Below are 144179 nucleotides of genomic sequence, written 5' to 3'. Positions count from 1 at the left end.
ACGAATGGTTCCGCCGCCTTCAAACGACTTTGGAAAATGTGATCTAGTTAAATTTGTAGTTGTTTGCGTCGCCGCTGGAGCTACATGTGTCATTCCTTTCTCCTCAAACAACGCCGACCTTTCCAACTGTGCAACCCTCTCCTTCATCTGCGGCCTATACTGCTCCCAATGCCCCGATTTATGTACTGCCTCCTAATTCCAGTCGGCCACCATCGCTTTTGCTGTTAAATCTATATGCCTTGCCACCCACAAACCTTAGTTATCAACTCTATGTTAAGAATCCTCAAATTCACTCAATATTTGAGGTTGGTGAATCTTCGGCACATTCCAATCCTAATGTGCAGGCTTCCTTGGGATTAACTCAAGAGCAATTGGAAGGGCTTCAACAACATATTGCAGCAATTGAGGCTACCTTAGGGATGACATCCTATACTCTTGTACCGATTATTCTGAGAATCTGGTAACCTCATTCCCTACTTTATCCTCTCCTTATATGATTAATACTGTGGCTCTGTCTATAGGATATCATGTTTTAGAAAAAAAGTTGAATGACAATAACTATTTCTCATGGTCTCAATTAGTCAAGATGGATCTTGAAGGACAAAATAAATTTAGCTTTCTGACGGGGGAAATACCTCGCCCTCCACCAGGCGACCCACAGGAACGATACTGAAAGGCAGAGGACGCTATTCTTCAATCCATTCTGATTAACAATATGGAACCCTAGATTGGCAAACCATTACTATTTTCTGCAACAGCCAAAGATATTTGGGACATGACCCATACACTTTACTCCAAATGTCAGAATGCCTTTTGCCTATACATACTGAGGAAGCAGGTTCATGGGTGCAAGCAAGGAACCATGGATGTCACATCCTTTTTTAATAAGCTTTCTCTTACCTGGCAGGAAATGGACTTATGCAGAGAACTAGTCTGGAGTAGTCCTAGTGACGGTTTGTAGTACTCTAGAATTGAAGAGATTGACAGGATTTATGGCTTTCTTGCTAGTCTTAATCCTAAGTTTGATGTAGTTTGAAGGCTATATTAGGCTAGAGGCTGATTCCCTCCTTGATGGAAATCTGTTCTGAAATCTGCCTCGAGGATGATCGCACAAGTGCTATGAGTTTTTTTGCAACTCTTGCCACTAACTTTGCTGCCTTTAGTGCTGGTTCTCAACTCAGGATAATGATAAAAATAATGGAAAATCTATCCTTGTTTTTTAGCACTACAAGAAACAATGGCACACCATGGATCAATGTTGGAAACTCCACGATTGTCCCCAGAAGGTAAGAAACGGTCCTCCAACGAGAAACATAACTCAGAAGGTGTCCACGTTAGTGAGACTACCACTGCCAACACTTTTCAGTCAACTAGCCCTACTGCAAGCCAGACCAAGACTCTTACTCTGGGTGCCATTGCTCAGTCAGGTATGCTTTAGTCCTTTAGGCTTATTAGTGTTGATGGGAATAATCCCTGGATTTTAGACTGAGGGGCTACAGATCATTTGACAGGTTCTTTAGAGCACTTTATTTCTCATGTCCTTTGTGTCTGTAATGAAAAAATCCGAATAGCTGATGACTCTCTAGCTCCGAATGCTGGCAAAGAACAAATAGTCCCCTTTGATGGTCTCGCTCTCTAGAATGTTTTGTATGTGCCTAAACTGTCTTACAACTTGTTATCTATAAGCAAGATCACTCATGAGCTGCATTGTAAAGCAATCTTCTTACCTGAATCTGTTTGATTTCAGGACATGAGCTCGGAGAGGACAATTGGCACTGCTCGACATAGCGGGAGACTTTACATCCTTGATGATGATACCTCTAGTAGTAGTATCTCTAGGGCTAGTTTATTGTGTTCCTATTTTAGCACTTTTGAACATGATTGTAGGTCCTTTTAATTGACTGTGTTTTTGCTTCTAATTGTTGGTTTTTCCTTCTCCAAACATTCAACATTTCTTGGGTTTTTTTTATCAAGGTTTTAAGAACAATGTGACTCAAATTCTTGTCGGTCCAGCCTTGAAGAAGAAACCAAAGTGGGTAAATGCAGTAAAAGCTCTCTTAGTTGAAATCTGGTTTGAAAGAAACCAAAGATTTTTCCATGATAAACCTTCAACTTAGATGGAACATTATGATTCTGTTCGGTTGAGCGCATCCTCATGGTGTTCACCATCCAAAAATTTTCAAGATTACTCTTCGCAGGAAATTTTGTTAAATTAGCTAGCCTTTATAGCCGGTTTTGAAGTCCTTGATCATTATATCTTCAGGATCAGCCTTACACATCAACCAGTTTTCTGCTCAATCAAGAATTATTCTTCTTTGTTCCTGGCTGCCGCCTTTGTTTTTGGACAGATTATGAATCTTTAGTTATGGCCTTGTATTTGTGGCTCTTTTCTTTGCTTTGTTTTAATCTTGTATTGGGAATAGGATCTTAGTTTAAGGGTTTTATTTTCGTTTACGGGATGTGATGTTGGCGCTATGGGGGTGTCAACCTAGTTGAGATACCCGGATGCGCCTACTGATCTTTCCCCCTTATTGCTCTTTGTAGAGATACCCGGGTGCGCCTACTGATCTTCCCCCCTTATTGCTTTTTGTATAACTCATGTACATTGAGCTTTGTCTCTTTTTTTTTTCTATATATTAATGATAGTGAGACTCGTTTTCTTTTCAAAAACATGATTGTAGGTTGTGACATTTTTGGTTGGGCCGCCCAAACTTTAATTATATGAAATATCCGTTTCCCTATCTCTTTCTAAAATTAATGTCTCCTCTCTATCTTGTGATGTGTGTATCCGGGCTAACAACATTGGGTTTCATTTCCCTCACAACCATACAAACCCACACAACTGTTTACCCTTATCCATAGTGACGTTTGGGGTCCTTCCAAGGTCACCACCTCATCTAGAAAATGGTGGTTTGTAACTTTCATTGATGATCATACCTGTCTTATCTGGGTCTACCTTATCACTGATAATTCTGAGGTATCCTCTATTTTCCAAAAATTCTATCACACAATTTGCTCTTCCGTTCACACTATTTTGTAACTTTTCCTTGTATAAATGATAACTTTTAATTCCTTAGAAAGAAAATTTCATAATTTAATGATTAGTCGGATATTGATCTCTCTGAATTAATATATATGTAAAACCCAACAACATGCTATAAAATCTTTAACCCATATCAATTGACATAATTTAAAATAAAAAGAAAAAATTGCAGAAGGAACCAATAAACTTTCTGCGTTAATAGGGATACAACCTCCCAATGAATGACGTCGCCAAGGAAATTAACCAAAGACAAAAAGAATTGAACAACTCTTTTGCTTTTTTAGTATATGTTGATGACCAGCAAAAGAATGCTTTTCTTTTCTTTTTCTTTTTATATCAACAAATTCTGTTTATTTCTGCAGGAACCCACGTTTCAGAGATTGATATTCATAACAATGCTTGCTTGGGAAAATCCATATCATGAGCATGCTAATGTTTCAGAGGAAATTTCTTTTCAGGTTATTAATGCAATATTAAGTTTTGTGCCATCGTATGAATTTCCTTGTGAATAATTAAAATCAAGGAATATTTTATTAATGTCAAAATCAATGCTATGAAGAAAGGATCTCATTTGAAACGATAAAGCACGAGCAGTTTCAAGTAAATACCTATTTTTTCATTCTGCAACACCATTTTGAGATGGACTGTCAACACACGAAGACTGATGAATAATGCCATGTTCACACAAGTAAGAGCCAAGAGTATGAGAAAAATGTTCACCTGCATTATCAATGCGCAAAGTTTCGAGAGACATTAAACTGATTTTTTTATTTCAGTATGAAAGGCATAAAAGTGAGATAATAACTCAGAACAATTTTTCCACTTTTTCATTAAATATAACCAAGTTAGACGAGAATGATCGTCAACAAAAGTAACAAAATAACGAAAGCCTGTTTGAGATATAACTGGACACAGACCCCAAATATCAGAATGAACTAATTCAAATGGAGCACTTGCTCGTTTATTGACTCGAGGACTCGAACTAAGACGATGAAATTTAGCAAATTGACACAAATCGCAATTTAAAGAGGACAAAGACGGAAATTCGGGATAAATTAAATGAGTAAGTTGACTAGTAGAAATTAAATTAAATGATAAGTTAGGCAAATGTAACACAAAAGATGACAAAAAGGATGGGGTAAGGTAAATAGCGCCAGAGCCAAGAACAGAAGATGTGGGGCCATCTGCCAATGTAACAGATGGAAAAGGGGCAGGGGACAACGTTCTAGAAAATAGGTTAGAATTACCTCTCATATGAGTTGTGGCACTAGAGTCTATGACCCATTTGGTACATGATGTAAGAAGAAACTTTGTAGTATCTGGGGCAACGGTGGATGCAACAGGAGTAGAGGAAGATGATGCTTGTAATGAATCTTGGTAGTTTTGAATCTTAGCAAATTCATCTATAGAAATAGTACCTGACGCCTCTGGTATATCACATGTAGAAGCTATCTGAGCATGTTGAGATCGTTGACTATTCTTATATAACAATTTCCAACAATCATGTTTCATATGGCTTGGCTTACGACAGTAATTACAAATAATCTCTGCAGAATCTGGTTTTCGATGATCATAACTATTCCTCTGAACATTGCTATCCATCGCTCGAGGTACCCATGGGTTATTATTCTTGCTAAAGAGAGCACTACTAGGTTGAGGAATAGAAACATCAGTCGAAGAGCTTTCAATGCGAAGGACACGAGTGAAAGTATCGTTTAATGATGGAATCTTAGAGTCAGAGAGAATCTGGGCCTTCGCCATTCCAAATTCAGGTAAGAGTCCATTAAAAAAGATCATAACAACCATCTTCTCTTGTTGAGCTTGTTGAACTTGAACATCAGGACTAAAAGGTAACAACAAGTCAAGCACCAGCAGTCCAAGGAGAATAAATGTCCGAGTTTGGATTATGGCAGTGGGTTCTTTAAACTGTTCCGAGACTATGCAAAGGAAGCTTCCCAATACGTGTTTATTGCCTTCAGTGTTCCCCCTTTGCTTGGAAAACAGTGAGCTATTAATTCACCTATTCATTTTCGGTCCCTTCTCATCAAATTGTTGGTTTAGCATATTTTCTATGCTCAAACCAATTTGGGTCTTTGATGGTTCGTTTAGCGCCAATTACTCAGGGGACCTTATTTATCGAAAAAACCTTTTCTAATTTGGGTTAATTTGATAAAAGCGATTCTAGCTGAGATTTGGTTTGGACCTAACCAACGCATCTTCCATGATAAAAAAAGGAATTGGGCTAACATCGTAGAGATTTCTAAAAGAAATGCAGCAGCTTGGTGTTATTCAAATGCAGAATTTAAAGATTACTCCATTCAAGACATGTGCCTCAATTGGACCGCCTTCATTTGATGAGATTCAATGTAGTTTCCTTTGATTGCCAGTTCAGAATTAGTGGTTCTGTAGTTTGGATGGATTTTATATGTATTTCTGCCGTTTTGTTTTTCCTTGCAGCCTTGCTTTAGTCTTCCATAGGTAGCTTTTGTAGTTTGTTTTGATGGTTACTTTGGTCTTTTCATGACCTTAGTATTGCTCTTGTCCTTTGGTTTTTTCTTTGTATTTTGGATATGGTGAGGGTGCTATGGGAGTGTCAATCTAGTTGAGATGTCCGGGTGCACCTACTGATCCTTTTTCTCTTTCTCTCCCTCAATTCTTGGCTTCCATATTATTTTCATTGTATAGTTCTCTTGTACATTGAGTTTATTAATAATAAAGAAGCTTGTCTCCTTTTCAATAAAAAAAGGTAACAACAAGCCAAGCTCGACAGTTATCTTCTTAAGGCGCATAAAGTAGCCGGTGACAGACTCAACTTTTTGTTCAGCACGAAAAAATTGCATACAAACCTCAAATATTCTATTGCATACAAACCTCAAATATTCTATGTACTTGCTCTTTACCTTAATATAGAAAATCTAAAAATTCAAGAAGTTCTTTAATAGACTCACAATGATCAACCAATCCAATTATCTCACTCTCAATAGAGTTTTTGATCTGAAGATATAAACAGGCGCCAATCCTTCTTTTGCTTTGCATCTTCTGGGGAATTTTCGGTCATATGATCATCCATATCAATACTTCTCAAATAAAACAAAATTATCTGATGCTAATCATAATAATTAGATCCATTTAACTTATGTTATGTGATCTTAGAGGCTAAGGAAATAACGTTAGAGACTACCAAATTTTTTATGTCAGCCATATTGATGTGCACACTGATTGTAGTCCACACAAACAAAGAAAAAAGCCAATCCAAACAGCTGCAAAATTGGAACAAAACCCTAAAACAATGGCGTAGCCTTCAGTTTTCGTCAAACCCGAGTACTCTTTGATGGACCCAACAGCACAGACTGACCAGAAACAGAGGTTCAAGACAAGCTCAGAAGACGAAGGTCAAATCGGAGCTCTCACGTGCTCTCACGCGCCAGCTCGTGGATGCTATGCAGAGATATTCAGGTGGCGGGTGAAGCCCACACGCAGTGTTTCCTAACGATCGTCGAAGGCAGACTGGGGTGGGCAGAGGTGGTGCTTCTTATGGTCTGGGCTGTGTCGGCAAACGACTAGTGGAAGGTGACCTAAACTTAAGCCTAATGGAGAAGGAAGCTAACGGCCATTCGAAACCCTAACGGCTCTGATACCGTGTAATTCAGAATTCAAAGAAAGTGTATTTCTTATTCATATTGAGTCAAAGTAAAGTTACTTATTTATATGGAGAACAAATAAAGTCCAGACACTATGACAATTACAATAAAGGACATATGTTATAAATATATATCATAACACCTTGCAGGGCCTTTCAAAACACTGATTATGGGAGTGTCAACCCAATTGAGATGTTCGAGTCCACTCGCTAATCTTAAGGTCTTAGGTCTGTCTCTTCTTCGCAATTCTTTGCAATTTATATCTTCGTATTTTACTCATGTTATTAATGAAAAGACTCGTTTCCTTTTTCTAAAAAAAAGATAAAAAAGGAACTATTCTTTTACAAAACATTTATGGACCTAAGGTGATTATGAGAAAAATAACCACACAATTAGGTTAAAAGTAGCAAAAACTCACAAACAGCGCTAATGGGAGGGACAAAAATGGAGCTAAATTGCCAAATTTTAAAAAGAAAAATTGAACCACAAAAAATAGAACTGAAACCAAAACAACAAGAAACTACTTGTTCAAAATTCAAATATCCTCACAACTGAGTTTTTTTAGATCTAAACACACAAAAAATCTGAAAACCAAAACTCAAGAGGATCCCAAGTGTGGAGCGCTGTTCTAGCACCCCAGCATGTGATGATGAAGACATAGAGCTAAATTGCCAAAATTTTCATGTCTCACACGTAGCTGTTTCTAGCAAATGGAAACAACAATATTTCTCTCTTGATGGCAATGTTCCTCTTGATGTGGGTGATGTCGACAAACTGCCACTCTAACTTGGTGACCCAAACATCAAACATTAACCTCGAAAAGAAGAATCTTAAAACCCTAGACTTAGCTTTGATGCCACGATAATATGAGAACAAAAGAAGAGAGAATTCAACACTCATTTTATATATAGGAGTTCAATGTGTATAAACACGTATGGAAGCCCTAAACTAAGAGTAGAAAATTACAATAAGGAACAAAGGACTGACAAGCTCCTATATCCACATAAATGCTATAGCAATGGTAAAACCTATGAACCTTGGGGCACTTATTATCATGGAAATTAAAGTCTAGGTATCGAGCCCTTTTGGCCACAAGGTTGTAGCATTTTCACCTTAAGTTTACTTCTCTGTGGCATATGATTGTAACCATTTCTTGAAAAGGCTCCATGTTAGGATCCAATACCTACCACTCAGTAAATTCCCAACAACACAATAGAGAAACAGAGCCAGTACTCTGTATTTATATATTGATAGAAATAGAGTAGAGAACAAAGTTTATATAGATTTCCTCTAAACAGTGAAAATACCACGACAAATAATAACAACAAGAAATAAGTAAAGACAAAAGAAAGGCACTCCAGCTAATTCGAGAATGTTGGCCTTCTCCTCAAAAGCTTCTGCAACTTTTCTCTGAAAATGACCTAGCCTTCAGCAATCCCAAAAACATTCCTTATATACTCGCATACCATCTTGTGGGTCCCACAGCAGATATTCTTTCCATAATCCTCATAGGTTAAGCTGTCACTTGGTTATTACTTTTTCTGCCCCTGCTTTTGTATGTGTGAATAATAGGGGGCCTAACAGTGAGCTATCTTGTAGGATCTTTGGAGTAAGAGATGCTACTAAGTATTTAAAGGTTAAGAGAGAGACCCCTCAGATGTTTGGTCCCTTGTTAGATTTCATGTTTCTTCTTGGGTTTTGAGTTTTAAAAGCTTTTGTAATTATTCGGTAGGTTTATGTGGAATTTTTGGGGTGAGAAGATCGATTGGAGCACGTGAGTCAAACTTCAAAATAAGGATGATATCAAGATTTGAATGATAGATCACAAGATTTGCATGGATCTAACAAAATCAACTCATGCAATTCTGTTGAAATGATACTTGAATCTTTTACATATACCTTTAAAGTTTAGACTGAATCTAATGTATCAAAATAGTATTTTTAATATCATTGATAACATGAAGGAATATGATTTTATAGATGCTAGAAAGTTTTGGTGATTGATAATAATGGGCAAAGTCCCTGATATTATTGTGCATGTGCCTTCTGTCTCATTTCTCTGTTTGGAGGATGACCTTTTCTGTTTGACAATTGTTAGAAAATTTAGTAACTCCTTATTTGATGAACAGATTGGAAAGCTAATTGGTTCTTTTTGGTATTGCAGAAGATGTTAGTTAGAGAAGAGGCTTTTACGCGTATTGCACCAGCTATTTCCGGTGTAGCAGATCGATCCACAGTACACAATCTATTTAAGGCCCTTGCAGGTGACGAACAGAGCATCTCTTTGAGTTTATGGCTCAAATATGTTGATGAACTGCTCAAGTGAGCATCGTAATTCTCTCTTAATCTTTTATTTGGATTTTAGACATGGTGGCATGGTACACTTGTTTTAAGTTTATTGTCTAAAGTAGTGAAATGATATGAATGTCTTCTCTAGATTACGTCCTTATCCCGATACATGATTTTGGGCCTTTGATCTATCTTTGTCTTTCTCTATTAAATCTCATATGATAGATTTGCTAGGTACGGTGGAGTCTCTTATGAAGGATCTTTGTTTAGTTATTTGCCTGAATCATTATTCTAAAAGAATATAAATTTTTCTTTGGGAGCTTGAACTGGAACTGTTTATACTGCTGAGCTCTTACAATCATGAATGTCTTACATGCCTGTTTCTCCATCTTGGTGCATCATGTGTCAATGCCATTTGAGTCTCCAGCTCATATATTCATGCATTGGCCATATGGTGTTACTGTGGAAACTTTTTGTTCGTCTTGGACATGTCCTAATAACATTTTTGGTCTTCCTATGTCTCTTTTGGTGGTACTAAAAAGATGGTTTGGTTGGAAACTACACAGACATTCTTTTGGACTCTTTTGGGGCAAGCGAATGATAAATGACTGGGTTGATGTGACTTCTCTTAAGTAGTGTTATATGATGCTTGCCAAATAATATTTTTCTTGTATTTCACAAAGAGAGAAGGGTTTTCTTACATAGAAGAACAACCCATTACATAGAAAGAAAAAATAATTTTGGCAAATATAATACAACGAATACAATAAAATATAATACAAAAAAGTAAATAATCAACACTCCCACTCAAGCTGGTTTGAAGTTATCAGTAATTTTCAGCTTGTCAATCAATTTGTTAAATTGCAACTTTGGAAGGCCTTTAGGTAACTGTCAGGGTTCTAACACAATATCTAATAAAACACCCAACAATGGCTAAACAGAGACAGATGATTTTTTATTTATATATATAGCCAAAAGATACAGCCACAATATGAAATAAAGACAAGAACAGTAAATAACAAAGAACATACCAGCATCCTTTACAAGAAGGATACCCCCCTTACGGCTGCAGCCGCCTCCTTTACCCTAAAGATGACAAAAAGATACCTATCTCCCTATTTCCCATTCATTCTATTTATAGTCTCCCTCAAATTCCTACCCAGTGGGACCCACCTGCACGTTCTCTTTTTTCCACTCATTCCCCCTCATTAATTGTTGGTGAATTTCCCTTCTTACCCTTCCTAACATAAGTATGTATAATTGGGGGTCTCACAATTTTTACTCTTCCTAACACATTTGCAATTTGTTCCGTTGTCGGAAGCTAGGGTATGCATATTACTCCTGCATCGATCTTTTCTTTTATAAAGTGTTTACCAACTTCAATATGTTTCATTTTTTCATGAAGGATTGGTGAGCAATGGAAATCGCTGCCTTGTTATCACAGTAAATACGCATGAGCATTGTCTGAGTGAATCTCAATTCTTCCAACAATCTTCTTATCCATATACACTCACAAATACCATGGGCTAAAGCTCTAAATTCTACTTTTGCACTACTTCTTGCAACTACACTTCACTTTTTACTTTGCCAAGTAACAAGATTTCCTCCAACAAAGGAGCAATATCTAGAAGTGGATCTTTTATCAATCGTGCTACTTGTCCAATCAGTAATCAATATGAACTTCAACATTGAGATGTTATGTCTTTGTGTTGGAATTCTTTCCTTTTTTCTAGGCTTTTTCCTTGTTAGAATCCTAGAATAATTATGGAAAGATTATGGGAATGTTTTCCTTATTTTCCTAAATCTTTTCCTTTTTTATTCCATTGTATACTCTATTTATTCTCCCTTGTACCTATTGTTTTATTCATTAGAAAATAATAACAACAAACAATCGTGGTTTTTCTCCCGGTACTCGGGTTTCCACGTAAATTGGTATGAACTCGTCTCTCCTTTCAATACTTTGAAACAATATCCCTTTTCCTGGAATACCTTTCAAATATCTTAGGATTCTATGAACTGCATCAAAGTGAGCTGGCTCAGGAGCATGCATGAATTCACTTACCACACTAATTGCAAAAGCAAGTCGAGATGCGTGTGAGAGAGATATATGAGTCTCCCCACAAGTCTCTGGTACTTTTCTCTTTCCTTCATCTCATTTTTTGTTGCAGCTTCCAATTTCAGATTTTGCTCAATGGGAGTTTATGCTACCTTGCAACCAAGTAAACCTGTCTCTTGTAGTAGACCAAGCGTATACTTCTTTTGGTTGACAAGAATGCCACTTTTGGACTTGAAAAACTCCATGCCTAGGAAGTACTTTAAAGTTCCTAAATCTTTGATTTGGAAATCATCTACTAATTTTTTCTTCACGAAAGTCAGTCCTATCTCATCATTGCCGGTAAGAATAATATCATCAACATTAACCATCAAAACCACAATCTTGTCATTTCTTGTATGCTTGTAGAACATTGTATGATCGGCTTGACTTTGACTATAGGAGTCGTTTAAGACCATATCAATCTCTTTAACTTGCACACTTTGTTAATTCTAAGATATACTTCAAAACCAGGTGTCTAGTCCACAAATACCTATTCTTCTAGTTCTCCATTAAGAAAGACATTCTTAACATCCAGTTGAGAGAGAGGCCAATCAAAGTTAACTGCAACCGACAACAAAATTCTAACAAAATTGATTTTAGCAATTGGAGCAAATGTTTCTTGATAATCAATTCCATAGGTCTGAGTAAACCCTCAACAACTAATTTGGCCTTGTACCTTTCAACACTACCATCAACTTTACATTTTATTGTGAACACCCATTTGCATCCAACTGGAAAGACTTGATTTTTCCATTTCAACATAACTTAGTTTCCTACTCAAAATAGGAGGACGAATCTTGAGGGAATTATCAGAAAACCATCTAGCATAATCCATTTTTTCGACAAACTTATCCAGCATCGAGCAAAATAACTTCCAACCTTGCTGCTCACTACCTAAGCGCACTTTGATATTGAGGAGACCCCCTAAATATGGCCAGTGATCACAGCTCAGTATCCAGCCTAACTTAGTTTGAAACTTTGAAATTCTCAATCTGCCTCTATCGATATCCCCAAGTTTCCTAAAGTATTTGTCTATCGAAAAACTGATAAGATCAGTTAACACTAACAAGATCCATCTAAGTTGGCTAACCGATGGAGAGATGCTTCTGCCGGCTTCTACATCTTCGATAAAACAACGATCTCCTTCTTGCTAAGTGCAGTAGTGTGACTGGTCAATTCTACAGCTAACCACCTCCATGGTGATCTTTGAGACTTAACGGAGAGGACTGCTGAAAAACCTGGCTGCCAGAGAGGGTAGGAGAGGGGAGATAGGAGGGAGTGGGGTGGAAAGAGGGGAGAGGAAAAAGGAGAGAGGGAAGAGAGAGAACTTACCTTATCGCTTTCATTAAGATAATAAAATGAGACTAATCTTTCTAACCTCATTGGACTACGCTCCTTGATGGGGACATAGCAAGAACTGCATTATTTTCTTTTTTTCGATAAGAAACTATTTCAGTAAATAGATGAAATATCCAAAGGACCTATAGAAGGATATACAAAGGATGCTTCCAATTGGAAATAAGAAGATAGAAACTATGATTTTTTAACAGTTTGTATATCTTTACACGTAAAAAAGGCATTAGTAATGGCTAACTGTAAAGCTTCCTTGGAAGATTTGATGTTGTCTTGGAATAGGAAGATTTAAAACCTCAATAAGAAAATGCTAAATATGGACCATCAAGCCCGAGCAACTACTTTGTGTATAATATAGAGGTTGGGTTGAAAAAATTTCTAATGTTCTAGTTATTGTCAAAATTGTTACTTTTTCGGTGTAAGCATGCCGTAAATTGTACTGAATCTTAGGTTTAATATGTTGTTGTAACATAACTTTTATTGGTCACTGTAGGGTCCATGAAGGACGAAAATTATATCGAGTTCGAGATAACACACAGTTCTTTGGTGAGAATATCCTATGTGTTGGTTCCAGCAAGAAGAGACCCGTTTTAAAATGGGAGAATAATATTGCATGGCCAGGAAAACTTACTCTTACCGATAAAGCTGTCTATTTTGAGGTGTTAATTACTTTTCAGTTGAAATTAGATTTCTGACTAAACGTATATAAAAAATAAATGTAGTTCTAGACAGTGGCGGATCCAGAAAGTTTATTGACAGGAGGCTTCAAAATTATATCGAGTTCGAGATAACACACAGTTCTTTGGTGAGAATATCCTATGTGTTGGTTCCAGCAAGAAAAGACCCGTTTTAAAATGGGAGAATAATATTGCTTGGCCAGGAAAAATTACTCTTACCGATAAAGCTGTCTATTTTGAGGTGTTAATTACTTTTCAGTTGAAATTAGATTTCTGACTAAACGTATATAAAAAATAAATGTAGTTCTAGACAGTAGCGGATCCAGAAAATTTATTGACAGGAGGCTTCAAGTTGTAACTTAGAGAAAAAATAAAAATCTGGAAAAAAAATTACACAAGTAAGACTTGAACTCTGGTTGGAAGGGGGGCTGACAAGCATAGATACCACTAATTGCCTATAAATATTAAACATTAGTTGGTTTTGTTTATACATATTATATAAAGACAATAAAGTTGGGGGGCCACTAATTGCCTATAAATATTAAACATTAGTTGGTTTTGTTTATACATATTATATAAAGACAATAAAGTTAGAGGGGGCTCGCCCCCCTGGGCCTATACTAAATCCGCTGGTGGTTCTAGATGCACATAAGTCATAACGAAGGGCAAAAAACTTTAGAACAAATTGAGATCTGTAAAAGTGTAGACAGGACAAGGATTATGACCAGTGATGGTGGACCTTGCTAATGCGTCCATTGGAATACAAACTTTAAGAAGGGTCTCCTTAGGGGAAAAATCCAGCATGTCTTCAGAAGCAAGGATGACAGAGAAAACAGCATTAACCTGAAGAATTTGAAGTGCAATTCCTAGTAAATTCCTTGCCTCTTCTATGTCCTTTCTGTTTCTATTAGAGCCTCAATTGCAGGAATTACGGTATGTTCCATAGTTGTTTTGGCTGGAAGAACCACCTAAAATCCTTCATTCAGCAATTTCTCCTGATAATACTCTAACTTAAAATTTCTTTGATTGCAAGAACTCCAATCTTCCCAGGTTCAAGTGGTTTCAACTTATCTTCATTTTGAACTATCTATCAAAACAATCAGCCATGTGAACGAAGGTAATAGGACACCCTTTTGAAGCCTTCATAACATTAATGAGAAATGTGACAAGGGATAACAATGCAACGGGCATTTTTGAGAGGTACTCCATGACAAACACCGATAATTCTATCCAAAAATAGGAGCGAGTCCGCAGCCAATTCTCTAATTATTGTGAGCAGTGAAGAAGTAGATCATGGTGAAAAGACTGATGAAAATGAGAAATTGCTACAGAAAGAGCCCTTTGAAACAGACCTGGATGCTCTGTTTCAGCTTGATGTAGAGTTGAAAGAAGAATTGTCAGTTGTTGAGAAGAACTCGGACTGCACTGCAACAGTTCAGTCCTCTGGAATCCCAAATCACTTGAAATCAATATTGCTGCGTGCAAGCTTAATCTTGGACTGGACCTTTCAAATAGCAACAGTATAAGTTTTAGCTCATTTGGTCATCAATGAGAATTATATCATGGAGTACGGGAGGTGTAAAGCATGCAAACAAATGATTGGCCTTAAGAAGATTCCTGAAAAAGCATCACCCAGATGTGGTCCTCATTCAAGAATCAAAGACAGAGGAGTTTGACATTAGTTTTATCAAGTCGTTATGGAGTTGCTGGTATTTTGGGGAATCCCAGGGCACTTTAGGTGGAATTTTAACTTTGTGGGACATGAGCAATTTGATGGTTGTGGAAACATTGAAAGGTGAGTATCTCAGGTAAATGCGTCACAATTTGTAAAAATACTTGCTAGATTACAAATGCTTATGGCCCAAACGTTTGCAAGAAAAGAAAATTTGTTTGGCCTGAGCAACTTTTCTTGTCAAATTATTGTAAATTTGTAATGGGGCATGGTGTGTAGGAGGTGACTTCAACATCACATGATGTGCACATGAACGATTCCCTTGTGGAAGAACCACTAAATGTATGAGGAAGTTTAATAATGTTCTTCATCGAGCTAAACTCTTGGAGGTTCCTCTTAGCAATGGTAGATTCACTTGGTCAAGGGAAGGTTCTTCCTTAGCAAGATCTCTAACCAAACATTTTTTCATCAATACGACTTGTAATGAGGGTTTTTAAAATACGAGGGTTAACAGACGAGCAAAACTGTTTTCTGATCATTTTTCTCTTCTTTTTGAAGCTGGATCTTTCAAATGGGGGCCTTTTAGATTTTGTAACAGTTGGATGCTCAACAAAGAATGCAACAAAGTCATTGAAAGCGCCTTGAAAGATAGCCATTTTGTTGGTTGGGACGGTTTTGTTTTCAACCTAAAATTGAGAAAGGTGAAGATTGCTGTGAAAGAGTGGTTTGCTGTATTTCAGGAGAACCAAAGTAGAAAGGAGGATGACCTGATTAGACATTCAATGAAGGGGTGCATTGGCTGAATCAGTACACTTTTCAGATGTTGAAGAAGATGTTAGATTCACTTTGAAGGCTGATTTAATGGCACTGTACAGATTGGAGGAAATCAATTTAATCCAGTAAAGTAAACTAAACTCGATTCGTTTAGGAGATGAAAACACGAGTTTTTTTCATCGATTTCTTGCTGCAAAAAAATGAGAAATCTAATTCCTGAGCTGGTTAATGACCAAGGGTCTCCAACTAAGTTGTATAGAGAGATTGAGGGGGCTGATTCTGACTTTCTACAGCAACTTATACACTAAAAGCCCAGGTCAGAGTCATATCCCGTTGAACTTGATTGGCCATGAATCACCACAAACCAGAATTCATCACTTACAGCTAAATTTTCTGAGGCAAAAATTAAGGCAGCCGTAAAAAACCTTGGGAAGGGTAAAGCTCCAGGACCAGATGGATTCTCATCAAAACTTCTTTTTGAAATTTTGGGATTTAATGAAGGCAAATTTTCTCACCTTATTTGACGGATTTTATAAGAATAGAAAGCTGAATTCGTGTGTCCAGGAAAATTTTATTTGTCTTATACAGAAGAAAGAGAATGCTGTTGAAGTAAAAGATTTTAGACCAATCAGCCTAACAACCTTGACCTATATGGTAATTGCTAAGTTGCTGGCTGAAAAGTCATGCCCTCCATCATTGCTCCAACTCAAAGCACCTTTATTGAAGGAAGACAAATAATGGATCCTATTTTTATAACTAATGAAGTGGTAGAGGATTATCAAGCCAAAAAGAAGAAAGGTTGGATCCTCAAGTTAGACCTTGAGAAGGCTTTTGATCGTGTTGATTGGGATTTGTTAGAAAAAGTTCTCCGGAATAAACACTTTGATGAAAAATGGATTGATTGGATAATGGGTTGTGTTAAAAGCCCTAGATACTCAGTTTACATAAATGGATGGCCTAGGGGAAGATTCTTGCGTCAAGGGGAATTAGGCAAGGGGACCCTCTTTCACCTTTTTTATTCCTACTGGTCAGTGAATTCCTGAGTGCTTTAGTGGAAAAGTTACATTTCAATGGACATTTTGAAGGTTTTGTGGTCGATTCCATACTTCAATTTGCAGGTGGTACCATTTTGTTTTGCAAATTTGATAGCAACATGCTTTCCCATTTAAAACAGACCATTGAGCTGTTTGAATGGTGTCCGGCCAGAAAGTTAATTGGGAAAATCAGCCTTGTGTGTTGATGTTGATGAGATTGAACTGATGTCCACTGCTTCAAATTTGGGCTGCAAGACTGATCTTCCTTTATTTTACCTTGGTTTAACTTTGGGTGGATACCCAAAGCAAAGTCACATTCTGGCAACCAGTGATTGATAAAGTACAAAAAAGGTTAGATAAGTGGAAAAGATTCAACTTATCTAGGGGAGGAAGAGCCACATTATGCAAATTGGTTTTATCAAATCTTCCTAACCTTTTTAATGCCTGAAGGAATGATTTCAAAGTTGGAAGGAATTCTACGAAATTTCTTTTGGGAGGGTCGTAAAGATAGCAAGATCAACCATCTGATGAAATGAAAATCAGTCAATAAATCTTTTTAAGATGGAGGCCTCGGCTTAGATGGCATAGAGGTTAAGAATTTGGCTCCTTTAGCCAAATGGGGCTGGAGATACATTGAGGAAGAGACTTCTCTATGGTGTAACGTGGTTAGAAGTATACACGGAAAAGATTCCTTCAATTGGCACACTGCTGGGAAAGACGGGAAGAGCTTGAGAAGTCCTCGGGTAAGTATATCTAGAACATGACTGAAAGTGGATGCTTTGGCTACATATAGGTTAGAAAATGGTTGCTTGATTGCTTTTTCGTCGAATGCTTCGGAGGGTGAGGTTCCTTTCAACATTTTGTTCCCAAGACTATACAGAGTGGCATTACTTCCAAAAGGGTCAGTGGCAAATCCTTGGGACAGCTCCTTGGCTTCTTGGTCCATCACTTTTCGCCGATTGTTAAAAGAGGAGGAAATACTTGAGTTCCAATTGTTGCTTAGAAAAATTGCAGCACCAGTAATATCTGATGATTTTGAAAGAAAATCGTGATCTTTGATGGGAAATGGGGTCTTCTCAGTTCACTTATCCTCTTCTTCCCCAATGGACTAGTTGCTATACTGGGCGCTATGGAAGTCTAACAGCCCAAGGAGGGTTAACATTCTTGTTTGGATCATGATGATCGGTCATCTTAATGTATCCTCTGCAGTGCAGCGTAAACTTCCTAACAGCTGTCTTTCTCCTTCCATTTGTCCTTTATGTCATCGAAATGGTGAAGGTCCTTGCATATCTTCTTCTTCTGTTCGTACGCACCACAATGTTGGGAGAAGTTATTTTCTTTCTTTAATCTTTCTTGGGTGCTTGGTGCTGACGTTCAAGGAAATATCCAGCAACTTTTAGTTGGGGTGCTTTTCAAAAAAATCCCTCAATCACTTTGGATACATGAAGTAAAATTGCTTTTGGCAGAGTTATGGTTTGAAGGAAGTCAGAGTTTTCCATCCACAATAAATCCTTTGTTTGGTTGGATCGCTTTGAAGTTGCCTATAAGAATGCCTCCTTGTGGTGTTCCTTCTCCAAGCCTTTTGAAAGCTACAGTGTTCAAGAAATCTACTCAAATTGGAGTGCTTTTATCTCCCTAGCTTAAGTTTGGTTTGAGTTAAATCTCTTATTGCACTTTTCGCTTAGGCCTTGTCTATGCTTTTTGTCGAATCCCTTTGTAAGGCTAATGATCAATAGTCTTTTTGTCCTATATGTTATGTTTTAAGGATATGATGAGGGTGGTAAGAGGGTGTCAACCTAGTTGAGATGTTCAAGTGCGCTTGCTGATCCTAGTTATACTTTATGTTGTACACTCTTTGTATAACCCTCACACTCTTTGTATAACCTTCACGCACTTAGAGTATTAGTCTCTTTCTTTCTACGTTTATATGAATAAACAAGACTTGTTTTCTTTTCAAAAAAAGAAAAAAAGAAAAAACAATGCAACGGGCACTTGACTTCTCATGAAAAGCCATTCTACTCTTTAAACTATCCACTACCAGTCCAGAGTTCAAGCTTATATCCTCGCTCTTCAGTTAAAAAATGGGTGAGAACTGAGAATAAATTTCTATCAAGCACTTCGAACTCCTTACTAAGAGTTAGGTCATAGTAAAGAACAAAAGACCAGATTCTCCATCTTTGGTTTTGCATTTAACTAATTTTCCCAAGAAGTGTACTGTAGACTACACAGAAGACCCTCCGAATATATCTACTGTATTTGATTGACTGAGCAAAGTACCGGTCTAATCTTTACTCATTTTTAATACTCAGCTGAACACAGAACCCTTCTTAGATACTGGAAAGTATTCATTTTCATGAAGGTGCAGAAGACTTGATTGTGGTGGTATAGGCTGAACAGGATTCAACCTCCATTGCAAATGATTTTTACCAGTATTTTCGTAGGTGGATATGCATGTGCAATATTGAGTCAATTGACTACTTAAAAGCTAGAAAGACATTGTCAATCTTCAAAATTATCTGGCGTTCAACATTAAGAAACTCAGTCCTCAATTTCCCATAACAGAAAATTCAATATTAGTCCCTTTAAGTGAAATAGCCAGCAATATCACTAAACAGAACAAGGGGGAAATCCCTCTCTCGCATTCAAAATGGAAGGAAAATTGACTATCTATTGAAAGGAGAGACAACGAGTTCATACCAATTTACGTGGAAACCCGAGTACCGGGAGAAAGACCACGATTGTTTGTTGTTGTTATTTTCTAATGAATAAAACAATAGGTACAAGGGAGAATAAATAGAGTATACAATGGAATGAAAAAGGAAAAGATTTAGGAAAATGAGGAAAACATTCCCATAATCTTTCCATAATTATTCTAGGATTCTAACAAGGAAAATGCCTAGAAAAAAGGAAAGAATTCCAACACTCCCCCTCAAGTTGGGACGTAAATATCAATGAGGCCCAACTTGCTAACGCAAAAGTCGAAGTTTGGTCTGAGAAGCCCTTTGGTAAGAACATCAGCAACCTATTGACTCGAAGGGATGTACGGAATGCATATGCTCCCACTGTCAAGTCTTTCTTTGATGAAATGCCGATCAATCTCAACATGTTTAGTTCTATCATGTTGAACAGGGTTGTTAGCAATACTAATAGCGGTTTTATTATCACAGAAAAGCTTCAATGGTGTCTCACATTCCTGATGAAGATCTGACAAAACTTTCTGAAGCCATATTCCCAAACTCATAGCTCTGTATTCGGCCTCAGCGCTGCTCTGACCACAACACTTTGCTTCTTACTCCTCCAAGTTACAAGATTGCCCCAAACAAATGTACAATAACTAGAGGTAGACTTCATGTCAACAACAGATCCTGCCCAATTCGAGTTAGTCTATGCCTCAATGGTCTTTCTGTCTATTTTTCTAAACATCAGCCCTTTACCAGGTGTTGATTTTAAGTATCTCAAAATTCTGTTGACAGCTTTCATGTGTTCCTCATTAGGGATCTGCATAAACTGGTTGACAACACTCACAACAAAGGAAATAACAGGACGAGTATGAGATAAGTAAATTAATTTACCCACGAGGCGCTAATACTGTTCTTTATCAACTGGAACTTGATCATCGGAGTTTCCTAGTTTACAGTTGAATTCAATATGAGTGTCAAAGAACCATCTCCCCTATTTGTGGTCGTGCTTCTTTGATTAATTTTAGATTAGCCATCATTAGTTGGATCTTGAGATGGTAGATCATTTTCCTTACTTTTTGTATTTGTTTTTTTTTTTTTTTGCATGTGTTCGGCGAGAAGGGGTATTTATTTTGTGCACCCAATCCTTCCTCATGCTCTTTTGTTAGCTCCTTCTTTCTCCTTTATCTAGCTGGGAAGTTTTATTTGCTCATGTACTTCTATTTTTTAAGTTTCAATTTTCGTAGAGTTCTTCTAGCTTATGCCTAGTGTATGTATGTACTTATCTTGTTCTCTATCTATGTGAAAACATAGGAATAGATCATTACTAAGTAATTGTTAACAGCTTTTTTTGATAACTAAATGGGTATCTGAATATGATAAACATGTTAGTCAATGTATGCTATTATGCAGAAACTTGTTTCCATCGAGCATTTTTGTATCTTTCATATGAATGAGACATTTATATCTTGTCCAAAAAGAAGTTAAATTAATCGAACTCACTAGTCATGTAAGAGTGAAATTATTCAAATTCACTCAGGTAGAGCTTTGACTACTCTATTAGCGAGTTGGGTCTAATTAACATCTACTCTCCAACTTGAGGGGGAGTGTTGGAAATTAGGGGCTAGTGGTGTGTTTACAGCCCCAAGGGTATTTGTGTAATTTACTGTACCATAGTTTTATCTCCTTTTTTGTTAGGGCTTATTATGACTATATATTCTTCCGTATTCTTTTGATTATTATAAAATAATAAGAAAAGCTTCTATTGTGGTTTTTCTCCTGTACTAGGGTTTTCCATGTATACCTTCTCTTCTTTCTTTTTCAATATTCTCAAAATACATACTTTAAGCAGCCTTCTAAAGTGTGCATAGAACTGTTCTAATATGTACATAGAACTGTTCTAATATGTACATAGAACTATTAAATTGTAAGGAAAAGAAATTAAGGTGAAATACATCAGACATCATGGATGCATTTTCTAGTGTTAGTATTTCTAATGTTTAAGAAATCCCCACCCAAGGGTATTTGTGTAATTTACTGTACCCTAGTTTTATCTCCTTTTTTGTTAGGGCTTATTATGACTATATATTCTTCCGTATTCTTTTGATTATTATAAAATAATAAGAAAAACTTCTATTGTGGTTTTTCTCCCTGTACTAAGGGTTTTCCATGTATACCTTCTCTTCTTTCTTCTTCAATATTCTCAAAATACATACTTTAAGCAGCCTTCTAAAATGTGCATAGAACTGTTCTAATATGTACATAGAACTACTTAAATTGTAAGGAAAAGAAATTAAGGTGAAATACATCAGACATCATGGATGCATTTTCTAAAATGAAGTGTTAGTATTTCTAATGTTTAAGAAATCCCCATTGAAATCATCCGTTTTTTTAATCGGTATAGGCAGTTGGAATCTTTGGGCAGAAAGATATCATGAGATTGGATCTTACAAAAGATGGAGTGCGAGTAGACAAGGCAAAAGTAGGACCTTTCGGCTCTATTCTTTTCGACTCTGCTGTTTCAGTATCATCCAACTCAGAGTAGGTCCCTTGACTTTTCATTTTTATTTTTCAAACAATAATGAAAGCTGGGAAGCATATTTGAAATGCATTTGCATATTTCTAGTGTAATGTTATTATTGTCATAAAATTATCTTGGAAGAACCATTAACTTTGCAGTGATATTCTAAAATCAGCTTAGGCCACAATTGTGTGCAACGTTATGGATCCAAGCACATAGAGGTTGATTGATTCTCTTTAAAGGACAAATTTTTTAGTCCATCTTTTTCAACCAAAGGAATAATAGCAGATTTGTTAACGAAGTGAATTGCTTGGCACGGGCAATGTTCTCTAACCAGCATGGGGTTAAGTGGAAATCATATAATCTATATGCTGGAGTTAACCGTATTATGAGAAATATATTGTAATTTATGGAAATATTTGTAAAATTATAATTTTCTTGATTAGTATGTTAGTATTTTGGAATTGGTATTGTTTATTTAAATAATTTTCAGCTGAAAGTAGATAGTGCATTTTTTTAATCAAATGGGAGTAGATAATACATTCATTCTTGTAATCAAATATGTATTGTTTCCTTAAATAATTTTCAACAGTGTGCATTCCTTAAATAATTTTTTCCACGCAAGATTTTTGCTTGATTTGGAGCGCTTTTATCTTTTTAGTTTAGACGCTTATTTCTCTTGTATCTTTGTTTCACGTGGCATAGTATTTTGAGCCTTCACTCTTTTCATTATATCAATGTAAAATGGATATTGACTTTTCACTGTTCGACATTTTTCAAATTCAATAAAATCTTTTTCCATCATTTCATCCAGCGTAGCTATTTGAATTCATATAGACTACAAAAATAAATTTAGTTTGGAGATGTTCATTTCTTTTAGATCTATTTTAGAAGGATGTATTATTTGTTGACTTAATAAAAATTCTCTTTATACTTAAGTTTTCATGGTTTTAATTTACAGGATGAAAACATGGGTTTTAGAATTTGTTGACTTGGGAGGTGAAATGAGGCGAGATGTCTGGTATGCTTTTATCAGTGAAGTTGTTGCTTCACATCAGTTTATACGTGAATATGGACCTGAGGATGATGATGAATCATGCTTTCACGTATATGGTGCTCATAAAGGAAAAGAAAGAGCTATGGCTAATGCAACGAATAGCATAGCTAGACTTCAGGCCCTTCAGTTTTTGAAAAAATTATTGGATGATCCAATAAAACTTGTGCCATTTTCGTTCCTACAAAATGCACCCTACGGTGATGTTGTCCGTCAAACATTGGCTGTAAATATTTGGGGTGGGCCCTTGATGACAAATTTACTTTTGGAGGAAAATCAGGCAGTTCAAATAGCAAGATCTTCAGATGAAGTATATGAAGGTGGTCATCACATATTTGACATAGATGGAAGTGTTTACTTGCGTAATTGGATGAGGTCTCCCTCCTGGAATACAAGTACATCTATCTCATTCTGGAAGAATCCATCAATGAAAGAAGGGGTTATCTTAAGTAAAAATCTTGTTGTAGCAGGAATGTCCCTAGTCGAAAGGGCAGCTGAAACTTGCAATCAACGATACCAAGTGGCTGAGAAAACTCAAGCCACAATTGATTCAGCAATGATTAAAGGAATACCTAGTAATATTGATCTTTTCAAGGTTGTGTTTCAATACTACATTTTATCTTCCCTTCTCTGCCTTCAAAGTTCCCATTTTCTGCTTCTTTGTCTACATATATCCTTTTTGCTTATTTTACTTATTTTGTTTTTTCATTTAGTTGTCTGAAGGTGCACACAACCAAGATTTCATATTTCAAACACAACAACGTATCTTCAGTCCTATAACTTATAAACTTGATAGTCAACATCCCCACTATGGCCATTGATGTGTTTAAATGGTCCAGGAATTTGCATTGGTTTTCAAAATCTATTACCTGTTATATCGTTATTGTCTCTTTTGATTGAAGGTCTCTCATAAATACTACGCTTTTCATTCTTTCATTCTTTCTTTCTTTATTTATGTATTTATTTTTTAAAGAAACAATCCTCTTCATTGAAATAATGAAACGAGACTAATGCTCAAAGTTAGCCGTTCTTAAAAATAGTGTTTTACTTATCTTGTGTGCATTCTTTCAGGTTAGTTTTTAATGTACTCTGTATTGCATTGTGATATAGTTTGACTCGGGAATTTATCTTCTGAGCATTCTTTTAAGTGTCTATGTGGTAGAACGTGAAAATTGTATTTTTATTTTGCATCTGGCAGGAACTTTTACTTCCTGTAACCATTATAGCCAAGACTTTTGAGAAACTTCGACGTTGGGAGCAGCCACACTTGTCCATTTCTTTTCTTGCAGTTGCATATACTATTATCTTCAGGTATAATTTCTTAGAAATATCATTTATAAACTTCAACAATTTTTTACTTGTGATTGATAGCTAGCTCCCTTAAATTGCCCAAAAGTTCTGGAAACCCATATCACAAATAGGACGTGATCTGCTCAGAAGCATAGACACTTTAATTACATGGACACTTGGACACTCTGAGAGTTGGTGGACTCCTATTGGATGTTTGTTAGTGCAACAAATGCATTAGACATGTATAGAACACTCATTAAGTAGACTAAAAAGACACATATATAACAATAATAATAACTTTTGAGTGTGAAATACATTAAGCTAAGTCTTTTAAGCATATAAATGCATCAATTGATTTACTATGAATTTTATTTTACTATAAAAATGATGTATATATTTTAGAAATGTATATTTTAATTAATAAATATGTCCTACCGTGTTGTGTCCTAGATTTTTAAAATATGTCGTATCGCAGTGTTTGTGTGGTATCGTATTTGTGCCTCGTATCCGTGTTCGTATTTGTTAGGTGATCCATGGTAGTGCCTAGTCCACTGATAAATTGATTGGACTTGTTTAAGTTTTCTGATGGCCAGCGATATTTGTTAATACTTACTGTATTGAAAGAGGGGATAGTTGAGAATCTGTTGTATTTGTCTCGTATATAATGTTTTTAAATTAAATATGAGGGGTGGAGATTTGAACCTTTCACCAACTTATTCCTAATAATAATGGTTAAATCACGAATTGACCAAAAACATTGAAGCTAATAAATTTTAATTATATCAACACTTTAATAATTTCATGTCACTTGTAGGTTTGAAATTATGTAGAAGATCTAACAAGTTGAAACTAATATTGTAGGTTTGAAATTATGTAGAAGATCTAACAAGTTGAAACTAATATTGATAGTGGAGTAAAATGATTTTACAGGAGTTGGAACAAAAAAAAGATTTATTCTCGGATACCATATTAAATTATAGATTGACTAAAAAACTTTAAACTAGTTAGTTATCTTAAATTTAATTATATCAACATTTTAACAATAATAGTTTAATTATTTGGTCCTTAAAAAGATCTTGTTTCCTTTTTTTGTTGTCTGAAGAGAATTTTAAACTTGAGGTAAGTATGCTCTCTCCTCACTATTCTCTCATTCTTCCACCGTCTTCTCCATTGATCATCTGCACCTTTCCGGTGTGCTCTCTTTCTTTGTCTATTCTCCGGCATCACCTCCAGTTTTCTTCAGTGTTTTCTCTGGCCTATTTACAGTTCAATGGAACTGAACTAGCAAGCTGTAAAATCCTTCAATCGCATCCGTCAATAGTCTTCTCAGAAGCCCATTTGAATTGGTTCCTTACAGTGATAGCAGAGATAGTAAGGGGCCTTGAGAATCGTTTCTTTCTGAAATTTGGGGAGTTAGACCGTGGACGAATGAAGCTCTCAAAGTTAAGATCCGTTAGTGGATGAGTTTTATGTTGCGACTTCTGGCCTGCTTTAGATGGACGTTCAACCATTTGGGATTTTTTAGGGGATGACAAAAAGGGGTGGTTGTCCTTTCTCCTGATGTTGGAAAGATTCTTATCAAATTTGAAATATAAGAAATGGTGTTTCGAGCCATCTTCTTCCATCTCAAGATCCTTCACAGCTTCAAAGTTCTTATTTAGATAGAGTTAAGTTCATTAGATTTACATTTCTTTGATTAGAATAAAGGGATCCGAGTTGGTGAAGGCGAGAATGAAGTTCTACAGGCCTCCCTTGGTTTGAAGTCAGAAAAACAGAATCTTCGGGCCTCCGTTCGTGCAGTAGCAAAACGGAGCATAACCTCAGGACACAGGCCTCCCTTGGTTTGATGTCAGAAAAACAGAATCTTTGGGCCTTCGTTCGTGTAGCAGCAAAACAGAGCATAACCTCAGCACCTCAGAACTTCCTTCAATAGAGTATTCAGAGTTCTTCCTACTGGGTTCACAAGAATAATGAGGTTTACGTGGAATATTTCAACAGTGTATGGATCATTTCTAGGCTCTTTGTACGTAGTGAATGGAAGGATACTGTTAAAACTCTAGAGAACACTTTCAAGTCAAAATCAGCATCAACCCTTTATTTGTGGATAAGACCTTAATTCGTCTTTCACGAAGGAATTTGGAAATTTTGATTGAGACTCAGGGTAAATGGCAGCCTTTTAGGCCTTTCTATATTCTAGTTGAAAAATGGAATAAGTTCAAACATGGCAGGCCAGAAGTTACACGAGGGTTTTGGAGGATGGATACCCATCAATAACTTACTGGAAAAGGATGTCTTTGTTGCAATTGGGAATTACTTTGAAGGACTCGAGAGCATATCTTTAGACACATTGAATATGAATAATGTGTCGAACGCTAAAATTAAAGTAAGAAAAAACCCTAGTGGATTTTTACCGGTAACAATCGAATTGTAGGATGAATTTCGATATCTTAATTTCGGTGATATTGAAGTTATCGATGGACCTACAATTGTTCAAAATGCTCTCTTTATCAAGGATTTCTCAAATCCAGTTGACTGAAGAAGAATCAGTCAAGTTTTGAAAGATGAAAGCATACATTTGGTTGTCCGGATTGGGATTTTTTCACATCATCTGTTTCAAAGCCAGACTTCTCAAGAAACCCTTATGCTGACTTCATTAGCAAGTGGGTTCAAGTTTTTCCGGTCGGAGATCCTTCCTGATCCATCGCCCCCCACAATAAAATTGGAAGAGAATTTCAAATTTGGAGGGAACATGATTGAAGAAGATGAAGTGTTGCTTTCACAAAAGATAAAATTGAATGTTCTATGCATGTCAAATGATCCATAGACTTAGCTACATGTCAACATTTAATGTCTTTCAAATTTTTATTTTTTATTCTTTTTCAAGTTTCAAATTTAACTGAGCTAGTCTGAGAATGGTGATTTTTAAGCAAAACGCTTCTCTTTCATGCACATCTACAAGTGCCTCTTTTAAAGTGCTTTGAAACGCTTCTGTTAGAGGACCGAAATAACTATGAAAAGTACAATTCAATAGTACTTTACCTAACCAGCTCAGACATATTTAACTTCATCGTTGAACTATCATGTTAACAATGATTACAACTTTAAAGATTCCCTTTACTCTTTGCTCTGGATTTCTATATATCTTCCAGGTATTTAGAATTTCTCAACTGTTGAAACCTATATTGATGCCAATAGATGGACAGACGTAACTAAGAAATTGTTGGCTAAAGAATAACTACCAAGACAGTTACTACTTGGCTACGACAGTTTGTCTGCATCTATTTGATCCCTTGGGTTTTCTAGAACTTTTTGGATGATAATTGCCTTTCCGTTCTCAACATTCTTTTATTCTTTGATCTAAGAAAATAATATGTTGCTGCATGGATGCACAGTGGAAAAGTGCATGGATTGCGCATGCAATAAAAGTTGTATGGCTTAACTAATTTTATTAGTACTTATGTTTCCCTCGTCTCTATTTCATCACTTGTAAGGAGCTGATCTTTCACTTGTTGGAGCTGATATGTTGATTCTTTAACAGAAACTTGCTATCATTTGTATTTCCTACAACATTATTGATGGTGGCCGCTGGAATGCTGACATTGAAAGGACTCAAGGAGCAAGGTCGTCTTGGTCGATCTTTCGGAAAAGTAACTATCTGTGATCAGCCACCTTCTAATACCATTCAAAAAATTATGGCTGTAAAAGACGCCATGCGCGATGTAGAAAACTTTTTGCAGAATCTGAATGTGTCGCTCCTGAAAATTCGTACAATTGTACTTGCAGGCCAGACTCAAGTATGTTATACTGTTGAACTAAAGCTTTTCTTTTGTTTTTTTTCCTCTTTTCCCTCACTGGTAGAGTTGCAAAAGAACATTGGTGGTGGAACAGCTTCCCCATGAACATGGAGTCTCTTTCCTTATGGAATGGAATTATTAATTAGCTCGATTGAATTCTTTTTCCCAGATAACCACTGAAGTTGCACTGGTGCTGTTGTCTTCTGCAATTATCCTCCTTATTGTTCCTTTCAAGTATGTACTATCTGGGCTAATATTTGATCTCTTCACACGCGAGCTTCAGTTTCGACAGCAAACTGTAAAGAGATTCATGAAATTCTTGAGAGAGCGTTGGGATTCTGTGCCTGCATCGCCTGTAGTTGTCTTACCATTTGATAATAATGAATTAAAGTCGTCATCAACTGAACAAAAGGAAGCTGAGCAGCCACAGAAACCAAAAGCTTAGAGTAGTGTCAATTGTCTTTAGTGATAATAATACACCATTGAACACAATATCTTGCTTTCTCACAATCTCTCTCTTGCTCTTATTGAAGAAATGGAATGAAAATGGTGATAGCTAACTATCATATAAAAAATACCGTTGAAGAAAAAGAATATATGTCGATCGATCAAGGAAGAAGAGAAGATCGACAAAGGAGAAGGAGAAGTCGATGAGAAACGCGTGAAAATCGTGAGGATGTTGAGATGAAGAAATCGGCTATGGCAATGTGCGAAAATTAGAATGAATTGGGTATTTTTTTAAAAAAATGCCAATGTATAAAATATAATAATCTGAAAATGGGATTGGGATTGCGACTTAAATACTAAGTGAAGTAATATTAACGCAAAACAAAGGGTTTTTTTGTTAAGATATAATTTTGCATAAATGTCCATTGTCCATAACAATAATTATTATTAAAATAACAACACATAATCAATGCATACTACTTCATCTATCTTCTAATACAACTTTGCTTTTTTTTTTTAAATCAAACTTTGTGTATTAACAAATCAGAGAGATTTACTAGAAAGAGTTGTCAAATACTTAAATATTCTTATTTCAAACCTTTCTTTTTATGAAAATGTGTTTTTGGTAACTATTTTTTAAGTCAAAGTAAAAAACAAGCTTAAGTTATCATAAATTGTTAAAAGCTAGAGGTTAAGAAATTAAGTCAATCAAATTTGATTTAACAGTCCAATTGATTGTATATACTAAAACTAGAGTAGAGTATGTAACACTCCAAGCAATGATTAAAAATAAGTGTTTTACGATAATATCCATTTTTGTGTAGTTTTTGTTTAATTAATATTAATCACATACACCGTGGCATGGCTGCCTTGGACATAAAAAAATATAATCTGGATTTAAAATCGTTATTTTACGTTAATATAAATGAAATTACTTAATATTTAAGTTTCAATTACGTATTATTATTTATATATACTCGTAGTTTAGTCCAAAAGAGGAAATAAAATTTAATTACATATCAATAGTAGCTATTATACATTCCTTTTAAATTTTAACCTAAACTGAATATTTGAAATCTAATCCTTTTTATTGAAAATAAAATGTTACAGTTAATTGAATTAAATTTCCATTAAAAAAATCTAAATATGATAAAAACATTTAATTATTACATTTCACATGGGGTAAAGGTGGCATGTATATACAAAATTTAACTATTGTTATTTTATTAATATGTAGTGCTGATACTTTAAAATTTACACCACTTATTTGAATTCTACAACTAAGATTCAACAGCTCAAAATAAATTTAACTTTTATCTACTTCTCTCTCTTTATTTACACTAATTGTCTTCGGTTTCTTTCCAACAATTTTCATATAATTTCCAGATCTCTAGCTACTTCATTTATTCTTCTTTTCACCTTATTCTTTGTTGATATCTAAGCATTGTGATGATTTTGTTTTAGATCAAAATTTGTAAGATTCACTCTAAGTTTGACAAATGTATTTTTTTTTTAGATGTATTTTTTTTTTTTCAAATCAACTTATTGTATGGGTTTCTCGTGACTTGAAAAATGAACAGGTCTAGCAATTTGATGAAAGAGTAATTACCATGTTTGTCGAAACAATTTGAATCAAAACACAAAAATTAAAGAGTATTATACTTGAAACTTTTATATATAAAAAAATTATTATGTAAAAATAGTTAAGAATAATGAAAAAGGTGGTGTATGGCAAAAGTTTTGGATTTTTTTCCAATACATTATAGTTGAAGTTTAATTTTGTTTTCTTGTCATCTTTTAAGTGTCAAATATAATTCATTTTCAAATATTAAAGATCAAATTGTATTGTATTGCACTTTAGAGTGTAATATTGTAGGCATGTTACCTACTTTTTGTATTTTGCAAATATAGCAATTTTTTAAATTCTACTTTTCATTTTATTTTTTTTTTGCTATTTCCAAATTGCCTGCAACTTTTCTTTTTCCTTCCTTTCCATCTTTTTTATTCTCTTCTTCTTCTACAACTTTTCTTTTTCCTTTCTATCGCATTTCTTCTCATCTTCTGCAATTTTTCTTTTATATTTTTTGAAATCATGATATTTGTTTTCCATCAAGCATAAATCTTGTATTTTTTTTAGTCGTATTTGGTTCAAAATCGTGTATCAAATATAGAACTTGATGTGCTTGGGTTGCAAGAATCACTATTTTTTTTTTTACTATTTTTTTGGTCTTCGAGGAAAACACTTGATGTGTTTGGGTTGCGAGAATCACTAGTTCCTCAACAAACCAAAAAATGGGACGTGTTGATTGACATGTAGCCTAGTTCCACGTGTCTCCTATGTTTTTTGTTACTGTCTATGTCAAACCATCTACACTTGAAGAGCCAAGCAAGTCGTCGAAACAGATACTGAACGTGCAACACTTCATCTAAAACACCGTAGAAATTATTATTGACATCTCCACTACCTTCACCGACTACCATGACTTTATTGTTCTGTGTTGTGCACAAAAAATCATGCTCCACGTGTAAAATTGTATGCCACCGACAATGCATCCACTGTAGGAACGAACCTTAAGTGAAGGTCCCATTGCGAGTGAGAAAAAATCTTGAGAAAGGTTTACTCACACATTTCTACCATAACTTGAATTAATTGATGTAAATGAATTATATATAAAGTATAAAATAAGCATGTATGAATTCTCGAATTCATCTACTCTATATACCTGACTCTGAACCAATAAGGAAATGCTCGTTGATGTCTTTTAAAAATGTCTAAAAAGCTTTCACTCGGACAATGTATGAACTTCAAGTGTTTTCTAAAGTACATAATTGTGAGTTTGTGTGACGACAATAACAAAAACTTAAGATATCAAATGAAGTATGAATTAAAGTGAGAAATGCATACTTGCGGTAGTCCGCTATTTCATCTACATTGTTCGGAATGTATCAATGAAAGAGTTGTTTCTCTTCTTGTGATATGCTTCATAAACTCGACGCTCCCAACAATTGTACTTTCTAAACGAACACTTTGAACTCACCAATCACCTCGTCCTCTGGAATCCTATCATCATTTCGTTCATCTCTAGTGAATCGGGTCTCAATCCCACTTAGATACCTCGAACAAAAAGTCTTTGATTCATTCATCAAATATCCTTCTACAATAGACCCTTTAGGACGTGCTTTGTTACGAACATAATGTTTTAATGTGTGGATACTTCTTTTAATAAGATACATCCAACTGTAAGAAAACGGACCAGCAACCTTAATCCCGTATAGTAGGTGAATGGCAAGGTGTACCATTACGCTGAAGAAGGCAAGTGAAAATATTCTTTCCAATTTGCAAAGTATGATTATGATATCTACTTGCAATCGATCCAAATCACCTACTCGTATTGTTCTTGCGCACAGGTCACAGACAAAACTACACAATTTAGTAACAATGGTGTACAGATTTTCTCCATCTCTTTCATTCACACATCGTGAAATATTAGAAACGAATCCATAACTTAACTAATTTTAGGAACTTGGAAAACTCAACACGCTTGCTACTAGTCAGCGTGTAACTCACATGTGGCTTCACCAATCTGTTATCAACTTCTATCAAGTGTAAATCATTTCTTATTTTTAAATCTTGTAGATCCAACCAAGCATTTGTGGTATTCTTAGTTTTTCCTTCAATATTCAACAACATACTGACCAAGTTATCACACACATTCTTTTCAATATGCGTTACATCAAGTTCGTGACGAATTAGTAGTCTCGACCAGTAAGGAAGATTGAAGAAAATACTTTTCTTAGTCCAATTAAGAGCTCTCTTTCTTTTCTTATCTTTTAACGAAGGATGCTTACTCATAACTGGAAACTCCAAAAAATCTAGTTGTTCAAAAATTTCACACCCATTCATTACCATTGGAGGAACCTTACGCTATACTTTTCTATCATGTAGTCTACTTCTACGTCAAACGTGGTTATCTGGAAGATAGCATCGATGTCCCATGAAAGCTATTTTTTCTCTTATCTTGAACGATGATCTATCTCTCATGTTGATGGGGCATGCCTAATACCTCTTCATATCACCCAAATAGGTCACCATATGTCGAAAATACTTTTTTTTGAAAACGTTAGAAAATACAACCATCCCCGACTTCATAATGTGAAACGTCAGGGATAGTGTAAACCTTCCCCGATGTTCCACTAATGGCGTCAAGGAAAATTAACCATTAAAATTTATTATTCAATTTTCCCGACGTGGTCAACGTAGACATTGGAGCTGTTGGAACCAACTCTGACGTTCTTGCAGACACGTCGAGAAAGGTTGAACAATTAAATAATTATTTTAACTTCCCTAAACGTTTCTCTCCATTATGCAGGGAAAAGTTGACAGATTAAATAATCATTTCCACTTTTCCCGACGTATCTCTCCAACGCATTGAGGAAAGTTACATTTTCTCCGATATTTTTTTCTGAGCGTCGAGAAACATTTATTAATAAATATACAAAAATTAAAATGGCGGAGCTGTCCCGACGTTTAAATGTAGACATCAGGTGTGCTCCCCTCAATCGACTCTTGCAAAGAAGCATTGAGAATACTCTTTCTTTAAATCCTTAAGTCCTATTTATACTAATCTTAAAATCAGATTAGTCACTCCTTAAACTCCCTTTAGCTCACCAACTCCTGCTTGACACTTCTCATGTAGGTTTATTAGCTTACTGGATTATGCTTAGCTTAATCCTTTACAAGTAGTCCACTAATTAATCATAGTTAGACAATTACCTTAAATTCTCCTAACTCTCAACGCCTACTCTTCGATGACATCAAAACCCCTAATTATTAACGAACATAACTTCCTTTATCACGTTGCCTAGCTTCAACATAATCTGTCCTCATCACGTTACTAACCTTAATGCGATCTATCCTTCAAACACATACTCCCAAAACACTTATCACTTTAAAACAAATTTTTTTTTATTCCAGACCCTGAAGAAGATTACTCATGCGCGTGTGTGTGATCAATTAATCTCGTGTTGACTGAGGTATTTTTTGTATTTTTCATTGTGGGTCTGTGAGTGTTTTTTGTTTTCAAAATTGTTCTATACATTGTAAATAGGAGAATTTTTTAAAATAGTCGATTTTACAAAATATTTACAACCTATAACAAATTCTATTACTGATAGTCATTGATATGCTACAGTGATAGAATATTATCAGTGATAAAATCCAAAATTTTGCTATAACTTGAAGATATTTTATTTTATTTTTTTATTTTTTAAAATGCCCCTTGTAAATATTATATCGGTTCGTTATATTTTTTTAAAAATGCCTTTTATTTTTTATTATTTTGATTTTAATAATTAAAATTTGTTTTTGTTATTCCTACCATTATTCCTCGTTTCTACATCAAGAATGCGCCATTTAGGCTTTAATAGGGCCAGGCTCGTTTATCTTGTTCTTTCTCTCGAGGCCCAATTTGGTTCATCTGCCCCTCTCTCCATCTCTCCATCTCTCCATCTCTCTCCTCTTCATTGTCTCGGTCATCTCAGATTCGGAGACGAGGAGAAACTCAAATTTGGGCATGGAAGAGCTTCACCAGAAAGTACTGTACGAAACCCGTCGTCACGCTTCGAGGCCGTTCCCTTCCAACTATCCTCCTCACAAGGTCTCTACTCAACTCCTTTCTTCTACTTGAACTCTGTCCACAAGCTTAATTCTTTAACGTTCCATTTGTTTCTCTGAATTTCTTTGTGTTGCGTTTTAGGCAAACGAGGGTGCTAAAGGGAGCCTCCTCTCTCTGTTCCGCATTGGAGGTATGTTCATTTCTATGCATTTTTTCTCTTTCAGACCACTTATTATTATTTTTTTAATTTAACAAATTGGCATGTTTCTCAACTGAATTGGTATCTTGAACAAAACAAAATCGGATTTTAAAGCTTTTGCTTTTCTATTGTGATGTAATTATTCCAATTCACGTATGTGATTAGCTTAGTGGCCTTTTGGGGATCGATTCAAGTTAAGATGAGTAAGAATTATTTTTGGAACTGATTAAGATGTTCCTCATTGTATCTGACATTGGTGTGGTACCTATAGAAGTTAAAACTTATTGTTGAAGGATGCGTATATTAGTGGTTGGGATCTTCAATTCACTTAGATTTAAGATAGTGATTCTTCATTGTTATGTGAAGACTGAGTTTCTAGATATGTCATTCTTTTGAGGCATTCTATGAATTTATTTAACTTTCTTCTGATATGTGCGGTGGCAGGTAGACTCAAGGATAAATGGATTGGATATAACCATACGCAGAGAATAAGAAGATTGGTATCATTATTTATTTCTCCGAATGGGGAACGTGTGGCGGTGGCTGTTGGAAACCTAATAACGATATTGCGGAAGGAAGATGACTACTTAGAACCATTTGGCATCTTTTTGGGTATTGTTTTTCTTTTGAAAATTTTTTCTTTGACATGTAACTACTTTAAAAATTGTCAAATTCTATTTGGTCCTGTCATCTACTTTCTAAAGGACAGGAAAATGAGATTTCAATTACTCAACACGGATGTCCAGGATTATGCTTACTTATTTTTTTGTTTTTTTTTTTCATTTCTCGTTTGTATTCATTTTATTTCCATATTTCAATTGAATTTTAAAAATTTACACAGATGTGTTTAATATATCCCATCTTACTTTATTCTTTAGAACTTATTTCCAAATCCAAACCATTAATATGTCAAAGATTTCTTTCCCCTAAATTCATATTTTTTTGGTCTTTTCTAGTAACATTGAACAATAGTTTTTATTCGTTTTATTATCAGTATAACAGATAGTTGAATAAGCAGTTGAAAATAAAACTAGTATTATTTTCATTTGCCCCATGCATCAGACACCAGTATTACTTCATTCACTATGGGAGCTTGGTCCGAAAGTTGCAATATTCTTGGAGTCATTGATGATACCGATACAATTTATTTTATCAAATCAAACGGTGAAGAAATATCAAGAGTTACAGGGAAGCGATTAAAAGTTTCTCTGCCTATAATCGGCCTGATTGCAAAGGAGAATTCTGATACCCAAAGATCTTACTTGTAAGCAATTATCCAAGATTGGCTTCAAAGAAGTTCTGGTTTGTGTAGTATTTAGTTGGGTTTCTTAGTTTCATTTGTTGATCAACGTGTAAGCTGTCCAACTTCTATTTTTCAGGTGTACCTTCATCATTGTTGCATCAGATGGTTCTATTAGGCAAATGGAGATCAGTAAAGATCCAACTATATCTTTTCTCTCTGCACATACAAACAGTGGATTGACTACAAAGAGCCAATTTCCAAACAAAGTTTTCTGCTTTGATTATTCTCCTGAACTTTCTTTGTTTCTCATCGTTGGTAGTTTTAGCACCTCCATTCCTTCTGGTAGAAACTCTGGTATGATATCGTACATTCTTGAACTACTGAAAAGAAAATTTATGCTTGATTCCTAAGCCACCATAATGGAACTATGAGGAAGAAAATAATAAGATATAATCAAATCACTACTCTTTCGATAATTTCTTCTAGGAAAGTAAATCATTAAGTTGATGTTGGTTTACACTTTTCTCCCTTTGTTATAGTTTTGTTCTCTTGGGTTGGATGTTTTCGGGTATGATCCTTTTTGTTATCTTTTATCTCGTTGTATTTTGACTCATTCCCTTGTACTTTGAGCATTAGTCTCACTCATTATATCAATGAAGAGGCTTGTTTCTGTTTCAAAAAAAAAGAAAATCCTGTGCTGTACCATTTTTTTCCAACCACAACATAAAAAATTTCCGTGGAGGTAGAGTTCCCAATTATCTTTCTTTCCTCTTGTTTTTCTATGGTTACATTTTAAACTGATTGTATATGTTAAACTTAGTATCAGTTTACATATAAGCTACCACTTTTACACCCATAGTTTGGTCCATGGTATAAGATTGTCTGCTTTACGTGAGAGTTTAAGACCTTATAAGTTCTTTGCCTATACCTCCTGAAGGGTCTAGTCTTTTCCATGGTGCCACTGCTTGTCAATCAATTCCTTATGCCAGCCTTCAACGTTTACTTCCTTGTTTACCTGATGTAGTGTTAGTATTTTCTCAGTCAGAGTTTCATCTCTCTCTCTTAACAGTTTGGTTTTTTGAAGGCCCTTTTCAGTTCCTATTGTGGCTATGAATTTTTAGCATTTATTGACATTCCATGTACTTATCTTCCTGCTATGAAGTGGAACATTCTGCGTATTTGTGCATTCTATAAATTGTTTTATTTAAGTATAGCCAGACAGCTTATTAATTTAGTTATTTTCAACGTTTTTTTCCAGGCTCCTGTTATCTGACTCTATGGCGTAGTGGGGTATTTGATTTGGAGCTGCTATATTCTATCCAGTTTGACGGTTTATACTTTATACCCAAAGGATATGAAGGTCAGACGTCATATTCAAAGCTGCAAGTTTCACCTAAGGCACAATTCATTGCCACTCTAGATGTGACAGGACAACTGTTCATTTTTAATCTACAAAGGGAGCACTTTACCATTTCAAGCTTTTCTTTTCCAGGGAAACACAAATCTAAGTCGACGGATAAAACATTAAATGAAACAAACAGGATTTTTTATGACATTTTAGATTTTACATGGTGGTCTGATCATATACTTACAGTTGCAAGGAGAGGTGGTCTTGTTGTTATGATTGACATCCTCAGTGGCATAAACGTTCAAGAGGACAGTCCCATGTATTCGAGGCCTATCGTAGAAAGGGGACAACAGTTAGAAGGCCAAAATTTTCTTTTAGAATGCTTAGAAAATAAAGGGATATCAGATCCAACTAAATATAAGGATCATGGTGAATTGCATGACATGGATCAGAGGATGGAAGAGTCAATTAATAATCTTGACATCTCTCGGTTGGAGTGGAGCTTGCTATCACTCACACAAAGATCTGTTTTGGAAATGTACAGTATCTTAATTAGAAATCAGAAGTATCGAGATGCCTTGATCTTTTCTGATTCCTATGGCTTGGATAAAGATGAAATTCTGAAGTCACAGTGGCTGCATTCTAATCAAGGAACTAATGAAATGAATGCATATCTGTCAAAGATAAAGGATCAGGTTTTTGTACTTTCTGAATGTATTGAAAAAGTTGGACCAACAGAAGATACCGTAAAGGCAATGCTTGATTATGGGCTGAAACTGACTAACCGTTATCAGTTTCTTGACGTAGAAGATCTTGAAAGCAATGAAATATGGAGTTTCCGCCTGGCTAGACTCCGGTTATTGCAATTTAAGGACAGACTGGAAACATATCTTGGCATAAATATGGGCAGGTATTAAGTTTCAGAAATATTTCAATATTATTCTATGTCTGACTGTTGACAAGCCTTATTATTCACTGGTTTTGACAATGGGTGTCTATGTCTCTGACCAATTATTACATTTGTAGATATGGCATGTCTGTAATAGATTTATGGATATGATATGTCCCTTTCTCACGCTTCATGATTATTGTGAGAAAGAAGGGATGATTAGTATTTGAACTCGGTTGTACTTTTGAGCAGAATAAGATTTTATGACTCACTTCTGTTGCATACCTGTGTTGGGTTCTTCACGAAGCTTTGCTGTTTTTATAACTTATTTTGACTAGCAGTTTGACAACACAACTTCATCAGGTTTTCTGTGCAGGAATATAGCAGCTTCCGCATGAAGCCAATCAAGGAAGCTGCTATCAATCTTGCAAAAAATGGAAAAATTGGGGCCTTAAATCTCTTGTTCAAGCGCCACACATATTCTATGAGTCCTTTCTTGTTAGAAATTTTATCTGCTATTCCTGAAACAGTTCCTGTGCAGACTTATTTGCAGCTTCTCCCTGGAAGGTCTCCTCCTACTAGCATTGCAGTGAGAGAAGAGGACTGGGTTGAATGCCAAAAGATGTTAAACTTTATAATGAAATTACCTGAAAATCATGAGCTTAGTTCACAGATTAAGACTGAACCCATTGTCAAGAAATATCGTGGACTTATCTGGCCTTCAATTAGTGAACTTGCAATGTGGTTCATGAAAAGAGCTAGAGACATTGATACTTTGAGTGGGCAGCTTGACAACTGTCTCTGCTTGCTTGACTATGCTAATCAAAAAGGTATTCATGAATTACAAGAATTTTATGTGGATGTCAGTTACTTGCATCAGCTAATTTATTCTGAAGGAAGCGATGAAAATATTTGCATTAATCTTGTTTCATGGGAGCAGTTGTCTTCATATGAAAAATTTAAATTGATGCTGAAGGGTACAAATGAGGAAAGTGTAATACGAAGGTTAGTTGAAAAAGCAGTTCCATTCATGAGAAAAAGATCAGCTGATATGACCTCAGTTACTAAAGGTCAGCAGGAAGAATCTGACTTTTTGGAAAACCTTGATATGACTGAGTCATTTTTAGTTAAATGGATGAAGGAACTAGCTTCGGAGAATAAGTTGGAGATATGCCTATTGGTCGTTGATGAAGGGTGTCGAGACTTTGAAACTAGTGAGTTTTTTAGAAATGAGGGCGAGGCTGTTGACTGTGCGTTGCAGTGCATATATTTATCTACTGTGACTGATAGATGGAGTACCATGGCAGACATTTTGTCAAAACTACCTCAAATGCAAGGTGATTTAACTTCATTGATGTCATATTCTTATTCCATCATGCAAGTTTTATGCTAGTCCTTTTTTCCTTTTTTGTGTTAGAATTTGTGATTTTCATTTAATGTTTGAATAGTACAATAAATAGCATACAAAAAGACTGAGTGAAGAGGAAAAGAAAAGGCCCTAGCTTATATCTATCGTGAAGGAGCTGTAATTACAAAAAGAAGTGAGGGTATGCCAATATTATCTCACAAAACGAATTAAGTTCCCTACTTTCCGATCTTTTCCCTTTTATTTTTAGTTTCATTTCATTTCATTTTTTTTCTTAAGGAGTGATGTAAACTACGAATCATGGAGAATTCTTGAAGAGAAAGTATTATTCAATAGTTGTCCATACATGAGGAGAAAGATTCGTATTTATAGAGTTTTAATATAAGTGGGGGTAAAAGGAAAATTAACTCCCCATTAGCCCCATTCTTCTTACATCATTCTACCCCTCCAAAAAGAAATTTTTTCCTCGAGTTTTAGAAAGGAAAGAAAATTGAAACAATCATAAACTTGTTCAACAAAGTATGGCCAAAACAACCTCCTACGTCTTGAACAAAAATATAACATAAAATTTCCATCAAGTACCTCAAGTCTTTTCTTCATCATACGGAGCATTTTTGGCTAACTTTGAATAGGCCGTTTCCCAAATATTTGTCTATTGTTTTGCACTTGGGCCAAAGCACCACTTTGAAGTCTAAAGGGAACGAACATGACCTTTGTTGATTATTTCCTTTCTTGTTAATATTTTGCTATTCCTTTCTTGTTAATATTTTTCTGTATTCATTTTTTCTTTTTTGATATTCGTGAGTATTCGGGCCAACTTACACACACTTTGACTAATCTCACGTGACAACTCACTGACCCTACAACATTTGAGTGTCAAGGAAACTTGTAAAAAAATTAATTCTTAGGTAGGTGATCACCATTGATTGAACCTATATCTTTTTAGTTAGTTATTGAGATTGTCTCCCTTTTATCACTAGGTCAACCTATGATGGGTATTCATTGTATTATATTGCCAAAATTATACCTTCTTTATTTTTTATTTCTCTCTATTTGTAATGGGTATTCCTATTCAAGAAAACCCTTCTTTCCAAATGAATAATATAGAAAAATTTCATCTTTTTTTGCATGGTATCATAGCAGGTTATACCCCTAAAAACTAAAAACCCTAATCTTTTAACCCTAAAATTAGACCGTTGTTGTCTTCCTGGCTTCATAAACTCCAAACCGCCGCTGACTTGCTTGTTGTTGCTTGTGCTTCACCGCCGCCAATAAATTAATCTTCAATCGTTTGCCATCGATCGTCCACGTTTACCAGACATATCTTGTCTGCGTGCTTGTGTTTTTTGGGTTATCGTGTCTTCTCCATTTTTGGGTTATGATTGTTGATTTTATGGAATCAATCTATATTTCATTCATTACTTAATAGAGATACAAGCCTATATATAACCATAGAGAAATACACTTAAGCAAATAATATCAAATAATATCTCCAGAATAATATCTCCTAAGAATAATATCTCCTAAGAATAATATCTCCTAAGAATTTGTCTGCGTGCTTGTGTTTTTTGGGTTATCGTGTCTTCTCCATTTTTGGGTTATGATAAGTTTTTAAAGGCTCAAAGTGCACTAAGGCACTCCTGCATCATAAAACCATCAAGCAATTCTTTGGATGGTGTGCTCTCTCATTTCCTTCTTGTATGTCGCATTCAACGAAGTTTGTTTTCCTTTGTCCTTTCTATTTTGAACCACTGTTTTTGGGTTGGGAGTAAAAAATGCATCCATTGGACCCTTTTGCCTTGGCTTTTTCAAGCTCGGGCCACTTGGTGTTGCTCTGTTGTTTACACTAACACTTCCTTCATCTTCATCCTCGATACCGTAATCTTCTACATCAATGTCCAGAATCAGATTTCTTTGTTCTTTAGTATCTTTTTTCTTGGACATGTACTCTTTAATTTCTTCCTTCACATGATCCAAACATTTTGTACAGGCGGTGACATTTCTATAACCACCAACGAGGTGTTGTTTCATTCTATATACCCCTCCTTTTGCTAATTTTAAACAAAATCCACCAACAAACATATTTATATCTTGGTCACTTTGCAATTGACCATATTTCCATGTTGGATCTTTTCTCGAACTTTCGTCAGCCATCTATGATCTAAGTTATCAAAATAATTATTCACAAATTATTTTTTAAAATTAACCAAAAAAAGAAAAAACAGATCAATATTTTATAAGAAAAAACAGCAGCTATTTAAATCTGCTGTTTTAGTTTCTTTTAAAAGAAAAAACAGCATCTGTGTTAAAAAGAAAAAAAGAAAGAAGTTATTTAAATCTGCTGTTTTAGTTTTTTTTTTTAAGAAAAAACAGCAGCTGTGTTAAAAAGAAAAAAAAACAGAAGCTATTTGTGTTAAAAAGAAAAAAAATGTCAAGGTATTTGTTGAAGAAGAAGAAACCTTGCCGTTTTGTGTGAAGAAGAAGAAGGGTGGCCGGTGATTTTGGGAAGCTTCCTTATCTTCTCTTTTCCTCTGTTTTTGCACCAAAAAACAGAGTAATGGCAGCACCAAATTGATTTGTTGAAGAAGAAGAAATCTTGACGTTTTGTGGGAAGAAGAAGAAGAAATCTTGACGTTTTGTGGGAAGAAGAAGAAGGGTGGTCGGTGGACCTTACCTTGCCGAAGAGATTTGTTGAAGGTCGGCACCGACGATAGAGTTTCTTTGAAGCAAAAGCGAAAAGGAACGGAAGTAGATGAAGAGTTGTTCGTTAAAAGAAAATTCGTGCTCGGGAGAAGGGTGAAGGGTCGTTTCTTCACTTTCACGTAATAGGTTTAAAAAACCTATACAATAATATTTTTTTTTATAATTAAAGCCCAGCCCATTAGTTATAGAAAAAGCCCACGCCTAATGCGACTTGAGCCTAGGCGCGCTTGAAGGGAGGCACTCGCCTAGGCCAGGCTTTTCAGAAATCGCTTCGCTTCTTCACAAATAAGCTCCAAGTGGGTGCCTTGAGCGCCTTAGTGGGCTTTTTAAATCACTGGGGTTATCTATTGATCTTCTTCACGTGTGTTCCCCTTTCGATGGCTCACATCTCATTGTTGTTTTATGGGTTTTCGCATCTCGTCAAATGTCGATTTGCTTGCCCATTTTCGATCGTCCGTGTCTGAGCCGCTTGCAACCGTTCATCGTTGCTTTATTGCTGCCTTTTGGGTTTGTTAGGTGGGATTTTAGATATGGATTTTTCTCTATTTGTGGATCTTTGTTTCTTTTGGTCATGTCAGAAACCAAAACAACTGTTGCTAAAGTTTTCGACAACCAGATTCACTCCAATGGCTCTACCGTCCAAATAACTACAACTGTAATTGTATGTGCTACTCTATGGCTAAGGAATTGTGGGATAGTGATATGGATGTTGTAATTCCCTAGACGCAGGATTCAGAACTTGGATTCGCAATTGACGGCCTCGACATTCCCCTACGTCCCTACAACTTGGCAACTTCATTCTTGCTTGCCTTGAAGGCTTATTAGAATGGAAGCTGCCTCCACAAACCAACACAGGTCCTTTCAGTATGCTTTATTCTCACTCACATGCATCTTAGGAAAATTCCCAGGAGGTCATCCAACATAAAATTGCCCCAAGCTAAGCACGCTTAACTTGGTGTTCCTATGATTGAACAATCGAAAAGGATGGTTCATCTTGTTGGTGTAGGTAGTGACTTTCAATTCTTTTAAGCCTTTCTTAACCATACTTTCATATCATTATAATCCCTCTCATTTGGATGTGATTTTAGTTTATTCATGTTCCTCTCTTAAACAACCTTCATTTGGTTCGTCATCGAACCGTATCCTACTAGGAGAGGTTTCTCTCTGATACCATCTGCAACACCTCATGCCTAGGATTTGAACTAGGATTTGGCAACTGACGGCCCGAGTATTCCCTTGCTATCTTTGCAACCTAGCAACGTCATTTTTGCTTGTCTTGAAAACTTATGAGAGTGAAAGTTATCTCTACAAACCAACATGAATCCTTCCAGCCTGCTTTGTCCTCACTCACATGCATCCTAGAAAATTTTTCAGGATATCATGCAACATAGAATTGCTCCAAGCTAAGCATGCTCAACTTTGAAGTTCCTATGATTGAGTCGTCGAAAATGAAGATGCACCTTCTTGGTACATATAGTGACGTTTGATTTTTTAAAAACTTTCTTAACCATACTTTCATGTCCTCAAGATCCCTCTCATTTTGATGTGATTTCGGTTCATTCATGTCACCCCCTAAACTCTGGACGTTATAGATGTACTCTGATTTGGGCAACCAATCATAAGTATTTGAGCTGAATCTTAAATTAGGAGAAAAATACGTTGAGGATGACCCAATACTTTCACTCCCTAAAAAAGATTTGGCAACATCTAGATCTCTTTGATTCATACAAATGGAAGTTTACAAATGATCAAAAGCATTACGAGAAATGTGGAAGATGGTCATATTTACAAATTCCTTGCTGGCCTCAATGTTAAATTTGATGAGGTTAGAGGAAGAATGCCTGGGAAAAAACTCGTCCATCTATTAATGACGTTTTTTCTAAAGTTTGCAGGGAAGGAAGTCGCCAGAATGTTATGATGGGAAAAAAACCTATTGATTTAGTAGAAAGTTTTACTTTGGTGATGGAACAAACAGCCATGAAGGCCTCTTCTCGCTCCAACAAGGCACATGAAATGCCTCGAGTCTTGTGTGACCATTACAATAAACCCTGACTTACTCACCAAACCTGTTGGAAGCTTCATGGGAAACTTGCAAATTGAAAAAGTTCTAAGCATGGGGAGAGATTATTGATGAGAACAGAGGAAGCTCCTGTAGTGAATAAAGTTGAAGGTTTTTCATTCCCTCCCCTCAGCAAGAATGACATCCCCTCAGCATTCTATCTTGGACGATTGTGAAATCACTCTTGGATGACCAACCAAGAGTGTTAGTGGGGGACAAGCAGTGATTGTGAAATTTGTCAAGGCAGTGGCTTGTTCTCAATGAAGATAGTCTCATGAAATACAAGAGGACTTGGTGATAAAGACAAAAAGATTGACACTTAAAAGATTCTGTTAGGTATTTAAGCACCTCAGAGAACCACACCGTAAATGCCAACTATTGGGGTGGGAGAGCCAAGTCACTAAAGGACCATGTGGGTCGTTCCATTCTAACCAATGTGGGACAATGGCATCCAATAACTACCTTAGTTCATTACATATCCTTGAAGAAACTAAATTGGGACCTAATATTAATTCAAAAAACAAAGAGGGATAGTTTTGATAGAGCTTTCATCAAAAGCTTATGGAGTTCAAAGGGTGTTGGATGGTATTGTGTTGAAGCGAAAGGCAGATCAGGAGGTATCTTAACCATGTGGGATGAAGGGAAGATCTAAGTGATAGAAGTGATGAAAGGTGAAACGACGTATGGAAAGCTTTATGGAAATACAAGAGCCCTTCTAGGGTTAATATAACAATGTGGATCATGTTATTTGGGTTTGTTAATTGTTTCTCAGTTATGAAAAATAAATTGCCTTCTTGCTGCCTATCTCCTAATACGTGTACCCTTTGCTAGAGTTTTCTTAAGAACTTTTTTTAAAAAAGGAAACACTCATTGGATTATGAAAAGAAACGGTCTTAAGGTACAAGTTACAAATCTAGCAAAGCAGAAGGTGAACCCAGGTTTCTCAACTAGGTTCACACCCCATTGGCACCCCTGTCATATCCAATATTGTGATTTACAACACCCCTTTTTTTACTGTTGGTATGGTGGAAATTGTTGGCTGAAGCTTTTTGCTTGCTTTAACATTAGTTAGGTGTTTGGAAAAAAATTTAGGAATAATGTTTTGCAGGTTCTTTTGAGGCCAAAGCTTAAAATGCCAACATAACTTCTATGGAATAACACTGCTTAATGATTTATGGTTTGAAAGCAATCAAAGATTGTTCCATGACTCCTTGATTTTCTCGTTTTGAGACAGCACAACTGAATTCTTCCTTATGGTGCTCACTATTCAAGGCGTTTGCAGAATATTCCGTTCAAGATATCAGTCGATATTTGTAAGCCATCACCAACCATGATCTGTAGTCTGCTGCCTTCTGCATACACCATTTCTCTGCCTTTCAGATTCAGCTTGGCTTTGTGATTGTTTTGAGTCCTTCGTTCTGTTTCAGCTTTTGTTTAAGTCCTCTATTGGTTTTGATGCATCACTTTGTATTAGTTGGAAACTGTTTGGACTGTGTTTTGGCCTTTGATTGTATTATTGTCTATTTGTTAGTTTTCATGGGATATGATTAGGGTGCCAAGGTGTATCAACCTAGTTGCGATGCCTGGGTGCATCGTTGATTCTTAGGTTTTGTTTTGATGGGATCATTTTGTACTTTGGACATTAGTCTCGTTGATTGCTTTCACGTGGAAGATGTGAAAGCTAGCGAAGTCCTCCATTTATCTAAGTCGCATCTTTCTTGGTTTATCGATCAACTTTCAGAACTTCTGAGTGGATCAATAAATCACTTCTTCCTAAATAATGGACAAGGCGAATTTGGGGCTGCAAGATTTTCAAAGTTAAGATCCAATTCGGGCTGCATGCTTAATGTGTTGTGTGGCCAGTGCAACAACATTAGAAGCCATTTTTAGGAATGCTTAAACAAGCGTCATTAAGATTGAATATATTGGCTGAAGCAATTGAAGTACCTGACTCAGAAATCCCTATTCTATTGAAGCAGCATGAGAATGTCTCATCTTTGACAAAGAAGCATTCTACTTGCCATTATTCCCCAAAAGGTAAGTATGCTCTATCCACTCTTCTCCTTTCCGGCAAGTTCTTCGGCAATGTTAGTATAAATAGTAGTCTCGGCTAGGGGGGAGAGGTGGTTAGGATTTGGAGTGAGAAGAGTCATTTGTTCATCTTTGCAAGATAGGATACGAAGAGGAGGTTCTGTTAATGAATTGAGATCTTCTCAATTCAGTTTATATTCATTTAATTTGTAATCGTCCGTAGCAATTCCTATTAATAAATATTTCCTACTTAACACCAAAACGGGTCCCATCAGAATCTCGTGGAAATTTCTATCTTAATTTTAGTGATACAGAAGTTATGGAAGAACCTTCCGTCGTTCAAAATGCCCTTTATCAAGGATTTCTTGAAGTCGATTGACTTAGCAAGAATTAATAAAGTTTTGAAAGATGAAGGTTTAGATTTGAATGTCTTAAATCCAAAATGGGATTTTGTCACTTCGTCCATCTCAATGCCAAGCTTCTCAAGAAACCCTTTTGCTGACCTTATTAGTAGCTCTGTGCAAGATTTTTCAGTCGGGGGTTCTTCCTCATCCAGTTGGAATCCTAATTTCGCTGAAGTAAATTTGAAAGAGAACTTCAATTTTGGAGGGAAATTTTGGAGGGAAATTGTCTGAAGAAGTCAAAGAGTTGCAATCACTAAGGAGAGAGAAAATTGTGGCCAAGACTTTTGCATTGCCCAATGAGAACCCAAAAGTCACCTTGCCATTAAATATTCAAATTAATCACTCCAAGATTAATTCGATTGATAACTCATTAAAGGAAGGCCCAAAGGCAAAAAGTCACATGCATGGCGCTCAAACTTCTTCGAATGACCAGCAGCAACCTTTTGTGCCATCAAAGCGTTTGGTCCCCTCCCCATCGGGTACTCCAGAGCCTTTCCAATTTCCTCAGGCCAAGCTTCATCTTCAGGTTCTTTCTTCTCTCTTGTCTTTCACTCATTAGCTAGATTGGGGTTAAGATTAAAACTGAAAAGAAAGAAATCTTCAAAGGTCTTCCCACATTGTCTCAAGCCCTTTGTGAAGTATTTCACTCAAAGGAAAAAATTAAGGAAGATCACGGTTAAGTGATCTTTAAGCGTCTAGATTCTTGAAGATCAAGCTCTAGACTTGTTAGTGGCAAACCATGTTTTTGCTCATCCATTAGTTCATTCCAGTTTCAAGGAGTTTTAGAGACTGATCCAGATTTATTGGAAGTTAGTTGTACCCAATTGCAAGCTCCAACCCATTCTACAAAGTCAGGTTCTAATTCCTCCCATCCTATGTAGTTTAAGTATTCTGAGTTTTCTTTACCCAACTCGAAGATGAAATTCTTAAGGGGCTCCCCGAAAACCCCTCTCCATCCCTCTAAAAAAGGGGGAGTCCTCTTTCGACTCTCCTTTCAGCATTAGTAGCGAGGAAATGGAGCAATTTGATAAGAGAACCGAGATTGTGGAGCAAAGACATTTTGAGCCTCTAGAAACAAATCTTAATGTCCTATTCTAGTGCGACCCAATTTTTTAAAAACCCTGCTACTTGCCCTTTTCCCCAACCTTGCGAAATATTGAATCATCTAAAGTCAATACGGAATAAAGAAAGACCCTTGTTTTCATGTCCAAAAAACAAACTAAAATCAGCCATTTTCACGTCATTTGTTGGGGCTAATCACTTTTTTAGTTACTTTTGGCCCTAGGTGGAATGCAAGTTCGTGACGCTCCAAGTGGTGCCTTTTCTGACATACTCCTTCCTCGAAACGTTTGGATTGAAACTTGATCCATGGTTATTCCTTGTTCCTATAAATCTTATAACCGATCATTCTTTCGTGACAAAGAAAGTGCACAAGCAATCCTTTGACTTAGATTGCTGTCTTATTCTAGTATGATCCTTCAAACGTCCATTGTAGTCCCTCCAATTGTTGGACCGTTGCTGCCTTTCCCAGATTTCTCTTGCATGGGAGGACGAGTTTAAGCCTTACTGTTTGTGGTAACCTGCTTGATATTTTTTTTGTGCTTTGGACTTTGTTTTTATGGCTTGCCAAAGGGGAGTTCTTTTGGAATCAGTCTCTGCTTGTTTTGGAAGATTTATTCGAGTTCCTCTGGGTTCTGGATGGCACTGATAAGAACAGTTTTGAGGTGGCCAGCTGCTTCTCTTTCTCCTATCATATTGAAGACTTCAGTGTGCAAGTTATTATATTCGAATGGACTCCTCTTTTGAGAGTTGTAAAGTTTTGCTTTGTATTTAGATTTCTATCGCATGTTTCGCCTTGTAAAGGCCTTTTCTGCTTGTTACTTTTCTGTTTGACTTTGTTTGTTTAGGTTGTCTTCTTTTTGTGCCTATTGTATTCTCCCCCAGTTCTTTTCCTCTTAGTACAATACTATTGGACTTTGAGCTTAAGTCTCATATATTATCATTAATAAGGAGGCCTGTCTCCGTTTAAAAAAAAACTTGCCATTAGTCCCATGACATTCTTCTATCACCTCAAGCACCAAGTCACACAATTCTGATTCGGATGATATGAAGAATTCAATTATTTTGAGAAGAAGAGCTCCAAAGGAGCCCTTAGAAGTTGAGTGGTTCAGTGTGGGTTTAGTTAATTTATTTCAGCAGATGATAGCACAATATTTGCAAACTTTGAAGCATGTTTCTCCTCCATTCAAAAAGAGGACATTCCCCTGCACTTGAGATCAATAGTTGAAGCCTTTGATATTACTTTCGCATGAAGGGAGAAGGTAGAGTGTAACTCAAAAAGTTACCCACCAGCGGAAGATCCTGAAGAGGATAACAAAATGACATCGCCTAGCTTTTGTATTCTTTCTTGGAGAATTGTGAAATCATTCTTGGTTGGCGGAATTCCCAGTTTGTTGGAAGGAGCAAATGGCAGATCAAGAGGTTTCTTTTCCATGTGGTTTGAAAGATAATCCTCTGAGTTGGTCATGATCGAAGGGTATTGAATCTCAAAGGCTTTTGGAAGGCATTCTACCGTGGTCTGTTTGAAAGGAGCTTCAGCTACTTGGGCTTGAGAAGTAGGCCAGCTGCCAGTTCCAATTTGAAGTTCTTTCAGCAATTATCAAGCTTTCAGGTTGCCAACAGAAATTGGAGTTTTGGTGCACATCATGTAAGGATTTTGAAGGCTACTACTTTCAAGCGTAGTGCTTATTTGGAGGGCACCAAGCTTTTCATTCTGCCAACTGCTTGCCTTGCGGATCAGGGCTTATCTAGTTATTCTGTTTTGAGTCTCTTTTGTATTTGTTCTCATATAGTGAAGGGTTTTGTACTACTTGCTTTGTTTTGGTCTTACTATTTCTTCTTTAGCTTTAGATGTGATTTAGTCTTTGTACTTTTGTTAAAAAATGGTGTGTCAACCTTCGGTGTTCCTTATAATTGCCTTGTTTTCTTTGGTAATCGTTGATTTCATCTCAATTGGTTTGTGCTGAAAAACTCTTCAGACATCAAATCCTCTGACAATCTGAAAAGAAGACTCAAGCTGGCAGAAGGCCACGTTGAAGCAGGACGACTTTTGTCATTTTACCAGGTTGATAGACTTCACATGATCAGTTGAGATTAGTATTATTAAATTGCAACTCTTTACCATTTAATTTTTTCCTCTGAATGTTTAATTGAACAATATCCAATTACTTTCTAACATTTCAGGTGCCGAAGCCAATGCATTTTTTCATAGAAGCTCATGATGATGGTAAAGGTGTAAAACAAATTATGCGCCTTATACTCTCGAAGTTTGTTCGACGACAATCCAGTCGATCTGACAATGATTGGGCGACTATGTGGCGTGACATGCTGTGCCTGAGGGAGAAGGCATTTCCCTTTCTGGACCTGGAGTACATGCTGATAGAATTTTGCCGTGGATTGCTAAAAGCTGGGAAATTTTTGCTTGCGAGAAACTACTTAAAGGGTACAAGCTCTGTCTCTTTGGCAGCGGAGAAGGCTGAAAACCTTGTCATTCAAGCTGCTAGAGAATATTTTTTCTCTGCTTCAAGTCTTAATGGTCCAGAAGTAAGTTTTCATGATTTCACTGAATCAGTTATTATGTATAGCCTAGACTTTTTAATTTGGTCTTCAGAATTTCCATTTGTGTCTAATTTTTCAAAATGCTGGATAATTATGTGAAGTAGTGCATACTAGTTGAATGATAGGCTCTGTAAATCTTTTTGCAGGTCTGGAAGGCAAAGGAGTGTCTCAACATATTTCCGAGCAGTCGACATGTCAAAGCAGAGGTTGATATTATTGATGCTCTGACAGAATTACTACCAAGCCTTGGAGTGACTCTTCTGCCCGTGCAATTCAGACAAATAAAAGATCCAATGGAGATAATAAAAATGGCAATTTCAAGTCAATCTGGAGCTTATATGCATGTTGATGAACTCATTCAGGTTGGCAAGCTTCTTGGATTGAGCTCTCCAACAGAGATATCAGCAATTGAAGAAGCTACGGCTAGAGAAGCTGCAGTTGCTGGTGATCTGCAATTGGCATTTGATCTCTGCCTTGGTTTAACAAAGAAAGGGCATGGTTCCGTTTGGGATTTGTGTGCTGCAATAGCAAGAGGTCCTTCCCTTGAGAATATGGATATAAATTCTCGAAAGCACCTCCTAGGTTTTGCTTTGAGCCATTGCGATGAGGAGTCAATTTCTGAACTCCTCCATGCATGGAAAGAACTTGATATGCAAGGGCAATGCTCGAAATTAATGATGATGGCTGGAACAGATTGTTCAAGCCCTCCAGTACAGAGTTCTTTGCTTTCCTCACTTCAAGGAACTAGTATTCAAAATATTGGTGAATCCAAAAATTGCTTTGAATTAGTTGGTGATCAAGAATCTATTCTAGATGGTACATTGAATTGTCTACTTTCTGTTGCAAAAGAGCTACCTGTTGAAAATAGGACTAAATTAGATACCTTTCTGAGAGAGAATGGAAAAATTTTGTCATTTGCTTACTTGCAACTCCCTTGGTTGCTTGAATTGAGTAAGAGGGCAGAAATTAAGAAACTGGGTACAGGAACAGAATACTCAAGTTTGAAAACACAAGCTATTGTTACTAGTTTGTCATGGTTAGCTAGGAATGGGTTCGTTCCTAAAGACAGCTTGATCACCTCTCTTGCAAAATCAGTTATTGAATGTCCTACCAAGGAGGGAGACTTGACTGGCTGTATACTATTGTTGAATCTCGTGGATGCCTTTAATGGGGTTGAAGTTTTTGAAGAGCAGTTAAGGACGAGGGAAGATTACCAAAAAGCCAGTAGCATAATGACTGTGGGAATGACATATTGTTTGGTCCACGACTCTGGAGTTGAATGCGATAGTTCATCCCAAAGGAGGCAGCTGCTTCTTGAAAAGTTTAAAGAAAAAAACACTTTTAACTCTGGTGATTTGCTTTGCTTTTTATATTATTTTGATGGTTTATTATTTTTACTTTTTAAAATCCTCCCTTTTATTTATTTGAAATGTGATGAGAACTTCTTTCATACTTTTCTTGTTCTCAGATCAAAGTAGAAAAAGTAATGAAGTGGAATCAACATTTTGGCGGGAATGGAAACTGAAGCTAGAAGAAAAAAAACGCGTAGCTGATCATTCTAGAACGTTGGAGAATATTATTCCTGGTGTTGAAACATCACGCTTTTTATCTGGAGACCGTTATTACATTGAAAGTGTTGTTCAATCCTTAATTGAATCAGTAAATTTGGAGAAGAAACATATTTTGAAGGATATTCTGAATTTAGCCAACACCTATGGCATGAATCGCACTGAGGTATTCAGGTTTGCTAGCTTTATTTTAAAGCGCAAGTACAAAAGAGAATCATCTGACTTTAACGTTGAAAAATATTTTTTCTTGCAGGTGCTACTGAAATATCTAAGTTCTATCCTTGTTTCAGAGGTTTGGAACAATGAGGATATTATGGTTGATATCTCAGAACATAGAGAGGAGATTATTAATTGTGCTGCAGAAACCATTGAAACTATTTCCACAGTTGTGTACCCATCTATTGATGGGACTGATAAGTTGCGGCTACACTGTATATATGGTTTGCTTTCTGACTGCTACTTGAAGCTGGAAAAAGGTGGATGGTTACCACGAAAGGCACAACACGAAGAAGTATATGCCTTCAGCTTGGGTCTGGCTCATTTCTACAATATTGTTGAGCAAGAATGCAGACGAGTCGCCAACATCAAGAATCTCAACTTCAAAAATATTGCTGGATTAAGTGGGTTGAATTTTGAGCACTTTAGCAGTGAAATCTACTTGCATATTGATGATAGTAATATAGAAGTTTTAGCACAATTGGTGGAGACCTTTGCTGCTATCTATTCTGATCCAGCGGTGGAAGGTCTCATACGTTCCCAGGACATCTATAAGCACTACCTCTTGAAACTATTAACGACCTTGGAGACTAGAATAAGCATTGATTTCAAGAACAGAAGCCCTGAGGATTTTCAGGCTTTTGTTAGTCAACTTGAGCACAGTTATGACTTGAGCTCTACTTATCTCATATTCTTGTCTCATTCAGATGCTTTGGATGTTATGAAGCAGTATTTCACTGTAATTTTACCCCTATATAGTAACTATGGAGATATACCGGATAGCTCGGCATGGCAGGAGTGCCTCATCATCCTTTTGAACTTTTATGTTAGATTGCTGGACGAAATGAGAAAAATTGAAACCAAAGGTGAAATTTTGAAGTTTAACCCTGAATGTTTAAAGTGTTGTCTAAAGGTTTTTATTAGATTGGTTACAGAGGATAGTGTCTCACCAAGTGAGGGTTGGAACACCATTGTAAGCTATGCTACATATGGTTTACGAGACGATTCAGCTTTTGAAGCTTATGTTTTCTGCCGAGCAATGGTTTTCTCACGCTGCAGTTTTGGAGCAGTAGAACAGGTGTTGTCTGAGTCAGTGTCACTATATTCCGCTGCTTTGTTGTCTGAAACTGAGATTTGTATCCAGGATATATCTTGTCTATACCTGAAAATATTGGAGCCTGTTCTACTCGACTTGGTTAATTACTTCCATGAGCACCAGAATTTGCATAATCTATTATGCTCACTTAGTAGATTAGAAGGTGATCTGGAGAATTTAAGAAGTACCAGAGGCAAAGTTTGGGAAAGAATGGCGGAGTTCTCTGATAATCTGCAATTACCAAGTTCTGTCCGTGTCTACGTATTGGAGCTCATGCAGTATATCACAGGTAGAAATATCAAAGGTCTCTTGTCCGATATACAATATAATGTTTTACCTTGGGAAAGTTGGGACCAGGTCCAGTATACAACTAAAGAGAGTGACTTAACAAATGTTCCAACAACATTAGACGACAAAGATACATCTAGCAGGTTTACAAGTACTTTAGTTGCCCTGAAGTCTACTCAGCTTGCAGCGACAATCTCACCCAACTTAGAAGTCACATCTGCTAACCTTTTGAGCATTGAGACTACAGTTTCTTGCTTCATGGAATTATGTGCAGTTGCAACGACAGATGTCCATGTGGATAGTTTACTGGCTATTTTGGCAGAATTGGAAGGACTTTTCCTGATTGAGAGAGATGAAACTGAAGCTTCTGCAGCAGTAGCCATTGGAGGAAATGACTGGAGTGTGGATGGTTGGGATGAAGGGTGGGAAAGTTTTCAAGAAATGGAACCGGCAGAGAGTAAAGCAAGTGAGACTGCCCCTGCCCCTACACCTCACCCTCTACATGTTTGTTGGACTGAAATTTTCAAAAAGCTCATTTCACTTTCTCGGCCTAAGGATGTGCTGCGATTGGTTGATGAATCATTGTCGAAATCTTGTGGAGCGTTGCTTGATGAAGACGATGCCAAAACCTTGAGCCACATTCTGGACGACAAAGATCGTTTATTGGCTTTGAAATTGGTGGCTTTGTTGCCTTATGAAGCATTAAGATTGCACAGTCTGAATGCGGTTGAAAGCAAATTGAAACAAGATGGAATCTCAGATGAAATGGGTGGAGACCTCGAATTTTTATTGCTTATATTCTCCTCTGGAATTGTATCAACCATTTTAACCAGTGCTTCTTATGATAACACTTTCTCCTATATCTGTTATCTGGTCGGAAACTTTTCACGCCGCTTTCAAGATGACCAATTAACAGGCCTCAAACAGAAAAGGAGAGTAAGTAATGTCAATAGGAAAGAGTTGGTAATTTTCAAGAAGATTGCGCTCCCCATCTTCATATCAGAGCTTGTAAAGGCTGATCAACCTATTCTTGCTGCATTTATGGTGACAAAATTTATGTACACCGTCCGTCTTGTTAATGTGGCAGAGGCTAGTCTTCGAACATATTTGGAAAGGGAGCTCCTTAACACTGTAGAGAATGATGAATCTGTTGACATGGAGGAATTAATGCCTACAATTTTGAAGAACACTGTTTCCAGGTTGAGAGAGAAGCTGGGAAGCTTAATCGAATCTGCATTGCTTTCACTGTCGCAAAATTGAGACAATAATTTCCGAAGCAATACAGTTGGGATTGGAGCCAAATGTTTGTTTTAAGTTCAATGTCAGCCATAGATCGTATTACATTTTTATTTAGTTAAACAAAGTTTTGTTGTATAAAAGGCATTTTTCGGTTTCCAACTGCACAGAAAAAAAAAGGTGATATAGAGGCTAATTTTGTATAGATTTTCTTCACTAAACCTTTTAAATTGTGGGCTGGATGGATAGATTATTATTTGGGAAATTATGCTAGTGATGAAAAATGTCTAAAATCTTGGGTGTAGTTATAATTTCTACTCATGATTTCAACAGAAGAGTGAATAGTTTTTTTCCCACTTATACCCTTGTACGTAGGGGCAATTGCATCATTAGAAAAAAAAAAAGAGAGTTCAACGCTCAAATTTGTTAATGGGCTTGAAGTAAAAAGGTAAAAAATGCTCTCATTTTTTTTTTAACTATTTGATTGTTTAATTGTCACTATCTTCTACATTTTTTTTCCAGGTATATTAGCTTTGTGAAATAGCGATTTGATTGTCTTCCACAATTTTCACTTTCAATTTTAGTTAGTTTTATGAAACAGGTCATTTGATTCTTGTTTGATTATGGTTACCTTTTGATTCTTGTTTGATTATCTTCTATTGTTTTTTTTTTCAATTTTAGTTAGTCTGGAGTGATAATCACTTAATTATCTTTTGATTTTCACATGATTACTTCTAGTTTGCCTTTTGAAAAGGTTATTTGGTTTCCTTCTAATAGCCATTTAATAGTTATGTGATTGACATATGGTTACTATGTTATTGTTATTTGATTAATTTTTTAAACATCAACAGCAAGGATATTGCAAATTTGTCAAAAACATTTGAAAAAAAAGTCTTTAATTAAGATGATCTAAATTGCTATATGATATTACCTAAAATGTCCAAATTTCTAATAAATTTCATGTATGTCTTAAATGGGCCTATATATTACACATGGTCCAAATTACTTTAATATTTATTTCGAGAGATTTTACAATGAATAACCTTTTTGGCATAAAATATCAAGTATATAGCAATTTCTTAAACAATTTATAAATATAGCAAATTTTGTTTCTTTTTTAAACTATTCCAAAATTACCCTTGTTTTAAAAGAAATCTCCATAATTTTCTCTTTCTCAACAATTTTCTCTCATTTTCCACGATTTTCTCCATTTTTCATCTTTATCGTCGTTTTCTCAATTCTCCATATTCACCGTCTTTTTCTCCCTTCTCCATCTTTACCATTGTTTCTTCTCCATCTTCTTTGTGATTTTCTCCTATTTTAAGATCATTTCTTCTCTTCACGATTTTCTTCCATCTCACTTTGATATTTTTTTAGATGTGATTCTTCCCTAAAATTTTACTTCATCCAATTTTTACAATTTAATTTAATTTCATCACTTGATTTTGTTCAATTCAATTGATTTTACCAATATTTTTATATTTAAAAATGTGTTTAATTTCACTTGTATTGTACTTCATCAGTTTGAGGATTCATGGAAATTGAGCATATTAAGAATTTTTCTATCACTTCTACAATTTTAGGTTAAAAGAAATTGAGATTTTTTTTCCTAAAAATATTGATGGATACAAGTTATCACTGATAGACTATTAGTTGGATTAGTTAATATGAGCATAGTGATGTTAGTCTATCATTGTTAGACCTGTATCTTAGTGTAACACTAATATCCTAAGTTATCATGATAGTAGTCTATCAATGATAGACTCGTATCCTAGTCCATCACTAATAGTAGTCTATCAATGATAGACTCTTATCCTAGTCCACAAGTGATATTAATCTATTAATGATAGACTCTTATCTTAGTCCATCATTATAGTAGTCTATCAATGATAGACTCGTATCCTAGATCATCACTGATATTAAACCCTATCCTAGACCATCACTAATATCCTAAGTTATCGCTGATAGTAGTATATCAATAATAGATATGTATCCTAGTCCATCACTGATAGTAGTCTATCAGTGATAGATTTGTATCCTAGTCCATCACTAATAGTAGTCTATCAATAATAGACTCGTATCCTAGGTCATCCACTAATATTAGTCAATCAGTGATAGACTCTGTCTTCTATAATGTTATGAGTGTAACACTAGGATGATAAATTGTATATATATATATATATATCTTGCAACGGTTCAGAATTATGATTAATCAATGTTATGAGTGTAATACTACCTCTATTTTACGAGCGTCAAGCATAAGGACAACGAAAACAAAAAAAAAAGTTGATTAATGAAAAGAAAAATCATCAAAATGTAGTAATTGTCGTCCCGTTGGTGACAAAACGATGTGACATTACGTTGTTGATGAGAATCATTCTGCTTGGAGATAGAGAACATTTTTTTTTTTTTGTTAGCAGTAGTTACTTTATTGTAAAGTAGTAATATGAAATAATGTCATAATGAAGTTTAATTTATAGTTTCTATCGGTTATAAACTTTACTAAGAAGTTTATCGTTGATAGCTTCTATCAATGATAGACTTCAACATGTATATGAACAAAACTTTTTCTCAATAAAATGCACCAATTAATATTAAATTGCAATTGTTCAACATGTATAATACTAATTTCTTAGTGGGAACACAAAAGCTTATGACTTGCAATGATTATTCAACCAGTGATCGAACATTTTTCTATATTAATATGATAAAATCAACTAAATATGAAGAGGTAACGCCACTGTGAAATCTTTTTCATCATTATGGTCTGCATTAATAAACTTCAACATCCATTGAAAACCAGTCAATTTACAATATTCAACCTGTGGTCCAACACATTTCTATATCAATTGAACAAAACCAAATAAAATATGAAGTCTATCATTGATCTTTTCTATCATGAAATATCCGCAAAACTAATAATACAATATCCATTTACTCAATGAGAGAGTTGCAAATCAAAACTAGGGACAAATAAATCAGTCTCTTGCAATATTATAGTCTTTTGCATTCTCCAACATTTTCTTTGATCGGTTAAGTTGTCTCTTCGGCCTAACATTTTTAACATCCTTTGCTATTTCCATCATTTTCATTTTTTTCTTGAACAACCTAAAATGATAATGTCGAATTAGAGTTTATAAATATATATTATGATGAAAACAATCTAAACATCTTCCAAGTCTATTAGTGACAGAAACATATCGCTAATAGACTCTAAACAATAACACACAAAATATGATTTCACATTAAACTAAAGTATTTACTAAACATATTACAGGTCTATCAATGATAGAACATATCATTGATAGATTAAAAAATGACACTTAAACTAAAACATCCACCAACACATCTTACCCCAAACAAACCAAACATCCTCAAGGTCTATCAATAATAGAAATATATCACTGATAGACCATAAGCAACAACATATAGAAAAATGCGCATTGAGCTAAAGCATCTACTAACGTCTCAATGCAAACAAACTAAACATCCCTCAAGTCTATCATCGATACGAACATATCACTGGTAGACCATATCCCTAAGCAACAAAACACAAAGTTTAGCATGTCAAAGAAACAAGTTCAACATCCTCCAAATCTATCAATCACTAACAAGAGCATATCACTCGTAGAACATAAGCAACATCCCAAATAAAATATGCACATTAAACTAAAGTATTTACTAAACATATTTCAGGTCTATCAATGATAGAACGTATCATTGATAGATTAAGAAACAACACTTAAACTAAAACATTCACCAATACACCTTAATGCAAACAAACAAATTAACATAAAAAAAAAAAGAAGTTCAATATCCCAAGACAAACAAGTTCAACATCCTCCAAATCTATCAATCATTGATAGGAACATATCACTGATAGACTTTAAGCAACATCACACAAAAAATGCAATTTAATTTAGATCTTCTACTGACCAAATATATCAATCATTCGATTTCAAATAAATAGAAAAAGAAGAAAATCTTTTTCAAACATATTACGACCAAACAGAAAATAAAAATACTGGAAGAACGTGAACTGAAGCAGAAATCTTGAAGCGAAGCTGAAAACCTAAAGCGAAGAAAGTGGAAGACGATAAAGTGGAGAATGTGAAGCGAAGCTGAATACGAAGGCACTAAAATCGCAAAAGAAAATCGACATATGAGGCACCAGAATCGCAAAAGAAAATCAGAATACGAAGGCACCAAAATCGCAAAAGAAAATCAATTGAATTATTAAATTGGTAATTTGTTATATTCTCACACATTTTTAAATATAAAAATACTGGTAAAATCAATTGAATTGAACAAAATCAACCTAGAGTGATGAGTGATGAAATTAAATCAAATTGTAAAAATTGGATGAAGTAAACTTTTAGGGAAGAATCACATCTAAAAAATATATCAAAGTGAGATGGAAGAAAATCGCGGAGAGAAGAAATGATCTTAAAATAGGAGAAAATCACAAAGAAGATGAAGAAGAAACGATGGTGAAGATGGAGAATGGAGAAAACGGTGAAGATGAAAAATTGAGAAAATCGTGGAGAATGAGAAAAAATTGTGGAGAATGAGAGAAAATTGTGGAGAAAAAGAAAATCTTTAAAAAAATTCACAATATAAAGAAAAAGAAGAGAGTGGAAGATGGAAGATAATAAAAGTGTATTTGTGGGTATTTTTGTCTTTTATCTTGAAATTTATTTAAAATTGGCCATACTTGCAATTCTTTTAAAGATTTATTATATTTTTAATTAATTTATAGTAATTTGTTATATTTCCACTCACCCCTAGAAAATAATCCAAAATACCAAGTGGATTCCACTCACCCCTATAAAATAATCCAAAATACCACTAGAATTTATTTTCAAGTATGATTTGAGTTTAAAAAAAAAAATGAATGTGGATTCATGCTGGGGAGATCGAAATTAGGAAATAAGGACAAAATGGTAAAAAGTCAAAATATTGACTTTTGACTTTGGTTTAAATGGTGAAATTACCATATTGCCATTAGACTAAGTTAGTAGGAAAATCCTACATTTTGTTGGATAATCCCACTAACACTTAGTGGGATAAGTGGCTACATGAAATGTAGACACCTTGCCCACTAAGTTCCAATAATGGTTAGTGGAATGCTAGATGTTGAGATTTTATGGACAAATTACATGCATTTTTTTAATATAATTTGCTTATAAATAGGTTCTCTTTTTGGAATTGTTAAATAACTTTTGCAACATGTTATAATTTTGATTTACAAAATTATTCAAAGATTTTTCTCTCTACCAAAATCTCAAACCCAAAATCAAGCCTTCCAATTTTCATCATTCTCTCTCCAATTTCCTTCACTTAGCAGGTCCCACAGCCCGATTCTAGTTTTCGAGAATAGCGGATAAATTCTAGTGGTGGTTTTGGGATCGTGTTTGTGAAAATATTTAGAGGAACAGAAAGCTATGAAATCAAGTATTTTCTTTAATCCTAATTTGGAACATATGCATGTTAATCTCTAAATTGTTTAGATGTAATTAGAGTAAAATAGATCAATTTATTCTATTGCGTGTGTCTCGTGTTCCTTCAAAAAACTTTCTGCACTCTAATGAATTGTAGCCTTTTGGCACTCTTTGGATATCAATACCAATTTTAGTAAAGGGTTAATATGTTACATATTGGTATCAAAGCATTCGTTCGCAGAAAAGTTAAGAAGATGGCACAAAAAAGAATCGAGGAGAAACTCGAAGCTACGAAATAAGAGATCATAAGTCTCAAAAGCGGGGTAAGGTCGGGGATGCCACTCCCCGTTCTTTTCCCCGCCCCCGTATCCAATTCCCCATCCCCACACATTTTTCCGTAGAAAACGGGACAAAGGTTCTCCACAAGAAAATACTCCCCACTTTTATTATTTTGTTTTTGATAAATAAATAAATATATATAAATAATTTACTTTTATTTTTTTGTTTTCGATAAATAAATAAAGATATATAAATAATTTGTTTTTTCTTTCCAGAAGGGGCGGCAAAGAATGCATTTCTCAATCTTTGACCCCGAATTTTCAATGAGGAAAAAAAATACTGTCCACTCCTTTCCCATTTTAACGTGCATTCAGAGATTTCTCATCTCGTTCGAGGCAGGTCTTCACGGGCCTCAACTCTGCGAGTTAAATGGACATCTCTAATCCAAAAATGAAAAGACTGAATCTTGATCCTAAGTTAGTTAACCAAGCAGGAGTTGAGCTCACTAGTTGAACACGACAAACTCAAGAATTCCACCCATGCTAACACTGCCATCATTTCACACACAAGCCTACACACCCAAGTAAATAACAGATAACGAGTCCTACAAATAATGTTGTTCTACCACCTCACGAGATAATTGATGGGTCGGTCTTAACGCAATTTGACAAGATTTGTATGGCAACCATAATGATTATGACGATAAATAATTATGCTCAAAATCTTGTTTCTAAAATTAAATGTTTCAACTCAAAAATTCAAAATACTAAACCACTAAAGCAACTACAAATAAAATTTACAAGAACCATTTTGTTGGCAACTCTACGACTGCACTGTACAAAATAAAAATAAGAACACTGATCCATTATGATGCTTCATCATTGGCTAAACTGTGATCATTCAGTGTGGTATCAATGGCTGAGTCAGGCTTGGGCATAGCATCATTCGTCTGTCTAGCAGAGATTACCCGATCGAGCGTTTCATCATGGACCAAGATTCCTGTTGTTTCAAGATCTGCTACAATTGCAATGGCTGCATCTAGTTCCCCAAGATCAAGGCAAAGGGTGATAACCTCATCATATAAAGGGCTGCAATACAGAGACATCCCAACGATTCAAACATAGATACATACTTTTGTGGCCAAAATTGTCAGACGATTCAAAATTACTAAAAATCCTTGGCGTCATTACATGTTAAAACTAACATTCAAATACATTTTACAATGGTGTATTTATTGGTGGATGAATTTACAACTATCTATAAATTTATGACCTATGATTTAATTGAATGACTTGGACACATACACCTATACATAATCATTACATCATTACATGAACAGGGGTTGTTGCGATAGAATAAGAATCCATTAAGAGATTTTAATTTACAACTCACTAAAAAATGTCAACTAGGCACAATTCAACTAGTTTAGCCATATATCATCGACAAGAAGTCATACTCAAATGTTCCAACTCCACATATTGCAACTGTAAGAGTTCAAAAAAATAAATAGACCTAATTAAAATAAACGAAGTTAAAAATACAAAGCTAACTTTTAAATGTCATATTTAGACGGTTCTGCCGGCCGGTCAAGTTTGAGCCACCACCGGATTTCTCTTCATTAATCTTTTCTGGTTTTTTCTTCCCAGAACTTTTGTTTTTCCTCGAGTTTGTTTTGTTCAGCAATATGGCAGAGACTAAGCCCACTACCACTAAAATCTTAGATAACCGCACCATAACCAATAGTCCCACTATCCAAATCACTACCATTCGGCTTAATGGGGATAATTTTCTTCGTTGGGCCCAAAGAGTTCAAATGTTTATTCCTGGACAAGGATATATTGATTACATTACTAGAGAAAAAACCACCCCTAACCCAGCCGATCCTTCATTTGCTGGGTGAAACGTTGAAAACTCCATGATTATGACCTGACTAATAAATTCCATGGGTGTAAACATCAGTTGTAACTACATGTGCTACTCTAACCAAGGAATTATGATATAGTCAATCAGATGTATTCTGATTTGAGCAAACAGTCGCAAATATTTGATTTGAATCTTAAACCAACCAGGCAACTCCAGTACACAATACTTTTCACTCCCTATAAAGGATTTGGCAAGACCTTGATCTCTTGGATACATATGAGTGGAAGTCTACAGAAGACCAGGAGCATTACAGGAGAACTGTGGAAGATCGTCGTGTTTACAAATTCCTCGTGAGCCTTAGTATTGAGTTTGATGGGGTTAGAGGTTGGATGCTTGGAAAAACTACTCTTCCATCAATTAATGATGCTTTTTAAGTTTGCAGGGATGAAGGTTGCAGGAATTTTATGATTGGCAAAAAACTTGTTGATTCAGTTGAGTTCTGAAATGATGGACTTTGGCACTCCATGGAGACAAACTACCTCTCTAAAGAAGAGATTTGTTATGTAGACAGCATCATCAGTCTACTTGCAAGCCCAAAGATGACCCATTTTTCTAAAACGGTCTACTACAACCATCATTGCATCATGACCCCTTTCAGTTTTAGGTAGACCAATTATAAAATCAGTTGATAAATCTTCCCAAACGGTTGTTAGGATAGGAAAATGTGTATAGGCCAGCATTTGTGGAAGCTCCCATGGCTCTTTGGCAAGTAGCACATCTTTTAACAAAGTTGTAGGCATCTCTTCAAATTTGTGGCCAATAAAATCTTGTAGCAATCAACTTAAACATCTTACCTTGGCCAAAGTGACCCGCCAAACCTCCCAAATGAGCTTCTTTAATCAATGCTTCTCGAAGAGAAGCATGTGGGATGCATAAGAGATCCCCTTTGAAAAGAAAATCAACAATATGGAAATCCTTGGGATTTACATGATTAGTGGATGTATACCAAATCTTTTCAAAGTCTACATCAACTTCATATAATTTTGGAAGGTGATTAAAAGCAACTTTGGTGGATAGAGTTGTGAGTAGAGTAGTTTTTCTGCTCAAGGCATCAGCCACCTTGTTCTCCTTGTCGGTTTCATTTTTCGTTAAAAATCAAATCACTGGATAAATGAGATTCATCTAGCATGCATCCGACTGATATTCTTCTGTGATTGGAGATATTTCAATAAAAAATGGTCGGTTAACAGCAAAAATTCCTTGGAAAGTAGGTAATGTTCCCATTGTTTCAAAGCTCTGACAGAAGCATACAACTCTTGCTCATAAGTGCTCCATGCTTGCCTTGAACTACTAAGCATCTCACTGAAAAATTTGATAGGCTGTCCTTGTTGGGACAGAACTCCACCAATGCCAAGCCCACAAGCATCTACTGCCACTTCAAGTAAATCGCCCATTCTTAGGATAGGGAAACGGTATTTCACCGTCATGTGGTTGATGGCTCTACTATCTACACACATTCTCCAACTACCATCTTTATTTGGAGTGAGGAGAGTCGACGCACACAAGGACTCAAGCTTGGTTGAATATACCCTTTCTTTAGAAGCTCCTCGATGTGTTGGTGTATAATTTTGTACTCTTTAGGGCCCATTCGACAATGAGATAGGTTAGGAACCGAAGCCCCCAGAATTAAGTCAATGTGATATTGAATATCTGGTAAGCTCTCCAGTTCTTGCTTAATTTGCAGAAATTCATCAAGCAATGGTTGAACTTCTTTGGGACTTCACGGACTTCATCTTCAATGAACTTTTCAGCAATAGTCCTAATGTCTCCTCTCTCCTTTAACAACTTCTTTCCACTAATTGTAGTAAACAAATGATTGCTCTTTTGCTTTGTTGAATTGACACTTTCATCATCCTTCTTGGTCAAAGGTAACAACACTATCTTCTCGTCCATCCATTGAAATTCATAAATATTCTGATGCAAAGCATGGAGAGTTTTTTATGAATAATACCTCAAGATGATTTTATTAATAAATATGGAAGCCTTTTATAGGCTGAAAGCTAAACACTCTAGTTATTTCCTTGAACTAACTAGCTAAGAGTTGGTTATTTTGAACTAACTTTCTTTTGAACAAGAAACAAAAATACTAAACCTTAACTAAAATCAAGAATCCTAGGAAAAGTTAAAGAAACATCAAGAATCTAGGATGTTCTACACCAGGACTAAGGATTAATTGGGTAATTAGATAATATTCTAGGTTAATTCCCTTTTTACCCCACTTGTAATAGAACTCTATAAATAGGAGTCTTCTCCTCTTGTATGAAACATATTATTCATTCTAATAAAAAAATCCACAATCTTGGTTTTTGAAGGATTTCTCCTTGAGGTTACCTAGGCTACATCATATTCTCTCTCCCCTTATGCAAGACTCCAGTATTCACGGTCTCCCCAAAAGAATGTGACACACATCCATCTCCAAAACATCACAAATTATTTGATCTTTGTACCTATTTCCAATTGTCAATGGAAAAATGCATGTCTCATTAACATGGACTTCTACTCCTTTCTTCACCCACCCAATCTTGTGAGCACTTGGGTGAGGTTCGGTTTTCAAATCCAAGGCTGCCACCAACTTCTTGGCAATGAAGTTCCCACTACTTGCACTATCTAAGATGACATTACAAACTTTGTTGTTGATTGTGCATCTTGTCTTGAAAAAACAATGTCGTTGAGGACGTGATTATCCCTTTGGTGTGAACAAGACTCTTTGAAGAACACAAGAAACATGATCTCCATCATCTCGTACAATCATCTCCACATCTTCTTCACTTTCTTTGATATTCTCGAATGAGTCTTCATCTTCCTCATCAATAAATGTCACTGTTTTGCATTGAGTACAAGCATTGGAAGGGTGCCTAATTTGGCTACACCTAGAACAAACACCTTTGAATGGTCGAGAATAAGGATTTTGGTCTTTCTTCTTGACATTTGCTTCGGTTTTCTTTTCTACTACAGCTTCTTGATTGTCTTTCTCTACTTCTTTGCCTTTATTTGTGGTTGTTTGGTGGGCAATCTCCTTATTCTTGCTACTAAAGATGGTTCTTCTACTTGTGGATGCTTCAAATGTTGCTTTTCTTGAAGCATTCTTGAAACTAATCTCGTTCAACTCCTTCATTGTCTCGGCAAAGCCAATAGCATCAGCAAAAAAATGAAAAGTTTTGGAGTTTTACCTTTTCTTAATGTCCATTTGAAGCCCACCGGTGAATCCCTCAATTAGAAGATGCTCATTTTCTGCCAAGTTGGTTCTTGCTCTAATCAATAAAATTCTTCAACATAATCGACTATATTTCTTGTTCCTTGTCGACAAATTTGATATTAGATGTTCATAATTGGGAGGAAGGAGTCTCTTCTTCATCAATTTCTTCATCTTGTCCCAAGAACAAATGAACATCTTCCCTTATCTTCTAATTAGGCCCCTCATGCCAAGGATCCTCCTTTCAACTTGAGAACTACCAACTTCACCTTCTTGTGATCTAGAGTGTTCTTGCAATCAAAGTTCTCTGTGTTCTTTATCCAATCAAGAAACGCTTCAATATCTCTCTTTACACTAAAACCGACAAACTCCATTTTGTCATGAGCTCCAATTCTTTCTTCTCTTCCTCTAGGTGTGTAAAAGTCTTCTTCTTGATCATCATTGCTTGAAGAATCTGAATCTTTGGATTCCTGGAGCATTTCTTAAATATTTGATTGTCTTCTTGGATTTTCTTGGACTTGTCTCTGAATTCTTGGAAGCCTTTCTTGAAGTAGTTGCTGAATTCTTCCACTTCTCGTTGCATCGCCACCCCTTCTTCAACTTCCAGCCCATTCTTGCTCGTATGGTCGGCCATTCTCTTGGTTTTGATGAGCTGCCACCACCACTTCCATCTTTCTTGTGAGTGCATCAGTGCTTTCTTGAAGACCAATAGGTGTCACGTAAATTCCCACAAATGAAGATTCAACGGATAGCAAGTGTCGGGTTGATGTTCTTGGAGAGAGATTGGGGTTTTCTTCCACTTCTTGTTCTTCCATATGGTTGTCCTCTACAATCAGTTGATTAGCTCTTCTATTGGCTATCGGTCTTGAATCTTGAAGTTGAAGTTGCTCTGATACCAAATTTGGTGCAAACCAAAAGTCTAATTTTTCATCGAAATGATTATTCTCCTCAAATGAAGGGAGAAATGATGTATTTATAGGAAAATATGAGTGCAAGGTCTTAAAGAAATCTCAAAGGGAGAAATGATGTATTTATAGGAAAATATGAGTGCAAGGTCTTAAAGAATTCTTAAACGGAGAAATGATGTATTTATAGGAAAATATGAGTGCAAGGTCTTAAAGAAATCTCAAAACTACCCTGCTAACTTTCTTAACTAACCCTCTTTTCTATTACAATTAACTCTCTTTCCCACTCTTGAGTACAACATCTTTTAGCCCAAATTCTCTTCAGGAGGAGACATCTAATCTTGGAGATAATTTTTGGGACACTTCACCTACCCCAAACATCGTTGATCCTAAAATTATGCCTTATAATCTTTTGATGCCAAATGTGGAAAGTTCTTTGGGGGATAAACACTACAAAAACCAATCTAAGAACACTACAGAAAACTGAACTTCGGGTTTATACTAGAAGAATCTTGCTTCAAAGTAATCGAGAACAGATGGTTGATCTATCACAGAGCCAATCTAATTCTCTGATAAATGATTCTGCAAATCCAGGTAACATACATTCTCCTTCTTATAAATCTCCCAATAATTCTTCTAATAATTTTCCCAGTCCTGCTTAGAATCCCTTACTTGATGTCTTTAATCTTGACGTTCCAATTGCCCATAGGAAAGGTACCTGTCAATGTACCAAATATTCCATTGCAAACTATCTTTCTTATCATAAGTTTTCTGACAGTCATAAAGCCTTCACATCCAAAATAACCAACTTGTTTGTTCCAAGGAATATACATGAGGCCCTAAATGATTTGAATTAGAAATTGGAGTAATGGAAGAGATGAATGGGCTAAAACAAAATTGTTCATGAGACATAGTTGAACTACCTAAAGACAAGAAAACAGTTCGATGCAAGTGGGTGCTCACGGTAAAATGTAAAGCCGATGATAGTATCAAAAGGTACAAGGCTAGATTGGTTGCTAAAAGATTTACTCAAACCTATTGATAAGCAAATAATTGGTAGTGATTAATGGAAGCATTGAATGAGTTACTTTCAAGCTAAGCTTTCCAATGAAGTTTAAAAGTTGCATCCCTTCATGCATCAAAATACAAATTTTCATCCAAAAGTCACAAAGAATCTGAAATTCAAATTCATTCACATCTTTAATGAACTATGTACTTATTTAATTTTATGTATTTACATTTACAAGAGTAGTTAAAGGGTTTCATATAAACTTAGACAAGTTAGGTGAAAGGTCGTGTCCTTTCAGAGTGTCTATCCAATTAGTTTAAATGGAGTTGTAATTCCACAACATAGGCCTTGAATTTGAATGGAATTTCTAGGAGTTCTCTCTCTCAAGTTTTATGTTTTTCCTTGTATTCTTGTGTTAGAATGCATGTTTAGGACTTTCAATCTAGTTTGATCAATCAAATTGTGGAGAGCTCAAAATCTTGAAACTAGGAACAAGTTCTCCTTTCTTCTTGATCTTTGATCAACCATCCAAGTAAAATTTATTTAGCTTTCTTGGGATTGTTTACAAGCTTGTTTAATTGAGGTTATTCTTATCACTGTTATGGGGGTTCATCTAGAATAAGGGGAGTTCTCAAACGTGATTGAGGTAGTTCTGTTTATCACCTGTGGAGTTGATTATCAAGAAACATTTGCTCTAATTGCTAAAATTAATTCCATTAGAATTTTGCTATCTGTTGTAGTTAACTTTGACTGGCCTCTTTATCAGTTGGATGTTAAGAATATCTTTCTCAATAGGGATCTTGAAGAAAAGGCATTCATAGACTTGCCACCTAGTTTTGAGGTGAAGTGTGCACGTTAAAGAAATTATTATACAGTCATAAATAGTTTCCTAGCGCCTAGTTTGAACCTTTTGAAAAAGCAGTGGATTTAGTCAAAGTCAAGTCAATCATACTATGTTCTATAAACATACCGGAAATGACAAGGTTATGTTTTTGATAGTTTACATTGATTATATCATTCTTACAAGCAAGGATGAGATAGGATTGATTTTCGTGAAGAAAAAGTTAACTGATGATTTCCAGATTAAAAACCTAGGAACTTAAAAATATTTCCTAGGCATGGAGTTTGCCTGGTCTAAAAGTGGCATTCTTGTCAACTAAAGAAAGTATATTATTGATCTACTGAAAGAACAGATTTACTTGGTTGCAGGGTAGCTGAAACACCCATTGAGTACAACCTCAAAATTGCAAGTTGCTACTGAAAAATAAATAAACGAAAAAGAAAAGTACCAGAGACTTGTGAGGAGACTTGTATATCTCTCTCATGCATGTCTTGACATTGCTTTTGCAGTTAGTATGGTAAGTCAATTCATGCCTGGACAAACTCACTTTGGTGTTGTTCATAGAATCCTAAGATAATTAAAAGGTACTCTAGGAAAAGGCGTATTGTTTAAAAAACGTGACCATCTAAATGTCGAAGTGTACACTAATGCTGATTAGGTAGGTAGCACAACTCATAGAAGATCCACTTTTGGTTATTGCTCCTTTGTTGGAGGAAATCCAATTACTTGGTGAAGTAAAAAACAGAGCATGGTTGCAAGTAGTACAGAAGCAGAATTCAGGGCATTAGACCATGGTATTTGTGAGGGCATATGGATAAGAACATTATTGGAAGAATTGAGATTCTCTCAGACAATGCCTATGCCTATGCCTATGCGCATTCATTGTGATAGCAAGGCCGCAATTTCCATTGCCCACAATCATGTCCTTCATGATAGGACAAAACATACTGAAGTTGATAACATTTCATAAAGAAGAAGATTGTTCAAGGAATAATATGCATCCCTTATCTTCCGACAAGAGAACAAATAGCATGTGATAACTAAAGGTCTTCCAAAGTGGTAATTCAATAACTTAATATACAAGTTGGTTATTGAATGATATCTTCAAACCAGCCTGAGAGGGAGTGTTGATTATTTCCTTTTTGTTAATATTTTCATTGTATTTAAGATATATTTGTGTATTTATTTTTTGCTAATCTATATTGGCCATTTCTTCTATTTAAGACAACTTTTTTCTTTCTAAGAGAAATAAGAGAAAAACACCCTTTTTACACACATACCTCCCAAATACATAGCCAAGACCGTGAGTTGTCTGCAAGATTTTCAAGAAGGCAGAAGGTAATGGAGCCTTGATGGCAGCTCGCAAGATCATGGCACAGTCGCCAATTGTTGGTATTCCACCCAATTCTATCACCTGTAATAGTAAGTGACACACTGAATGAAGATTAAACAAAGCAAATTTGAACACCGTTGAAGTCAAGAGGTCAAGACAAACAATATTAATGAAAAATGATTTCCCAAATGAAACTTTGGATGACATTCAGCAACCAATTATCCTCCTATGCCATGGATTTTATGTTCAATCATGCAGAAGGATAACAAAGCACTCTTCTGACGGGATTTATCACAGTTTTTGGTGCCAGACATTTATATATCTCTAACACAAGAAATTCACGATGAGTAAACACAGTCGCACATTTTGATTTCTGTCCTTTTGCTCAACTCTTTTGGAATGACATGATAGCTACCTTTATGTGGGAGATGATCTTCCAAAGAATTCAATCACTATGCGTCTCCTCTTTCTGGATCACCCCTTTTGAGGAAGCAAAGAGATCATTTGGATGAATTTTGTTTAAACTTTTCTATGGTCAACATGGACGGAAAAAAATCGTAGAATTTTTTAATCATAGGAAAAAACTTATCTGGACTTCTTCTATAGTATCCTTTTTCCAACTTTATCTTTGATGTAAATAGATTCTCTTCTTAACTCTTATAGGAGTTCCTCTCGTTTGATACAAGTGGAAACATTTATTGTATTTATCTTGGACTACTTCCCCTACAAATTCATGCATTTTGTATAATAAATAAATAAAAAGTGTAGAAAGAATAAAAAAGACAAGATGCAAAGCACTAACTAATCCTAAAAAGTATTCCCAAGTCTATGAAGGTTTGTTCATAATTCACACAAATGTCGATGTTAAGCTAAAAGAAAGGATAGAATAAGACAATAAAAGGACAATCCTAATGTAAGGTAAAAAAGATAAGGGTAGAGAGAAATTACCTTGTGCATAATTTTAATAGCCAGCTCCACTTCCCATTCCTGTGACCACCTCCTGGGAGGTCTGTTCTTAAGTTCTCTCTCCCAAGTCCAACCCCAAACATCAGCTATTGTGTACATGTCAGATACATCAAAGACTTTCCTCTTTTGCAACTCTTTAAATGCTTCAAATATATCTTCAGGAAACCAATCTTCATCACGATCATCCTGCATCCACTCATTAAAGTAAGAACATAAGCACACATGGAAATGTTCTTATTTAAGGGTAAAAGATGTAAAGCAGACATGTTTTCATCACTGACAAGCTAATTTTGAAGATTCTAGTTCCCAAAATTAGTATTAACACACAATCTAACAGCTTCTCTTGTATTTTTCTCCTTTCCAGTCTCAATTTCATTTTTTCAAAACTTAATGCAGTTGGCACATTATCCCCTTCCTAAAATTTTGTTTCCATACTATCTTCCCCAACCATTCTGAATACCTTTCACGTATGCTTAGACAGCTGCTCAGTTAACCAGTTCAAGGATAGACGAGGAAAAAAGCAAAAGTTAGGAGTTCTACCTCGAGTGATGCTCGAGAACTTCTCCTCCTTGACTTTTTGGATGTTGTTGTAGGTTGGTCAACATCTTTTAACAATTGGACACCAATCATTTGAAGAGGCTTCTTAGCTTCAACTTCCTTTTTAATAACCCTTTCACCATCTTGATTCTCAGTTTGTTCTACCTCCTCTTCCTCCTCAGCTTCTTCTTCTTCAATCTCCTTTGCAACGTCTTCTATAGTGTCAACATCATCCAAAGAATCAAGAGGATCTGATTTATCATCCTCAGAAGGTTTAACATTATTACTGTACAAGCCTTCTCCGAGAAAACGGCGTTTCCAGAACTCCGTATTTCCTTCATGTAGCTTTATTCGTGAAATTAGTTCATCCAGCTCTTCATCAACCTGAAGATATAAAGTACTTATTTGTTAATAAAAAACTTCAATGGCTGTTTTTTTTTCTTTTTGAAACGGAGACGGGATGTTTTCTTAAAAAAAAATATCAAATGACTTGTAAACCTCTTCTTCCTCCTCCTCCACTGGAGGAACCCAAAGGGGCCGACCACGAGACCGGTTTATTCTTCTTGCTTTTTGAACACGCTGGTAAAGAACATTTCTAGTTCCGTCAATTGGTAAACCTTGTGCTTCTAACTCTTCTTTTAATTCCGATACAATCATCTTACTTGCAGCCTTCGGCTTTAAAACATTTTGGTCAGGACCCTTTATTATTTTCCTCAATCTCTCCACTACTCTATGATAATCAGCTTCAGATGCATCCCTCAGAGCCACAAGTCCTTCATTCTGCAAGGTTTTCAAAATCTTTCGGTGGTACATCTTCCAATCTTCGAGGCATCGCTGCTTAAAGGATGTCTCCATAGGATTTGAATAGATGAATCCATCTGCATCAGGATCTAGAGGAGTTTTTCCTTTCCGAGGGACCCACCTCTTGCGCTCTCCAGTTAGTCCGCCCTCTTCAATGTATCTGATTCACATGCAAAGCAAGTTCATACCACTTTAAACAAATAGGATTTGAACAAACTAGAGCATTAAACTTTCACATTGTTCTATATGCCCATACATTTTTGTCTTTTGAATTGGGAATTTCATACCAATACAACAACAAAAGCTCGTAACCCAAGAATATCATCCACAAGTAGAAAGCACATTAAAACTTCATTGTAGTTCCTGGTGAACTTGAGTTATTCATCCAAAACAATGTAACTTAACATTTTAACTTAAGTCAAATACTAAGTCCCAGAACATTTACTTTTTCATAAAATAAAGCTACACAATGTAAAACTCACATGAGACGGCACAGTGATTTCAAAATATTAGCAGCTCAGTATCAGTCTTCAACAAATAAAACAAGTTCTCCCTAATGAATGACAAATCAATGTGGTTCTAAAGGAATGATTGAGATACAACTCTTCCTGAATGGAATTTGATGAAAAAAATGCTTGGAATAACAAGTGAAAGAAATACTTAAAAGAAAAAAGAAATCAATACAAGTACCTTTAGAGAAATAAAAAATCAAAAGTGTAGCTCCCGAATGATTTTAGATGATAAAAAAATGTCTTACAAATTTTAATATATAAAAAGCACTTAAAAAATTTGAATTGATTTAAGAGTCGTTTTTGGATAATTAACCCACAAGAAATTCTTCAAAATACCACAAGTGCATTTTATTTGTAAGATTTTTTAAACTAACGCATTTGATCATCTAACTTCATTCAAGAAGTTACATTATTAATTTTTTCAAAGGTGCCAATTGAAAATTTGATTTGGTTGAAACAAGCATTAATTCAAGTTCTTCCAAAAGCATTATGAGGTCGGGACTATCTCAAACTACATCCTAATTGACACGGATCCTTGGCTAGGCCTGTTAATTCTGAGCTGACTCCATGGGTTGTTGGTCTATGTTATGTCAATGATCAAATTGGATTCATCGCTGATATACCGTTTTACTTCATCTTGCATCAATCCACCCCTTATCCTGTTTCAAAGAAGGCCATTACCCAGACCACAGCATAATTCAGGTGTGGTTGTTTGTGTCCAACTATGAGGTCTCACGTCTCAGGTTCATACGTATCTCAGTCTGGTCTTAATATTATTGGAAATTCTGAAACATTGTGCTGAAAAATGTATTTTCTATCTTATGTCTTATTCTTCTCAAGTTCTCCCATTTTTTCCATGACAGTCATCTTCCACTCAGGACTTTTCATAGCTTCATGTATGTTCTTTGGTACTGTTGCACTGTCGAGACTTGCAGTAAACTCCCTGAACTTAGGCGATAGATTACTGTAAGACATGTAATTACACATAGAGCGCTTTGTACAAGACTAGTACCCTTTCTCAAGGCAGTGGGCATGTCAAGAGAAGGATCATACCTCTCTAGCTCATATGAGTCATTCGAGCTAGTCTCATGCACCTATGTGTCTATTAGAGTCTCACCACTTCTGCCAGTCTTGATCTCTTCTAGAATTGTCATATTAGTATGTCATCCTCAACCACATCAACAAGATCATCCTCAACACACGAGTTATTATTATTAAGTTCAGTAGTACATTGAACTTGTGTTGGTTCAAATTCATGGATCGGAGATGGCAAAGAATAGGGGGCACCATTTCCTTTCTAAAATTCTTCCCGTAGCAAGTTATTTAGGGGACTTGGTTGGTGGGTAAAACGGTGTCATGGAGGATGGGTTTAGGAGGCTCAGTTGAGGCTATAGGTATGAAAAGAATGGGCAAGTTAGCATCTTCACTACCACTCTCCCTCTGAAGATGGTTAACAGAAAAGAAGGGTTTATCCTCAAGGAAAATGACATCCATGGACACGAAATACTATCAAGGAGGATGATAACACTTATAGCCCCGCTAGTGAAAAGAATACCCTACAAAATCACATGACTGAACACGAGAAGCAAATTTAGTGTGGTTAAGCACATGACTGAGAACAAAGGAAGTGCACCCATACATACGGAGAGGAACATCAGGAATAAGTTGTGTGGAAGAGTAGAACTCGTTGAGGCATTCAAGAGGTGCTTGGAGGTGGACCCGAGATGGCATACTATTGATAAGATGTGCCGCAGTAAGGACTGCATCCCCCATAAGTAGGAAGGAAAAGAAGTAGACAACATGAGAGAGCGAGAAACCTTAAGGAGATGGGGGTTTTTTCGTTAAGCCACATTGTTCTGCTGTGGGGTATAAGCACATGAACTCTGGTGGAAAATCCCTTTAGAGGACAGGAAGTCTTGAAGAGTATTACTCAAGAACTCACAACCATTATCGATGCGCAAAATGGCAATTTTAACGTTAATGGTTGTTGAAATATTGATGAGACCTTGGATTTATCAATGAGGAGAAAGACCCAAGTCTGACACGTATGATCATCAATAAAGGTTACAAACCCCTAAAGTGATAGTGACTCGTAAAGGCCCCCAAACATCACTATGAATGAGGGTAAGTGACTTGGAAGGTTTGTAGGGTTGAGATAGAAACGAGATCATGTGCTATTTTGCACGAATACACACATCACAAGAAAGAGAAGATATCTACTTCAAAAAATATGTGAGAAAATAGATATTTCATATATTGAAAGTTTTTGTGGCCAAGATGAATATGCCACAACATACAATCTCTTTCAGAAGTAGAAAAATCAGATGACAACAAACTAGTCCTAAAACAATTCCTAAAGGAAGCATCAACATCAAGGAAATAGGGTTCCCTACTATGTCGGGCAAGGGTCACACCCTGGTTATCTTACTGATAAATAGTAAATTGTAAGATATCTTAGACACATGCAACAAGTTCTGTAAAATGAGACCATCAAAAGACGAAATATGACCCTTGCCTGCAAAAGAAGCAAAGTACACATATGCAATCCTAATTTTTTCATTGCAAATGTTTAGAGGATCCAGTTAAATGGCTTGTAGCACTTGAATCAAGTATCCAGGGTTTCTTCCCATCGATTCTGATAAGACTAAACGATTGACATGTATGAAATTGTGCAATGACTCCAAGAGGAGTACCAAGATCACCTCGATTCCAAGCAAGGGTTGGAGGTTGTGAAGTTCCAACTAGTTCACTCATAAAAGCCCTACCAAAATTATGCTTATCATTTGGCGGACGTTTCTTACCATTTGGTGGTCGACCATGTAACTTCCAACAACATATTCATAGACCTCCAATATTATATCAGTATAGTAGGAGAGGAAAAAAGAAGTAACATGTGTGTGTGTGACACGTGTGAGTTAGTGGAGGGTAAAGAATTGTAATGGGCAGAAAAGTTAGTTAAGCTTTTCATTAGTGGAAAAGTTAGTTAAGCTTTTCATTAGTTTGAGAATCTCACTGTTCTTCCTTGAGAGAGAGGATAACAGAGGGTGTAGTTCTATTCTACTCCTATCAAAAATACTAAATACATATTACTTCCTACGGTTTCCATCACATATGCCAAGGTTTCTTGCAATGTTCGCACACCAGGATAGACTTCCCACTTGAAGGTCCCATACTGTTAATCAACGCAAACCGGAGAAGAGAGTCCTCTCCTTTCCAAATTCGATCTTGAGGGTCTTCTAGTCCAAGTCTCGGTACCTCACTTGTTGGGTACCCAAATTTGTGATGCCCCTCAAGGGCCATCTTAATGGAAAGAGACCACAAGAAATAATTCAAGCCATTCAATTTCTCCCCTCCAAGTACTCCTATGGAATTTTCCCTAGAGCCAGATAAATAATATGTAGCAGTTAAGGTAGGGAAGAGGTTATTGGATTCTCCAAATACATCGGTAAGACAGAAGAAGTGGCAAATGGAGTTTGTGGTAGCTCCTAGAGCTGCCACAAAAGCAACAATTTGATACTTAAAACTTGTCTGAAGATTAGCCAACTTCTGTTGAACCATTACTGAAGATAAACCAACTAAACCATGATGTTCATAACTAGGTGACGCATGATGAGGGAAACCCCGTTGTTGCGTGAAGCTTGTTGCCATAGTAGGGAATTTATCTTTGTGGTAGGCAGACGACTCACTAATCTCGTTTGCATGATGTATGTTTCGGTTAGGGGTTCCATCAAAAGGTTGTGACAGCACTAGACTTGGATAGACAATTGAACATACAAGGACTAATGATAACAATCAACAACAGCTTGGACAACAGCGACAGTATTAACAACGGAAAAGATGGTGGCTTCAGCAACTTCGCGACTATTCTGGCGACTGCAGTGGTTCCGACTGTGATAGCATCTGTTCCGTTGGCGGCAGAAGCTGTGGCTGAGGCGAGGCTGGTGCAAAACTAAGGTCATCTTGCAGAGTTTGGTTTTTGCTAATGGCAGCTAGGGTTTCGTCACCACTCTCTGATACCATATTGAAAAGAAGAAGACAAGATATACATGGAAAACATTAGAACAATGAATAGTAAGTACTGCCCATGATTTTTATCGATTTCCAAAAATAAAGAAAATAAATAAACTCAACGACAAATAAGTTTATTAAAATGTCACTGGAAAGAACTTGAGAGAAGAGCTAGAGAGAGAAAAGGTGTTGCAGCAGATTACAAATAATATACCACCTTGCAATGTAGTCTATCTCGAATCCATGTTCAGCTTCTTCTTGTAAAGGTTCAATCCATGAGCTCACGAGTGATCGATACTTTCTGCTCAAGATCATTGCTCTTGGAGGAATCTGTTGGTTATCTCTAGCCATAGCCTCTAATGCTTCTAAGAGTTCTACCACCCTACCTGCATAACAAGGGATCAGTTCAGAGATTTTCTGACGGCTATGAGAAATACACAATAAAGGATTCTAATTGCAGCGTTTGATAATGACTCATAGAATCCTAGAGGTCATGGACTTTTATTTAAGATTTGGCTCAGTTGTCCTTTAGGTCAATGGAAGGTATCAGAGGACCATGGTTGTTATTATTTAGTCTTCATATGCAAGATTCTCGTCGAAAGAACTACAAAGAAATTTTATTTATTCTGATCTTGCCAATTGTTGATAATTAGATAGTATTTACACTTTTACATTTGAATTCTGATCTGGATTTTACGGTGTCTTGATGGAGTTTTACAGTTCAAAAAGATCATTATTCACGGTAATAAAAGCTATCTGGTCCTTTCTTGTTAGAGGTTGAAGTTTGGTTCACAATTTCCTTTCACGGATTGTATTAGCTTTTGGTTTTGTGTTTGGACAAGCTTTGATGCACCTTAACTGAACTCACAAGATAATTGATTGACCTTAATAAACCATGAATAAGTGTATGACAATAAAATCCATCAAAGTTCTTGTTCCTGCTCCATTATAATTTAAAAGTAAACAAAGAAACATTTATTATCACTAACAATGAAAGATTAATAAATACCTTCTCTACATAAAGCTCGAAGATATAAGGAAAGTGGATCACCAAAATTTCCTTCATTATGCAAAGCTGTTGTTCCACCTTCAAATGTTCTTAGTGCACGAAAATGCCTAATAGCTTCTCGTATAACACAATACTTAGTAAAACACTCTACCAAGAGCCTGAAAAAAAAAACATGAACTTATTTTTAGAAAATGATTATGAGCTTGAAATGATAAAAGACTAAAAAGAGATAATCAAATAAGTCAACAAAAGTAGAAAATAAAGAAAACCGCTAAAAAGAAACAATAAAACTCTCCCAGCAGCTGCTATCCATGTAGAAAAACAAACTTTAATACATAATTCTTAATAGAAAAGTAAGAGTGTTAGATATCAGTGCATGAGACTCATCCATCTTAGTCTCCCCCTTCTCTTTCTATCACATGGATTCTAGTGATAGCCTGTCCTATGTCAATTCTGGGAGAAGAGACATTATTTGTTCACTGAGAAAGAAGAAAGTCAAGACCAAGACAAAATGTCGTCCAGTTTTTCTTCATAAGCACAATTATCTGGAAGGCCATTCTATGGTTTCCATTTTTGTTGATTTTTTCTTTTTTTAATGATAAGAAACCAACAACTTCTCATTCAAAAAGGAAAAGATCTACAAGAGGATGTACACAGCTAGGTAGCTTTTGTATTATTTTATTTTATTTTCAGTTTGCTTCATGTGATGCCGACACTATTAAGAAAATTTCAAAATTATAATGTTAGAATTAATTTAATTATAGCTTTACTTATTAAATGTACTCAAATATCTTTCCTACTGAGAAATTTAACACACGACTTGAGAATTTTACACCTTAGTTTACAAATGTTGCAAACGATGTTCTTCCTTCTACTTTTACATGATATATCTATTGGGGTGTCCGTTTTGTCTTTTTTGTTTTTCTTAATTAATTCATAATTTGGACACCAGCTTTTGTTTTCATGAAAGAATGAAATGAAAGAATAACAAAGAAACTCAGGTAACCATATCCAAACAAACTCAAATCAGGAATGACAAGACCTAAACATCTTGGTAACATAATCTAAAAACAAATTGGTAACTATGGTAAAGGTAATTGACCACACCTCCCCCAATAACTTCTCAAGCCCTTAAAAAGGGTCAAGGGCAAATATCAATCTATAGCATTAAACGTTGGAGGGTGTATCAATTTAAATTTTAAATTAATGATTGTATCAATTTAAACCATCTATTATATTTTATTTAGATAAACATCTGGTGAGACTTGTAATTTTATTGATTAAACTTCTAATTTCTAAGCTTACATAAGCAAATCAATTAACCTCTCATTTAACATTTCTTTGAAAATTGACTTGTAATGTTGAATTGAAATTTGAAGAAGTCTACATACATATAAGAATTGATGAATTTATTATTTTTAAATATAATCATAATAAAGGTTCTAAAATCGATTTACTTATAATAATTTATAAATTTAATTGAAATAATTAAATCTCACATATTTTCAAACTAAATCTGAAGGTGTAAATTGCTAAATGTATGACAGTTTATAGTTCAAATTGATATACTTATGAAAGTCTAGGGTTTGATAGTTTGGGGTTAAATTCATACAACCCCCGACTTTTAGGGTTGTAAATTCCAATCCCCCTACCCCACCCCCCCACCCCCAAAAAAAATGAATAGAATAAAATAAAATCACAGCCCCTGCGCCCCCAAGAACAGCATCTAAGTCTCTAAGTCCTTGATTTAATTGTACAAAAGGTGAACCATTGTAGTCTCAAGAATACATCTTTGACTGCTCAGATTAACGCTTCTTCTTAGTGCACTCTTTCTAAGTCTTTTGTAAACTTTTCCATTCAAGATCTATGCTTCAATTGGAGTGCATTTATTTTTCCTACTTAATGCTTTATTTGTGTCGTATTTTCTCTAGCTAGCTTTGTAGTTAGACTTTTATTTTGTATCTTCTATCTTGTAGCTTTGTATGTAGTGTGAAGAATATATCTTTGACTTCAAACAAAACAATAAGAGAATAATTTCTTTATTTTCTTGATTGACTAAGTTTTAACTTACGCATAGGTTCTCATGTTAGGTTGTAGACGTTTGTGGTCTTCAACCATCATGCCAAGTAGCTCGGCAACATCTTGCACCCTACACAAAACAATAAGACGAGAGGGAGTAAAATAGTAAGGAGTATAAGCATTTACGTAAACAAGAGAATGAAAAAGAAACAAACTTCTGAATAAATATATTTTCTTTGATCACCAATTGACTCAAAAGCTAGACCTGTAGGTGAAGGCAAATTTAATATTGTATCATTTAACACTCTCCCTTACTTCTCGGCTTGAAATATGTAGAAGGCCTTACAAGTGAAAACCAATTATAATTAGGAAAGAAATAACATTGTAAGGATTTAAACATAAGACCTCCTGAAACACCTTCTCTAATACCATCTTAAATCATCGATCAACTCAAAAGTTAGCTAATGGATGAAGCCAAATTGAATATTATATCTTCTTATCTGAAAAAATATTAAATCATCAAACATATTTCTTATAACCACAATACAAGTTTATTCCTTTGTGCAGAATCTCTTACAAGAAAGTTGAATATATCTTCTCCCCTCCCAAAAGTTTTGTTTATGGTGTTGAGGATTGTTCAAAATAATTGTACTAAGTGTATTTGTATAATCTTTATACCCTTGTCTATTTCCTTTCTTGTCAAGGCCCATTATGGCCTATCTATATTCCATCCCTTGTATTCTTTTGATAATAAGAGAAATATACAACAGACTTATATCGTAGTTTTTTCTCCCTAAACTAGGGTTTTCCATGTACACCCAGTGTTATTCTTTCTTCTTTCTCCTTTTATTGATTTTTATATGGTATTAGAGCCATGGATAACAAAACCCTAGCCGTCATTGACGAAAATCAACCAATGGAAAACCCTACTACAGAAACCTAGGCCAAGAGATCCTCAAGAACAAATTTGAAAGGGGAAGATTCTCTTCTTTGGTCGTGTTAATTAACAATATGGAACCTCATATTGGTAAACCATTGTTGTATGCTACTACAGCCCGTGAATTGGGGACATTATTCAGAAACTATACTAGAATCCTTCCCATCTCTATACTTTACAAAAACAAGTTCATGAGTGCAAGCAAGGGACCATGGATGTTACATCCTACTTTAACAAATTATCTCTAATCTGGCAGGGAATTGATCTATGTAGAAAAATTGTATGGGACTATCCTTGCAGAGGTGTAAGGTTGGCCATGTATATGATTTCCTTGCTGGTCTAAATTCCAAGTTTGACTTGGTTGGTGGTCAAATACTGGGTCAAAGACCTATCCCATCCTTAATGGAGATATGCTCAAAAGTTCGTTTACGGAATATCATACAAGTTCAATGAACATCATAAATGTTCCATCTATTGACTCCACTGCATCCAGTGCAAAATCCAACTCTAACAATGACAAGCAAAATGGGAAACCTATCCCGATACGTGAACATTGCAAGAAATTGTGGCATACAAAGGAGAACTGTTGGAAGTTACATGGTCGGCCACCGAATAGTAAGAGACGCCCGCTGAATGACAAGCACAACTCCGCAAGGGCCGTAACGCCTTTATGAGTGATTCTGCAAATGCCCACCGACCCCAATCCCTACAGGGAATCATAGTGATCCTGGTATGTCCTCACTTAGAGCCATTGCACATTCAGGTAACTCCCAATCATCGAGTCTTATCAGGTAGGAAACCCTAGATCCTTGATTAAGGTGCTACTGATCACCTTATTGGCTCATCTGAAGGCTTTATATCGGATTTACCTTGTGCTGGAAATGAGAAAATTAGGATTGTTGATGGATCATTTGCTCCCATTGCGAGCAAGGGTCACATTTCCCCGATTGATAGTTTTACCTTACAAAATGTTTTGCATGTGCCAAAAATATCTTACAATTTACTATGCATAAGTAAGACAACCAGGGACTTATATTGTCAAGCTATTTTCTCACCCGATGTTGTTTCGTTTTAGAACTTGAGCTTGAGGAGGATGATTGACACTACCCAGAACAGTAGGGGACTCTACCTCCTTGATGGTGATGCTTTCTCTAGGGATTGTTTTAGGACTAGTTTACTGTCTTCTTATTTCTCCATTTTTAAAACGATTGTATGTTGTGGAATTTGTCTTGGCCATCCAAATTTTCAATATATGAAATATATTTTCCTCACTTGTTTTCTTAAGTTAATGTTTCGTCATTGTCTTGTGATGTTTGTGTTCGTGCAAACCAACCTCAGGTCTCATTTCCCTCTCAACCCTACAAACCTACCCAATCCTTTACCCTTATCCATATCGATGTTAAGGGGCCCTATCTGGTCACTACTGCCTCAAGGAAACGTCGATTTGTTACCTTCATCAACGATCATACCTATCTCACTTAGGTCTTTCTCCTCGTTGATAAATCTAAGGTTTCATCGATCTTCCAACATTTTTACACAACCATCGAGACCCAGTGCAACACAAAAATCAGCATTACACAGTGATAACGGTTGAGTATACTTAAATAATTCCCTTCGTGAGTTCAGTCCTCTAAAGGGATTGTCCACCAGAGTTCCTGCTCTTGTACCCTCAGCAAAATGGGGTAGTTGAACAAAAAAATTGTCACCTCCTTGAGGTTGTTTGGTCCCTTGTGTTGTCCACCTCTCTATCGTCTTACTTACGAGTGGACGTTATTCTCACTGCGGCTCATCTTATTAATCAAATTTCGTCTCGTGTTCTAGGGGTGTTCAAAAAAACCAGTAACCCAACCAACCTGTATTACTCAATCCAAACCATGGGTCCAAAAATTGGAAAAAAAAAAAAAGTTAAGTTGGGTAGCCAGGTAATCCAAGTAAGGGGTTAGGTTGACCCAGCCCAACTTGATTACCAACAAAGGGTGCATCGAGGCCTGTATCAACTTAGATTGGCCAAGATTAGTGACTTACAAAAAGTCTACTTCAGGATATTATACTTTTGTGTGGGGCAACCTGGAAAATTGGAGGAGCAAGAAGCAAGGGTTGTTGCTGGGAGTAGTGCAGAAGCTGAATACCGAGCTATGAGTTTGGAAATTTGTGAAGAGATTTGGTTACAAACGGTTTAGTTTGACCTTCATCAAGACGTTGAGTTACCCATGAAGCTATTCTGTGATGACACAACATAGCTAATAACCTCGTTCAACATGACAGAACTAAACATGTTGAAATTGACCGACACTTCATTAAGGAGAAATTTGACAATGGCAGTATCTGTATTCCATACATTCCATCAAATCAAGAAATTGCTGATGTTCTTACTAAAGGATTACTCAGACAGAATTTCAACTCATGTATTAGCAAGTTGGGTCTGATTGACATCCATGCCCCAACTTGAGGAGAGTGTTGAAAATAATTATACTAAAGGTACTTGTGTAATCCGTATACCCTTGTTTAGTTCCTTTTCTGTCGAGGTCTACTATGGCCTATATATATTCCATCCTTTGTATTCTTTTGATAATAAGAGAAAAGAGGATATGTAAAAGTTTAAAAATAGTCAACATTCTTTGTTGGACTTTGCTGAATAGTCATCTCAATACAGTTGATGTTCATGAAAAAAAAAAAAAGCTAACTCAGTTAAGCCTCATGCCCTCTGTTTTCTGTTTCTGACAATAAACACGGGAAGCTAACGACCCTTTTTTTTTGGGGGGGGGGGGAGTCCATATTTATCCCCTTGCTGGTTCAAATTTTAACTAGCCTTCTTTCCAGTTCGTTCTCAATTACTTTGGACCGGGAATTGGTCTTTGCAGCCTTGATACATGACTGTGGTTCTAAGTTTTCGTGAATTACATCCTTCTGCTCTTATGTGAGCCTCATTTTGGTTTAGTTCTGCAAAGTTTTGTTTTGGCTTCTCTCAGATATTTGGTTGACTCCCATAAGTAGATTTTTATTTCTTTACTGAAGTTGATTCAACCAAAGCTTGTTTGATTGGGTTATTTGTTCCGAATGAGTTACAGATTTTCTTGAGGTGTTGAAGTGACTTGAAGTTTGGGAGTTTGATAATTTTTTGGCTCTTTATTTGTTTATTTTCCTTGGACAATCTCTTCATGCTTTATCTGCTATCTGTATTTCTAATTCACTCCCTTAAAAATGTATCCCTTGAACAAAAAAATTATTTTGGATCAGTGTCGTCAATTGAAAATCTGGAAGGAAAGAAACCAGAGAATTGTTTTGAGATAACTATCGTCCTGTGGTGTCATTGTCTCAATCTATGAAGCACTGACACAGATACAGAAATGGAATATGGATATGATATGATACATCGATATGTTAATTTCTAAAAAACTATGATATTGATGCGTTGAAAAGACTTTTTTTCTTTACAACTACAAGAAGACTAAGATACGAGTAAATTTAACATAGAGATACTAAATGCAATTCACTTAACACACGAAAAATCATCAAATGTCAAGTTAATTACAATAGTACAAAATGCAAATCGAACACTGAGAACTTACATTGTGGGGATTCAAAACATGAAGATGAGAGTTTGATGGTACTAGGATTAAGTATTTTATTCATTATTTTCTTTTGAAATGGAGACAAGCTTCTTTACTAATTTAAAACTCAAAGTACAAGATAATTATACTGTGAGAATAATAGAGAAGCCGGGAGGGGGGAGAGGGGAGGAGGAGGGGATTGGGAAGCATATCCATACTAGCCCCAACATCTTAACCCAAAGAAAATCCAAAGACCAAAAAAAGTCCAAGTACAGCAGTGCAAAACAGCCAGTCTTTGTTTTAAATTTCGAAACTTTCAATCTACCTCTATCCACTTCACCCAGCTTTTGAAAGAACTTGTCCTCTGGCCTCTTAACAATTTTGAGACCACCTTCAACAGCCATTCTAGATGAAATCCGGAGATTGACAAGATTCTGCAAGCCTCCACAACTTCAACATGAATCTGACTTCCCTCTTTCCAAGTACAGTAATGAGACTCATGTACTTTGCAGCTGACTACCTCCATATTTGGATGAAATCGCCGACAGTCAAAAGGAAAGAGGATAGAGGAGAGAGAAGGAAGGATAGAGAAGAAAGAAGAGAAGTGAGAAAGAACTTACCTTCACTGCACATTTGTTAATAAGTTAATTCCTAGTTAAGTAGCATTTAGGATTTAGTTATTATTTATTGTTTTCTTTGTTTAGTCTTCTTTTTTCTTTTAGTTTCGACTAGAAAAGTGGACTTTTTAAATAGGCTACTTAGATTTGGGTGGAAAAAATGTTGACGTGAAAACATATAGCCTAAATCGCATGTCATATATGGGAAATATCTAGAAGTGTTCGAACCTGATGCGTATATGATACGGATACTTAGCCTCATATGAAGTACACAACATATCTAAAGCATCGTTTGGCCCTTCCCAAACTGGGATGCACTCATATTACTATTGTAGTCTATCAGTTGTTTTGCATTGTTTATAGTAGGTTTTTATTTTTATCCACCCACCCCTTAGAAGTTTGTGTTCGCTGAGGTATTTATGTTTTTTCAATGAAAAATTTTGTTTCTTGTTCAAAAACAAAAACAAAAACAAAAACAAAAAAAAAAAAAAAAAAAAAAACACTTTCACAAAAAAGAAAATTTATCTGTCACGAAAAATAGTAAACAAGGGAAAAAAAGACATTTTCAAGCATACGTGAAACTTCCCTTCTATACTATTACCCAGGATTTTAAATCATGAAGGTTGAAGATATGAATTTGTATGTTGTGCTTTGAAACAATGATCTTTTGTCTCGTTTAGAATGAAATTTGAAACTAATGTAATTAAAATATTTTGTGAGACTATAGAAATGTCAACCTAGTTGAGATATATGGATGCACCTGATCCCAATTTTCTATGTTCTTATATTTTTTATCTCTTGTTTTATTGTATTTTGAGCATTAGCCTCTTTTCATTTCATCAATGAAAAGTTTTGTATCTGTTTCAAAAAATATATATTTTTTCTGGGACAAGAAAGATTAGAACTGAATGGATTTAAAACATTATGTTCCCCAAAAAGGAAAACAAAAGAAAACATAACCTTCCAATCCTTACTTATTGATAAAAAAAAAAAAAAAATGAGTATTTATTTTAAATGGAAAATATTTTGGTTCATTTTGCAATATTAGAAAACAATCCATCAAATAAATATATAATATGAAAACATGAAATCAAGAATTTTCTTCAAAATGTTCTATTATAACGATTCTTTTTTTTTTTGTAAAGGAGACAGACTCAACTATTAATAAACAATGACAAAAGCTCATGGTACAAGAAAATTATACAATGAGCAAACAAAACAAAACCAAAAGAGGATCAAGAGGTGCACCCAGGAAACTCAACCAGGAATTCATTCTATTTCGAGAGAAGAAACAAGGAATTCATTTAAGATCACTCTAAAGTACCTAATCTACTGCTTTCTTTTGGTGTAAATCACAGCAGCTTTTTGTTCATCTTATCCTATCTTAGTGGAGAGCATTGTTGTAGTTCACCAATAAGTGTTCGGAGTTTCAACTCCATTACTTCATCTATTAATGAAATTGTTTCTTCTTAAACAAATCCCCTCCAAAATACTGAGTAAACAGAACAAAGAAATATCATTAAAAGCTTTGGAATATGGATTAGGCACAGGTATTAAAATGCACCAAGTCCCAAACATCCGCTCGTGAAATGGAGGAGGAACAAGACCACTTTGTCCATCATACCACAATAAGGAAGGAGACACCCGCCCAAAATAATTAAACGCCACCTGAAAGTGGATAGTACATAAAAAGAAATTTATGAGCAGTAGGGAACATACCTATCATAAGATTCAGCCCTTGTATATGCTTGGATCACCCAATTATATGTCTCAGTATCGGGCTTCATGTAATCTGTCATATGATTTAGTTGTAAAACATCAAAACTTCAACCATGGAGAATATGAGCAGAGCTTAGTTACAAACTGCACATAAAAGCAAAACCAGCTGAAACCAGATCATATTTATTAAATGTATTAAACCATCAATTCATCCAAAAGCTTAAGCTAGTGGTTGAAGGCAAATTTAATTATATATCACCAACACTCCCCCTCACTTGTGGGCTTGAAATATTTGAAAAGCCCAACAAGTGGAATCAATTTTACCTCACTTTTTGGGTTTGAAATATTTGAAAGGCCCAACAAGTGGAAATTGATTTTAATTGGGGAGGAAACGACAATGCGGGAGCTTGAACATAGGACCTCCCTAGACCACCTGCTCTAATACCATATTGAAAGGAGAGACAAAGAGCACATATTTTCAAGGGTTTATTTTCTTTGAGACACGGAGATACCGGATCTGGCAATCTCCATTCCAAGGAAATATTTCAAATTTCTCAAATCCTTGATTTCAAATTCATCACCCATTCTCTGCTTTAGTTGACTAATTTTTGTCTGATCATTTTCAGTCAAAACAATGCCATTCACATAAACTATTAGAACAGCAATCTTCCCCATCTTAGAAACCTTTGTAAATAAAGTATGATCAAAGTGCCTTTGACTATACCCTTGGGACTTGACAAAGGTTGTGAATCTGTCAAACCATACCCTAGGAGACTATTTCAGACCATATAGGGATTTCTAGAGTTTACACACTTGCTGACCAAACTGGGCTTCAAATCCAGGCAAAGTCTCAGGTAGACTTCCTCCACAAGGTCTCCATTCAGGAAAGCATTCTTAACATTCAGTTGATATAGAGGCCAATCATTGTGTACAGCAACAGATAAAAGGACTCTGACAGTATTCAACTTGACAACAGGAGAAAAAATTTATAAATAATCAATACCATAGGTCTGAGTAAACCCTTTTGCAACTTGTTCCATTTGCTCTGTATTTGAGAGTGAACACCCATTTGCATCACACAAGCTTGTGTCCCTTGGGTAGAGCACAAATCTCCCAAGTGTTATTCTTTTCAAGAGCTTTCATTTCTTCCATGGCAGCATTCTTCCATTCAGGACACTCTAAAGCAGTGCGAATATTTTTTGGTATTGTGGTAGAGTCAAGGCTGGCAGTAAAAGCTTTGAACTGTGGTGAGAGATTCTTGTATGACACATAATTACATATGGAGTGCTTTGTGCAGGACCTTGTATAAGTGCTACTATTTCCATAATGGTTTGTCTTAGTTTCGTTTATAGTATATTCAGCAACAACCTCATTCTCAAGAATTATGTCCTTTTTGTCTATAATGGCCTCATCAACTGTCCTACTTGTTATGATATATTTATATTTATATCATATGTCCTTTATTGTAATTGTACATAGTCTCTAGGGTTTAGTTTATTCTCTATATAAATATGTAACATTCCTTTGACTCAATATGAATAAGAAATACTTCTCTGAATTCTAGATTACACTACTCATCCATATCTTTTAGAATAGTTGTCTCATACCTATCATTCTCACATGTCTTACTGTCGGTATGTGAGTCAGTTGAATTCATCTCAAACCTGTCATTCTCACCCATTCTGTTATTACTATGTGAATTAATTGAATCAATCATACCTTGATCTCTTATTGGTTCAAAATCCTGGATTGGAGCCGTCTCAACGGGAGACTCAACTTCCTTTCTGAGATTCCTCCTATAGTAGGTTTTCCAAGGAACTTGATTTGTTGGTAGGACTATACTGTGAGTCGTGAGGGCTAGGGTCAGGTAAGGTAACCACAGTAGGATAAGAAGACTTTAAGGGAAGCATATAGTTCGACTCTTCATTCACATTCTCCCCTTAAAGTAAGCTAACAGGAACAAAAGGACGACCTTTAATAAAGGTAACATCCATGGTAACAAAATACTTACATGAAGATGGATGGAAGCATTTATATCCTCGTTGGTGCAGAGGATATCCAGCAAACACACAAACCTGAGCTCTAGAGGTAAATTTAGTTTGGTTAGGACCATGGCTGTGAACATAGGCAGTGCAGTCAAACACCCGAAGGGGAACATCAAGGATGAGACAAGTGGAGGGATAGGATTCTTTGAGACAATCTAACAGTGTCTAGAAGTGAAGGACACGAGAAGACATGTGGTTGAGGAGATGAGCGACGGTGAGAATGGCATCACCCCAAAGATAGGAAGGAAGAGAAGTGGACAACATAAGGGAACGAGCAACTTCCAAAAGGTGACGATTTTTTCGTTCAGCAACCCTATTTTGTTGGGAGGTGTGAGCAAAGGAACTTTGGTGTACAACTCCTTTAGAGGATAAGAACTCGTTAAGAGAGTAGTTTTGAAACTCACAATCATTATCACTCCGCAGGATTGCAGTTTTTGTATTGCGTTTTTATGGTGTGATAGAAATCCCATAATGTGGAAGTAACTTCGGATTTGTCGGAGATCTGGAAAACCCAAGTAAGACGAGTATGGTCATCAATAAAGGTCACCAACCATCGTTTCCCAGAAGAGGTAGTGATCTTGGATGGTCCCCAAACATCACTATGGACAAGAGTTAAAGGTAGGGTTGGCTTATAGGGTTGCGAAGGAAACAAGACTCGATGTTGTTTAGCTTGTATGTATACATCACAAGATAAGGAAGAACATTAACTTTGGAAAAAAGATAAGAAAATGGGTATTCCATATATTTAAAGTTGAGATGGCCTAAACGGCCACAACATAAGGTTTTTTTTTTCAGAAGTGGTAGAGTAGGAAGATAAAAGACTGGTCCTAGACATACTACTAGAAGGGGCATCATCATCAAGCAAGTGAAGACCCCTATTGTGTCGGACAGTACCAATCATCCTCCCCGAACTCAAGTCCTAAAAAAGAAACAGAATCAAGTAAGAATGTTGCTTTATAGTTTAGTTCATGGGTAATCTTGCTAATCGACAGAAGATAATATGAAATTCGTGGCACATGCAACACATTGTGTAATGAGAACCCGTCAAAAAGAGAAATTTGCCCTTTCCCGACAATGGAAGCCAAGGAGCCATCAGCAATTCTTATCTTCTCATTGCCAACACACAGAATTTAGGACACGAAGTGTTCAGAGGAACCGGTTAAATGATTTATGGCACCAAAGTCCAGGATCCAAGGATTCTTACTATCAATACTGATGAGACTAAAGGACTGAAGCATACCTAACTAGACAATAGCTCCAAGTGTGGTAGGACTAGGATTCTCACTCACATAGGAAGAAGATAAAGTAGGGAACGAGGTTACCGGATTCTCACAATACATTGGTACAGGAGTGTTGGATGTCGTCCCTACAATTGCCTCAATTGTTGCAATCTATTGTTGAAATCTTCCAGTTGTTGTTGAGTTATTCTTGTTAAATTTGGTAGTATGGGGTTCCATCTCAAAACCAATTGGCAATGAGAGTAGTAGCCCATCTACCTTATATGAGTATGAGTCCCCTTGGTTTTTCCAATGTGGAACTCTCAACTTCTCCAACATGCCCCCTCAAGATGGTGCCTCTTTGGTTTCACCTATCTTGGACCGAATACCCGTTTGGGTTTAATGGGCTCTGATACCATATTAAATCATCAATTCATCCAAAAGCTTAAGCTAGTGGTTGAAGGCAAATTTAATTATATATCACCAACACTCCCCCAACAAAATAGGTGGGGACCATCCAAGATCGTGAAACTACGTTTTGCTTCTTACTTTTCCATGAAACCAAATTGCCTCCAACAAAAACACAATTCCTAGAGGTCGATCTTCTGTCTTCTTTTGGTTCTGTCCAACAACATCTGAAAAACATTCAATGTTCGATCCCACGTCGAAGTACAACCTTAAGGTAATATAGAATTTGTTCTATTGCATCCCAATGTTCCAATGTGGGTGAGATCATAAACTGACTCACAATGCTTACCAAATAAGCTATGTTTGGACTTGTTATAGTAACTATGTAACAAGCTGATATGATTTATTTCAAAAAGCTCATTGATCATGTCCAGCTTGTTACACAGGTACTCTAACACGAATTAAATCTTAAAATGCTTACAATCATGTGGACAAGGATTTCATGGATAGGGTGTTGAACAAGAAAGGCCTTGGTAACATGTGGAGGTCATGAATCTGGGATTGCCTTACATGTTCTAGTCTTCTAGAAGATCAAATTTCCAAAGAAGGTTAAATCTTTTGTATGGTAGATCCTCCATGCCTGGGCTAATATGTTGGATCATGTTCAAAGGTTTGTGTCTAAGGTGATTGGGCATATCCCCTTCTAGTTGGTTCTTCTTGGGGTTCTTTTGTTTTTATTTTTTTATTTTATTTTATTTCCTTTTGGTACTCCACGTGTAAGCTTTCATTTATTCTTAATGAAAACTGAATTTTTCATTTAAGAAAACACAATTATTTTTAAAAAAACATAATTACTTTGAAGCATATGGAAAGAAATAAAAAGAGAACAACTTTATTGAGAATTGGCAACCCAGTGTACAAAAGAGAACAACTTTATTGAGAATTGGCAACCCAGCACATACACGCACTACCAAAGACAATTATCTACTAGGAAGTATAGATTGTCCAAGCTTTATTGATAATATCAAACAAAGTACACGAGGAAAGGAAAATAAAATGTTAACCTTCTCCATATTCCATGTTCTCAAATGTTGAGAAAGCAATTTCAGGTATTCCACAAGTGGCCTAAACAAGTATATAAATCATATCAGTTTAATCTCTCTAATAGATTGCAAGTCTTCACACAAAAATGGACAATAATTAGACTTCATAATTTGCTAGCATTGAGGAAATAAATATCATCCATTACATAGTCATTGCACAAGAATATACAGGTTTAAAAATCTTCTAGTGGAGTTCTAAATCACAATAATCATCTAAGACTTACGCATGAGCACATTGTGAGATGCATAATGGGATATATTAATATATTTTGTATATACAAAAAATATAATATTATGAATCATAAAATGATGAAATTTTTAAGAAATTAAAGTTTCTTAAAATGTTTACAAGAGATTGAAGAAAAAGATTAACATATTTTAAGAATAACAAGCATAACACATTCTGTGCACATGAAATTTACGGAGCTTTAAAAGCCCTCCAGAGCACCCGCTTAGGCTCAAGGCATGGATCTAGTGCCTCACTTTAAGTGAGGCTCACAAAATAAGGCTCAGGAGCGAGCCTTTTGTGACGCCCCAAGGTTCAAAGCCGGCCTTTGGGCTTTTTTATTATTTTAAAAATAGTATTAAATGATGCATTGGATTTAGATCTTCCTAAGCTTTTTCTCACCATGAATCCAAGCCATGCTGTAAAGAATTGGCAGAAATCTTACCAGTAGAATTAGTCTCATTCATTGCTGCTTGCGAAATTGATCTTACCTAAGGAAAATCTGAATAAGCGAGAACATGAAAATCATATCTAGAGGCATCCTAAATAAATCAAAATAATTGGCCTTGAGAAGAGTACTGAATTTGACCAATCCATATGTTGTTCTAATTCAGGAGACAAAGCAAGAGACTATTGACAGCTCCCTAATTAAGGCTCTATGGAGTCCGAAGGATATTGGCTGGGATTTTATTGAATCATTCGATAGATCCAGAGGAATTTTGACTATGTGGGATGAAAGTAAATCTCTGTCTGAAGTCATTAAAGGAAGATTTGCTCTCTCAGTTAAATGCACAACTGTTTGCAAGAAGCCTTGCTGGATTTCAAACGTGTATGACCCTACACTTCATCAAGAAAGAAAGCTCATATGGTCGGAACTTAATTCCCCTGCAACTCTTCGCTTAGATGCATGGTGTGTGGTTACAAGATTAATTAAGGAGAGATTTCCCATTGGAAAACAAACCAGGGCATGAGAAAATTCAATAAGTTTATAGAAGATTCAAACTTGTTTAAAATTCCACACTCAAATGGAAAATTCACTTGGTCCAAGAAGGCAACACAAATCCTTGCTAGACAGATTCTTAATTAATTCCGAATGGGAGGTTTGTTTGCAGATACCAGAGTTACATGGCAAACTTGATTACGCTCGGATCTCTTCCCCATATTATTAGAGGCAGGAGCCTTCAGTTGGGAGCCTTCCCCTTTTCGATTCTGTAATAGTTGGTTGTTCAACAAACAGTGTTGCAGACACATTGAGAACTCCTTGGATTCTGGAAGTCACCAAGGTTGGTCAGGCTTTGTTATATCTCCAAACTTAGATCCTTAAAATTTCAGCTGAAAAAATGGAGTGACAGAAAATATAATGAAGAAAGCTTGCTGAAAGCTTTGGCAAATGAAGAAGTTAAGGATGAGCAGCTGACTCTGGCATCAGAAAGTAGTAACCTAAAGTGGATGCTGAAAGCTGACCTTCTGGAGCTATATAGAAGGGAGGAAAGAGACCTTATTCAGAAAAAATAAATTAAATTGGATGAAATTAGGGGATGTGAAAACCAAGTTCTTCCATCGGTTTCTAGTTGCCAAAAAAAATAAATCTTATTCCGAATTAGTCAACAACCAAGAGGTTCCAACTTCCTCGTACATGGAGATTGAAGGGTTAATTCTTGACTTCTGCAGATTATTATACACAAAAGCTCCACAAGCTGGCCACTTTCCTTCACCCCCAAACTGGGCAGTAGTTTCCAATGATCAGAATAAAAGCTTGACCTCAGAATTTTCAGTAGAAGAAACAAAATCAGCACTGAAAATGTTGGGAAGAAGTAAAACGCCGGGGCCGGATGGATTCACGGCAGCATTCTTAATCAAATTTTGGATAAATATTTCTATAAAAAAAAATCGAACATCTATAATTTTGAGCATCTATAATTTTGGACATCTAAAGATTCTAGTTATTTACATTATCAAAAAAACAAATGGCCCCTAAATGCCTCATATTATAACTATAGAATACATTATACAATTGTGAAATACATTTGGTAATTTACCACTAAACACCTAACGATGTAAAACTATGAAACAACTCTATCCCTATATTCTATTAACAATTTAATCTCTACTCTGAAAATCATTTTAAAGTGTGGGATTAATCTTTAGCATGTAAAGATTTAGTACTTGTTTACAAATACATCTAGTCCCTACATCTCTAGGATGCACAATGACTCAATTTGCTAGGAAGTTCTCTTGCTTGTTGGTCCATTTTGAGGGATTCTTTTTCAAAAGAAAAATTGTATCGTTCTTTTTATAAAACAACTTTTATTGAGATTTAAGAAAACCTGTATCATTTTCTTTTAGAAAACAACTATCATTTAGATTAAAATGAAAGGTACAAGGGCAAAGGAGCCCCAAAAAGGCGGCTCTCAGATTATGAAAGGGGTTCAATTGAGCAAAATATGGCCAATTGTATAGTTACAAAACTGCTTCAAAATTGAAGTCCAAAGAGAACCATAAAATCCAACCAAGGACCATACATCACAAGTATCATATCTTGCTTGGATCATATTTTTTTGGCATTGTGAGCTTGCGAGAACTATGTGGGATTATTTCTTCCAAACGTTTGATTCTCATATACTCGGCATAGGGGTGCTTTTTATGGACAGCGAATGTGATGTTTATTGGGTCCTATGGGAAGCACAGATTACCTGGATGTTTAAGAGGTTCGAGAGGAACTTTTTTGAGGTTTGATCCCCCATTAGATACCATATTTATCTTTGGGCTTCAGTTTCAAAAACCTATTGCATCGGTTTCAACAAGTTTGTTTAGCTGGAATCCCTTTTTCTATAGGAATTCCTCTCCCTTTTGAGTGCGTTGTTTCATATGTCCTTGTATTCTTTCATTTCTATCTCAATGAAAGTCGTCGTCTCTATCAACAACAAAAAATACATCTAGTCTCTAAATGATTGTTAGATCAACATACGGTAGAGACCCCCAATGATTAGGATTTCTCATAATGGGGATCAAATCATTACAATTGGCTCCTCTTTTTTGGACTTTTCTTTTCTAATGCCCTTTTTCATTAGTTCTCAATAAAAGCAGCAATTTTCATCAAAGAAAATTGGGGAAAAAAATATTTTTTTATGCATAACTTTCATTGAAATAAAAATGAATGAATACAGGGGTTATACAAAAAAAACTAAACCACAAAAATAAGAGCCCAACTAGAAGAAAGGATTGCAACTAAATAAATAAATAAAACCCTTAGAAATTGAAGTCTAGATGGAAACCTGAAATCTAACAAGAAACTGAACATCAAGATCTTGCATGCCCCAAAGATCCCATAAAATAGCACACACTTCCATAAAACGAGAGAGACGGACCCTTCTTTAAATGGATGGATAAGGAAGAGCCTACCTGATCATATCTTTGTGCCATGCTAACGAGGAACCAAATTCTAAAAGAAGTCACTCCACACACCTTTCACAAAACTCACATCTCTAAGTAATGTAATTCAGGTCGAGAATACCAGCAAAACAGATTAACCCATGAGGACATCTTCCTCGCAAGGAGATTTGAAGTGTTAAACTGTCGACTCTTTTTTTAAAAAAGAAAACAGCCTCTTTATTAATATAATAATAATGAGACAAAAGCTCATAGTACAAGAGAATTATACAATGAGCATATGTAACCATGTAAGACTTGCTAAGAAAGAATTTAACTTTCTTAGGATCTTAATCCTCCATTGAGCTGAAAAACTAACTTGCCTATTGGATCTTTCTCAATAAGCCTACAAAAAGTTGTGATTCTACACCCTAAAATCCTTTCTCCCCTTTCTAAAAATAACGGCCTCAAGCAAAACAGCGGTCCCATGGTCTAGTGGTTAGGACATTGGACTCTGAATCCAGTAACCCAAGTTTAGATCTCTTGTCTCCGTTTCAAAAAGAAATAACGGCCTCAAGCAAGGAAAAGAGTGAGGCCACATCAAACAATTAATTCCCCGTTGCCTATAGTAACACCCCTCAAACACAAGAAGAAAGGGAAGAGGGAAGAAGGAAAAAGCACAGAGGTAATCACATACTTAAAAAGAAGAAATAAATATCATCATTGTGCTTTACAAATGACAAAGTCCAAGAAAGCAAAGTAACTATAGACCCCCGATTCTGCTCACATAAAAGAAGGGGTAAAAAGGGGAATGCACATTACCAATGAGAGAACAATGAAATAAATGAATTCCTTGCGCAGAACTTTGGTGCAACACTACATTTCATGCCTCTTCAAAAACCACTCCATACCAAGTTGCCTATGGTACCCCTACACTTTACTACGAGGAAAAGAAGACCACTAACAATAGTGTTGATCAGCTGCTACAACAGAGAAACTTGATCATCAATGTATTGATGGAGAACTTAGTTATCGCTCAAAACCAGATGAAAAAGCAAGCGGATTTAAGGAAAAGAGACCTGAATTTTCAAGCAGAGGATGAAGTTGTTAGGATTCTAACTCAAAAATAACAATCAATCCTAACAAAAGGGTTAAAACAGAGGCAGCACTCTGTTATTTATATTACTTTGAGCCAAAGATAAGATCACAAAGAGTTCAACAACGAAATATAAAGGAAAATAACAATAGCTTACCCAGCACCTTTACAAGGAGGCTGGGAAATTCCACTCTTAAAGCTTTCTGCAGCTTTTACACAAAAAGAAACCCTACCTACACATTCACCATAAAGATCTATTTATAGGACAATCTCTCCTACCCGTGGGCCCATCACTCACGATCTTTTCTGCAGTCATTCCTTCACCATTGGCTTGCTGGATAATTTCCTTTCTGCCCTTTCTTTTATATGTATGGATAATAGGTCGCCTTACAACACAACTGGGTTCCAAATTCAAGGTGAAATGTAGGGAACTGCTGATTCATCTGATATACTGATTCCCAGGTAGCTTCACTTTCTGGTAAACCCTTCCATTTAATTAGCCATTCATTTGCTCCTAACTCTTTACTCCAACGAATTCCCATTACAGTCTCGGGCCATAGTTGTCGTTCGAATTCTTCTGTTAGTATTGGTGGCTGGTGCTGCACTTGTTGCTTTCCCAATTTGAGCTTTAATTGTGACACATGGAAGACATTGTGGATTGCTGCTTCTGGTGGTAGTTGTAATCGGTATGCCACTTCCCCAAATTCCTCAATTATTTTATAAGGTCCATATACTTCGGAGCAAATTTTTCACATTTTTTCTAGCTAGTGAGCGCTGTCTATAGGGTCTCCGTTTAAGGTAGACTTCTTCTCCTACTGCAAACTTCAGTTCCCTTCTCTTTAAATCAGCCATTTTCTTCATCCGATTTTGAGCGACACTTAAATTCTCCTTGAGAGCATTTATGGCCAAGTTTCTTTCCTTCAGCATCAATTCCACTTCATTATTGGAGGATTTCTTATCTCCATATGATATTAAGAGTGGTGGGGTCTACCAAACACAAGTTGGAAGGGGAGGCAATCTTATTGGATGCATGAAAGGTGGTGTTATACCACAGCTTGGCCCATGGAAGAAATTTATGCCATCTGCTCAGTTGCTCATGGCAAAAGCACCTCAAATAGTTCTCTAGGCATCTATTTACTCTTTCGGTTTGCCCATTTGTCTGCAGGTGGAAGGTTGTACTTCTCTTGAGTATCATGCTCATGGTAGAGAACAATTCCTTCCAAAAATTACTGAGGAATATTTTATCCCGGCCTGTGATTATGGATTTGGGTATGTCATGTTTCCTTACCACCTTATCAATGAAAGCTTCTACTACTTGTTCAGCTGAAAAAGGATGTTTCAAAGAGATGAAATAAATGCATATTTGCTTAATCTATCAACCACCACAAGAATTATATCCACGAAATCCATGAACCAACCTCAAGTTTGCACTCAAGTAGAGAAATTAGCTGTAACAACCCAGCTGGCCAAGTAGCTTCTGTCTTGTTTCTCTGACACGTATCACACTGCTCCACGTATTTCTTGATATATGTTTTCATTCCTTTCCAATGAAGCTCCTCGCTCATCCTTTTATAAGTTCTTAAGAATCCTGAATGACCCCCTAAAATATAGACTCATGAAATGTATGCAGCAGAGTAGGAACTAATGTTGATTTCTTGGAAAGAACTAGTCTTCCTTTGTATAAGAGTCTCCCATTCACCCATTGATACTCGTTCCCTTCCTCTCGTTCTTTCTTTAAGCTTTCAATCAGCCCTTGCAATTCACTGTCCTCTTCCACTTCTTTTAACACAATTTCTAAATCAACAATTCCTGGGGTTGTCATGACACTCAGTTCAAGAGGTGGTTCTATTCTAGAAAGGGTATCAGCAGCCCCAATTGATACAAGATCTCAAAATCATACCCCAACAACTTCGTAAGCCACTTTTGAAATCGGGGTTCAAATTCTCTTTGTTCCAAGAGGAATTTAAGAGCTTTCTGGTTTAAAATTATGGTAAATTTCCTCCCTAAGAGGTAATGTCTCCATTTTTGGATTGAAAGCACAACAGCCATCAATTCTCTCTAATAGATGGATTTGGCTTGGGCTCTTGGAGCTAGTTCTGACTAAAGAACGCAATGGGAGGTCCATTTTGTGAAAGAACTGCCCCTAACCCTATTCCAGAAGCAGAAAGATGGGAAAGTTTTTTCTTCTCTCTCCTCTCTCCTCCCTCCCCTCTTTATCCTCTCACCTCTCACCCACCCTTTCTCCCTTCACTCCGGCCACGGCATCTCCGGTCATGTCTCCCCTTAACTCAGAAAGCAGTCACGTCTTACGTTCCCTTTACGGCAGCATCAAACACGGTGAATCAAAGTTCCATTTTTTCCGGCAATGGAAGTTAAAAGCTCCAAAATCGTGGACTCTTTTTATTGCATCTGGTTTGAAGAGGGGCGATTCCATATTGAAGATGTAGACTTCCAAAAAGTCCCCAACTTATCAAAGAACCAATTGGAATGGTTCATTGATTCAATAGCGGCACTAGTCAATGAACCAACTTGGAAGTTTTTCAGTAAATCTGGGAGTGATGAAACTGGTATCACAAGACTATCCAAATTCCGAACCCCATCAGGTTGGTTCCTGCGGTGTGTTGCTCGAAGTACCTCTGGAATGCAATCTTTCATCCACATCTACTCGGGCGAAATCCGACAAGGTTGGATATCCTTCCATAATATGATCAAGTCCTTTTTGTTGACTCATAACTATACCTCATGGCATTCTACTCTCCATTCAGAACCCGGCCAATCACATCAACAGGTTTCCCACCTCCCAAAGACAGGTTCAAGCTATGAAGCAAAGTGAAGCATTTAAAAATAAATAAAAAAAATAGTACACTCTGTTTTCAATCCAGAAAAACAGAGCTACGGCCTCTTTCCCCAAAAATCCAATCCATTCACTTCAGAAAAGTAACTCTGTGAAAAAACCAGAGGGAAAATTTTGGGTGAGGAAAAGAGAAGATATTTTAGAGGAAGATTTCAATAACCTATGGGTTTTAAACAGACTTTTCTTTTTTGATGATTGGAAGGAAATTGTGTTATATTTAGAGGATCTCTTCCAAGCCAAAATCAGTAGCGCTCTACCACTGAGCTAATAGCCCGTCGAATTTAGTAAATTACTATGCATGTAACATTTCTGTTATGTGAGCCCGCTTAGCTCAGAGGTTAGAGCATCGCATTTGTTCCGTATACGTCTGCTTTGGGGCAAATGAGCATTCTGAAGAAATTCCAGTTAAGTTATTATACTATTCCTATGGTCTATAAAAAAGACTATTCTTTCATTTCCGTTTTATCCCTCTTGCTACGAACAAAATTCATTCTGAACTTCATTTTTCAAAAAACTTCAATTGGTACACGCAATAATCCTTTTTTGCAGACAAATCCATCTTCAAAGTTACTCAAGGAAAGTTTGAAGATTTAATTTTTGCTTAGGACAATGGGGTTCAACAAAGCGGGCACAATAAATAGGTTGATACGAACCAAGAAATCAAAATTGAATCAAATGAAAAAGTTGAAGAGATGCAATGCTTGGAAGTTGAAGAGTTATTTGGACAACCTAAAAGTCATAAAATTAAATGCTTATTAAGAATTTATGTATTTATTTGATGTTATGTGCTTTCATTTAATATTTTAATTAGTATAAATAGGGTTGTAATTTCCACATTTAAAAGAAGAGTTTGAATGAATGAAAACTGAAAGTTCTGAAATGTAGAATTTTGTTCTTGTGTGTTCTTGTGATAGAATGCACAAATATTTGGAGCATTCAAGTGAGGATTGATCTGTGTTGCTTGTGGAGTGCTTTTAAGACCAAGAGTTGATAGAAGTTTCTAACTTTGTCCGATCCTTGGTTTGTTAGATCATCTAAGTAATTTGAATCTAGCCTATCTTAGGGTTGAAATCAAATTGGTTTTGGCGTTGTTGGGGTTGAGTTCTTTGGGTCTTGTTTTTCAACATGGTTCTTAGATCCAATTCCCAAGGGTTTCTTATCATAGGTGCACAATCATTCCCCGGCGCTGACCAAGGAGTTTGAACTACAGTTGAGGCTAAAGTCAGTGTTGGAAATTAGATGGAACGAAGAAATTGCAGCAAACAAATGACTAGTGAAATGAAAGGGACTGCTAGATAGTGAGGCAATTAGGGAGATGGTACACCTAATGAAACAACAGTTCCCATCTTTCCACCCTAAGGACAAGGTGCAATCTGAGTCGAGCGGTAATGTTAGAGCCCCAATTCTGCATACATATAAAAGAAGGGGTAAAAAGAGGAATGCACAGTACCAAGGAGAGAATAGCACGACCCGTGAAGGAAGTATAAATAGGGAATGTTTTTGGGGATTGGGTTTTTTTAGGTATTGATTTTGGTTAAAAGTTGTTATTGCCTTTGTGAGATGTTTCAATTCCAACCTTCTCAAAAGAGCTGAGTTGTCTTTATTGAATAATCACTGTTGCTTTTATTTCTTGTATTTGTGTTAGAACATTTTATTTTGATATCAATATATTATTTCAGAGCACTGTCTCTATTTTGGCTCTTGTTGAGATTTTTCTGAATTTCAGGTTTAGAATCTTAACAGTAACACATGTGAATATAAAAATTTCTTCTTGCTAGACACCAACCCATGAAGTTTAATTAAAAAAGCCAAGAAGAATGTACATATAGAAATATTAGCACGCTACCAGAACCATTATAATAAGGTTCACTTTCTACCTTGCTTAATTAAAAATATAAGCCTCAAATCACTGAACCTGTATTTGTAAAGACGTGCATTAAATGATCCAATAGTAAGAAACATCACCTGGACACTAAGAAGGCAATTAAAATGGAAGGTCGTTGCCATCCGCCCAGCAGCCTCCATTTCATATGAGATCTCTAAGGCATTTGAATGATCTCCAGCTTTACAATCTTCCTCAATCATAAGATCATAAATTTTGTCAGTGGCTCTGAGACCCGCTTTGGCACCTTTTAAGAACACTTTATTGGCGTCTTCTAAATATTTGCTCCTTACGAGTTCCTCTAGTCAAAATAATTCATGCAACTAAGACATAAATATAAACATAACTAAAAAGTATCTATTAGGAGCATTCTCAACTGGAAGTTCAGGCTATTACCAGTAAGAATGAGCCATGCTTGACGGATGTCATAATTCAATTTCTCCATGGCGGCAAGGATTTCTAAGCCTCTATTAGCAAGACCCTTGGAACCAAATAACCGAACTAATGCAACAAACGTTTCATGGAGAGGAAGAAGTCCAGCACTTAATTCCCTTCTCAGAGACTGCATCTGCAGTCAGCATACCCATAAGATTTAGAAAAATACATATCTATCTGAGAATTTGTAAACAAAAATTACAATGGGACCAAAACAAGTTTTACTTTGTTAGGGAAAAAAATGTATCCCACACGTCTACATGACAATGGATGGAGTAAGAGTACAGATACACCTGATTCAATAAAAGAATAGACACCCACACGCATATAGACAAATAGACCAGAGACTTCAATACAGTCAACGTTATACATTTCCCTGCCTTCTGTTAACCAGGTGAGCATGCAAAGGACATATTAGAGGAGAAAACTTCATCATCGAATTAAGACACCGATAAGCTAAGTTTTACAAACGGGAAAGAGAAAACAAGGGTTAAAGATCCTAAACTTCAAAACATCCAATAACGAAAAAGGAAGGAATAGGGAATAAGTTTAAGCACTAGACCTTCAATTGCACGTATACAATTCCACTACATTGCCTAAAAACACACCAAAACCAAGAACAACATTAAGAACAAATTTACAAACAAACACAGAATTAGAGAGAGAGAGAGAGAGGTTGTGAGTTCTCACCGCTCCCTCAGTATCGCCATTGAGAGTATGAGAAACAACTAATCCATGGAAGGAGCGAGGTCCAGGGCTCAATCCAGCAGCAACCATATCGTAAATGACATCAGAAACACCAAGTGGATCGTGGTTTCTAGCGCGGTCCATGAGTTCCTCCATGAAAGTGAAGCGGAGGGAGTTCTCAAGTGAAGTGGAATCATTGTCCTTTGGTTGCAATTGTTGTTGGTGGCGAGACTGGCGCTTCTTTCTACCTCGCTTGTCCGGAGCAGAGAGGACTGAGCGTATGGGGAGGAGGCCATGGTTGAGAGAAAAGGAACGGTGATTGGAGGGAAGTGTGAGAAGATGAGCGTGAGAGAGCAGGAATTTGGACATTAATGGCTGCCGAGAAATTTGGATAAGAAACAGCGAGAATGAAGAGGGAGGGAAAAATGGGAAGTGAAGTGTTGAGTGTTAAAAAGGCGGGATTTGTCGATGAGATGATAAACAAGGAAGAGCGTGTTTCGCACTCGGACGAGTCGAGAGCTTAGGTGTAATTGTTTTGGATAGAAATGGTTAGAAATCAAAGAGAACCCATTTTATCCCTCTCATGCTCAATTTGATGAGGCTTGACAGATTTTTTTAAATATGATGGCTATTTTGTTGTGCATCACGAAAGTACTATCAAAGTTTTATCAACAAAATGACATGTCTGTATTTTATTCCTTAAACTAAGTATGAAAACGTATATAATCCTAATGGATTAGTTTAGATTAAATTATAGAAGATGTCACTAAACTTTATAATTTGCTTTATAATTTGTGTCAAACATGCTTTAAAGTGTCAAAAACACCTACTGGTTAGGAGGGTTTTTAATTTCATTTATGGCTACTTTAGCTTTCGAAGGAGATTCTAATTCTTTTACTAATATGTTTTTAATTCCAAATTCTCTCGAACAAAAACAATTAGTCTTTTGTTTTTTATTAGTCATATTAAGGAATATGTATTTTCTTGAATTTCTACTTCATGCAACTAATATTAAAGTAGTCATCATTTCTCTCTCTTTCGTTTGCGAATTTGAACGATTTAAGGTAAATCCAAGTGACTAAATTAACATGGTTATGCATTATGTAGTGCTCTTGTGGATATCAGTTAACTGTCAAAATCTACGATTGATATACTTTATCATCATTGATAAACTTATACTAGACTGATATACTTTATCATTGGTACTTATACTGATGATATGATCGAATAGTGAAAAATAAAGATTCAAGCTAAATTTATGAAATGAACATCCAAATTAACAAGATTTAATAAAAATGAGTTGAAGAAAAATGTGACATAAAATCATTTGAAGAAAAATGTGTATTTTATGTATCATATATATGTATGGCAAAAAAAGAGTAGGGCCAAGTTTGAAGCTACATATATATTTGTATGGCAAAAATGAGTAGTGACAAGTTTGAACATCATAAAATCACAATTGAAGAAAACTGTGTATTTCATGTATATGTAGGCAAAAAAGGAGTAGTGGAAAACTTAGATTATAATAATCTCTAAAAAACTTAGATTATAATAATCTCTACCCTAAACATAGGTTATAATAACACAAACCGTAATAATTTCTACCTCAAACACAACCTATAATAACACAAACTATAATAATTTGCACCCCAAACACACACTATAATAGTTTACATCTCAAATACAAACTAATCCCGAAACTATTATAAGTCACTCCTCGCCCCAAATGCCCCTTAAGTATCTGACTTACGTGTTTAAGTTTCTCTCCCATAGGTAATCAGTTGTTGAGCCCAAGTAAGAATATATAAAATGGGTTACGATGCAGAAAAGCTGATCAAGTAAGTTAATCATTTGATATAACCATGATCAGTAAGTTAATCATTCACTGGTTGTTTGTAAGCTCAGCTAAATCAAAATATCGTTTTACCCCTTAGATTACATCTTACTTCTTAAATCTCACTAATCCACTATTGAACAATTGGTTTAAAGTCCAACCTATAAACTGAATCCCTCTCGAGCCAATGAGAGGGTGAGACCCCTTGTTCAATATTTGGATTCAATCATTAAGGGAACAACCTATCTACTAACCCTAAAACAGAGGAGTGAATTTCATCTTGCACCTTATGTCTTTAACTATTCACTCGGTCTTACCCCTAAAATAGGAGGCTTATTGGGCCAACACTAATGAGCTGCCTTCACCTATACAAATCTAAAGATAATCTTGTGTGAACAGAAGTTCATAGTTGGCTCAAGATTAAGATTAAGTTACCTAGGTCATCAATAATCAAAATAGTCAATTTTAAACAGTAAATTGTGTTATAACGTAAAAGTAACTATTTCATGGTTTAGTCTTATGTAAAAACTCTACACAAGATGCTCCCACTTTCGTGTCTCTACACGAACGATTTAGGATCACCTCGTTTGTACTAACTAAAAAGCGAGTCACATCCATAATTTCTCTTAATAAGGCGTCGAACCTTTATTCATAACTATAGACTATTTAAATTATATACTCTAACTTGATACACGTTTATGTCTCTACATAAATTTCAAGTTTACTCAAAATAGCCTTGAGACTAAGTTTATTGGATTTAAGATTGTAGTATTCAAAGTCACTAATAATTTCTCAATAATGACTTTTATAGAATATGATTACAAACTACGAGTTTTAGGACATAAATTCCAATAAACTTTCACTTGGACTAAAACTCCTAGTAGAATAAAGTAAAGTTGAATTTAACTATGAGAGGTAAAAAAACATATGAGTACAATAAACATATGAATATAATAAAACTAGGACACATATCCAATATGTCTCCCACTTGTCCTAGTTTACAAACACCGTAGACCTAAACTATGTAGGTGACCATCAAACACTTTAGCTGTGAGGGCTTTTGTAAAATGATCAATAATGTTTTACTTATAAGATATCTAGGTCACCACAACGTCACTACGATGTACAATTTTTCTGATAAGATGGTACTTGTGTTCGATATGTTTTTCTCGTTTATGGCGTCTAGGTTCTTTTGAATTTGCAATTGCACCACTGTTGTCATAGTATAAAGTGAATTGACAGATGCATATTTGGAACAACTTCCAGATATGTCAAGAATTTCCTTAGCCATATTGCTTCCTTTGTCGCTTCGCAAGCTGCTACATATTCAGCTTCCATTGTAGAATCGACTATACAAGTTTGCTTTATGCTTCTCCAAACTATTGTTCCTCCATTTAAAGTGAATGTTGATTCAAATATAGACTTTCTAGCATCTTTATTAGCTTGAAAATCAGAATCAGTGTATCCAGTAAGGATTATATCATTTGTATCATACACGAGCATATAGTCTTTTATTCTTTTAAGATATTTTAGAATATTCTTAACAGTTGTTCAGTGATCACATTCAAGATTGGACTAATATCTACTGAACATCTCTACTGAGTAGCAAATGTTAAGTCTAGTACATAATATTGCATACATCAAACTTCCAACAGCGGAAGCATATGGAATATTTCTCATATCCTCAGCTTCTTGAGGTATCTTAGAACATTGTTCATTTGACAAATGAATTCCATATCTGTACAATAGTAGACCCTTTTTAGAATTCTACATTTTATATTTAGACAACCTTTTGTCTATATAAGTGCTTGAGACATGGCTAGTATATTGTTCTTACAGTTCCAAACAATTTGAATCCCAAGAGCGTATTGTGCATCTCCCAAATATTTCATTTGAAATTGCGTAAGCTAGCAATTTTTTTTTATGTCATTTAGATAACCTACAACATTCCCAATGTGTAGAATATCATCGACATACAAAACTAAAAATGCTACAATAGAATTGTTGATCTTTTTGTAAACACAAGGTTCGTCAACATTCTACTCAAAACCATAAGACTTGATCGTAATATCAAATCTTATATTCCATAATCTAGATGCTTGCTTTAATCCATAAATGGATTTTTGAAGCTTACAAACCTTTTGTTCTTGTCCCTGTTGTATAAATCCCTCTGGTTGAGCCATATAGATACTCTCTTTAAGATTGTCATTCAAAAAAGTGGTTTGACATCCATATGCCAAATTTCATAAACATAAAAAGTGACAATGAATAAGAATATTCTAATCGACTTAAGCATGACAACGAGAGAGAAAATTTCCTCATAATCTACTCTCACCCTTTGGGTATAACCCTTTGCCACAAGTCAAGCCTTAAAAGTATGTACTTTACTGACTTTATCTCGTTTTCTCTTGTAGATCCATTTACAACCAATAGGTTTTACGCCATTTGGTTGATCTACTAGAGTCCAGATAGAATTAAAGTGCATAGACTCCATTTTGAGGTCCATGACTTTGATCCATTGGTCGCAATCCACATCATTCATTGCCAGTTTATAAGTTAATGGATCCTCTACGCCATCATCAAGTATGACGACTTGAGGTTCAGTTGAACCCAAGTAGCGATCAGACTGATAAACAACCCTCCCACTACGTCGAGGCTCTCTAAACTCTTGAGAAGGATGTGATTGACCAGATTTTCTAGTTTTATCAACTACTTTAGTTGATGAACTAGATGTATCCGTAGCATTTTTATAAATCACATTTAATACTAGTTTACTGTGGGGTTGATGATTTCAGATGTGGTCTTCCTCTAACAATGTGGCATTTGTCGATACAAATACTTTATTATCCTGAGGATCATAAAACAAATCACCTCTTGATTTTTTTGGATAACCTATGAATAGACATAATTTTGAACGATGTTCCAATTTCTTAGAATTTTGCACCAACACATGTGTTGAGCATCCCCAAATTCTAAGATGACGTAAACTTCCTTCACACCATTTCCATAGCTCATAAGGTGTTTATGAAACATTTTTATAGGGAACATTATTCAAAATATAGATAGCTGTCTCTAAAGCATATCCCCAAAACGAATCTAGCAGTTGAGCAAAACGCATCATAAAGCGAACCATGTCCAACAAGGTTTAGTTTCTTCTTTCTAATACATCGTTCTGCTGATGCGTATTTGGTGTAGAGAGTTGTGATTGGATTTCATGTTCTATCAAAATAGTCTTGGAATCGCAAGTCCATATACTCTCTAATTCATTCTCAACTCCAGCTTTATATTCTTTGAACTTTTCAAGAGAATCAGACTTGTGATGCATTAGACAAACATGATCATACCCCGAATAATCAACCATGAAACTAACAAAATATTTGTACCCTCATCGAACTTTTTTTTAATAAGTTTTTAATTAGGCAAACATGTTCTATCAATTTAAAAATACAAAGAACAAACATTTTAAATAAGTTTCAATAACAATAAAATTGAACCAATTTTCCATAAAAAATAGGTTTTTTCATAAGAGAGAAAAATAAATTAGTTGTAAATTAAAAACACTAATTTAGTTTTTCAGAAAGAAAAATAAAAGGGGTGTTTGCAAAAATAGCAAAATAAAATGATGATAGGAACCATGTCACTACATTTTCTAAATTGCAAAAGTAACAAATTTAAATACGGATAACTCTCTAATAACCCTCTGATAACCCTTTGGTTGTCGTCTGATATCATTAATTACTTGTCATATTTGCAATTCGAAAAAAAGGTGGACTGATTTTCTAAATTATTTTGTCATCTAATGTAATTTAAAAAAAAAAAAAAAAAGTATATGAAAAATGAAAAAGAAAGAAAGAAATGGGTGAGTCTAAGGAGAGAGAAAAAAAGAAATGGGCAATCCTAAATAGTTTTTAAAATGTATTATTTTAATAAATAGTTTTTCAAAATGCAATATTAATATAATTTTTCATGTCATTCTCCATCACCATAAGTAATTTTTACTAATTAGTTTTAGAGGTGTTTTAAAAAATATAACAAAAACGAAAAAACATTCTGACTCTATAACACAATTTTGAAAATAAAAAAACCTGACTAGCGTACAATGAGAAATACAAAAAATGGTAATATATTTGGTTATTTTTATCGTTTAGATTTGGAACCATTTTTTTTCAAAATTCTTTTGACGATTTAATTTTAAATTTGAATAGCCAAATCTAAACTATATTTTTTAGATTTAGACCATTATTTAGATTGGATAGTTTAAATTTGGATAAACTATTTTTAAATATTTTTTTTATACAAAATGATTTGAATTTTGGTATACGATTTTTTAAATTTGGCTATCCAAATCTAAACGACTTTTTTTAGACACGATTGAGATAATAAAATCACATAATCATAAAGAAAGAAAGACGATAAAAAGGAATGACAAATTTAAAATATTTAGATAAATGGTCAACTTAATCAACTTTTTTCATTTTGGTTGTTTGTTATATGTATGAAAGTTAACCATTCTTTTTAACAGGAAAACTAACCTATTAATTTAAACGACTAACGTGTACAAATTCTAATGAAATAATTAACTCTACCATTAAACCATTCTATTGCGGTTAATTTTACATAACATTTGATTTTAAAGATAAATGGCTGAAAATTTGGCCTAAAATAGTAATCAAACCTTTTTTTAGTAAAAAGAAATAAACTAATTCAAATTATTCACCCATATAATTTAAATTTAAATACTCAATATAATTATATTCATTATCTTAAAAAAAAAACCAAGCAAACTAAAGTTTTAAGGTAAGATTTATATAACAATAAGATAACTACACTAAATAGAAGCTAACCACGGAGGGGGTCTATTAGAGATGGAAAATGCATTATTCATCCTTGTTTATCTCACAAGGATTTTCTCACTCCCTGTCTAATTGGAGAAAAATTGGAGAATTCCCGACGAGTACCTGCAAGGCATTGTCCTAGTAGACCACATCAATTCCATCAATCTCCCCATAAATATCTTACCTTGAGTTTCTAGGGATTCTTGATAGAACTTCTATTTGTCCATCTCAACTAGTGTTTTAAAGTTGGATTCGCCCGGTTGTTTCATTGCTAACATGTTTTTTTTTTTTTTTCCAACGCTAAGCCTGATTGACCCTAATATCAATTGTTACAATCACAGTTCCTTAAGACTCATGAAGCAGTAGCAGTGCAAAACCCTCAAGCAAGTCGGCCTGCAAGCAAGAAAGAGTTAACAACAACTTAGATAATATACAACTCCAAATAGGAAGGATTGTCAACCGATCTTATATTAAAAAATATATTTCTTTTTGATATGACATTGCTGCACATGAAAAATGGAGAGAAGCCACACACTAGCATAAAATTACAAGAAAAGTAAACTAACATGAAAAATGGAATACATAAGGTTAAACATTGGACAACACACCCATACAAGTATAACTATGACACATCACTCGTATTGAGTTGAGAGACTTGGTATATAACAAGACCAATTTAAAAAGTCATTCATAAATTTAATTATGAACTAATTAATAAAAGCATGGCTAAACTAATTAACACATATCGTCTGTATAATGTAAAAAAAAAAGAAAAATTATATAATAAATTTAACTCATTTTTTTTAGTTATTTGATTGGGTTTAAAATGGGTATAAATTTTATGACGTATCGACATTCAATTATAAGATATAAATAGAAAAAGAAAAAAAAGAATTTAAATGAAGAGTGATATTTTTTTAAACACTCCAAAGCTACTAAATAAAATAGCATTTTTCCCCTCACGAGAAAATAAAAAATTGGAACATTATCCCCCTCTTTGGTGTTCTCCAAATTTCCCCTCCAATTTTTCTCATTCTTCTTCGCCACCGTGTTCGGAGCCTTCCTCAGAATCGCTGCTGTATTCGTTATGTGCTTCGTATTCTTCATCGCCAGTATGCGATTCCCTACTGCTGATATGCTCTAATGTAGAATCGTTACTATTTACAACATCGGAAGGTTCATCTTGCAGTTTGAACGATGAATCTCCTCCTTCTGAATCTCTGATACTTTCAAGGCTGTCGATTCTTCTATTTTCGGATGCGTTGCTGCTTCTAGGTGAAGAGCTTCCATCGCTTGATGAGGAGCTATTTTTTCTAGTGTGATTTGGAGCTGGTGGCTGTATGTCGTCTTTGAATACCACTCTTTTCTGTTCAGATTCTTTGTTTTTCGGTTTTTTTTTGCTTGACTTGATGTTTTCTTTTTCTCCTTCGTCTTCATCATCTGAGGAGGTATCTGTTTCGTGGTTTCTTGCGCTTGTGAAATTTGCAGATGCGCAGTCTTTGTCCTTCCCGATCTTTCGAGATTCGGTATCGGAATCTGAAGATTCTGAAGAGGAATCATCGTCTCGATTTTCCTCCTCAGGTTCTGGTTCTGGTTCTGGTTCCGGCGGATAAGGGAGTGGACGGAGATTCTCGTCCGGAACTGTGGAAAGGAAACTGAGAGCTGTCATGACGTCGCCGATCAGAGGACGGACTTCTGCTTCCTCTTGTAGACACATGGCGGCGACGGCCACGGCCTGATTCAGATCTTTCTCCGGGAACAACCGCCCAAGGAGTGGATCGGCCAGGTCTGGAAATCTCTTTGGATCTCGGAAAAATGGTTGTGCCTGTTACATAGCCATGGCTTCAAAGTGGTCAGTTCTAGGGCAAAACATAAGGATAATACCTCTATATTGTGAGTTCATTTTTTGTTTTTATAGATTACTCAATCTCGTTAATAACTTCAAATTATTAAAAGTAGCTCACATATCCACCATTTGAAAGTAAGAATTTATGCTATGTAATTCTTAACAAAGTTAGGTTTGTTTGATAATGCTTAAAATTTCAATTTCATAGTTATAAAAGTTATGCTTGCTTTTTTTGCCAGTTCTTGAGAGTGCATTTCTGTCAAATTTAAAAACAAAATTTATGTAGATTTCAAAATTTGGCTTAGATTTTTAAATTGCTCTTTCGAAACACACAAGTCAAGTCAGTGTTAATAAACTGAATTTCTCGGAACAGAAAGTAAGCATGAAATAATTATGAAACATATCTTAAAAAGCAAAAGGTAAATAATTTTTAAAACTGGACCCATGATTTCCATGAAACTAAACTAACTTTAAATTCTAAAACACATTACGAATTGAAAATTGAAAAAAAAAACGTACCCAAGTAACAAGATTCTGCTCGTTATTTGGCTTTGTAGTGTCAATGGCTTTTCTTCCAGTAATGAGTTCAAGCATAACAACTCCAAAGCTGTAAATATCAGACTTGGAAGTGAGCTGACCACCTCTTGTGTATTCAGGAGCAGAGTAGCCGTAGGTCCCCATGACCCTTGACGGCAATGGCGACTTATCACCACCGGGGCCAAGCTTCGCTAGCCCGAAATCAGAAAGCTTTGGATTGAAATCTTCATCTAGCAAGATGTTTGATGACTTCAAGTCTCTAAATATTATGGGAGGATCCGCCTGGTCATGCAGGTATTCCAATCCATTTGCAACCCCTGATGCTATCTTTATACGAACAAACCAATCCATTGGCTTTCGATTCTCTTTTATGGCTGTCAATATTGAAGCATAGTTCGATGACATTTAATAATGTATAAAATTTTAGACAGTAGTTTCTCAAACTAGCTGGAAACAAGAAAGCACATAAAAGAATGGAATACATGTACACACAGTTCTAATGGGAATGATATCCTAAGATTATTTTCTCTAAACAATAGAATAGTTATTGAATCCATATTTCAGTTCCTAAATTTTAGAAAAAAAACATCAAATTTTAATGACAAGTACTAATGAAACATGTGTATTTCATACGCAGCTTATTTGAAATAATGTGGCAAACAAATAACAAGAGCTTGAGCAGACTAGATATTTTGATGGAAAAAGGTTTGACGTATTACTTCAAAAAGAAAATATGTTGCATGAAATACTTTATTTTACTCTACAGCTCAATATTTTCTTTTACACGGCCTGCTAAATCAATCCATCTACATTTATCTTGTTACTAGACATTAGAATTTAGTTCCTATGGTTTATGTTTAGAATCTAGCCCTCGTTGGATCATCAAACCTTCATAAATAGTCCCTACTGAATGGCTTAGTTTGGAGGGTTTTATCAAATCAGGACTATTCATGAGGTTTTATCAAATCAGGGGACCGAATTCTAATTTTTGAAACCACGAGGACTGAAGTCTAACTTTCTCTAAAGAGTAGGAAGAAAATTTGTAATTTAACTAAAACCATTTAATCATATGGTAAATAATGTTAAACTATATGCAAATTTTCAATTCACTATAATAAGTTTAGAGAATTGAATTTATAGTGGGATATTTGTACATACCAAAGAGACAATCTTCCAAAGAACCTCCTGGCATATATTCATACACCAAAATTCTTTGATCTCCATCTGCACAATATCCATTAAACTTCACAAGATTTGGATGCTTCAGAAGGCTCAATGCCTTAACCTCACCAAGAAACTCCTTGTTTCCTTGTAGCCCATTTCTATCGAGCTGCTTCACAGCTACCACCTAAACAAACACACAACGGAAACAATTTCTGAAGATTTTCCCCCTTAGAATATTATAAATATAGGAAATGAACTTTAAATATGTTCAGCAACATTAATATTAATATTAGAATATTTAGAATCTGTTTGGTATAATTGATAAAATACTTTTTTTTATTCGCTCAAGTTATTCTTGATTAACACCTCATTAATCTAGTTTAGTGGTTACAAGAGGGATGACACCTAACATAGGTTATAATATTTTAGGAGTTTCTTTGACACTTAGATAAGAAAATATTGAATATATTGTTAAGTGAGGTTAATTGAAATGCATATAAGCTGGTTCAAACGGGGTGAATATCGAAGAAAAAGATCAGAAAAAGATGAGAAGGTAGAATTTGGTTATTTACCTGGCCACTTGGTTGAAGGGTAGCCTTAAAGACCTTCCCAAACCCACCTTCACCCAAAAGACATTCCTGTCGGAAATTCTTCGTAGCAGTGGCTAGCTCTCTGAAAGTGAAGGTCTGGGCATCTATTTTTTCACCTTCTTGTTGTTTGTCCTTGATTTCCTCAGCAGGCTTTGATTTGGTGGTAACCTCTGTTAAAAGAAAATAAAAAAAAGATTGTTTAATTCAAGCCTGGATCTTCGAAACTGAATAAATACTCACTTCCTTCGTAACAAAATTTATTATTTAATTTCATGGTACCATTATTCATATTCGATATCGTTTGAAAGTTTCCAAAATTTTATAATTCGGGGTTTCCCCATGAAATGACACTTTATCCATTTTCTTAGCTTTTTTTCTTATTTGGATTAATATATAATTCTATACCTTTGGGTTATATTTTAAATTTTATACTTTGAAAGTTTCAATTGATCTAATTTCTATTAATTTATGAAAATTATGTTTCATTTGAGTATATTAAAATTTATCTTTTCAATGTGTTATTATTTCAATTCCTCGTGCAACGTAATTTTCTGAAAAAATAATTTTATTTTGTTAACTGAGTTGGAAATATTATATACTGTAATTTGATCAATCTTGCAAGGCAAACAATAATTGAAAATATAGAAAATTAAAATATAGGCAGTTAAATCATAGCTAATAATCCATATATAAGCTGAATATTTATTTACATTAACCAGATAGTATCACATAAAATACAAAATGCACTTATGGTTATATGGATAATCATTAATTTACAAGGTTTAAAAAAATTGCTAATAGATCGCCTTTAATAGTATCTAGTAGATCTTTGCTTAAATAATTTTCTAGATTTGAAATTTTAGCTTATGAATTGCTATTTGCTTTCTAATTATTTTTTTTCAATATCCTACTCACGTTCTAAAAGCAACATTATAGTTGTTTGTTTCTAAAAATGACAATTTTTGTATCAATTTTTTTTCACTTATATGGTTTCAACGTGAACACGAAAGTTGAGTATTTCCATTATATTGTAAACAAAATAGAATGTGTATTTACTGATTTAGATTTTTGGTTTTTATAATTTTTTTATAATATAATAAATATGCATCAACATCACAAACATTACCTTAGGTAGAAACATAATGTATCATAAAAAAAAATTGAGATGAAGAAAACATAAATTGAGAGAGCATCAAAAGATTTGGAAAGGGTGGAGAGTGAGAAGAACAAACCAGGGGACTTGGGGGGCGGAGGAGGAGTACGGTGGCCGGAGGAAGAAGAGCCTGAACTGTCGTTATTGTTATTCTTATCGATCCCTTTCTTGCTCTTCTGAGACGAGAAACACGGAAAGCAACTCATCATTCTCTATTTTTACACACACCCACTCTCTTTTCTTTTTCCTTCAATCCGATCCCACAATCTGGAAAAAGAACAATTTAAAAAATACAACAACCATAAAAAAAGAAGAATAAATTAAAATCAAGAAGCAGATAATTCATGGAAGAAGAAGAAGAATTTCATAGAAAGAAAAAAAAATGGGGGAAAAGAAGGGTAATAATTAGAGGACGCTGGGTCCTCCAAGGTTATTGAAGGACCCGGCGAGAGAAGATGGGGAATGAATTTGAGGAATGAAACAGGACAAACTATGTGCGATTAATGAAGAGGAGGCCATGGGATTTTGGAACTTACAATACTATCATTCTTTTTGGGGGAAAGAGAAATTGTAATTTTCTTAATTTTTTTTAGGAGTTTTTTAGGATGGAGAAATTTAGGGAGATTTCAATGGAATTTTTTACCCATTTTTCTTCTTTCCAATGGTACCACAGAAAAACGCGGCATTTTCATTTCTGTTTTTTTTTTTTGTTTTTTTTCCCTTCTGTTTTTTCCCTTTTTCTTTAACAGTTTTAAAGGAATGAAGGTTGAATCGAACACACACCGCACTTCCCGAATCACTCTCTCTAATACAAACCCTTACCATAGATTGCTTTTACATTTCTATCTCATTTTCATAAATATAACAAAAACACTCAAATAATAAAATAATTTATCAACAAAATAACAAAATCAAAAAGCCTATAAAACTAGTAAAAAGCCTATAGAACTAGTAACATATTAAATTATTTTCATAGATGACAAATTTGCTCTTGATTTTGTGATGATTTTTCACTTCTTTTTTTTTCTTCTTTGCGATTTATTAATATCCTCTTTGTATTATTAATTTTTTCATATTATTACTTCTTCTTTCTTCGTATTCTCACTTGCCTTTGTTTATGCTTTTGTCATTTTAACCTAATTGAAAACAAAAACACCTTTCTTACTCTTACTGTGTTGTAAATCAAACTAATCCTAAAATTTACATAAAAATAGCATGATTAACTAGGATTCAAATGGGAATTTAACTGAACAAGATTAACTGTAATATCTACATTAAAAATATTGTCAAATTGTCAAATACCTAACAAGCTTCAACCCACGCTGGAGGAAAATTGAAACTGACTTCAGAGGCTACCAAGGAAAGGAAACTAACGGAGAATGAGAGGAGACCCACGGAGGAGAATGAAAAAGAATGAAGAGGAGAACCATGAATGATGTAGAATGAATGAAGGAGACCAACAGAGAATGAAGATGAATGAAGGAGACCCGCGAAGAATGAAGAGAAAGACTGACGACTTCTTTTCTTTAATTTTAACCTAATTGTGTGAACCACATCCAAACCGCAAGCAAACCAAAACCAATTCAGTTTGGTTTTGTTTGGTACTATTGTTCTTTCAAACTGATCCAACTCGAACTAAGCTGAGTCAGTTTGGTTCGATTCGTCCATTTGGTTCAATTTTTTGCACCCCTGATAAATAGGGCCAAAAGCCAAAGGTAAAAGGAGCTGGAGATGTTAGATTTTCTGATAAAAACAAGGAGAAGTTTTGAGTGTTGAATGGTCGGTTTAGAGAACCACTAGACGAGAAGAGAAAGCCGAAAGCAAAGAAGGAAGGAGTTGAAGCTAAGTATTTTCGTGAGTGATCCATATAAATGAATAAATGTTTGTGAGTGATCCTTTAAATGAATAAATGTTTGTGAGTGATTCTTCATAAAGTAAAATGAGTATTTTTGTACGAACGAATTGTTGTTTATAACGAAAACATTTGTATTTATGATCTATGTATTTAAAATAAATGTTTTATAAATGTTGTGTTACCAATATTTTTTTCGTAACCTCGTATTTATGCTTATTGCACGACTTTGTTATTTATGTGATAATATGCGTTAGGAGTAAGTTGTGAGCTAATACTTTCATATTATTAATTGTATGGATTGTATCTTGTGGTGTGGTATGATCTATCACAAGACGTTAATGGAAATCCCAGGTAACTCACGTGACGCTAGTTTCATGTGAATCCCAGGTCATAGTGAGTTGTGATGAAATCTTGACATTGGATGCTAGTGAATGTGAATCCCAGATCTAAATGAGGAATAATGTATGAGACTCTGGTTGAATTTAAATCTCAGGTCTTAGGAAAAGATTGAATGTGGAGACACTAGTGGAAATCCCAGGTAACTTGGATGACGCTAGTTGAATGTGAATCTCAAGTCCAGGCAAGGGAAGAATTCTAGGTCCCAATGATGAGTTTGAAATGTGAGATGACTTAAGTGCGTGGAACTTATTATGCTTGTTGTGATGGTGGTTGGATGCGATGAGAATCATATGTTTGTGATCTGACCTTGTTTTTATTATTATTAGAATTTCTTGTATTCCCAAGAAAGATTTTCTTAAATTCATCACTCACTAAGTTCTTTTGACTTAGGTTTTAAGTTTTCTCTCCCCAAGTTGTTAGGCGTTGAAGCCAAGCAAATAGGGGAAGACAGGGTGGTTTTGTAAGCTTATATGGTGTGAGAGTCGTGTCACTATACCTCATGTTCAAGAAGTAGGTTGTTAAGCGCATCACTACTTGATACAGATGACCCAATTCAGAAGAAAAACAAGTGCAACACCAAGACCAATCCCAGGGAGCAAGAGAGCCAAAGAACTAAGTCAGGGAAAGGAAGCCCAACGTTGTCCTCAAGTTGGGTTGTTGTGTGACTGAGGTGAAGGAAGAAATTAGCTCCTTACACCTCTAGGTACTCCATCTCAAGAAGCAATGTTTGGCGGTGAAGAAAAAAAAGTCTTATGCTCCAAAACACCTTCGCGCGAAGAGCAACACCTTGGTGGAAGAAAGAAGGCGTGTAGATTAGAGTTGCTTTTATTTCTATGTAAGAAAGGGAAAAAATGAATTTTTAATTTGAGAACTCTGTGTAAAATGTTAAGTTAATAAAAAGAAGAAGTTATTTTATTTCACTGTACTTTATCTTTTGTGCTTATCGCCTAGAAGCTAAAGTTTGTTAGAGCTAAGTATTAAGTACCAGACAACAAATCTAAGTTTAAGAGTTATTTTTTCGCTACAAAGAGTTGTGAAGGTTTTCAAAGTTCAAGTAAAGAACTTTGCAAAGAGACAAGTGAAGGGAGTTGTTTTGCTTACTAGGCATTCACGTGTCATCTTGCGGAGAGGAATGCGATGGATGTCTAGGTGACACGTCTCCACTTGGTCGTATGGAGTGACACTTGGGGCGGGACGTGACATAAATACATAGATTAGTAAAATTTTATTGTAAGGTCCTGATTGCATATAACCAACGCAATGAAGACTTTGCGATAAAAGTATTGCGCGAAAATATTCATGTTAGTAAAATGCAAGTTACGAATAAGTTATGCAACATAACCCTTACACGGAGAGGGTGCATGATAATCAAACGAATAAGTTAACCTACTTCACATAGAGGCGGTGATGTGATACAAGTATGAATAGGTCAACGATTGATGAGACCTAACCACCCAATCCAAGCTCAGGATAAGGGGTGATAGAGGCACATGGTTTTTTAGGGTTGGACCATTTTTTGTTGCCGGTTAGAGAAATCATTTCGGTATGGAAAGGCTCGCCTACGAAAGTCTATAAATAGAGACGAGCCATTTGAGATTACTTTTACCCTATTTTTCACTGCTATACATTTGGTCTTTCTTGATGACACAAATTTTGATTTCGAAAAGTCCCTTTATTTTGTTGAAGAAATACAAAAAGCGTAAATAAATGTGGATTTTTTTATTTCCTTGATGGGCAAAGTTTCCTTAATTTTGTTGATGGTCCACAAACATAAAGAAAATTATTTCTTGATGGATAATAAACATCAAAGATAATATATTAGTTGATTGACAATGCCCATCAAGTTAGATAGGTTTCCTTGATGGACGAGGCTCATCAAGGAATGAATTTTCTTGATTTGCAATGACAATCATCGAAAAAAATTAATATATTTGTTTTGGATTTCTTGATGGGTCTAAGGTTTTTTAATGGACAAAGACAAAAAAAAATCATGAGCAAGGTCCATCAAGAAAAATGATATCTTGATGGGCATTGCTCATCTAGAAAAAAAATTTATAATCCTGGATTTAGGATAAGATCGTGGGCAAGACCTATAAAAAAAATGATATCTTGATAGACATTGCCAGGAAGCACGAAATTTGAATTTTTGTTAACGGGATTAGAAAACTCGATATTCATCAATAATATTCTTAAAACTTTACTTTTTTTTTTTCAGTTATTACTGTCTATACATCAATAATAGAATATTACTTTTTTAAAAGTTAACATTACTGTCTATACATCCATAATACAATATTACTTTTTAAAAAGTTAACGGTTGTAATTACAATTAGATTGAAATAAGTGACTTTATCAAAATTAAATTAGTTATTATGTTCAAATTTAATGAGTTGAATTGAAAGTTTATAATTTAAGGTTTTTAAAATCTGTAGAAGTTGTAAAACATGAGCTTAGCTCAATTGGCACATGTATATATTTGTGGACAAGGGGTCCCAGATTCAAATTCTCACTCCTACATTAAAAAATTGAAGATGCCAATTAGTAGGAGCTTAAGGGAACATAAGGTGGCCAGAGGTACCTTTTTCTATGAGAGAAAACTGGATCAAAGAAGGCCAAATTTGTCGTAGTTTTTGTTAAGAGAGAAAACAAGAAAGTTCAAGGTTCGAGATGAGGAACGAACTCATTCCGATCAAGATTCTGAAACAGACAAGGAGACTTTGGCCTAGGAAGCTAAACAAGGAAACTGGTCGATCATAGCAGTGAGTGGTTCTCTTACTGAAAATTTCAAAATAAAGAAAAGAGCTTTAAAATTTTATCAAGTAGTTTACTGTCTTCTTTCAAACCCATGAGCCTTATGATTTTTCTTCATGTTTTCCACTAGCCAACGTAACTAAGTTTACCAGTGAAAATAAATGCTGTCATAATGTTGTTCGCACGAGATTTCCGGAGAAATTTAATTCGTGGACTTGAACTTGGGTTGATGTTGTATTTTTGTTGATTTGATGCGATGCGGTTCAATCTCTAGAATTTGATCCTCTGATTCTCTCTCAACTGTATGTCTACGCTTGATTTGGAGGAAGCGGAGCACGTGATGTTCTTGAAGTTTGTTGAACGTCTACGCTTGATTTGGAGAAGCGGAGCACGTGATGTTCTTGAAGTTTGTTGAACGTCTACGCTTGATTTGGAGAAGCGGAGCACGTGATGTTCTTCAAGTTGGTTGAATGCTTACGCTTGATTTGAGGAAGCGGAGCACGTGATGTTCTTGAAGTTGGAGTCTTGGAAGAAAGTTTGTATCTTCAAAGCAGCTTCAATCTTCGAGGGTGGTCAACTTCAGAAGTTAGGGAGTCTTCTAGCTCTTGGAAGAATTCTCTCTAGATCTTCTAGAGTCAAAATTTTCCAACCCCTACAAATGAGGAGAATTCCTCTATTTATAGAGTTCACTGGTGGGCTTTATGGGTTTGAACCTGGTTGGTCCATGGACCAGACCCATGGGCTCAACCATATGGACTTAGGTTATATTTAGTCTTTGGGCTCAATTAAGCTTATTTTTTGGCTTAATTGAACTTAGTCCAAGTAAATAATATTTAATTGAACTAAAATGATTAACTTAATCCAACGATTAATATGAAAACATGTGGCATTCTTAGAATGACCAATTTATTTATTTTAACTCTTTAATTTGGAGCATGTGTCAATTTTAATTAGTCCCCAAATTTAATTATTTGTACTTTCCATCATTAACTTAATAAATGATGTGGCAACTTGTGATTGGTCTCAAAATTTCTTATTCAACAAATGCCCCTTTTCGAGATTTATGCACGTATATGGGTGAATGAATCTCGGAAAAAATAAATTTGAAGTCAAAGTACGAGCCTTTTTGTTTTTACTCAATTCAACATATCAAATTAATCAAACTATGAATTTAGTACGTGAGTTTGATTTAAATTTAAAATAAGGGTTGGAATATGGCCAAACCTTAAAAAAAATTCAAAGTTTTATTTCCCACTTAATTTTATTTGAGGGAAAAAAAAATTTAATATGATGATTTTTTTTTTAAGTAAAATTTGGAATATAACCAAAATTTTAATTTTGAAATAAGGATAAGGTTTCTACCGTACCTTAATTTATCTTGGGGATGCATAAGAATTTGGAATGACCAATTTTAATTTGAGATAAAAAAAATCAGGTCCTCAATCTTAGGTAAAGTTGGATTTATGGTTCTGATTTAAATTCATGATAATTTCAACATTTTTTAAATATTTTAAATATCTCAATAAAAGTTAAACTTGAGATTTATCCAAAAAAAAAAAAAGAAATAATTTAAAATAAAATAAGATAATTGGATTATCTTTTCTTTATATATATATATATTTTTAAAATCATTCCTATTCCTTTTAGGAATTGGATTTGTTTTTTAAAAAAATAATTAAATATCATTCCTAATCCTTTTAGGAATTGGATTTGTTGGGCTTATAAATAGACTCATACCCTACTCACTTATACCTCATCCAACGCTTATTCCTCATCCAATCAGCAGAAAGGTATAGAAAACTTTTCTTCTCCCTTTCTCTTTTTTTTTTTTTTGTGTGTGTTTTTTTCTTATTCTGTTTTGTTTTGTTTTTTTGTTTGTTTTTCTTTTTTTTTGTTGTTTTTGTTTTGTTTTTGTTTTTTTTTTTTTTTTGCAGGAATGACTTTGTCGAGCTTCTTCTAGGAACGATCGGGCTTCTGCCGTCAGATCTATCGCCCTAATAGGAGAGATCGACTCTGTCATCGTCGGGCTTCGATCTTCGTTTGCAGAAATGACTTTGTTGAGCTTCTTCTAGGGACGATCGGGCTTTTGCCGTCAGATCTATCGCCCTAGTTGGAGAGATCGACTCTATCATCGTCGGGCTTCAATCTTCGTTTGCAGAAATGACTTTGTTGAGCTTCTTCTAGGGACGATCGGGCTTTTGCCGTCAGATCTATCGCCCTAGTAGGAGAGATCGACTTTGTCATCGTCGGGCTTCGATCTTCGTTTGCAGAAATGACTTTGTTGAGCTTCTTCTAGGGACGATCGGGCTTTTGCCGTCAGATCTATCGCCCTAGTTGGAGAGATCGACTCTGTCATCGTCGGGCTTCAATCTTCGTTTGCAGAAATGACTTTGTTGAGCTTCTTCTAGGGACGATCGGGCTTTTGCCGTCAGATCTATTGCCCTAGTAGGAGAGATCGACTCTGTCATCGTCGGGCTTCGATCTTCGTTTGCAAAGAAATGACTTTGTTGAGCTTCTTCTAGGGACGATCGGGCTTTTGCCGTCAGATCTATCGCCCTAGTAGGAGAGATCGACTCTGTCATCGTCGGGCTTCAATTTTCGTTTGCAGAAATGACTTTGTTGAGCTTCTTCTAGGGACGATCGGGCTTTTGCCGTCAGATCTATCGCCCTAGTTGGAGAGATCGACTCTGTCATCGTCGGGCTTCGATCTTCGTTTGCATAAATGACTTTGTTGAGTTTCTTCTAGGGACGATCGGGCTTTTGCCGTCAGGTCTATCGCCCTAGTTGGAGAGATCGACTCTGTCATCGTCGGGCTTCAATCTTCATTTGCTTTTTCTTCCTCTTGTTCTTCTTTCTTTTTGTTTTTCTTCTTTTGCTTCTTTCTTCTTTTGCTTCTTTCTTTTTTTGTTTTCTTCTTCTTCTTCTTTCTTTTTGTTTTTTATTTTTTCTTTCTTTTTGTTTTTGTTTTTTTTTCTTCTTTTTCTTCTTTCTTTTTGCTTTTTTTTTTTCTTCTTCCTTCTTTCTTCTTCATCATTTTCTTCATTCTTCTTCTTACTTCTCCTTTTTTTTTTCTTTCTTGGTTGTGGTACCAGGGAGAAGATGAAGATGAATCATCTAGCTTGCGACACCTTAGAGCTGATGAAAATGAATTCCATCGGCCGGGTTGCGACACCTGTTAGATGATAAAGATGAATACTCTCAGCTACGACATATAGGAGAAGATGAAGATGAATCCTCTCGGCTATGACATATGAGAGAAGATGAAGATGAATCCTCTCGGCTATGACATATGGAAGGAGATGAATCCTCTCGACTATGACATATGGGAGGAGATGAAGATGAATCCTATTCAATTGCAGCACCTGGGAGAAGATGAAGATAAATCCTCTCGGCTATGACATATGGGAGAAGATGAAGATGAATCCTCTCGGCTATGACATATGAGAGAAGATGAATCATTTTCGATTGCAGCACCTGGGAGAAGATGAAGATGAATCTTCTCAGCTATGACATATAAGAGAAGATGAAGATGAATCCTCTTTGATTGTAGCACCTAGAAGAAGATGAAGGTGAATCCTTCCGGCTACGACATATGAAAGAAGATGAAGATGAATCCTCTTTGGTTGCAACTCGTAAAAGAAGATGAAGATGAATCTTCTTTGGTTGCGACACCTGAAAGAAGATGAAGGTGAATCTTCTCGGTTGCGACTCTTAGGAGAAGATGAAGATGAATCTTCTCAGTTGCAATTCCTAGGAGAAGATGAAGATGAATCCTCTCGGTTGTAGCACCTAGAAGAAGATGAAGGTGAATCCTTCCGGCTACGTCATATGAAAGAAGATAAAGATGAATCCTCTTTGGTTGCGGCACCTGAAAGAAGATGAAGATGAATCTTCTTTGGTTGCGACACCTGAAAGAAGATGAAGGTGAATCTTCTCGGTTGCGACTCTTAGGAGAAGATGACGATGAATCTTCTCAGTTGCAATTCTGAGGAGAAGATGAAGATGAATCCTCTCGGTTGCAACACATAGGAGAAGACAAAGATGAATCCTCTCACTTGCGACACCTTAGAGCAGATGAAGATGAATCATCTTCGGTTGTTACACCTGAGAGAAGATGAAAATGAATCTTCTCGATTGCGACTCCTAGGTGAAGATGAAGATGAATCATCTCGGTTGTAACACATGGAGGAAGACAAAGATGAATCCTCTCACTTGCGACACCTTAGAGCAGATGAAGATGAATCATCTTCGATTGCAACACTTAGAAGAAGATGAAGATGAATCCTCTTCGGTTGCAACACCTAAGAGAATATGAAGATGAATCATCTCGGTTGTAACACATGGAGGAAGACAAAGATGAATCCTCTCACTTGCGACACCTTAGAGCAGATGAAGATGAATCATCTTCGATTGCAACACTTAGAAGAAGAGGATTTGAATCCTCTTCGGTTGCAACACCTAAGAGAAGATGAAGATGAATCCTCTTCGGTTGCGATTCCTAGGAGAAGATGAAGATGAATCCTCTCGATTGCAACACATGGGAGAAGAAAAAGATGAATCCTCTCACTTGCCACACCTTAGAGCAAATGAAGATGATTCCTTTTCGGTTGTAGCACTTGGGAGAAGATGAAGATGAATCCTCTTCAGTTGCTACACCTGAGAGAAGATAAAAATGAATCTTCTCGGTTGCGCTTCCTAGGAGAAGATGAAGATGAATCCTCTCGGTTGCAATAAGTTGAAGATGAAGCAGAGGTTAAAGCTTTAGCATTGTATGCATCTTCTTCAAGAGGCAGAAACGATGTTACACTATCGTTTTCATCTTGGAGAGGCGAAGGCAGAGCTGCCCGATCGTCGTCTTATCGAAGTTGTACCATCATTATCCTCTCAAAGAGCTGGAGCTGCAACATCGATGAAGCCTTCAAACTTGAATATAAGGAATCATCAATGAAACCTTTATGCTTGAATATGAGGGATCATTAATGACGCCTTTGAGCTTGATTTTGAGATTCTTTTTTTTTCTTTTTACATGCACTCAACTTGTACATAGTCTTTGCACGGAGTTTGTACATCTTCAATTTATTTCATCTCATTGTTACTAGAGATGAACATCTTGAATTTAGGGATTTGCCCCAATTTGTTATGATTCCTTAGTAGAGATGAACACTCTTTGAAGAAAAGAATTAACTCACGACGTAGTTCAAGGTTTTTTTTTTTTTTTTTTTTATAATGGTGGACTGAACTTAAAGTTTTCTTTAAGTTGCCTACGTACCCTTTATAATGTAGGGATCAAGTCATAACGTAGTTCAACTTTTTTTTTTGCTGGACTGGGCTTAAGGTTTTCCTTAAGCTGCCTACGTACCCTTTATAATATAGGAATCAAGTCATAACGTAGTTCAACTTTTTTTTTTTTTGCTGGACTGGGCTTAAGGTTTTCCTTAAGCTGCCTACGTACCCTTTATAATATAGGGATCAAGTCATAACGTAGTTCAACTTTTTTTTTTTTTTTTTTACCTAACAAAATTAAGCATAAATTTTTTAAGAAATTTACCATTGATTGGGCCAATTCGTAGTCCGTCTTGATCAACGATCTTGTATGCGCCATTTGTATAAACTTCTTTAACAATGTAAGGTCCATCCCATTTAGGTGTGAACTTATTTCCTGTATGCCTTGTTGTGATGATCGGTCTCCTTACGGCAAGTACTAGATCACCGACTTGAAAGGAGCGAGGTTTAACGTGTTTATCAAAAGCTTTGGACATTCTCGCTTGATAACATTCCAATGCTTGCTGAGCCTCTAATCGCTTTTCGTCAAGTGCTTCTAATTCTTGAAGACGTAACTTCACATTATCTTCGGTAGTCAATCCCTCTTGTACTGCCATTCTTAGTGACGGAATTTCCCTTTCGAGAGGAAGGACAGCCTCCACACCGTAAACAAGCGAATATGGTGTAACCCCTGTAGGGGTGCGATGAGTCGTTCGATAAGCCCATAATGCCTCGCCGATCTTTTCTTGCCAATCCCTCTTTGACTTGGAGACAATTTTCTTTAAAAGATTACACAATGTTTTGTTGAATGCTTCTGCTAGTCCATTCGCAGCTGCGTTGTACATGGATGACTTATATTGCTTGAATTTGAATTTTTCACATAACTTGTCCATCATACTATTGGAGAATTGCTTTCCATTATCCGTCACGATTCGATGTGGAATACCGTATCGATAGATGATGTGTGTTCGAATAAAGTCTGCCACGTTCTCCTTCTTGGCTTCTCTCAATGAAATGGCCTCAGCCCACCTTGAAAAATAGTCTGTTGCTGCTAGGATATAAGAATGTCCTGCTGATGATTTTGGTGTAATGGGGCCAACCAGATCGAGTCCCCAAGCCTCAAAAGGCCAAGAAGCCACAGTTGGATGAAGAGGTTCTGGAGGTTGGTGTATGAAGTTTGCATGGTATTGACAAGGCTCACACTTCTTCACATAGTCTATTGAATCTTGGATCATCTTAGGCCAGTAGTAGCCCATTCTTCTTAGCTGGAATTGAAGCTTTGGTCCCGATTGATGTGCTCCACAAACACCTGCATGTACTTCCTTTAGAGCTTTTACCGAATCTTCCTTTCCGAGACATCGAAGGAAGAGCCCTTCAAGAGAACGGCGATATAAAGTTCCCTTGTAATAAATGAAGTGTGCTGCCCTTCTTCGTATCTCAATTTTATGACGAGAATCCTTTGGAAGCTTTCCATGTTCAAGATACTCTATGATGGGTTGACGCCAATCTTCTTCATCAATCAAATAGGATGTTGCCATGTTCACTTCCTGACATTCAGGCCTAACTGGGGGTATAATCCATCGTTGACAAAGTGGTATGTTCAGAGTTACATCATCTGGCATGGTCAAGGCCGTGGCTAAATTTGCCAATGCATCCGCTCTCTTATTTTCTACTCTAGGGACATGTTCTAACATCACATTATCAAACTTTTCCATCAATTGTCGAGCATAAGCAAAATATGGCTTCAAGTCTTCATGTTTCACGTCATATTGAAGCGAGAGTTGATTGATTATCAATTTTGAATCACCATAGACCTCTATGAATGACACTCCGATTTCTAATGCTATTTGAAGGCCAATTATCAAAGCCTGATATTCAGCCACATTGTTTGAACACAATTCGGAAAGTGCAAAGCTATAAGGCAACATATGCTTCTCAGGAGAAATGAGGACAATGCCTGCCCCCCCACCACTTCTTCGAGCTGCACCATCGAAGTACATAGTCCAAGGTTCCATAACTTCTGTGAAGAAAACCTCATCGTCTGGTAGGTCATCACATAACTTCCAATCCGAAGGAATTGGGTGGTCTGCTAAAAAGTCTGCTAGCGCTTGTCCTTTTATCGCCTTTTGGGGAATATAGACAATGTCATATTGTTGGAGTAGAACCGCCCATTTGGCTAAGCGTCCAGCGATGATTGGCCTGGATAGAACATACTTTATAGGGTCTGCTTTTGCCACTAGATGAACCGTGAAGGCCTGCATATAATGCCTCAACTTATCAATGGCAAAGAAAAGTGCAAGACACATCTTTTCGATAGGAGAATAGTTAACTTCAGCCCCAATTAATGTTCTGCTTAGATAGTAGAGAGAACGCTCCTTTCCCTTTACCTCTTCTTGTGCCAGTAATGCTCCTAAGGACCTTTCTTGTGCAGCAATGTACAATATTAGTGGTTTGTCAGGTACTGGAGCTCCCAGCACTGGGGGAGTAAGCAAGTATTTCTTTATGCTATCAAAAGCGTTCTGACAAGCTTCATCCCACACAAAATTTTCTCCTTTTCTCATCAACTTTTGAAAAGGTTGACACCGACCGGCCAAGTTAGAGATGAACCTTCGGATGTAAGCCAGTCGTCCTTGGAGACTTCTTAGGTCATGCAAACTTTTAGGTCTTGACATCTTCTGAATGGCATCAATCTTGGACTGGTCTATTTCGATCCCTCGATGCCTTACAATGAAGCCAAGAAATTTTCCTGAAGTTACACCAAACGCACACTTGAGAGGGTTCATCCTTAGCTGATATTTTCGCAAGCGATCAAACACGACTTTTAGATCCTTCAAATGGTCTTGTCGTCTCTTTGTTTTGACTACAAGATCATCAACATAACATTCAACATACCTGTGCAACATATCATCAAACACTTTCTGCATGGCACGTTGATAAGTAGCGCCGGCATTTTTCAATCCAAAGGGCATCACCTTGTAACAGTATATTCCCTTTGGAGTTCTGAAAGCTGTCATTTCTTCATCTGAGAGGGCCATCCGTATTTGATTATATCCAGACGACCCATCCATAAACGACAACGCCTCGTGTCCAGTAGTTGCATCAACCATGATTTCGGTGATGGGCAAGGGAAAATCATCTTTAGGGCATGCATTATTCAGATCGCGAAAGTCTACACAAACGCGAAGTTGTCCATTTTTTTTTCTAACAGGGACAATGTTTGCTATCCACGTTGGATATTTGACCTCGCGAATGAATCCTGCTTCGATCAACTTGTTGACTTCCACCTCGATTTGAGGGATAAGCTCCGGTCGAAAACGTCGTTGTGCTTGTTTAATCGGTCGATATCCAGGTTTAATTGCAAGATGATGGACTGCTACTTTTGGGTCAAGTCCTGGCATCTCCTTGTACGACCACGCAAAGATGTCCCTGTATTCGGTGAGCAAACTCATATATTTATCCACCTCTTCGTTAGAGAGGGACGCACTAATGAAAGTCGGACGTGGTTCCTCTATTGTACCAAGGTTCACCTCTTTTAGCTCGTCTACAGTAGATTGGCCACCATCCTCTAAACTTTGTGGGGCATTTTCTGCGTCTTCTTCATGAGTTCCAGTCTCTGATTCCTCAATAATGGTGATGTGATGACATGAAGTTTCACATTCCCCTTGTTCCGACCCTTCTTTTTCAGGATTCGTTAGTATAACATCATGTCTTTTTACCTTTAACGAACCTTGACTTGTATTGAGAGTAACAAAAGTTTTTCTTTTCATGCGAGAAGGAACGTTGCTATGAATTTCTCCATTTTCCTTTGTCTCGCAAGGAAACTTCTTACTACGATAATTATCGACATCTGTATGCTTAATTCGACGCCAAACTTTCACACGAGACATTGGTTCCTTCTTCTTTGTATCTATGTTGGAATCAATGTTGTCGTGTGATCCTTTATCCCCGAGATGATTAAAAATCGGAGCACGGGGTGCTTGTACATTTTTCTTTTTAGACACACCTAGCCTTTCAAAGGCTGATGGTCTTGTAGTTGTCAAGGCATGGCATGTGCTTTCTTCCTTTATGGGAGTCGTAGTTAGCCTTCGAAAGACCGAATGTCTCTCAAGGTTTGGTACTGACTGGAGCCTTTCTCTTTCTGCCTCTGTCATGCTTAGCCTTTCAAATACTACGGGACGTGCAACAGATGGTCTAATTCGATCAAATACTGAGATTCTCTGATTATCACCTTCTTTTACGTCAGTATTGTCATCCTCCTCTATAGTTATATGATTGATGTCAACCACTTTTTCCTTCCCCTTTTTAGTTATACGGATCGGTTCTGGCGACTTGTATCCGAGTCCTTTTCTCGACACGGGTATAGAATGTCCTTCCCGTAGAAGCTTCTTTTGAGTTGAGGAGAGCTCAGGTCGGTCATGAATTTCCAAGCTTTTAAACTCGGTGTGAGCTGTGAAGTCATAACCTGCTTTCGCCATCAATTTGTAAGCCTTGGGGTCGAATCCGTCTTTCGTTCGCCTTTGGGGCAAGTTTGCTTCCACCAGATCTACCTTTACCTCTTGCTTCGCTATCTTAGTTAGTGGTGTAGTGAAGCTTTCTTTTATGATTTCGATGTCCCAACTTTCAAACCTTTTGGAGACTCCATGAATGGTGATTCGCCTTTCTTGCGCCTTGACAGAGGGACATAACGCAAAACTGGTGTGTTTGCAGCATTTTCATTCTTCAAGATCATACCCTTTGTGCTGCGAGTGTATGCTTCACCCTTTCCAGAGTTAAAGGTTCTCGCACTTTCATGTGGTTCTGTGGTTGCGAGTGATTTCAGTTGTGAATTATCTTCTCCTTTTGTAAGAGGGGTTTCTGCAGGCAAAACTTCTAAAATATTATTATTCTTTGAATAAAACTTTGCATCTGCGAAGTGAGACTCAGCTTCTGAGAATGGATTAGAGTCGGCTTCAACCTTCTTTACACCGTCCTGATAAAATTTGAAGCACTGATGCAGTGTTGAAGTTACTACTCCGTTTCCATGAATCCAAGGACGCCCTAGTAACAACTTGTAAGTAGTCCTTGAGTCTATGACATGAAACAATGCACTGGCCTTTAGGTCGCCAATTATGAGTTCTAACCGTATCATGCCTATTGCTCTTTGGCTACCTTGGTTAAAACCTTGAATTACTAGCTTGCTATTTGAGAGCTCGTCCATCAAGATGCCTAATTGCCACATAGTCGACTTTGGCATTATGTTGACAGCTGAGCCATTATCAATGAGGATTCGATCGACTCTCTGTTCTCGAACGTATCCAGAAACATACAAAGGTCTATTATGAAGTTTAGATCCCAACAACAAATCCTCATCTGAGAAGTCTATAGACATACAATAAGAACCACTCTCATATGTCATAGTCGGAGTACTCGAACTTGATGCTCTTGAATTTAGCAATGCATCAATAAGGATGGTTTTGGTCTCTTGAGGAAGTGATAATAGATCCTCTACATTAAACCTTGAAAGGTCTTTTGATACTCCCTCTCCTTCTAGTGATCTTGGAGGGATTATTTCTTCCTCCGTTGTGTTGATAGCATGACACGCAACGACTTCTGGGTCTTCATCCTGATGATCACAAAGGAAGCTTTTTGGAAGGAAGTCTGCCAAGGTCACTAAGCGTTGAGGTCGAGAGAAATTCATGTCTTCATTATGTACGAGCTTAAGCTTATGAGTCTTCTTCTTTTTCTTATTCTTTTGAGTCTTATTTCCTCTTCTATAGTTTTGGTAAGAGCGAGACTCTCTTTGGGTCGGGATCGACTGTCTTTTCTTTCGGTGGGTCACCACTATCCACCCTTCATCGTCTTCTTCGATTGGTCTTTTCTCTCCTTGAGGATCCTCGTATGAGATTTCCTGAAAGAATTGGACAACTATAGGCTCAAAGGTCCCGAACTGGACCAAGCTTTTCCTTTGCTCAAAAATCAATCTCGACGGAAGAAGCCTCAGACATTATCGTCACTTCAGCGTGGTTTGTTTGAGCTACTTCCTCCAAATCTAGCTCAATCCTTTTCTCACGAGCCAACCTTAGAATTAGCTCCTTCAGCACGAAGCATTTCTCTACTGGATGACTGATGACCCGATGATACTTGCAGTAATTGGGATCATCTACCTTTCCTGCTTGCTCAGGTCGTTTACATTCTGGCAGCTGGATCAGCTGCTTCTCTAGTAGTTGCTCTAGCATGTCAGCGATATCTGAATCAGGAAATGGGTAAACTTTTTCCTGCCTTTCTTTTAAAGTCAGACGTCGCCTTTCGCTTCCATCATCCTTCTTTTCAACCCTCGCTTCCTTTCCTTTGGAGAATTTCAGCGGGGTTGTGTTTACGACCATAGATTCTTTCGCGGTGCTTTTCACTATCTTTTCAGCACCTTTCATCTCTTTCTTATCTTTCTTTACTTCAGGAACAAGAAAATCTTTAGTTCCTCTACTGGCGATGCTCAACTCCATATCATGAGCTCGAGTTGCCAGTTCTTCAAATGTGCGGGGCTTTATTCCCTGCAAAAATGTAGAGGAGTCCCCAGTGCATGCCTTGGGTGCACATTTCTACAGCCGACAGTTCGGTGAGCCGATCTTTACAGTCAAGACTTAGAGCTCTCCATCTATTGATGTAGTCGATGACTGGTTCTCCCTTTCTTTGTTTCGTATTTGTAAGCTCCATCATGCTTACAGTACGCCTGGTGCTGTAGAAGCGATTGAGAAACTCCTTTTCTAGTTGTTCCCAACTCTCAATGCTTTCTGGCTCCAGATCAGTATACCATTCAAAAGCATTTCCTTTCAAGCTTCGAACAAATTGTCTGACTAGTTGATCTCCTCTTGATCCTGCATTCTCACATGTTTCGACGAAGTGAGCAACGTGCTGTTTTGGATTGCCCTTTCCGTCAAACTGCTGGAATTTTGGAGGCTGATATCCAAGCGGCATTCTCAAGTTGTCGATTCTTTTGGTGTATGGTTTAGAGTACATGAAAGAAGTCTGAGATGGGCCTCCATATTGTGCTCTGATGGAGTTTGTGATCATATCTTGTAATTGTTGAACCGAGAGAGAAGCCACAGAAGTTGATTGTTGTTGTGGCTGATTTTCTTGTACCACGTTCTTCCCTTTGTCATCAACTTTAACGACAGGAGTTTGACTCGATTCAGCAGTTTCACGAGTCTGCATCTGCTCTTTTAAAGCTGCAATTTCGTGGTCTCGTTCATCAACAACCTTCATCAGGAGATTAATTTTTTTCTCCATCTCCGCCATGGCAGTCTCGACTGATACATCAGCCATCATGACGGACATCACATCTGGGTGTGCTTCTTTCAGTGACCTGCTAGAGGCAGAATCATAATCATTATATAGAGGATTTTCCTTGATGACAATTCCAGCTTTAGGAGATTCCATCAATTGCTTCAGGATGCTCTGCGCGATGGCGGAACCTTGGTCTTGCCCTTGGATGATCCCCTTGGAACGACTACGGGTGATAGGTCCCGTGTAGGTGTCGCTTGCAGCTGAAGATTTGGATGCAGCTTTCTTTGATGCCATTGATTTGCTTGTAGATCTAGATGATGAGAGAGAGATGAGAGGTAGAGATGGTCCCACTGGGCGTGCCAATTTGTTCGCACGAGATTTCCGGAGAAATTTAATTCGTGGACTTGAACTTGGGTTGATGTTGTATTTTTGTTGATTTGATGCGATGCGGTTCAATCTCTAGAATTTGATCCTCTGATTCTCTCTCAACTGTATGTCTACGCTTGATTTGGAGGAAGCGGAGCACGTGATGTTCTTGAAGTTTGTTGAACGTCTACGCTTGATTTGGAGAAGCGGAGCACGTGATGTTCTTGAAGTTTGTTGAACGTCTACGCTTGATTTGGAGAAGCGGAGCACGTGATGTTCTTCAAGTTGGTTGAATGCTTACGCTTGATTTGAGGAAGCGGAGCACGTGATGTTCTTGAAGTTGGAGTCTTGGAAGAAAGTTTGTATCTTCAAAGCAGCTTCAATCTTCGAGGGTGGTCAACTTCAGAAGTTAGGGAGTCTTCTAGCTCTTGGAAGAATTCTCTCTAGATCTTCTAGAGTCAAAATTTTCCAACCCCTACAAATGAGGAGAATTCCTCTATTTATAGAGTTCACTGGTGGGCTTTATGGGTTTGAACCTGGTTGGTCCATGGACCAGACCCATGGGCTCAACCATATGGACTTAGGTTATATTTAGTCTTTGGGCTCAATTAAGCTTATTTTTTGGCTTAATTGAACTTAGTCCAAGTAAATAATATTTAATTGAACTAAAATGATTAACTTAATCCAACGATTAATATGAAAACATGTGGCATTCTTAGAATGACCAATTTATTTATTTTAACTCTTTAATTTGGAGCATGTGTCAATTTTAATTAGTCCCCAAATTTAATTATTTGTACTTTCCATCATTAACTTAATAAATGATGTGGCAACTTGTGATTGGTCTCAAAATTTCTTATTCAACAAATGTACTTTCTGAACACTGTATTACTTTATATATAAATGTTGAGACTTAACGTTATGTTTCGAAATAAGTTGACTTTGTACCGTAAGTGATAAGATGTCTTACTCTTGTTGTGTGATTTAGGGTAAGATGCTATATTCTTGCTATGTGATCTGGAATAGAATGTCTTATTCATGTTGTGTGATCTGGCATTAGAAGACGCACAATGCATAGAGGAATTGATGGAATTGGCTATACGCATTGTGTTTACTTCATATAGCCACAACTTGGCAAAAGAGTGTGGTAAACGTTCGAGCCGAGGAAATGGGTAAAAGAGTGTGAATAAAATATGTAAAATAATTTCGTAAAACGAATATCTGATATGCTAGAGGCATACATTAGAATAAACTATGAAATGATAAATTACTCTGTTGAAATGCCAATTTCTTATATCTGAATGTTAGGAATTTCGACAACTTGTCTAGTTTAAAGTGACTGTAAAAAGATCCCATTCACTAGAAATTTTTGTGTAACCTTTCAAATGTTTGTTTAATTTTTTTCCTCATCCAGGTAGCGAAGGACGACGCTGAACATGCAGTCGTGATTGCCTTTTTGTTGTGATTTATCTCCTAAAATTAATAGATTGTAAATATAATCCATTGACTATTATTAATAAAGTGCTAATATTACAATAAATGTTATTGATTATATTATTACTTTTATCTTATTGATCCAAATCCAATGAAATAACATTCTATGTTGTTTGATGAGTCTTAAACAATATGTAGAGACATACACGAATCAATATTCGAGATCAGCTTAAAGGAACTATAGGGATAAAACTTAGTATCTTATCTTGGTAACACAACATATACGATTCACTTTGTATTTGATACAAACGCAATGATCCAATGTGTTCTTGTAGGTGACATACGAGTAAGGGTATCCTATGCAATGAGTTTGCATAAGATCATACCATAAAGTAGTAACAACTAAATGTAACTTGGTTAACTAGTTAGGTTTCTATTTCATTAAGGATAATCTAAGTAACTTAGTCTTAATCTTGAGTGTACTATGAACTCCTGTTCGGAAGGGATTGTCTTGTGATTTGTACGAGTGAGAGTGACCAAATTGTCGACTCAATATATGCTTATCATTTTGGGAACAAAATTGAGTGGGAACCTGAAAACATAATCACACAAGATAGAATTCACTCACTTTTTACTTTAGGGTAAGTAGATAAGTGTTTCCTCATTTTTGTTCAATTCTGTTGAATACTCAAGTATGGAAAAGGTTGCAGTAGGAAATGGAAGTAACTTGCATATTTCTTATACTGGTGATTCTATTCTGACTGATGGAAACAAGGATTTAGCCCTTAAAAATCTACTATGTGTTCCTGATATTACTAAGAATTTGGTTAGTGTTTCTAAACTTGCACAGGATAATCATATTTATCTTTAATTTCATGGTTACTGTTGTTCCATAAAGGACAAGGCTATAGGGGACATTATGTTGAAAGGAACTCTTAAGGATGAGCTGTACCACCTAGAAAATGTTAGTGTGAAGAGAGGAGGAGCACCAGTTTACAACCGTATTATGAACCACCAGCTTATGCATAAAAATAAGGATGTCTCAACTTTTGTCTTAACCGGAGGAACAAATCCTGTCGAAATCAACGTTGTTGAATCTAGAGCTGTTTGGCACAAGAGGCTTGGACATCCATCGTCCAAAGTTTTGAACTCTATACTAAAAGGTTGTAATCTCGTAGTTAATGACAATGGTAAAAGTAACTTTTGTGACTACTGTCAGCTTGAAAAATCTCATAATCTTCTATTTCCTAATTCTCAAATTCATGCTAAAGAACCTTTTGGTATTATATATTCTGACTTTTGGGGTCCAGCTCCTTATTGCTCCAATGATGGCTTCAGATATTATACATTGTTTCTCGATGATTACAACAGATATACATGGATTTATCCTCTGAAACAAAAAAGTTCTGCAGTTGAAGATTTTCAGCACTTTGTCACATATGTCAAGAACCAGTTTAATAATACCATTAAGATGTTTCAATCTGACAATGGAGGAGAACACAAAAAAAATACAACACTTATGTCTAAATCTAGGGATCAATTGTCGGTTCTCTTGTCCCTATACCCCAACTCAGAATGGTAGGACACAAGGGAAACATTGACATATAGTTGAAACTGGGCTTAAGCTTTTTGCTCAAGCCAACATGACTTTAAATTATTGATGGAATTCTTAACCTCTGTCATTTTAATAAATGAAATGCCCACACTTTTTATTAGATTTTTGTGTCTTAAAAGTAGTTTAATTAATGAGTATGGAGATGTGTTTTATTCTTCAACACACATTGCTTATATCAATGATTTAGTTTATACTTCATATCCTCATCAGAATTATGTATATCTTTTTTCTCTCGTTTGATGTCGTAAGTGATTCTAAACTCAGAAGGAGCAAGAGATAAAAAATGAGTAGAATTGTCATAATATTTTACCTAAAGGATACGTTATTCTATCTCTACCGTTGTTGAATTGTGAGGGACGTTAGGCACAGTTGTAAATAAATTATAACTTCAACTTTGTCAAAATCACAACACTTGGCCCGAAAAATTAATTATTATTATACCCTTTGATATAAATCCTCATAATATAAGATAAACTTCACTAAGCATTACTGATATTATTTAGTATTAGTATCTGTAATGATAAATAATTTTGAAAATCGAAGAAAAGGAAAAGTAATTATTAGCTAATAAATGAATAAATTATGTAAAGATATTTGTAGTGATGACATTATTAGTGGGAGAAACACTGTGGGAGTGGGAATATATTGGGTAGATATCCAACCATATATATGAACACACAAAATCCAATATACATATATATATTTAATATTTAAATGAACTTAGACATATGGGATTTTTCTTCGTATTTCAAGTTACTCTCCTCCCTATAAATAGAATATGATATTTTGCACATCACTATATAAAACACATTTCAAGAGTAATTTAAGAGAATGAAAGGTTTTGGAATTGTGTTTATTGGTGTTGTTTTGCAATCTTTTCTTGCCTCTTCGTTTGACCCAAGTCCTTTGCAAGATTTTTGTGTGGCAATTAATGATGCTAGATCTCCGGGTATACGTTAGTTTTAACCTTTAGTTACTTATGTTTATTTTTCGACGTTGTTGTTGTTATTATTATTTTTTTTTAACATAAGTCAATAAATAATGTGGGTAGAAGATTAGACGAGTCTCATGCAAATGTGTCATTGAATTAAACTCATTTTGATGTCTAATCTTATCAACTTTTTACTTTTTATTTTCAACTTGATATTTCTCCCTCAACGTATTATTAAAATGAATGCTAACAATAATGACTACCATTATTTTTGTAAGCATGTTTGATCCATGCAAAACTTGAAAATTTAAATTTTATGGATATTTATGTAAGTCACAAAATTTGTACAAGTTTATTTAAATTGATAATTTAGTTGTTTCTACATCCAAAATCAAGTTATGAGTATTGCTATCAGTATTCATATTCATATTTGATTAATTAGATGACCTTTTTCATATTCATATTCTAATGTTTTACGAGCATTCATAAAAGATGTTAGAGGTACTTAGGGATATTTAATATCGATGTTGAACCATTCGACTAACTGGTATATCAAAAAATATTTTTCTCGTTGATTTTGTATGACTTATGAAATAGAAGTTTATTTGTATAATTCGTGTCCAATAAAATTTTGTATAATAAGTAATTAACGATTGAATATACTTTGTCGAAAAGTAAAAAATTTCAACCAAAATATTTTGTTGCAGGTTGTTTTTCTCTACAATTTTATCAACTTCACAAAGTACTTATGTTTTATAATTCATGAAATGCATTTGAGAGTTTTTTTTAATGATATTTAGAACAAAACCAATTACGTGCGTACAACATCAATCAAAATGGTAACATTTTAAAATTTTGATGATTAAAATCAAACTATACTTACTTAACATGATCTTGACATTCAAAGTAAAGTTCCTATTTTATTTTAAATAACTTAACATTATGTTTCCTACGCTTTTTATATTTATATATATGTGTATGTATATATATTCAATCTTCTTTCTTTTTCCAGTGTTTCTTAATGGCAAGTTCTGCAAAGACCCCAAATATGCAGTTGTCAATGATTTTTTATTCCAAGGACTCAACATTCCTGGAAATACCGAGAATCCCAATGGTTCAAATGTGACATTGGTTAACGTAGACAAACTACCTGGACTTAACACTCTAGGTATCTCCTTGGCTCGCATTGATTATGCTCCTTATGGCCTTAACCCACCTCACACCCACCCACGAGCTACTGAAATTCTTGTGGTCATGGAAGGAAGTCTCCTCGTTGGCTTTGTAACCTCTAATCCTGACAACAAACTTTTCTCTAAAGTTTTGTATAAAGGAGATGTGTTTGTGTTTCCTGTTGGCCTAATTCACTTTCAGTTCAACGTTGGTCGTACACCAGCACTTGCTTTTGCTGGACTCGGTAGCCAAAACCCAGGTGTGATAACAATTGCTAATGCTGTGTTTGGATCCAAACCCCTTATCCCTGTTGATGTTCTCGAGAAAGCTTTCCAGTTGGACGCCAATATTGTTGCTTATCTTCAACGACGATTTGGTGAACCATCTAATTATTAGAGGTCGACATAAAACTTAAAACGTTTGAAAAGACTTTTTAAAGTTTTAAAAGATGTTTTTAAACATTTAAAAAGAGTTCGAAACACCCCTTACGTGGGTTGTATGAAAGCCAGAAAATGGAAAATAGACTAATATCTTCTATGTATTGGCTTAAGCTTGCCCCTTCTATTAATACTTCCAAGTTAAAAATAAAAGAACTTATGGTGTTATTTCTAATTTAAGATTTTTTTTTTTTTTATTGATCTATTATTAGTTTTTGATATTTCAAGTATACATGAGATAGAGGTACTGTCAAACTATGGTTGTAACAATTATTAAAAGAAAAAAAAAATCATATTTACCGTACAATTGATATAGAGCAAAAACCTACATTTATTTTAATTAAAATACAAAAATATGTGCAAACAAAAAATAATAAGAAATTTTCAATTAAAAGTAAGTAAATTGAAAATAACGACCATATATTTAGTGTTCGTGTAATAAAATGAAAATCTATAAAATTGGTCATCTTCTTTTTAAATATTTTAGGTTTATCCTTAATTAAAATAATGCTGGATGAAAATTTAAATTCAAGACTTCTTTTCTAGAAGAACATACAGGTGTCAATTGAACTAAGCTCATGTTGGTCATATGTAGCTTATTCTCGATGCATATAATTTACATATTCATTATTTTGATATTTTTGTGTAGAATATAAAAAAAGACTGTGTACGAGCGTCGGGGGCATTTTAGTAAATAAGTCGTGACACGCGTCGTTAACCCACACGCGCAAATCAACTTCACCTAGACGTCGCAAGTTTGATCCATACTCAACGCAAAACGGCGTCGTTTTAGACCCATTACCCGCGAGCGCCTCCTTCCCACTTGAGTTCGAATTCTTGTAGCTGTATTTTACTTTTTTCTTCATTGTCGTGAATGGGAAACTCGTAATTATTTTGCAACTATTCGAAAATTTTCCTATTTCTGTCGACTTGAAGCGCGCGCGAGCATGGAGGTGACGAGTTTGAATCTCCTTCATGGTTATTTCCATTTTTTTCTGTATAAAGCCCTAATTTTCCTTAATTTCATCATCAAATAATCAATTCACCATATTCTCGTAAAATTAACCCCAAATTCTTTTTAGAATTTTTTCCTCCATTTTGTCATTTTCTTTAAAAAAATTCAATTAAATTTCAGACGGAGGATTAATTAGTTAGAGGTAAGTGAGATGGAGGACTAATTAGCTAGAGGTAAGTGGGATTAAGATTAATCTTTTCTTTAAGAATTATTTTCATTAATTTTTCGTGTAATTAGATTAGATCAATTTTTGAATTTCAGGTAAGTTTTTGCCTAGTTTTCTTGTATCAAGAATTAAATTCATCTCTCAATTTCAATTTTTCTTGTCAATTTGATTTTGATTCATTTTTGTATGCAATTACCTAAAAATGCAAGATTAATTAGATTACCTTTGTCTCATACAAACTCGCTTCAATTTTTTATTCTTTCTTATCCAATTAATTCTTCGATTGCAAAATATAATCACTTTTCTTAAAATCTTGATTAAAATTCTACCAAGATCAACCAAGTTGATTTTGCAAGAATGTTGATCAAGAACCCCTCTTAATTAAACAAAAATCATTTCTTAATCATCTTTAATTCAATGATAATAATTTATTAGTGCCCTAAATTCATTTCCCCACTTTTCTCCTTTAATCTCAATCTTTACAAAATGTGTACTCTTAGTGACATTTGCGCGTTACTAATTGCTTACTTTTAGTAAACTTTATGTTTTGTCACTATTAATTTTTATAGTAACATGATACACTTATCTCTAAAGGTGATGTTTTAGTGGCAAAAATGTTGTTGCTAAAAGTTAATTTATGATCATTATAAACCTCTTTTGACACGTATTAAAATCAATATTTAGCGCCACTAAAAATTACAACAAATGTGACGTTGCTAAAGAAAAGACTAAATTTGTTCATACATTGTCTTTGAAACTCATTTAATTTGCAAAATGATAATTAGATAGAAATTAAATAGCAATCAAACATGAGTCAGGTTGAAATAAAAAAGCAATCAAAGAGGAATGGCATAAAAATCAAATAAGCAATCACAATGTAAGTACCACTTAATATTCAGCCAAAATATGATTTGAGAAAACCTAAATCAAACCTGAATGGCTGTAAAATTCTAACAAAATCACATCAATATCATATCAGACTAATGACATGACAATCAAATAACTATCAAATAACTATTAGATAGAAAACAAATAGCAATCCCATACAATTAAATAAAAATCATATACCAACTAGATGGAAATAAGCTAACCAAAATTTCAACTTCAATTTTCGTTACCTTCAATTTTCATTACATTGGGCTTTAAATTTAAATTCCAGACTCAAATGTGATTCAAATTCTAATCTAATTGAGAAAAGATAAGTAGCTGCCATATGTGAACTATGGATGCCATGTTGCTAAACCACTATTCCTCCACGCAAGGTAATGTACTTTCTCCAGTCTTGTCTTTTCGATATGATGTATTTTACAAATGTGAAAAGAATACTTTTTCAATATGATGTATTTTACAAATGTGAGAAAAATTATTTCTCTCTCAGAGTCTAGTTGAAGCTCTTTATCTAGCTTTTTTGTTCGCAAATTCAAAGAGCAGACATGCAAGGAAGGAAATTGTGATTTTTGTAGAATTCAGAGAAAGTTTGAAGTGAGTACCGTGAAGGTTGTCATTTAGGGATTCCGTTCAACAGTGGCATTCATCATCAGTGTGGGTCTAACGGAGATGAGATTTTTTCAACCGAGGGTAATTCGATTCAACAAGAATTTTCTCCGTTTTGTAGGTGGGTGTTTCTACATGAATAACTCCGATGAATAACTCCGGTGAAGAGGGTTGGTTTCTGACAATATGGTCTCGATAAGGGCTTCAGTCAGTCCGTGGTTCTTGGTTCACTGAGGCTTGTGGCAATGTTTTAAAAAACTCACTAACGTGCATGCTTAGGCACACCTAGACTCAAGTTACGCAGATGTGACTTATTTGTGAAGAAGCCATGCGTTTTCACTAAAACTTGGCTTAGGCGCGCGCCTTCAAAGGCGCCCCTACGCTCAAGACGCATTAAGCGTGAGCTTTTTTTTATAACTAATGGGCTAGGATTTAATTAAAGAAAAAATTATTATATAGGTTTTAACCTATTACATAAATGTTAAGAAACGACTCTTCTTTTCCTGCACGACTTTTCTTCCACGTTCGTCTTCATCTACCTCTTCCATTCCTTTTTTGCTTCATCTTCGAAGAATATTTTATACATTTCAAAGAGTAGTTTTCTGTTGTGTTTTGTTTTTTTTATAGAAAACTAATTTATAACATTTTATACATTAGAGTTAAAGCCTCAATTTCATCTTTATTATATACTTATATTTTATACATTGTTGTTCTGCTCAACATATGTGTATGTATATACATATATATATATTTATATATAGTGAGCCTCTTGAAAAAAAGACCTCACCTTTTTGTGCGTTTAGGCTTCAGAGGACCATTGCGTCTTAGTGCGCCTTGAGCCTTTAAAAACACTCGACTTACCAAAAAAAGATAGAGAGTTTGGAGTGGTTAGTGTCGGTGGCAGAAAGAAGGAAGGATACTTTTACTATTTTTAAAATTAATAAATGTGATTTGGAGAGGGTATTAATTTGATTAGCAAATTAGTCAAATTTATCATCAAAGATTTATGAAGTTTGTAATATGGAAAAAGAAGTGACAAGAGTTAATTTTTTTTTAAAAAAAAAAAAATTGCTACCTAGTGCGTTTTCCCATAAAGTATTACGGATTGATATAATACACAATTTATTAATTACAAATTATTATTAAGTTGGATCGTAAAAAGTTCTCCTATTTCAAAGTTTTTTCCTTAATTTAATTTGATTATTCCGCAAAATGTTCACACTTAATTTGGTTATTCCGCAAAATGAATAATACGAAAGAAATTTATTCATGTTTTACCGCTCTTTAGTGCTCTTACTACAAGAGTTTTGTTCTCACTGCTAGAGGCAAGTGAATGTGAATCCAAGATCTATGCAAGGAATGAAACGTGAGTTGTTGGTGAAAGTGAATCTCAGGTCTAAGCGATGAGAGGTTGGTGAAAACGAATCCCACGTCTGAGATTGAGATTGTTACGAGACGTTGGTAGAAATTTCACGTCTATTGCATGACGCTGGTGGAAATTCCATGTTTAATGCGTGACGCTGGTAAAGTGAATCCCAAGTCTAGGCGATTAAATGTTTATGAGAGAATTCCAAGTCTCGACGGTGAATGGTGAATGGTAAATGTTTGTTGAACTGAACACGTAGAACTGTTGCGATCGTTGTGTGTGTAAATTATATTGAGGATTTGTGTTGATGGGGTGCATGCTTGTGTTCATGAGTTTATGACTTTTAATTGTTGTATTCCCTAAAAAAAGTATTTCATATTCTGTTTAAGGAGTCATTAGATAAAAACTTCACTCCTTAACGCCAGGTGCTACAACTTAGATTGAAGAAACGCCTTCTAATACGTCACAGTTTATGAGGCCAAACATAATGAATGTAAAAGGACTGAACCAAGAAAATGAAGCCCTAAAAATTGTCCTTGAAATGATTGTTAAGTGGCCGAGGAGAATGATGAAAATGGGGTCCTTACACCTCTAAATACCCTGTCGTAATGAGCAACATTTCAGTTGATGAAGGAAAGTGTGTGGATCAGAACTTAGGTTTTATTTATATGCCTTGTGAGAAAAGAAATGTAATTATTAAGTGTGAACCTTGTGTAAAGTGTTAAGTTAATAAAGAGAATTTATGTTAATTATGATATGTTATTAATTGTATTTACCGCTTAGCACATGAATTCTTGTCATGGAAAAAGTACTTAGTGATGGAGTAAAGTTTAAAGGTTACATACTTTTCATTGTGATGAGTAAGTCTCTAAGGTTCGAGGTGAAGGCTTTGCGACGACACAAGTTGAAGTGAGTTGTTCCGCTTACTAGGCGTTCATCGCATCATCTTGCAGCGAGATACTCGACGATTGTCTAGGCGGCACACCTCCATTTGGTCATAGGAAGAGGTATTTGGGGCTGGGCATGACACTTCCGCTTGCAAACTGTTTAGAGGTTAAAGGTTAAAGGTCGGCTGGTGTCATTCAAAGGGAAATGATTTCAATTGACATCACGTCATATCTTGAGTCTAAAGTAGGTGATTTGAGAGGGGGGTGTAACAATCTTGTACCCTTGTACCCAGTCTAAACGATCTTGTATCAAATCTAAACGATCTATTAATAATAGTAGTTTACCTTTATATATGCAAGATAGAGAATTGATCGTTTAGATATTGGCACACAACTGTATAGTGAAAAAATAAGAAGACAAAAGAAAAAGAAGAAGAATAAGGACATCATACTTGATAATGAAAAAGAATAAAGAAAAAATATTATCTTTATGAAAATGATGACACAGAAGATGAGAGATGCCGAAAAATGAATGAAGTCTGAAAGAAGAGATGAAAAAATTCTGGAAACACAAATCTGAAATTTATAAAAAAATTAACATAAGTTATACGAACTTTATAGACTTTTTTTATTTTGTTATATGAGCCGTAAATATTTTAAATTTTATTCTATATACGTAAATTAACAAACAAAAAAATGTATGATGTCCAATGCAGTTTTAGAAACATTTGAAAAGTATCTTAGATTTTCTATAACAAAACTAAGATCTATACCACGAAGGACAAGTAGGTCTTCTCAACTTCATTTGTTCGGTTTTTTTTTTCAAGTACATTTAATTACGAAAAATATGAAAAGATTATTTTAAATGATAAAACTGCTAAAAAATATGAATAGACACATTAAAACATCATAAAAATTTTTTTGTAATAAATCGTAATAAACTGCTATCTGTATGTATAGTTTGTTGCAGCCTATCAAATAGAATGTTATTTTACTATATTTATAAATAATTTGGTTTATTTTGATATATTTGAAAACAATTATAAAATATAAACAAAACTAAAACATTAGAAGTTAAATAATTAATGAAAGAATTATTATGTGTTAGAATACTTTTTATATAAAAAAAATGAAACCTCATAAAAGGCTGATTAAAAGAATATTTTGATTTAATTGCTTACTTTGAAAAGGACATTGCTTTAGTTTCAACTTATTTCATCATTATAGTCAATGAACACTTTTTCTTATTCTTAAATGATAACTATTATCATGGTCCATAATCATAATCCAACATAATTTTTTTAATCATCGATTAAACCAAAAAGCTACATTAAATTACGATCATATGGTCAGATTCTTTGTATACATCGACTTTTGAAACTTAAGTTGGAAAATGTATATTTTAGCTTAATTAAGCACGTTCAAGAAGACGTCAATATTCCAACTATGGTAGTAGTTAGGAGTGAAATCGGGTTGGGTTAGATTAGGTTATTTGGATTGACAACCCAAATTTAGTTTCTAACTCATATTTTACGGGTTGGGTTGGATTGGATTATTGATTTGTATAGGTTTTTTTCTCTTTCGTTTTTAGTTACATTTAAATCGAGTTGTATAGGTTTGTTACATTTAACATTAATTATTCAAAATTTCATACAATAAATTCAAGCTAAACATTCATAAATTCAAAGTTATAAACTCAAATAAATTCAAATTTACAAACACAAATAAATTTAAAGTTTTATTATTATTATTATTATTTATATATATAATGTATTACTTCGGGTTGAGTTGAGTTGAACCGAATTTATCATCCCTCCAAATCGAAAAAATAAAAAATTTTAAACCCAATTCAACTCATATTTTAATCTAACTCAATTCAATCCTTATAATATAGGTTGGGTAGTTCGAGCTATTTGAGTTCAATCTGTATCCTTACACTCTAACACGTTACTTTAAAGATTCATTTCGAGAAGTATTAATTAATTTAAATTACCAATTTTGTTATGAAACTTTTAATTTTGAGCCCCTACATTATTAGATTTTAGAACTATCTAATAGACATCTAAAATTTTAATTTCATGTCTAAATGTTTCTGTACATATATGATTTATTTTTAAAAATCAATTCATCTAATAGATAAAAAAATGAATTCATGTGCAATAAAATTTAAATTTTTAATTTAGTTCTGTATATCGAGAATGTTTAAAAAGTTTTGAATAGCTATGTGTTATTATTTTATTGAACACACAATTGAAAAAACTAAACTGAGAGTTTACTCAAACCACAAATATTTAAAAGTGATGGACCAAATAAATCCAATTTTAAAATTTAAAGATTAATCTTGTAATTTAATTCTAAAAAGATTGTTTTCTATATTTTAATTTAATAATGCACCATTAAATTGTAGTTCATATAATTCCACATTTAAATGTGTTGTCATCATCAATATAGTATTAGTAAAAAGAATTGTGTGCGAAAAAAATTCAAAATTGGGTAGTGGGAGGATTGGATTTTAGAGCATTCTACCACTTTGCCATATAACACAATTTGATAAGAGTAAGGACTTTTGTTTATATAATTGTAAAAATACATTAAAATTGAGGGAGGACTCGAATATTTAGACCTATGTAAATTGGATTGGATTGGATG

At 35.5% G+C, this 144179-nt stretch overlaps 5 protein-coding genes and 1 long non-coding RNA gene across 12 annotated transcripts in view; 4 read left to right on the top strand and 2 right to left on the bottom strand.

Moving 5' to 3' along the window:
* The window catches only part of LOC101209123, a 39433-nt gene extending 10652 nt beyond the window's left edge, over window positions 1-28781 (top strand). For 2 of the 3 annotated variants that reach the window (XM_011661943.2, XM_031884113.1), the window contains 8 exons: window positions 3406-3501; window positions 8849-9006; window positions 12915-13080; window positions 21661-21797; window positions 22739-23426; window positions 24030-24142; window positions 27660-27915; window positions 28085-28781. In XM_011661943.2, the coding sequence (XP_011660245.2) occupies window positions 3406-3501; window positions 8849-9006; window positions 12915-13080; window positions 21661-21797; window positions 22739-23426; window positions 24030-24142; window positions 27660-27915; window positions 28085-28360 (1890 nt within the window). In that variant the 3' untranslated portion in view covers window positions 28361-28781. The remainder of the gene's footprint in view (window positions 1-3405; window positions 3502-8848; window positions 9007-12914; window positions 13081-21660; window positions 21798-22738; window positions 23427-24029; window positions 24143-27659; window positions 27916-28084) is intronic. The other variant, XM_031884111.1, reaches the window with a different exon arrangement.
* Window positions 28782-33801: 5020 nt separating this feature from the next.
* On the top strand, window positions 33802-54576 carry LOC101209372 (MAG2-interacting protein 2). The gene is made up of 12 exons (XM_004142547.3): window positions 33802-34019; window positions 34119-34167; window positions 34621-34788; window positions 35239-35440; window positions 35556-35773; window positions 36678-37677; window positions 38020-38993; window positions 49258-49343; window positions 49463-49822; window positions 49984-51187; window positions 51306-51571; window positions 51659-54576. The coding sequence occupies exons 1-12, from the start codon at window positions 33936-33938 to the stop codon at window positions 54263-54265; spliced, it is 7218 nt and encodes a 2405-aa protein (XP_004142595.1). The 5' UTR covers window positions 33802-33935; the 3' UTR covers window positions 54266-54576.
* A 6048-nt stretch (window positions 54577-60624) lies between these two features.
* On the bottom strand, window positions 60625-101702 carry LOC101209618. 2 transcript variants are annotated; one of them, XM_011661941.2, is made up of 13 exons: window positions 101167-101702; window positions 100438-100609; window positions 100125-100342; window positions 90576-90636; window positions 85842-85914; window positions 79070-79147; window positions 76999-77156; window positions 76207-76375; window positions 71167-71629; window positions 70672-71052; window positions 70114-70317; window positions 69113-69246; window positions 60625-61049 (listed from the first exon to the last, which is right to left on the bottom strand). In XM_011661941.2, exons 1-13 carry the CDS (start codon window positions 101530-101532, stop codon window positions 60827-60829), a joined length of 2700 nt encoding a protein of 899 aa, XP_011660243.1. In that variant the 5' UTR covers window positions 101533-101702; the 3' UTR covers window positions 60625-60826. The 2 variants fall into 2 exon arrangements, with proteins under 2 accessions (XP_011660243.1, XP_031740953.1); XM_031885093.1 differs by lacking the exon at window positions 101167-101702 and having other exon boundaries at window positions 100125-100340; window positions 100438-100603.
* A 6998-nt stretch (window positions 101703-108700) lies between these two features.
* LOC101210108 (probable serine/threonine-protein kinase PBL25) lies at window positions 108701-113368 on the bottom strand. Its single transcript, XM_031884957.1, has 5 exons — window positions 113202-113368; window positions 111952-112139; window positions 111374-111563; window positions 110198-110589; window positions 108701-109657 (listed from the first exon to the last, which is right to left on the bottom strand). Exons 1-5 carry the CDS (start codon window positions 113329-113331, stop codon window positions 108863-108865), a joined length of 1695 nt encoding a protein of 564 aa, XP_031740817.1. The 5' UTR covers window positions 113332-113368; the 3' UTR covers window positions 108701-108862.
* On the top strand, window positions 108756-116291 carry LOC116403651. 3 transcript variants are annotated; one of them, XR_004216402.1, is made up of 5 exons: window positions 108756-109170; window positions 109321-109725; window positions 110335-110509; window positions 110853-110920; window positions 115767-116291. It is a non-coding gene; the product is annotated as an uncharacterized LOC116403651 (long non-coding RNA). The 3 variants fall into 3 exon arrangements; XR_004216401.1 differs by having other exon boundaries at window positions 110853-115597; XR_004216400.1 differs by having other exon boundaries at window positions 110853-115668.
* An 18564-nt stretch (window positions 116292-134855) lies between these two features.
* On the top strand, window positions 134856-136782 carry LOC101218461 (germin-like protein subfamily 1 member 7). Of its 2 annotated transcripts, none has more exons than XM_031880120.1 (2): window positions 134856-135019; window positions 136008-136782. In XM_031880120.1, exons 1-2 carry the CDS (start codon window positions 134896-134898, stop codon window positions 136559-136561), a joined length of 678 nt encoding a protein of 225 aa, XP_031735980.1. In that variant the 5' UTR covers window positions 134856-134895; the 3' UTR covers window positions 136562-136782. The 2 variants fall into 2 exon arrangements, with proteins under 2 accessions (XP_031735980.1, XP_004142551.1); XM_004142503.3 differs by having other exon boundaries at window positions 134857-135013.
* Window positions 136783-144179: the final 7397 nt, after the last annotated feature.

Source organism: Cucumis sativus, chromosome 1 (assembly GCF_000004075.3).
Source record: "Cucumis sativus cultivar 9930 chromosome 1, Cucumber_9930_V3, whole genome shotgun sequence".
In the NCBI taxonomy this organism is placed as follows: domain Eukaryota; kingdom Viridiplantae; phylum Streptophyta; class Magnoliopsida; order Cucurbitales; family Cucurbitaceae; genus Cucumis; species Cucumis sativus.
This window is presented reverse-complemented; position numbering and strand designations above follow the sequence as displayed.

Excerpts from the sequence above, each read along its gene's own strand:
- LOC101209372 (XM_004142547.3), top strand. The coding sequence starts at position 33,936 with ATGGAAGAGCTTCACCAGAAAGTACTGTACGAAACCCGTCGTCACGCT. Across the intron at positions 38,994-49,257 it reads AAAACTACCTCAAATGCAAG|ACATCAAATCCTCTGACAAT; the intron begins GTGATTTAACTT and ends AAAACTCTTCAG. Across the intron at positions 49,344-49,462 it reads GACTTTTGTCATTTTACCAG|GTGCCGAAGCCAATGCATTT; the intron begins GTTGATAGACTT and ends CTAACATTTCAG.
- LOC101209618 (XM_011661941.2), bottom strand. The coding sequence starts at position 101,532 with ATGTCCAAATTCCTGCTCTCTCACGCTCATCTTCTCACACTTCCCTCC. Across the intron at positions 100,343-100,437 it reads AGCATGGCTCATTCTTACTG|AGGAACTCGTAAGGAGCAAA; the intron begins GTAATAGCCTGA and ends TATTTTGACTAG. Across the intron at positions 85,915-90,575 it reads GAACATGGAATATGGAGAAG|ATTACATGAAGCCCGATACT; the intron begins GTTAACATTTTA and ends ATCATATGACAG.
- LOC101210108 (XM_031884957.1), bottom strand. The coding sequence starts at position 113,331 with ATGATGAGTTGCTTTCCGTGTTTCTCGTCTCAGAAGAGCAAGAAAGGG. Across the intron at positions 111,564-111,951 it reads CCCTTCAACCAAGTGGCCAG|GTGGTAGCTGTGAAGCAGCT; the intron begins GTAAATAACCAA and ends GTGTTTGTTTAG. Across the intron at positions 110,590-111,373 it reads TTTGGAAGATTGTCTCTTTG|CCATAAAAGAGAATCGAAAG; the intron begins GTATGTACAAAT and ends CAATATTGACAG.
- LOC101218461 (XM_031880120.1), top strand. The coding sequence starts at position 134,896 with ATGAAAGGTTTTGGAATTGTGTTTATTGGTGTTGTTTTGCAATCTTTT. Across the intron at positions 135,020-136,007 it reads TGCTAGATCTCCGGGTATAC|TGTTTCTTAATGGCAAGTTC; the intron begins GTTAGTTTTAAC and ends TTCTTTTTCCAG.